Source organism: Macaca fascicularis, chromosome 16 (assembly GCF_037993035.2).
Source record: "Macaca fascicularis isolate 582-1 chromosome 16, T2T-MFA8v1.1".
Classification (NCBI taxonomy): Eukaryota; Metazoa; Chordata; class Mammalia; order Primates; family Cercopithecidae; genus Macaca; species Macaca fascicularis.
Genome location: NC_088390.1, coordinates 20783814 through 20927103, shown reverse-complemented (window position 1 = coordinate 20927103; position 143290 = coordinate 20783814). Strand labels below are relative to the sequence as shown.

The 143290-nt window shown below is 51.5% G+C and overlaps 1 protein-coding gene and 1 long non-coding RNA gene across 4 annotated transcripts; both read right to left on the bottom strand.

Annotated features, from left to right (window-relative positions):
* Nucleotides 1-39364: 39364 nt before the first annotated feature.
* LOC135967966 (uncharacterized) lies at nt 39365-43148 on the bottom strand. Its single transcript, XR_010582342.2, has 2 exons — nt 42761-43148; nt 39365-42413 (listed from the first exon to the last, which is right to left on the bottom strand). It is a non-coding gene; the product is annotated as an uncharacterized lncRNA (long non-coding RNA).
* A 36379-nt stretch (nt 43149-79527) lies between these two features.
* On the bottom strand, nt 79528-119884 carry KCNJ12 (potassium inwardly rectifying channel subfamily J member 12). 3 transcript variants are annotated; one of them, XM_065532899.2, is made up of 4 exons: nt 119329-119884; nt 88095-88216; nt 84139-84411; nt 79528-81596 (listed from the first exon to the last, which is right to left on the bottom strand). In XM_065532899.2, exons 3-4 carry the CDS (start codon nt 84374-84376, stop codon nt 80239-80241), a joined length of 1596 nt encoding a protein of 531 aa, XP_065388971.1. In that variant the 5' UTR covers nt 84377-84411; nt 88095-88216; nt 119329-119884; the 3' UTR covers nt 79528-80238. The 3 variants fall into 3 exon arrangements, with proteins under 3 accessions (XP_065388971.1, XP_005583207.3, XP_015293269.3); XM_005583150.5 differs by lacking the exon at nt 84139-84411; XM_015437783.4 differs by lacking the exons at nt 84139-84411; nt 88095-88216.
* Between the last annotated feature and the right edge of the window lie 23406 nt (nt 119885-143290).

The following is a 143290-nucleotide window of genomic DNA, read 5'->3' as shown; positions in this document are numbered from 1 at the left end:
AGCATGTTCACACATGTTCACGTGCACACAAACGTTCTTAGGAGCATCATTCATTATAGCCAAGAAGAGGAAACAACCGAAATGTTCACCGACTAATAAGTGAATAAACAAAACGTGCTCCATCCACACAATGCAGCATTCACACGTAAGGAATGCCTCACCGTGGTGAACACTGGAAACAGCACGTTCAGTGAAAGAAGCCGGTCATAAATGACTCCATTCATGGAAATGTCCAGAATAGGCAAATTTGCAGAAATAGAAAGCAGATGAGCAGTTGCTTAGGTCTGGAAGGGGTGGGGAGCTTCGTGGGATGACCTCTGATAGGTATGGGAAGTCCTTTCAGGATGCTGAAAATATTCTGCGATTGACTGGATAATGGGTTCCCGGCTCTGTGAATATACTAACAGCAGCTAAATTGTACACTTCAGTGGTGAATTGTTTGAAATGCAAATGATGTCTCACTAAAGCTCTTACTAAGAAATAAATGAGTTGATGGCAAATGACTATCAGGATTATGAGGGTGACATGGCAGAGAAGGGGCTGTGTGTGTGGAGGGGCCAGCACTGCACAGGACGCCAGCCGTCAAAGGGTCCTCTGATGGAAAAATAGGAATTGTGGCCTGAGTAATTAATGAGAAGCTGGTTGTCCTGAATTTGCAGCTTAGCAAAAACGTTGTAAGGCAGGAACAAGCTTGGGTTTTCCATAAGCTGCTGCATAAGAGAATTGGCTGGAAGAAGCACCATTTCGCAAGCACTTACCGTCAAGAAGCAGGAAGCACGAAGCACTCACCGTCAAGTAAGAGGGTCAGGACTCCCAGTAAGGGGGTAGCAGAGAGATGGTGGCAAGTGGACAGATGCACGATACACTTGGGAGGCGACACTGACAGAACTTGTCTCTGGGGGCATGCAAGGAGAACTAGGAAAAAGCATAGGTCATATCAGGGTATGTCAAAAACAGTGACAAGAGCAAATAGATAACTTAAATTGAGGAATGCTGATTTGAGCATTCGCAGACATGGAGTATTGATGGAGAAGGCAAACTCTGTAAAATATTTGAAAGAGGTTTCCTATGAGTGAATGAGTGACAGTGGCCTAGGGAAACGGTCTCAGAGGTCCTAAGGAAGCATTCCCGAGGCAGTCGAGTTACAGTTTGGTTGTATACATTTTAAGGAGGAAAGCGTTCTAGGCAAAGACATAAAACAACACATGGAAGGTACATGAGTATGACCCAAATAATTGGGACATCTTGAAGCAGGGGTTTACAGGTTATACATGGATTCAGAAATTCTCTAATTTGTGGTTGGTTAAAGGAGTAAGCTCTGTCTAAAATTTGATGTCAGCAGAAAGGCATGTTTTAAGTTAAGGATGCTATGTAGCAAGGTTGATGGCCTGCAGGCCTGACTAAACCCTTGCCTGGCATGGCCTTAGGTCTTGTTTATAATTTGGTTTTTTATTGACACAGAATCTGCCTTGTCAGTCTCCGAATCTCTAATACTAATGTTGGAGAGTTGCACCTAAACTTCAAAAGGGAGGGGGTGCAAAAACGCTTGGCGTGCCCTTGGCCAAGAGAGGGTCTGTTCGGTCAACGGGGGCAGCTTAGGATTTTATTTTTAGTTTATAGGATGGATCAGATTGTTTTTCTTTTGTCATTATAAATAAGACTGAGGCTGGGCATAGTGGCTCATGCCTGTAATCCCAGCACTTTGAGGGTTGAGGCGGGAGGATCATGTGAGCCCAGGAATTCAAGACTAGCCTGGGCAATATAGGGGAACCTCGTCGCTACAAAAAATAAGAATTAGCTGGGCACAGGAGCCTACTCATGTGGTCCCAGCTGCTCAGGAGGCTGAGGCATGAGGATCACTGGAGCCCAGGATTTCAAGGCTGCAGTGAGCCATCATTGTGCCACTGCACTCCAGCCTAGGCAACAGAGTGAGACTCTGCCTCAAAAAATAATAAATAAATAAATGAATAAATACGGTTGAAATGAACAGCTTCATCCATATCTTTTCATGAACACCCACCAACTTTTCCCTTCGAATAGCTTTCTAAAACTATATTTTTAAGTCATGCAATGACTTAACAAATTGCATGTTAGAAAGCCTGTTACCAATTTAGACTCCTGTGATATTTTGAAATATATATTTGGTCTTCATCCCCATCCACATTTACTGGCAAAAAAAACTCCTTAAAACCCTTGGAATCTCCAGAGTACTAAGAGTGTCATTTGTGTGCTAATGAAATGACTGGTGGCTGGGGACCCTGGAGAGCTTCAGGATGGGGGCTGGCCACCAGAAAGACATAGGTGGGATTAGGGGGTTGGGACTTTCAGCCCCACCTGCCAACCTCTGGGGAGAGGAGAGGGACTGAAGATTGAGTTGATCACCAATTGCCAATGCTGTGGTCGATCATGCCTCTATAATGCCACCTCAGTGAAAACCCACAAGGACAGGGTTTGGAGAGCTCCCAGATGGCTGAATACGCGGAGCCTGGAGGGCGGTGTGTCTGGAGCAGGTGTGGGAGCTCTGAGCCCCTTCCCAGATGCCTCACCCTGTGCGCCTTTTCCATCTGCCTTTCCTTTTCATACTTTGAAATATCCCTTGTAATAAATGAATAAGTGTAAGTCAAGCATTTCCCTGAGCTCTGTGAGCCACTGTAGCAAATTAACCAAACCCGAGGAGGGGAATACTGGGAATTCTGATTTGCAGCCAGTTGGGCAGAAGCAGAGGTCACAACCTACTACTTGTGACTGGTATCTGAAGCAGGGCGGTCGGGTGGGACTGAGCCCTTAATCTGTGAGGTCTGACACTGTCCAGGTAGAGAGTTTCAGAATTGAATTGAATTAGGAGACACCCAGCTGTTATCTGCTGAAGGAGTGGCTGGTGTGGAGAAATCTCTATGCATTTTAGTGACCAGTGATCAGAGAAATACAATTATCCTTTGGTATCTTCAAAGGGATTGGTCCCAAAACTCCTCCTCTGGAAGGGTTTTGGTGATTTGGACACCAAAATTACCGGATGCTCAAGTCCCTTATATATGAATGTGTAGCATTTGCATATAATCTACAAACATCCTCCACATGCTTTAAATCAGGGGTGTCCAATCTTTTGGTTTTCCTGGGCCACATTGGAAGAAGAATTGTCTTGGGCCACATATAAAATGCACTAATACTAACGAGAGCTGATGAGCTTTAAAAAAATCGCCAAAAAAAAATCTCATAATGTTTTAAGAAAGTTTACAAATTTGTGTTGGAGGGTAGGCCACAGGTTGGACAAGGTTGCTTTAAATGTAAATACTATGTAAATAGTTGTTACATTGTATTGTTCAGAGAATAATGGCAAGAAAAAAAAGTCCGTATGCTTAGTACAGACACAACCTTTTTTTTCAAATGTTTTTGAATCGAGGTTGGCTGAATCCATGGATGCAAAACCCATGGATATGAAGGAGTGACTGTACTCTGTGTGGATCACTGTGTGAGAATGGGAAAAACACTTTGGTTTGGCTTTCCTGGCATCCTTAAAATGCCTGAAATCATGTGTGTGCAGGCATCTATTATTGCACCTCTGTCATTTTTGGTGAGGTTTTATCTTTGCAAATTAGGAGAAAAGTTGTCTTATTTGAAAATACATTCAAGAGCTTAAAGAATTTTAAAATCTTTATTAGCCTTACATTTTTCTAAGAATTGATTACTTACTGCTCTTGATAGCAGTGTGAACACCAGCAAAGCAGTCAACTGATAAATCATGTAGTTCATGCATTGGAAAGGAGAGCTTTAATTCTTGTTAAGCACTGAAGCTCACAGGCTGGGAAGTGTAGCCTCTGGCTCTGCCAAAAGCAAATGCTTCGAGGGAGGGGCAAAGGGAGTCGGAATTTATGCTGAGTTGGGTGGCAGAACATACATATTCAATAAGCTGTAGGAGGAGTAATGAATATTTATGAAAGGAGAAACATGAATGTGCCACTGAGTTTCATGCCTCTTCATGGGTCACGTGTTCATGCATTAGCATGATCTGGGGGTGGAGTTTTTAGCCTCTGACATCAAAAGGTGCAGCAGAGGCCAGAAACCACTCACTGTGCATCCTCTGTGAGCCAGTCAAAACTGGCCCAGAGGCAGTGGTCCGTTTTAGGAAGGATGCACTGTGAAGCTGGTGACTATCACTCCAAAACTGCAAAGAGGTAGGGTGAGTCCAGCCACAGCTTCAGAAGATTGGCTAAAGATGATAAACGAATGATTCCTGTGTTTCTTGTTTGCCAGAGCTGGTTTCTGCTTACTCCTTAGGAAAGAGTTCGGTTAAAGGTTAATATGGAAGGGACATGCTGAAGTGTGTCTGATGTCCCATCCTGTCATGGCCAGGAGCTCAGTTTTTAAGGTTTCTCTGGGGTCCCTTTGGCCAAGAGAGGGTTCTATCAGTCAGTTGGGGGAACTTATGATTTAATTTTTATTCCTCAGGTCAATTTAATAGACCTTGCAACTTTAGAATAAGCATTAAGAACTCAGATCTAAGAACTCAGTGTGTGAGCACCACTCAAGTATCACAGCCTGCTGCCAAGAAGCTAAATGTTGTAAGAGAATTAATAACTTGAGGTAAAAAGTGACCTCCATGAAGAGGAAAAGCCTGAAGACATTGTAACTCTAGAGAAAGCAGCATGTGTCCCCGCAGGGGGGAAGGTAGTATCCATTTCAGGTCACAGTGCAGGCATGCCAGGGTTTTTCAGGGGTCTGCCAGGAGCCCTGTCCTGTCACTCGAGACTCCAGCTCAGGGAAAGACAGAAAACCGGAAGACAGCACCTCCTGGCTAGGATCCCAGCATCTATTTGAGGGAGACAAGATGAGAAGGAACAAAATTATTGTAGCAAAAATAATAGGTTCTCCACTTCCCTACACAGGAAGAAATTCCCACACCTCGATAGGAGGCAGTTCCCCTTCCTGCCCACCTTGGCACAGGCGGTCACACTCCCCACCTGTCTGTTGAGGGATGGTGCAAGAGGGCAGCACTGTCCGTGTTGGGACACCCACAAACCCCTGCTCCAGCCCACCCTTGGCTTGAGTGCTGGATGGCAGTGACCCTTCTCAGCCCTGGCCTGATGTCCTCCACCCTCCTTCAGTTCTCCGTCTCAGATTTCCATCATCTCACAGCTTTTCTTCCAATCCCTCCTCTTTTTTCTTTTTGATGATGTTTCAAAAGAGTCAGCATTTTGGAAAACAACTGTGGACTTGCTTTCAAATGTAGTGTGTCAGAGAGCCACGGTCTGCCTACAGGTGGCCTGTAGCAGGGCAGAGCTGTGCCTCTGATGGCCAAGGGGGAGGTCACAGTTGCTGCTTCTGTCCTCCTCAATGCTCCTGTGACACAACTAAAACAAAACCTGACTGCTGTGATGAAGAAGAGGCGAACTTGTGCTGGTGGGTGTCTTGTCCAGAGCACGTCAGCCACCCTGTGAGTGGGCAGAGCCAATGGGCAGACACACAGGATGAGGTTACAGGAAGACGCTCTCCTACAGCAGATCCAAGGAGACAGAGACCCCAGCAGATGATCCAAGAAGCTCCCACCTGCACCTCCAACATCAACAGGCAGACAGAGCACTCCTATGAGAGGGGACGGGGCAAGTCTGGGGCCTTGGAATACTGCAGGAAGAGCTGCAGAGGGTGTGAAGTAGGTTCATTAATGACCAGTCCAAGGGAGGCCCCCCACTGCATGGAGAGCAGCAGAGACCATCACTGCCCCTCCCACAAGGAATATCTGGCCTGGAATATTTGCTACTTACTCAGTATGAATCTCCCAGTTACCCGTTGGTGTGCTTTTAACTAACTTGAGAAGCAGAGACTGGGCTATTTGTTGAGTATTATGTCTTGATATTTTTTCATTCAATTGTATGTGTTAGTAACAAGGGTAGGAGTGGAGGCTGTCCTCATGCATGGCTGCTATAAACGTCATGAGAAATTAAAAATATAAATAATTATTTTCATTAATTGGGATATTGTTGTAGGATGAAGGTGGAGAATTATGCTCTGAACATGAAAAAGAGGGCTTGGATCACGGCTCTACCTTCTGATATTTTGTTTGTTTGTTTGGAGCAGGTGCTTGATCCTATAGGTAGAAAACAGGCTTAGTGAAGTTAAGTGATTGTCCAAAATTATGCTGCTTTTTACCAATTGGCTAGAATTCAAACCCGAGCTGACTTGAATAAGAGCCCAAATTGACACGGGTTATGTGGGAGGGGGTTGCTTTTGTTTATTTCTCATTACTGTGAAAAGACATCTTATACTCAGCAGGGGATATAGAGTCTATTTTTATACTCTAAAAGTTATAATGAAATGGACACGCATGTACTATCACCCACTGGAGATATGCACGGTCCACCTGCCTCTGTAGCTCTGATTTCACACTCCAGCCGCTACACTCACGTCAGCGGTGCACAGAACTTTGATTATTACTCTTGTGACAGTTGGTCTTTTGCAAAGGCTGATGGGAAGTGGATGACCAAGAACTGAGTTTTATGTAAAGGAGAAGGAGAGGTAATTGATAGATCAAGGCTGAGCGCATGGCAGGAAGGATGGAGGGCGTGGGTGGAGGGGAAGGTCATCATGGCAGAAATGGGGATATCTCAGACGAGATGCCCAGAGGTGTAAGAACTCTGATAGGAAGCTGTGCTGTGTGCCACACGCCTCTGCAGGCTGCAGCCCAGTTTGGGTCTTACTGGTCTATGTATCATGATATGGAGTGAGCTTACCCTCTCCAGTGTGCAATTCCTGTGAGTTTGTCTCTTCTCTTTGGAGTCTGAATGTGTTGGTTCTAGAGTAGCTTTCTAGCTGGGAATCTGGGGTGAGATGTCACCAACCAAAGGCTGTTGGAAGGCAAATCAGGATTTTGGGTATGGGCTGGGCTGACTGCAAGACTGGACTGAGCACTGGACCCTCAGGGTGTCACCCCTGGGGCGGGGTGGGCTTTGGGAGGAACACAGCCCTGGCAGGTGCCCACCTCTGCTTAGTTTGTGCTGGTTGCTATGGGAGGGAAGGGGCCGCCAAGTGGTAGCTCCAGGTGGGGCTGGCCCTCCAAATTCCAGACCTACAGTTTGTCTGGCAGCTATAACCCCTCATTTGAGGCTTCATTTGTTTCCGAACCCTTGGGTTTGAGAGATCTTATAAAACTTTTATTTTATTGTCATCATATTGTGACAAGTGAAGACATACCCCAACAAAAATTGAGCATAAACTCCAGTTTGATGAATTTTTCCTCCTTTTGGTGTGTTGATAACAAGGACCCTGTTAGACATACGGATTAATATCAGGTCTTTTCAGACACTGATATTAAAAAGTACACAGAGTCAGTGTACTTTTCAGACACTGACTCAGCCGGGAGGAGGGGGACATGGCCCTGGCCCAGCTGGTAGACATAATAGATACGGACCTCAGGTGGCTGCAGGCCCAGGCACGTGGGCACAGAAGCCTGTGGTGCCGGCTGAAGAGGCTGAGACTTGGAGGACAGCCAGATTCCTCCTTGGCTGTGCTTAGGATGCTGCATTCTCTAACCAGGCGTGGCTGTTGGTTCTGGCCTCTGCCTGCCTCACAATCCCAGTGAGACCCCTTCCAGATTGTCCACCCGGGAGATCAGTGAGCCTGGAGAGAAGGGTGGGTTATCAGAGCTGCAGGTGGGGCTTGCCTTGCAGCAAGGAATCTCGGGCCAAACTAAGCAGGGAAGCAGCAACATTGAGTGTCCCATCGTGTGATTGGTTTCGTGTGTTGAAGAATCTGCAGCCTGGAAAACAAGTGGCAAAAATCTGAATGGCAGCATGGTCATGGACATTGGCTGACTGAGAACTTCAAGTCCATTCTGGTACTATCCAAAGGCTTCTTTTCCCTTACTGGTCCAATTAGAGTTGACACCAGACACACTCTAAGGTCAGCTGATCCCAGTCTCTCCTGTGGATTCACTGCTATCTGGAGTCAGGAGAAGGGAGTGGAAGGCAGTCAAATCCTTTAGGGCTTTAGTTCTTGTGGACCAACATGTTAACGAGTGCAGCTGTCTCAAGTTCTTCATTACTGTGGTGGGCAGAGCAATGCCCCTCAAAAGCTATTCCCATCCCAGGCCATGAAACCTGTGACCATGTTACCTATGTGGCAATGGGGATGTGCCCCTGCATTGAGGTGTGGCTCTGGAGAGGATGTCCTGGATCTCACAGGTGGGTCCAAGATGATCACAAGGGTTCCTAAAGAGGGAGGGAGGAGGGCCAGGTCATAGAAAGAGAGATGGGCATGGAAGCAGAGGTCGAAGTGATATGGCTGTCAACTAGAGAATGTGGGCAGCTTCTAGAAGCACAGATGGTGAGGAACAGTCTCCCCAGGAGTCCCCAGAAAGGAGCGCAGCCCTGCAGACAACGTGACTTTAGCCAGATAGACTCATTTGGGATTTCTCGCCTCCAGAAGTGTGCGGTTTTAAGCCAGTTTGTGGTATTCAGCCATAGCAGCAATGAGAAACAGACATAACTTCCGTGTGATTATTTGACAGGCCACGTGGCTCAGGACTTCCGACTCCTTCCTGGCTTTGTTTGGCTGACTGCAAGACACAATGGGGCTAGACACCTGCTATGGTCTGAGTGTGGCCCCCAAAAGCATGTGTTGGAAACTTGGTCCCCAGTGCAACAGCATTAAGAGGTGGGACCTTTTATTTTTTAAAATAAAAAGGTTCCATGAGGAAGGGCTGAAGTAGGTGGAATCTTTAAGAAGACATGATTCGGCCATGAAAGCTCTACCCCCATGAATGGATTGATGCCCTTATCTCGGGAGTGGGTTAGTTATCATGGAAGTGGGTATCTCTCTCCTTCTCGCTCTCTCTCTCTCTCTTCTCTCCCTCCCCCTCTCTTTGACCTTCCACCATGGGATGAGGCAGCAAGAAAGCCTTCCCTTACCAGATGTCAGCATCTTAATATTGGGCCTATCAGTCTCAAGAACTGTGAGACATACATTTCCTTATAAATTACCGAGTCTGTGTGGTACTCTGTAGTAGTAATACAAAATGGACTAAGACAGCATATAATGTTTTATAAATAAATCGTATTTGTGGGGTGCTTTTTTCTTTCCAACCTCTCCAACAAAAGACAACTTTGCAGGCCTACTTCTGTTTGCAGGCCCTCTGAAAAGCCATCTCAAAATATGCCAAAGTATCCTTTTTCTTTTTTTCCAGAGTCCTTTTTTCCAATGCACCAAAGTACATATTGAGATAAAATATTTTGGTTTTCTCCACTCCCTACTTTGAAACTTCAAATGTTTCACACACAAAAACGGCAAGCTGATCCGTTTGGAGAGATTTGGGTTAGAGTTTGTTAGATAAGAGATAGGCAACAAATAGAAATTACAAATTTGAATGAGCAGAAAAGAACAAATTTAAATATTTTGTTTCAGATCTTTTTGAGACATTTCTATGGAAACAGAAGAAAAACAAAGGTTAATGTCTGGAATAGTCTGTAGACTAGTTTTCCAGAGTCGCTGAAGCATCTTCAAATTGTAGTGGTAGTCTGACTGATTTTTCTTGGTATTAGTTTGAATCAAGTATTCCAATAAACTTTCTGAGTAGTCTATACATCAACAGGTACAAAGGCTGTTTACATGTGAAGTTGCTATAGTGATTTCTCCCAAAGTTTATATCAAGTTTTCTAGCTTCAATTTGCAGGGCTTTAAGAAAAGCACAGTGTTTTATTCCTAGTGATTCCAAGTCAGAAAAATGTGCGAAAATGTGAAAACATGAGCTTGGAGACTTGTAGCCAGAAAAGAATTCAGGATTTAGTCCCACTTGTAGACAAATAATAAAAACTGAAAAGCAATGGACAGGGCTAGAATATAATAGTGGGTATACTATAGTTTTTTTCTCAAACATAATTTTTCTCTCTCCAGTTCCCCATTTCTAACAAAGACAAATCACAATAGGACCAATTTATTCACAAAACAAGTTTTAGTTTTGTTATAATTGTCCTGATTGTTTGAATAAAGTACAGAAAAAATGGTGGCTGGCCATTCTTTTAAGTTGGCCTTGCTGGAACTTTTTCATAAGGAATTTCAGCTTAGACTTTTTAAATCCTCTAAAGGCTAGGAAGCCAAGCCAAGGGTTTGCCATCACACTGTGCCTGTAATGCCTGTACAAATTCAGTGAATTCCTCTCCTGATGAGGTCCCAATATATCTTGAGGTTCTTGGGCCCATCAGAAAGTGACATTCTTTACTTACTGCAAGGTCCAGAACCTTATAAGGGAACTGTGTAGACAAGGTACCAGGCCAGTCTTTCCACAAGGATTTTTATTAGCTCTACAAAATCAACTTTAGTTCTTCTAAAAAGGATCGTCATATCTGAAAATATGCCATTCTAGTTAAAACCTTGGTAAAATAACCAGTGTCTCCAATTGTGTCCTGTTATTTAAAAAAAAAAAAAAAAAAATTCTTACTGAACTTATGCAAGTAACTAGATTGACATAAATTAAAAATACTTACAAATAGTTTCCAAATTCTGGAGAAGTCTGGTAGAGAGAGAGATTGAATGTTTCAATTTTGTTCAATTGTTCAAAGCTATAGATAGCTTAAGAGAAAAAAGTTTTCTTGACTCTGGAAAACAAAGCATAAAAAGAATCCACAATGTTTCAAACCAAAGAGTCAAGAAAAAAAATTTCAGTCCTCTATCAGTTTAGTCCCACGTAATTAACTCTTGTTCTGCTTAATGTTGGGTTAGCAATCTTCAGGAATCCATCACCTTTTCTTATCAGAGTTCTGGAAGTTTTTGCCTAGTTCAATGATATGATATCCAAACTTAACAGAAATATGTATCCAAGAGTACTTGTCAAGGTCTTTGTTTTAAATTTCCTTGAAGGAGAAGCGAGCTTTTGAGTATAGTAAATCATAAACTGCTTTCTGAGAAGAATAAAAGTAAAACAAAAATTGTCTGTGGATGAAAAAAGACTTAAAATAGCCATGGTTAAAAACACAATTGACAAGGAAATGTGGTTATTTCTGTGACATTCGGCAATTTACTATAATAATCATAATTATTACTGATTACATATACCAAGACATATCAGAATTTCAGTAATCCCATACCATTTTGGAACACATATTAATGACACATTTTTATAACTACAACTGAAAGAAATTTAAATACAATTTCTTATTTGGCCAGTCTTTCCATATGATTTTTCATACGAAAGAAGCCTAATATGTCCCTCTCAGACTTCCAGAAGTTCTTCCCGAAAAATACTTAGTTTTATAATTTGAAATTAGATTTTGGGAAGTTTTCCAAATATCAACAGTTCAAAACAGGATTGATAAAAACAGGACAGATAAAAAGAAGATGGATAAAAATGCTTGATAAAAATAGGATGGATCACAAGCCACTATAAAGTAATAGTCATTCATTAGTGATGATTATTCCAAGTGGTAATGTAAAGATTTTAAAAACCAAAATCTTTTACTCTTTGATAGAAAGGAGACTCTGTTTCTCAAATAATCAAAAGATGTAATGAAGACAGCATGAAGAAAACAAAATCCATCTCTCCCCTCTTTTATGTGCAGTTTGCTTACAAGGTAAACAAAAATCATTTACTAATTCTTATGAATACTACATGAAAATTTTGTTTAAAAGAGAAAATCAAATTCTACCTTTGCAACAGTGTATTAATGCTAAAGCTAATTTTAATAAAATCTTATAAATAGATCCATTCAATCTCGGTTTTTATCACACAAGACAAGATTTTCATAAATCTTCTATAACCTCTTGAAATTTTTCTGTTTTCTTTTTCCCCCAACTATCCATTCAGTTTTATGATCTTAAAACACCTAACAGAGACAGTACAAATCTGTCTGACTAATTAGACCCAGGCAAACACGTCTAAATTAAATTCTAAAGATATTTCTGTTTTATTTACTTTTCTTTTAATGTATTTATTTGTTTTTAGAGACAGGGTCTCGCTTTGTTACCCAGGCTTGAGTGCAGGGGTGCAATCATAGCTCACTGCAGCCTTCAACTCCTAGACTGTAGCTGAGACTACAGGCATGCATCACCACACCCAGCTAATTTTTAAAGTTTTTTTGTAGAGATTGGGGTCTTGCTATGTTGCCCAGTCTGGTCTCAAACTCCTGGCCTCAAGTGATCCTCCTGCCTCAGCCACCCAAAGTGCTGGGATTACAAATGTAAGCCACTATGTCTAGCCCTTCTATTTTATTGTAACAACAACATAAAAACTATCCTTATGGCTGGGCATGGTAGCTCATGTCTGTAATCTCAGCACTTTGGGAGGCTGGGACAGGTGGATCACTTGAGGCCAGGAGTTCAAGACCAACCTGGTCAACATGGTGAAACTCCGTCTCTACTGAAAATACAAAAAAAAAAAAAAAAAAAGACCAGGAGTGGTGGCATGTGCCTGTAATCCCAGCTACTTGGGAGGCTGAGGTATGAGAATTGCTTGAACCTTAGAGGTGAAGGTTGCAGTGAGCTGAGATTGCACCACTGCACTCCAGCTAGGTAACAGGGTGAGAGAGTCTCAAAAAGAAAAAAAGAAGAGTAACTTTTTTTTGGAGACAGTCTCACTCTGTCCCACAGGCTGGAGTGCAGTGGCATGATCACAGCTCTCACTGCAGCCTTGATTATGCAGGCTCAAGAAATTCTCCCAGCTCAGCCTCCTGAGTGGCTGGGACTTCAGTCCCATGCCATAACACCTGGCTAATTTTTGTATTTTTGTAGAGACAGGATCTCACTTTGCTTCCAAGACTGGTCTTGAACTCCTGGGCTCAAGTGATCCTCCTGCCTCAGCCTCCCAAAGTGCCTGGATTACAGGAGATTGTACCATTGGATCTTTTTTTTTTAAACAAAGGTACCTCCCCAATTGGCTCACCAAAACCAATAAGGCTTAATCAAGATTATGACTTAACCAAGGGCACACGAGGCATCTCCAGAGAGATGCACAGCAGTCCTCACCGGATACAGAATCACCTCAAAAACAGCTCAAAGAAGGGAAAGTTTTACTAGCCACAAATGGGGTACAACCCACATCTGCCAGTCATATCTCCCAGGGTCTCAGCCTTTCAGCTGACCATCTATACACAAAAGCCTAAGAGCCCCGTGTAACCCCTCAGACAGGAGATGACAGAAAGCCAAAAGTCATCTATGGCAGGGGAAAGGATCAATGACAAGTGGGTACACCACAAAGTCAAAAGTCACACAAATATCAAACAAAAAGGGACTGGCTTCCTGACCAGGGCCTGCACCCAGGCTGCGGCAGTGAAAGTGTGGAATTTCAACTACAAGACTGCAAGGTGGGGCCAGGCGTGGTGGCTCATGTCTGTAATCCCAGCACTTTGGGAGACCGAGGTGGGCAGATCATGAGGTCAAGAGGTTGAGACCATCCTGGTCAACATGGTGAAACCCCGTCTCTACTAAAAATACAAAAGTTAGCTGGGCATGGTGGTGCATGCCTGTAATCCCAGCTACTCAGGAGGCTGAGGCAGGAGAATCACTTGAACCCAGGAGGTGGAGGTTGCAGTGAGCCGAGACCACGCCGTTGCACTCCAGCCTGGGCAACAAGTGAGAAACTTGGTCTTAAAAAATAAAAATAAAAAAGAACTGCAAGATGGAGTGGCCGGCACTGCAGACCACACAGGGGACCCAGGGCAGGCAGTTGGAGCATATGAAGGATTTTAGCTTTGTTTCAGGTCAGACTTTTGCTCTTTAATCTCGTCAAGAGAATTTCTAAGGCAAGCCATGACACTATTACGTGTCTTTTAATTTAATCTTCCAGTGAATATAAATAAGGCAGTTGTTTAGAATAAGAAATCTCTGAACTATTTTTTTGTAATTTAGAGGTCTTTCTAACTTAAAGAATCCATCTTTTAGCTGCTAATGACTAGAATTTCCAATGATGTACTTATTCTAATAGTAACTCCATCCCACAGCCTCTTCATGGAAAGCCCCGGATGTGATTTTCCAGGTTTAAAGTAAGTTATTACCATTTAAGAAAGAATTGTTTCCTGAGGAGGGCACAGAATAGACAGTTCCAAAGATGCCTCCAGTAAAATTCACTGCTAGAATAGACTCAGATAGCAAGAGACTTTTTTTAAATTTTAACTCACAGATTTTACTGGTTGAAATAATAAAATAAAAAATTAGCTCCTTAATTCCAATTTCTTGCCTATTTTTTTCTTTCTTTTTTAAAATTTAATTTAATTTAATTTAATTTAATTTAATTTAGTTGTAAGTTCCTGGATACATGTGCAGGACATGCAGGTTTGTTACATCGGTAAACATGTGCCACGGTGGTTTGCTGCACCCATCAACCCATCACCGAGGTATCAAGCCCCGCATGCATTAGCTATTTATCCTGATACTCTCCCTCCCCCACCACCGACAGGGCCCAGTGCGTGTTGTTCCCCTCCCTGTGTCCATGTGCTCTCATTGTTCAGCTCTCACTTATAAATGAGAACATGTGGTGTTTGGTTTTCTCTTCCTGTGTTAGTTTGCTGAGGATAATGGCTTCCAGCTCCATCCATGTCCTTGCAAAGCAAGAGACTCTTGTTGCCACACCTGGTTAGGATGGTGTTTGTGTGCACAGTGCCTCTGGTGACCCACATGTTTCTGAGGGACACTCATCACAGACCCCTTAACCCATGACACTGGGCAGCTCTCCTAAGATGGGACTTTCCCAGGACTAACCAAGCAGCAAGGGCCAGACCACAAAAATCCCTTACGGGTGGTACTTCTTATTAAGACAAACTTCCCCAACAGCTGTACACATTCAGAAAAAAGTGTGCTGCCTAAAACCTTGTGTCTCAGGTTCCCAGGCATCTTCAGACTGAACACCTAATGTGACCCAAAAATCACACCCCAAATGGCGGAAACTAGAGACAGTGCTCCCACTTGTCACAAGTCAAACTCTCCAGGGCAGAAAACAAGATGACAGGGGTCCTCATCTGGCTTCTATTTTGTTTTTTGTTATTGTTTTGAGATGCAGTCTCTCATTGTGTCACCCAGGCTGGAGTGTAGTGGCGTGATCTTGGCTCACTGCAACCTCTGCCTCCTGGGTTCAGGTGGTTCTCCTGCCACAGCCTTCTGAGTAGCAGGGATTACAGGTGCCCACCACCATGCCTGGCTAATTTTTGTATTTTTAGTAGAGATGGGGTTTCGCCATGTCAGCCAGGCTGGTCTTGAACTCCTGACCTCAAGTGATCTGCCCACCTCAGCCTCCCAAAGGACTGGGAGCCACCACACCCAGCTTGGCTTCTATTTTGAGGACCCACGGCAAAGTTCGAATGCCCATCTGATCACAACCGCAGACTGGCTGCTCTTCACGGCCGGCCTAAACAAGGAGCTGGCAGGATCTTCAGCCCGCATTCTACCCTACAGAGCCCCTCTTCAGGACAGAACAACACAAGAAGACCAAGACAGAGGAGAAGAATCTTCCTGGAAGGAAGGGCATTAAACAATATGAATATTCACTGTGCAGAAGCTCTTTAGTTTAATGAGATCCCATTTGTCAATTTTGGCTTTTGCTGCCGTTGCTTTTGGTGTTTTAGACATGAAGTCTTTGCCCATGCCTATGTCCTGAATGGTACTACCTAGGTTTTCCTCCAGGGTTTTTATGGTATTAGGTCTAACATTTAAGTCTCTAATCCATCTTGAATTAATTTTCGTATAAGGAGTAAGGAAAGGATCCAGTTTCAGCTTTCTACTTATGGCTAGCCAATTTTCCCAGCGCCATTTATTAAATGGGGAATCCTTTCCCCATTTCTTGTTTCTCTCAGGTTTGTCAAAGATCAGATGGCTGTAGATGTGTGGTATTATTTCTGAGGACTCTGTTCTGTTCCATTGGTCACTCATAGGTGGGAACTGAACAATGAGATCACTTGGACTCGGGAAGGGGAACATCACACACCGGGGCCTATCATGGGGACGGGGGAGGGGGGAGGGATTGCATTGGGAGTTATACCTGATGTAAATGACGAGTTGATGGGTGCTGACAAGTTGATGGGTGCAGCACACCAACATGGCACAAGTATACATATGTAACAAACCTGCACGTTATGCACATGTACCCTAGAACTTAAAGTATAATAATAATAATTAATTAATTAATTAATTAATAAAACAATATGAATATTCACACCAAAAAGTACACCAGAGTCGCTGCAGCCAACACTGTTCACACAGATCCTTTCCCCCACTAATCAATATCTTGCAGAGGAAAAACAACTGATTTTTACCATCTGCTCACCCGGACTCCACAGAGACACCGGCCAGGAGCCTGGCTGGTAAGAATTTCTTATCCTTCTGCCAGCTCGTCAGGTCCTGGTCCCCTGACTGAAGCTTCCAGAAGAGCAAAGCAGCTTTGGTATTCTGTTCAGGGCACCAAAACGGTAGGAGTCCAGGGAAAACCTCCCCTTTGCCCTTGAAAGGTTCACTGAAAAATCAATTCACAAACGGCAGATTAACTGGAGAAATGGCATGCGCATTTATTAATGTGCACATGGAGAAGAACCAGAGCGATGATCCCAACCCCGCAATGGTGTGCAGAAGCTTATTTACTGCCTTGAGGTTACAGAAGGAACAGGGGCTGGGATCATGGCAGGACGGGTTAGGGGAGAGGGAGGAGGAGGCCTGGCTAGCAAAGGTGGTCGCAGAATGCAGATAGAACCACACAGACAGCAGTCCTCAGAGAGGATAGACGGTAAGTGTTTCTTTCTGATGGTTAAACATGTCAGACTCTGAGCGACTCCTTCCTAGATCCAGACAAGGGAAGGCTTCAGAGGAAACTTGCCTGCGCTGGTACGGATTCTCTACAGATGCGAACCTTCCCCTCAAAAGACAGCTTTGCAGGGCTGCTTCTGTTTGCAGGCCCCTCTAAACAGCCATCTCAAAATATGTCCAAGTATATTGTGGGGTGAATTATTTTGGTTTCCTTCAACTACATCCTTACTACTTAGTTCAATGCAATTTCTCTTAGCCATGAACTCTCCAAGTCTTTTTTTGCCTGAAAAGGTTTTGATTCGATTCATAATCTTGAGTGATCGCCATGTCAGGAGAGAAATCTTGGTTGACAGTTATGTGTCCTTAGTATATTAAAGAAACCTGGCTCGGTGTAGTGACTCATGCCTGAAATCCCAGCACTTTGGGGGGCCAAGGTGGGTGGATCGCTTGAGCTCAGGAGTTTGAGACTAGCCTGGGCAACATGGCAAAGCCCTGTCTCTCCAAAAATTACAAAAATTAGTGGGGTGTGGTGATGCATGCCTGTAGTCCCAGCTACTCAGGAGGCTGAGATGGGAGGATCCCTTGAACCTAGGAGATGCAGGTTGCAGTAACCTCAGATCATGCCATTGCACTCCAGCCTGGGCAACAGAGTGAAACTCTGCCTCAAAATAAATAAATATTTCCATGGTTATGTGACTGTTGAGATATCTGCTTTGCCTACATTTATTTCTCTAATTTTTCCTATCTTTTATTTTGATGTAATTTCAGACATTTTAAAAGTTGTGACCTGGCATGGTGGCTCATGCCTGTAATCCCAGCACTTTGGGAGGCCGAGACAGGTGAATTGCTTGAGGTCAGTAGTTTGAGACCAGCCTGGCCAACGTGGTGAAACCCTGTCTCTACTGAAAATGCAAAAATTAACTGAGCATGGTAGCGGGCCCCTGTAATCCCAGCTACTCAGGAGGCTGAGGTAGAAGAATTGCTTGAACTCAGGAGATGGAGGTTGCAGTGAGCTGAGATCACACCACTGCACTCCAGCCTGGGCAACAGAGTAAGACTCCACCTCAAAAAAAAAAAAAAAGTTGCAATAGTAGTGCAAAAAATTCCATTTATGTTTCCTTCAGATTCCTCTCATATTAACATTCGACTACATTTGCTAAATGCTCTTCTCTTGGTGCAGATGTAGAATGTATATTTTCCTAGACCCTGTGAGTCAGTTGCAGACATGATGCTCCTTTACCTACAAGTATTGAGCATGTGTTTCTGAAACCAAGGGCGACTCTTACATTATCACATACAGTGATCAAAAACAGGAAATCTTCATTGACACAATACAATTCTCAGACCTTCAGATCTTCTTCAGGTTTTGCCAGCTGTTCCAATATTGTGTTTATAGGGAAAGAAGATCGTGAACCATGCCTTCATTCAGTTATCTCAACTGGAACTGTCTGCAGCCTCTTTGATTTCTTGATATTGACATATTTCAAGATACAGGCTAGTCATGTAATAGAACGTTCCTCCATTTGGGTGCCTGATACATCCTCACATTGAGAATCAGGTTTTGCACTTTCAGCAGGAACACTACAGAGGTGATGCCGGGCTTTTTCAGTGCCACCACTAACAAGAAACATGAAGCCAGTTTTTCCCTTGCTGTGAGGGTCAGGTGGGCTTTCTCCCTGGATTGCAACTGCCTGGGCAAGTATGTTTTATAAAATTATTCTTTCTCCACTATAACCTTCTCCTGTTTCCATTTGTGAGTACAAACTATCTTGTGGGTGGATACTTTTGAGATTCTGGGTCTCTTAAACATCAGTTTTGGTTGATTTACTTCAGTGTCACAACAATACTTCTGCATATTATCTACTTTCATTTATTCTTGGCATTTATTATGGTTTTGGAATCTAAAGATCAATGGTTTCCATCAGTTCCAGAAATTCCTTAGCCAGTATCTCGTTGAATAGGACCGTTCTCTCATTATCTGCATTCTCTCCTTTTGTAATTATTGTCAAGCGTGTTTTGCATATTCTCATTTCCATTCTCCAGTCTCCTGATGATCTTTCTCAGTTTGCAAATCTTTATTGCTATATATTCTGACAATTCCACATATGGATATTCTTATAATTTCTATCAGCATCCGAGGCTAATCTGTTGTGTTTTAATTTTTAACTTCCCTGATTTCACTATTCACTTCCAGAAGTTTCCCCTTGGTGTTTCAAGCAAGCCTGTCTTCTGTGATGGCAACGTGGTATTTTCTGGTGACTTCAGTCATTCTTACCTACTTTTAATCCTTTTAAACCTAGTTAAAAGATTGTCTCCTTCCATGTTCCCTCTGAATGTTATCAGTTTCACATTGCTAGGGTTTTTTGAGGTGTAATTGACAAAGTGAGGGGTGATTGCTTTATTGAAGTATAGTTGTCAAAGATTGTATACATTTAAGGTGATGTGATGGTCACAGTGTGATGTTTTGATATATGTATATATTGTGAACTCATTACCACAACCAAGCTAATTAACACATCTGTCACCTCACATAGTAACCTTGTGTGTGATGAGAACCTTAAGATATGCTCTTAGCAAATGTCAAGTATTATTAACTATTATTAACTATGCTGTCATGCTGTGTATGAGATTCCAGAACTTATTCATCTTGTAACTGGAAGTTTGTGCTTATTTATTTATTTACTTATTTACTTTTGAGACTGAGTCTGGCTCTGTCACCAGGTTGGAGTGCAGTGGCGTGATCTTGGCTCACTGCAACCTCTGCCTCCCAGGTTCAAACGATTCTCCTGCCTCAGCCTCCTGAGCAGCTGGGATTACAGGTGCGCACCACCATGCCCAGATAATTTTTGTATTTTTAGTAGAGATGGGGTTTTATCATGTTGGCCAGGATGGTCTTGAACTCCTGCCTGCCTGGGTCTCCGGAAATGGTGGAATTACAGGTGTGAGCTACCACACCTGGCCAGAAGTTTGTATTTTTTGATCAACATGTCCCCATCCCCTCCACTCCCAGCCCCCAGCCCCTGACAACCACCATTCCCCTCTCTGCTTCTGTGCGTTCAACTTTTTTAGATTTAACATCTAAAACAGGAGGTAAGGGAGATTGTGCAATACAGTCCACCCTTGAACAATGTGGGGGTTGGGGCTGCTGACATCCCCACACACACAGTCGGAAATCTGTGTATAACTTTTGACTCCCCAAAAACTTAACTACTGGTAGCTTACTGTTGCCTGGAAGTCTTATATGTTAATGTAAACCACTGATCAAAACATTTTGTATGTTATACAAATTAGACACTGTGTTCTCATGGTAAAGTAAGCTAGAGGAAAGAAAAGGTTATTAAGAAAATCATAAGGAAGAAAAATCTGTTTACTATTCATGAAGTGGATCATCATAAAGATCTTCATCCTCATCATCTTCAGGTTGAGGCAGCTGAGAAGGAGGGAGAAGAGGGGTTAGTCTTGCTGTGTCAGGGGTGGCAGAGGCAGAAGAGGTGGAGGAGGTGGAAGGGAAGAGGCAGGAGAAGTAGGCCCCTTTGCTGTAACTTTTTTTTTTTTTTTTTGAGACGGAGTCTCGCTCTGTCGCCCAGGCTGGAGTGCAGTGGCGCGATCTCGGCTCACTGCAAGCTCCGCCTCCCGGGTTCACGCCATTCTCCTGCCTCAGCCTCCCGAGTAGCTGGGACTACAGGCGCCCACAACCGTGCCCGGCTAATTTTTTGTATTTTTAGTAGAGACGGGGTTTCACCGTGGTCTCGATCTCCTGACCTTGTGATCCGCCCGCCTCGGCCTCTCAAAGTGCTGGGATTACAGGCGTGAGCCACCGCGCCCGGCCTTGCTGTAACTTTTTTTTGAGAAAAATTCATGTATAAGTGGATCCATACAGTTCAAACCTGTGTTGTTCAAAGGTCAACTATATCTGCCTCTCTGAGTCTGGCTTATTTCACCCAACATAACATTCTCTGGGTTCATCCACAGTGTCAGAAAAGGCAGGATTTCCTTCTTTTTTAGTGTGAATGATATTCTATTATCTCATTATATGTACATCACATTTTCTTTATCCACTCATCCATGTATGTACATTGAAGAAGTTCAGGAAATTCCTTCCCCTCACCCAGAATATGCCAATTTGATGTGTTGATTGCTTCAAACTGAGGGCAGTGGTGGAGAAGCAAATGCAGGGAAGGTTTTCTCTAGACCTCCCTTACCTGTTGAAAGACAGATCCTCCAAAGGGAGCTCAGTTGGCATGAATCCCCTCCCTGGGGATCTCATCAACCAGGGAAGACTGGCTCATGTCACATCAGCCCAGACAGACCTCTTCACGGCTGTCCCTTTTTCATTCTTCATTCTTCTGGGGGCCCATTTATCTTTCCCCAAAATCATTTACTCTGCCTTCAGTCCTCTTTGTCCCCTCTCTTTCTTCCCTTTGCAGAAAAGTACATAAGCTTCCAGCCTCACTAGGTGTTGGGTTTCACTTTTCTTTCATGTGATGCCTCCTGTCCCCAGAGGGAAATTTGTAAGCCTATTCTTCTGTTAATCTGCCTGCTGTCCATTTATTTCATAGACTCAATTATTGAACCCTCTGAGGGTAGAGGGAAAGCTTTTCCTCCCCACAACACCTGGGTTGATTCAGTATTTCAGCTATTGTGAATATGCTGCAATGAGCACGGGGATGCAGGCAACTCTTCAACACCCTGATTGCATTTCCTTTGGATATATACCCAGTAATGGAGTGGCTGGATCACTTGGTGGCTCTATTTTTAGTTTCTCGAGGAACGTCCATACTGTTTTCCACAGTGGTTGTACGAACTTACATTCCCACCAACGGTGTACAAGTGACACTGTACCGTGGTCTGCTATACCCTCCTTTTCCGGCTTTGACATTTTTTTCTGTAGTGCACTACTCAAATGAGTTCCGTGGCACGCCTTGTTCCTGTTTTCACTGGAACATACTGCATGCCATGAGGATTGTTTCTTTGTAGAGGCCTGGTCATACTTGGTTGATTAGCAGAAGGATCATCTGCCTTTTAGAAGCAGATGTTTGACTTCAAGTATAAAATCTTCTGTAATTACTGATCAAATTAACATCTCCATGATACTCGTTAACACTTTTCTTAAAATGTCTTTTGTTTCCTAACACTTTTTCTACATTTTTGCACAAAAGTATCTCATTTTAATTACTCTTAATTTACTTTAAATCTGGAAGTGAGCCTTCTTTTCAACAGTCCATAAATTTTTTTTTGTTATTTTCTCTTTTTTCTTGTTCATATTTTCCCAACATTGTCCATTATATATTTCCTTATAGTTAAACAGATTTATTTCTCATTAATCTTATTTGTTTTATATTTTAATCAATGTATCTTTTATCATTATGAATTTCTTTTTTTTCTTACTTTTTTTTTTTTTTTTTTTTGAGACAAAGTGTTATTCTGTCACCCAGGCTGGAGTACATTGGTGCTGTCTCAGCTCACTGCAACCTCTGCTTCCCAGGTTCAAGCGAATCACCTCCCTCAGCCTTCTGAGTAGCTGAGATTATAGGTGTGCACCACAACAACCAGATAATTTTTGGATTTTTCATAGAGACAGGGTTTCATCATGTTGGCCAGGCTGGTCTTGACCCCTGGCCTCACGTGATCTGCCCACCTTGGACTCCCAAACTGCTAGGATTACAGGCGTGAGCCACCACACCTGGCCATTTTATCATTATGAATTTTTTTTTTTTTTTACAGATGTTAGTCTTGTTCCACTTTTTGTTTACTTAGCTTTTTCAGTTAAAGTTAATTTATTAAAATGTTAGATTTCTTAGGAGATGGAAATCTTTGGAGGTTTAAAAAAATTAAAATTTCTTATTATTCTCACAAACGCACCTAAAACTATACAGCTACACATTTTTTCTCTTAGAACAGCTTCTGTTGTATTCTGAACATCTTATGTTGTACTTTCAATCCTAGATACCTTCCCATTTATGTGGGAATGTCTTCATTAATCAGAAGCACATCATTTCCAGGTGTAAAATAATTTTGCCTTTCTTCTTATTATTATCTAACATAGGATGACAATTTGGAAAATTATTCGATATTTTTCTACGGTTTTAACAACAATTTGTTTTCCTGGCAGTTTTACCTTATATGAAAGTAATATATTCTTTTTATTCCAGTCAAATTTATTTGGATATTAAAATTAATTTTGTAAACTATTGCTGTAATCTGAATGCGTCTCCCAAAATTCATGTGTTGGAAACTTAACTCTCAATGCAACAGTAATAGGACGTGAACAAAGCCTTTTGGGAAGTGTTTAGCTAGGTCACCTAACACCTCCAAAATTAGTGGATGGATTAATGACATTAAAGGGCTTGCGGGAGTGGGTTCTCTCTCTTCTGACATATGAGAAAGCAGTAAGAAGACCCACATCAGAAGCAAGTGCCTTAATCTTGGACTTCCCAGGCTCTAGAACTGTGAGAAAATACATTTCTGCTCTTCGTACATTACCCAGTCTCAGGTATTCTGTTACAGCAGCACTAAACAGACTTAAAAAAATTACATTATTCACATTTTTTATATTCTAACTTATTTTGCTTATACCTCACCTGCTGCTTCTGGGAGAAGTATGGTTTCAAGTTTCTCAAAATAAATGTAAATGTATTTCCCTTTGTAAATTTATTAAATTTTTATTGATATATTAAAAACTATGATTTGATATGCACAAGGTTCATCATGATTATATATTTATGTGGGTTATTTATCTTCTTTCTTTCTTTATTATTTATTTATTTATTTTTTTGAGATGGAGTCTTGCTCTGCTGCCCAGGCTGGAGTTCAGTGGCACAATCTCAGCTCACTGCAACCTCTGCCTCCTGGGTTCAAATGATTCTCTTGCCTCAGCCTCCCGAGTAGTTGGGACTACAGGTGTGTGCAACCAATCCCAGGTAATTTTTTATATTTTTAGTACAGATGGGGTTTCACCTTGTTGGCCAGGATGGTCTCAATCTCCTGACTTCATGATCCGCCCGCCTCAGCCTCCCAAAGTACTGGGATTACAGGCATGAGCCACCTCTCCTGGCCGGTTATTTCTTTAATCAATGAAAATACAGAAAAATGTTATTGTCTTCTGATTTTCACCTTAAATTCTAATTTGTTTAATATTAATATTGTTATGTCTTCATTAATTTTATTTCTTTATTAAAAATTCTTTATTAACAAATTTAACTAAGAACATTTTTCTAATCAGTTACTACTTTTAACATTTTCAAAGAGTTATGGTAAAACTCTACCTTATCAATTAGGGTCCAAAAGTGCCAATTATGGCTGGGCATGGTAGCTTACACCTGTAATGCCAGTGCTTTGGGAGGCCAAGGTGGGAAAATCACTAGAGGCCACAAGTTTGAGACCAGCCTGGGGAACATAGTGAAATCCTATCTCTACAAAAAATGTAAAAATTACCCAGGTATGGCGGCACATGCTTGTAGCCTTAGCTACTCGGCAGGCTTAGACAGGAGGGTCGCCTGAGTCCAGGAGTTCAAGGATGCAGTGAGCTCTGATTGCACAACTGCTCTCCAGGCTGGATGACAGAATGAGACCTTGTCTCTTAAAAAAAAAAAAAAAAAGCAAACATGTCTCTGTTTGCAGATGACATGACTGTATATTTAGAAAACCATATTGTCTCAGCCCCAAAACTCCTTAAGCTGATAAGCAACCTCAGCAAAGTCTCAGGATACAAAATAAATGTGCAAAAATCACAAGCATTACTATACACCAATAACAGACAAGCAGAGAGCCAAATCATGAGTGAACTCCCATTTACAATATCTACAAAGAAAATACAATATCTAGGAATACTTTTTACAAGGGACATGAAGGACCTCTTCAAGGAGAACTACAAACCACTGCTCCAGGAAATAGAGGACACAACCAAATGGAAAAATATTCCATGCTCCTAGATAGGAAAAATCAGTATCGTGAAAATGGCCATAGTGCCCAAAGTAATTTATAGATTCAATGTTATTCCCATCAAGCTACCACTGACTTTTTTCTCAGAACTAGAAAAAACTACTTTAAATTTCATATGGAACCAAAAAGGAGCCCATATAGTCAAGACAATCCTAAGCAAAAAGAACATAGCTGGAGGAATCATGATACCTGATTTCAAAATATAATATAAGGCTACAGTAACCAAAACAGCATGGTACTGGTAACAAAACAGATATATAGACCAATGGAACAGAACAGAGGCCTCAGAAATAACAGCACACATAACCATCTGATCTTCGACAAACCTGACAAAAACAAGCAGTGGAGGAAGGATTCCCCATTTAATAAATAGTGCTGGGAAAACTGGCTAGCCTTATGCAGAAAACAGAAACTAGACCCCTTCCTTACACCTTATACAAAAATTAACTCAAGATGGATTAAAACTTAGACATAAAATCTAAAACCATAAAAACCCTAGAAGAAAACCTAGGCAATACCATTCAGGACATAGGCACGGGCAAAGACTTCATGACTAAAACACCAAAAGCAATGGCAGCAAAAGCCAAAATTGACAAATGGGATCTAATTAAACTAAAGAGCTTCTGCTCAGCAAAAGAAGCTATCATCAGAGTAAACAGTCAACCTACAGAATGGGAGAAAATTTTTGCAATCTATCCATCTGACAAAGATCTAATATACAGAATCTACAGAGAACTTAAATAAATTTACAAGAAAAAGTCAACCCCATCAAAAAGTGGGCAAAGGATGTGAACAGACACTTCTCAAAAGAAGACATTTATTCACGCAACAATCATATGAAAAAAAGCTCATCATTCCTGGCCATTAGAGAAATGTTAATCAAAACCACAATGAGATACCATCTCACACCAGTTAGAATAGCGATCATTAAAAAGTCAGGAAACAACAGATGCTGGAGAGGATGTGGAGAAATAGGAACGCTTTTACACTGTTGGTGGGAGTGTGAATTATTTCAACCATTGTGGAAGACAGTGTGGCGATTCCTCAAGGATCTAGAACCAGAAATACCATTTGACCCAGCAATCCCATTACTGGGTATATACCCAAAGGATTATAAATCATTCTGCTGTAAAGACACATGCACACATATATTTATTGCAGCACTATTTACAATAGCAAAGACTTGGAACCAACCCAAATGCCCATGAATGATAGTCTGGATAAAGAAAACATGGCGCATATACACCATGGAATACTAAGGAGCCATAAAAAAGAATGAGTTCATATCCTTTGCAGGGCCATGGATGAAGCCGGAAACCATCATTCTCAGCCAACTAACACGGGAACAAAAAACCAAACACCGCATGTTCTCACTCATAAGTGGGAATTGAACAATAACACATGGACACAGGGAGGGGAACATCACACACCAGGTCCTGTCACCTCCGGGGAGGTGGGGGAAAGGGGAGGGAGAGCATTAGGACAAATACCTAATGCGTGCGTGGCTTAAAACCGAGATGATGCATTGACAAGTGCAGCAAACCACCATGGCACATGTATACCTATGTAACAAACCTGCACATTCAGCAAATGTATCTCTTAAAGTAAAATTTAAAAAAATAAAATTTTAAAAAAGCAAACAAAAATTAGTTGAAATTAAACAAAAATTTCAATCATGTAAATTGCCGTGTCATATTATTAATTTTTAAAATAGTATTTTTAGTCTATAAAGTTAAAACTAATTATACTAAAATTATACTGTACACAACTGATGATACACTGTGCAGAGAACTGAGGCTGGATGGAGGACGGAAGCCTTTCACAAATCTTTTGTCCAAATACCTATTATTGTGGATGGCAGTATTACATTATTTTCTGTACTTTAATATTTCCTGGAACTAATGTTATTAAGGCTACTTGCAGGATTCCTTTTGAATATCAATCAACATGAATTTAGGGTAGGGAACTGACTAGAATATTCAAATGCTTGTTCTAACTCTAGGGAGTTTCTTCACTTTCTTCAGTAATCACTGGTCCCTATTAGCAGCCTAGCACAGTTCTAGAGACACAACGCTAAAAAACGTCTCCCTGCATAGAGGTTACATTTTAACTGGCATCAATTTTGTCTGTGAATCATTATGTATTTGAGCACCCTGAGATATCTCATGTCCTAAGTAAGTGACAGTTATTTGCATGCATTGATGTTTATATCTGGAGGATTTACACCTCATTCAATTGGTGCCTTCAGGAGAATGAGGGAGGCTTAAGGGCACCCTGTGTAGTTTGTTACAAAGCAAGAGGTCATCAATATACCACACAAGGTGGGGGTCCTGGGTGACACCCACAGAATCCACATCGACTTGAAGGATTTGAGAGAATACTGAGGGGACCCACAGTGTCCCTGAGGCATGAAGTCTGTGGTAATTGTAAATGCAAAGAGAAACCGTGGGTGAGGGAGCAGTGCGATCCCGGAAGAAGTCAAGCAGAGGCCATGACTGTGACCCAGGCGGCGTCAGCGGGAACTGAGGTGGGGCGAGTAGCCGGATAAGGGACGCAGGGTGGCGGGGAAGTACAAACGCTTGTATGGCTCTTACATTTGTACAAATAGATATATTTGATTTACATCTGAATACAACTTGCCTTCTTTCTGTATTGGTAAGATTGGGGTGTCATTGGGTGAACTGGTAAAAATAAGTAAGCCTGGCCAGGTGCGGTGGCTAACACCTATACTCCTAGGACTTTTGGATTGAGACGGGTGGATCACCTGAGGTCAGGAGTTCAAAACCAGCCTGGCCAACGTGGTGAAACCCTGTCTCTACTAAAAATACAAAAAATCAGCCGGGCATGGTGGCGTGCACCTGTAATCCCAGCTACTTGGGAGGGTGAGGCAGGAGAATCACTTGAACCTGGGAGGCAGAGGTTGCAGTGAGCCAAGATCGTGCCACTGCACTCCAGCCTGGGCAACAAGAGTTAAACTCCCACTCAAAACAAAAAAGAAAAAAAGAAAAAAGAAATAAGTACACCCCACTGTGAAAGCAAGTCTCTTGCAAATTTAATTCCTCACTCTGCATCTCCTGAGAGGGGAGCTGAACCACAGATGGGAAAGGCTTACTCCCTTTCCATGCAGTGTGTGCAGGTTCTGCACTCAGTAGCAATCCAACCTCATTTGCATGGGAAGCCCAGAGACTAACTGGGACATCTTTTATTTATTTATTTATTTATTTATTTATTTATTTATTTATTTGTTTATTTTTGAGACAGTCTCACTCTGTCACCCAGGCTGGAGTGCAGTGGTGTGATCTCAGCTTACTGCAACTTTCACCTTCCCGATTCAAGTACTTCCCTGCCTCAGCCTCCTGAGTAGCTGAGATTACAGACGTGTGCCACCGTGCCCGGCTAATTTTTGTATTTTTAGGGGAGACGGGGTTTCACCCTGTTGGCCAGGCTGGTCTCCAACTGCTGACCTCGTGATACACCTGCCTCGGCCTCCCATGGTGCTGGGTTTATAGGCGTGAGCCACCACACCTGGCCAGAACATCTTTTAAGATGGCATCAACTTTAGAAGAATTTAAATCAAGATGGGTTTCCATGAGAGAGAGTAGGAAGGTTGAAGCTTGGTCTGAAGACAGAAATAAAAATGGCTTTCTTATTCCATTGTGTGGTATCATTAAACTGACATCATAAATCTCTACCTAAAAGGTTTGCTGCTGAAGAGTCAGAACCTAGAAAGATGTGGTGGGTGTTAAGAGGGCCTACAGCTACTGGAGTGGCCCGAGATATGGGCAATGAAATTGGTTACCCAGAGACTGCAACAGCTTTAATAGAATCAGAAGGAATAGGCAGAGTTCATTCCCCTCAGCTGATAGTAGAGAAAGTTGCACCCATGTCAGTTTTGAAATCCAGTTCCTGATCCTCCACTTTAAGAAGTAGAATCTGGAATGAGACTGAGAATCAGCTGACCCCATCCATTAATGGGGTACTGTCCCATGGAAAGGGAAAAATGAGCTTTGAAGGTGTTGGCTTCTAGGGAGGGTTTCTTCCTTTCTTTTTTTCAAGTATGTGACAGCAGTTTTTCAATGCCCCAGCTTGTTGCAATATCTGCAAACTTCCAAAGGCAAACTAGAAAAGCCCCGTGGCTGACCAAAAGTACAAGAGGACTTTGCATCTCTCTTAGAGGCCTGTCTTTGTGTCTGCAATGATTCAAGCTGTAAGGCCAGGGCTGTTGGTTTCATTTCCTTTTTTCTCTTTTCTTGCAAGCTATTTTCAAAGAATTGTGTAGCTGCTTCTATTGTATCACTCAGAGACTGACCAGCCCAACCAACATTTGCTCTTTAAATCAGGAAGAAGATTTCTAACCAGAGCAGAAGTTAGAAGATTTCTATGCTTTGGACCTTCAAGCTGTAACGCAGTAGGCCTTTGGAAACTTGCATCAGTCTCTCAACAAAAGCCTTGAGGTGCTTTTCCTCCTTTTGGATATGCGATTCAACCTTAGACCAACCCACCTTAGGAGGAAAGCCTCTCATACCACACCTTTCAGGCCGTGAATATCAGCATCTAGCTGAGCTGGCTCCTTGTCATTAGCAAGAGGATGGGGGAGGGGATCCAGCCACCTGTTTCCTCTGTGGCGGGGGGTCCCCAAGTCATGTGGCCTGTCTTGTAACTGCAATACGATCATGGGAGGCAAGCATACCCCCAAGTAGCCAGTCAAGGTCCCCATAAGGGGGGTGATAGATGGCTGCTCATCTCTCCAAATCTTCTCTAAAGTTGGTAGGATCTTCTGAAAGTAGGAGCAGAATGGGTTTTATGGTTTAAAAGGCCCACTGCTGTCCAGGGATGTGAATTCTTTGAGGAGGGGGTTATTGCACAGGGGGGTCTGGAGCTGAGGAGGTCTGATGACAAGACCCTGGGGTGTAGGAGGGGGCACAAGGCACAAAGCCAGCCTCACTGCGTGTCCCTGGAGCCTGTGCCAGGTCTACTTCCCGGCTGCCAGCTTTTCCACAAATGCCCCGTGTGCCTCGCACTTTCAGATCAGGCTGAAAGCTTTCGGTAGGTCACGCCGGGAAAGGGAGGTTAAGCAGGCAGCTGTCTACAGGGTTTGGGGGAAGGTTGGGGGAGTCACAGGATTTTGCTGAGGAGGGAAAGGCCGAGGAGATGGGGCTGGGTGTTGGGGAGGAGGGTTCAGACTGGAGATCTAGAAATCCATTAGATTCTCTGGTGGGATCAGGGGCGAGAGTTGGGGGTGTTGAGGGTATAAGTGGGTGGAGAAGGAGGATTATGGTGGGAGCGGATTTCAACTTCTGCTCTAGGTCAACTTTTGGTTCCTTAATTTTGTTAAGGGATGTTTTAAGACTAATCATAGAACATTCTGTGTTCCTCAGTCAGTGTGACCTTCCCATAGATGCCGGCAGACCAATTGTTTAGAATGAACACTCTCTAACATGTTTTAAATACAGATCCATCTCTGGCCATGGCCAATTCGGATCTGCACTGGTGCATATGTTCCAGTAGCACCTTAATCTGCCTTTCTAGGGAAAGACCAGGAGGTAGCTTTCCATCGTTACCGGAACACAAGGGGTGCTTCTGCATTGGGTGCAGAAGAGGCAGCCCACGATCCAAAAATTCACTCTCAGAGATGGATGAAGAAAGCAAAGACCTGCATTGCCACGTGCAGGTAAGGAGAATGCTTGTGCAGCCCATGCCTTCAGTCTCCCATGGAAGCTGAGACACCTTCAGCCTCAGATTCACTCACTGTGACACGGGGCAGGTGATGGTGGAATGGGAGTCTCCCAGCACTAATCAGGGCAACAAGGATGAGATGAAAAAAGCCCTTACGAATTGGCGTCTTACAACACAACTCCATGGAGCCTGACACATACAGAGAGAGAGAGAGTACTGCCCGGGTCTCATGTGTCTCGGGTCCCCAGTCTGGTGAGAATGCTGCCTGACACAGAACCACACTCTGTGCCCTTCAGATGGCAGAGACCAGTGAAGCATCCTCCTTGGTCACACAGTCAAGCTCTCAGGACACAAAGCAAGGCGAGAGGGGAGCCCCATCCCTTTTGTTTTTTTGTTTCAGGGACCCACAGCACACTTTGCTTAGGCAGACATGGGTCTGACAACCACCACAAACCCAAGTGCCGGGGACACAGCAGTCTTTGAAGGACCTGTGCCTGTGTTCTCTACCTGACACTTCCTCTCCTTATGACAAGCAGCAGAAAAAGACAGAGAGAAAGGAAAACAAAGACCATCTCTGAGATCAAAAGGATCAAATAGAAATCTAGAGAACTCGTAAAAACACTAAAAGTCGCTTTTTACGCAAAGAACTAGCTCACAAATGTTTTCTCCTGTCAATCCCAATTTAGAGAGAGAAAAAGACACAAATCTAACCATTCTCACCTAGATCAGCCCACAGCAGAGACCCGGAAGGCTGGCAGTAAGAACCCTGCCTTTGCCGGCTTGGGTCAGAGGTCCCGGGTCTTAGCTGCAGTAGCTCCAGAATAAGCAGTGTCCCACCCAGTGAGGGAGGGCCCTGGGTTCTGTGCCATGTTCTGCAGGGACCCGGAGATCGCCTCCAACCCCACTTAGCACTTTTATATGAGTTCCTCAGCTGGGTCTAGAAACCAAATTGAAACCAAGCACATTAACAAGAGAAAAGCAGACACATTGTATTAGTATTAAAGGTACATGGGGATCTTCCCAAGTTAGTGAAGTCTCAAGAAGCAGCCAAAGCAAGATGCTTTTGTACTTTTTAGACAAAGAATAATACATTTGAGAAGAAATGACAAGGCCAAGCAGAATCTGGCTAGGGGCAGTAAATTTCCAGGGGAGCCTCTAGGTGATATGCGGGAATATAAAACCAGTGTACGACAAGGCTTACTTCCTGAAGTACATTTACTCGGGTCCATTGCTGCCCCCAGTCCCCAGTCTCTGGGGCTAAGGGCTCTCTTCTCGCCCTGGTGTGGGGGTGCTGCCCCCAGAGGAGTCTTTATGGCTTGCTACATGCAGGAAGAGGCAGGTCAGCTCACCCTTTCTAAAACTACAATTTCTCAATGTTTTTAACATAAAATTATCGATATACCAATTTGGCATATTTTGGGATGGCACGTCATTCACTCCTTCAAAGGAAAGGTGGGCTGGGGAGGTGCAGGGTCACGTGAGGATGTGGTGAAAGACACAGTGAGGTATGGATGGAAATGGGAAGAGGGAACAGGCAAGGAAGGGGTGAAGAGAGAGAGAGCCATGAGCCGTGGGTCTGGAGGCAGAGAGGCAGGCACTGGTGCAGGTGATAAAACCTCACATGAGGGTTGACACAGGTCAGGGGGAAGGTGAAGGCCACTGGTGAGGAGACCGGAGGTCAGAGGTGACAACTCCACAGATCCCAAAGGTGATGGGAAAGAGCAGCGTCTTCCCCAACTCCCCACACAGCAGCATGTTGGCTCCCAGGGATATTCCATCACCACCCTGGGCAGGGCTCACACTTCTGACACCCAGACTCTAGAACACTCCTCTGTCCCCACCCAGGGCACATCCCTGCCCTAGAAGTTCTCCCTCTCATGTCTGGCAAATGCTGCACAGAACCCTGGAATTCCACGGGGTAAGTTAGGAAGAGGGACAGCTGAAATGAGGAGGTAATCACCTTTTCCAAAGAGAAGTTCAGCCCAGTACCATCTTGTGCCCCTGGGCAAGCTCTCTGGGCTGAGAGAACAGGAGTAGGGGCTAAGTTGGGCAAAGGTATAAGCAAGGGACATCCCAGGAGGTGTTGTAGAATATTCCACTGGGACACCCTTCCAGGATTAGACCTTGAGACCTGGAGATCCCAGGCAATTAGTATTCAAGGTCAAAGGGCCAGTGACAGGAATAGGAAGGCCCACTGTGTCATTCACAAAGCACTTCCAAACCCATCACCCCAGGTGACCTTCACAACAACCCCGTGAGATTTGCAGGGCAGGGGCTCCCACAAAGGAGGAGTCGGGAATGTCGGGATTTTAACATCTGCAAGTCAGGACCAGGAAATGCTGTCCCAGCACCAACCTATATTCCCTAGGCTTCCTCCCACACCACAGCTTGGGGTGACTGCCACTTTGTGGGCAGAGACCCTCGCTTTCAAATCCCTACAGGGGGCTGTGCAGGGGGGAGGACGAAGCCCCCTCCTCTGACTGTCTCCTCCAAGACCCTGTTTTCTGAGGAAAGTCACTCTGGGAACTGTCGGCCTCTGCAAATGGGGGCCTGGACCTCAGGGAAAGAAGATGTGAAGGTCATGCCTGGCAGGGACCAGCGCTGGAGATCAAACCTCACTTTTCAAAATTCCCAGCTTGCCTGTCCTCCTGCCACTGCATTAGTGTTGACTTTTAAAGGAGCAGCAGACATGAATAAGCTGACTTTCTTCTAGGTTAACTTCATGAAGATTATTAAAGTGATGAAAATGTCCTATTCGCCATAAAGCTCCAGTGAATACAGTTTTCTGCACATGCTTATCAAGGAATCTTTCAGCCAGGAGCCCTCTGCTGAGGAACAGTGCACAATCTCAGCTGGGATGCACATGTCTCTTCTGGAAACAGATGGAACACGGTCTGATCAGAGTCTTTCGTGGGTCAGCATTGCTCCAGGCCAGCCCAGCACAGTCAGGAGCCTCGGCCCAGGGGCGCCCAAGAAGGGAGGGCGGCTAGTGCCCAGGTGCTGGGGGCCTGCTCTTTTTGGATGCTCTTAATTCTGTTAAGAAGCCAGTCCATGGCCCCAGCATCGTGGTGTTTGGGACTTTACCCTGGCATCCTGACCACACCCAGGTAGCTGGGTGTGAGCACTGGAGAGAAGCCCCAGTCCCCACTTCACCTCCCCCTGCTCCCACCCAAGCAGGCCCAGCCTCCGTCCCAGCTTCCAGGCCCCACCACCCTCCTGCCACTACCTATTTTCTGTCTCCAAATTTACTTCACTGTAAGTTCCTTTTCACTCTGTCCATGACCCAAACATTAGCAGGGATCCCCTCAGAGAAACAGACTTGGATCCCAACTTTGGAGGTCTGAAGATCTCCAGGATTTTTATTTTTCTAATTCTCATGTATTAAAACAAATTTTTTTGAAAATATAACACATAGATGGAAAGCACAAATATCTTAAGCCTGCAATGCAATGGATTTTCACAAACAGTACACTATGAGAGTTGAACTCAGCCAGAAAATGGTTCGCCCCAGGACCCGGAAGCCTTTCTAGGGCCCCTTTCAAGATGCCACCTATGCCCCGCCCCCCACCACACTCTCCTGACTTGTGATTTTTCCAGGCACAATTTTATACTTTTCCTGTGTTTTCACTCAACTAACATTTACAGTAATCCTCTGAGATAAACAGTGCAGCATCCCCCATTGCAGATAGGAAGCTGGAAGCACAGACACCGGTTATTAGTCAGGTGCCCACTGCTAAGGGCAAAGCCAGGGTCCCATGTGGAAGCTCCCTGCAGAGCCACATTCTCGAATCATTGAACTGCGCTGTGAAAAGCCCTTTGGCTGCCTGGGCGTGGTGGCTCACACCTGTAATCCCAGCGCTTTGAGAGGCCAAGGTGGGATGGTTGCTTGAGTCCAAGAGCTCAAGACCATCCTGAGCAACATAGCAAGACCCTGCCTCTTAAAATAATAATAATAATAATAATTAATTAATTAAATTAGTGGGTGTGGTGGTGCATGCCTGTGGTCCCAGCTACTCGAGAAGCTGAGATGAGAGGAAAAAGAAAAAAAGAACAATCCCTTGGCAAGCAGGAAAAACAGCCCAGTTCAATACAATTGGGTGTGTGGAAGAATCACCACCAGCCTCCGGGTAGGCTAGGCAGAGGGTTTCGCACACACTCTAGGAGTCCTGTCCCCTGCACTGTGGTTGGAGCCTGTGAGGGGCTGTGAGGCTCTGAGCAGGAGACAGACTTGCCCAAGGGCCACAGACAGGGAGGAGTAGGGTCTAACGTGAGTACAAGACAGACTGGGACCGTCGTTTATCTCTTTACACAGGAACAGGAGGAACTGGAGGCAAGGAGGGGCTACATGAGATGCAGTCCCCTCCCCGCAGGGGCCAGCTTGGCGCTGGATTTGTGGTTGGTTTTATAGTGACTTGAACCCTGGGACTGCGGCAGGCAGGGCCAGCTCCCTGACTGCGGGAATAGATCTGTCCCGTGAACCAACAGAAGCTGTCTGAGGAGGGGAGGAGGGCTGGGAGGCCAGCCAGGCGGGGATGGGTGACGGGGTTTCTCACCTGTCCTAACAACCACAACCACCTTTCTGGCCTTAGAAAGAGGCAACAGGGAGTGCGTGTTCTCTGAAGTTCTTCAGGGCTGGGGAACTGCCCTTTTTTTTTTTCCAAAAAACAAACAAAAAAAAATGTTGGACCTTTCATTGCTTCATAGAATTATCTTTATCTTGGGCAAGAAAGTGAAAATTATGCATAGTTTGTTTAAAATAGTAATATTTTAAGTCACTCAAAATAAGAAAAAGTCAAATTTCACAATAAAAAGATCCTGATTTACCTGAATAAGACTTGAAAAGTGAAGAACAGGCCGGGCGCGGTGGCTCCAGCCTGTAATCCCAGCACTTTGGGAGGCTGAGACGGGCGGATCATGAGGTCAGGAGATCGAGACCATCCTGGCTAACACGGTGAAACCCTGTCTCTACTAAAAAATACAAAAAACTAGCCGGGCAAGGTGGCGAGTGCCTGTAGTCCCAGCTACTCGGGAGGCTGAGGCAGGAGAATGGCGTAAACCCGGGAGGCGGAGCTTGCAGTGAGCTGAGATCCGGCCACTGTACTCCAGCCGGGGTGACAGAGCAAGACTCCGTCTCAAAAAAAAAAAAAAAAAAAAAAAAAAAAGAAAGAAAGAAAAGTGAAGAACAATTCCTTCTACCTGAGAAGAGTGTTGACCAGAATCCACCTCGGTGACCCTCTAGAGCCGGCAAGGCAGCAACATCCCCAGCGCACCTGTGACTGACGACACATCTCACCCAGCTGCCGTAGGGATGTCAGAGACACAGGATACGGTGCTGGAAAGGGAAGAAACATCAGTGCAAACGTAGATTTCAGGATTTGGAGCATGGAGGCAAGTGGCCTCTCCTGGCATCCCCGCTTGGGGCCATGGCGAGGAGGCTCTGCAGTCTTCCAGGAGGACTGGACCACGGAAAGGAAATATCCAAGACATAGATTCTCTGGGAACACGGGCGATTCCAAAAGCACCGAGGAGTGTGCCCCAGAGAAGCAGTCCACTGGGTCCATAGTAAAATCTCATGGCATAGCCAATGTGGAGACCAGAGACTAAAAGTCTGTAACATCCTTGGAGTTCACGGACCTCGAAGCCAAACACGCCAGCCCCACGAGCCTCTGCCATGCACCACGGAGAGCTCGGGGCGGGCTGCTAAGGGTAAGGGAGGCTTCTGCCCTGTCCAGATGTACGAACAGCTGGGTTTACAGATAATGGAGGTGTCTATGTATGTTGTCATGAAAATATAAGACAAGTGGCACCAAATATGATTTAGCGGTCCCAGAAATTCAGTGCTGTGTGCTTTCTGCATGACATTAATTTTAATTATTTGTACAGAGGAGAAAATTTAAAACTTAAATGTCTTACCATTGCTAGAAAAATAAAAGATTTTTCCCTTTCAGTTAGAAATCTTGATCTCTGTGTTTTTCTATGGATCGATTCTCCAAGTTTGTGCAAATACAGTCGGTTTTTCTTTCTAAGTGCCCTTGGTTATGAACTAAGGATGTAACCAACTCCTGTTTATGGGTAAAGGGATGAGGCAAGAGAGATCCAGCAACAGGGTGTGTTTTGTTTTTGTTTTGTTTTGTTTTTTCAATTTTTGGCAACATTTTTCTTCGTGATGTCAGAAGTAGTGAACTCCCTGGCTAGGGTTTCACACATGGGCTGTTCTGATCCACCAAACACCAAAGGGCTGGGGAAGAAGTGATTTGCACATGGATAACCTGTGTCATCTACAACATGGAACAGAGGGTCATCAAAGTGGTCTGAGTCACTTTAATATGTGGCTGGAGAGATGCGAGAACAACAGAAAGAGCCTTCAGGAGGCATACCCCCGCAAGGTCAGTGAAGCTCAGTGCAGCTGCGGGGTGTGTGCGGGGTGCGGGGTCATAGGACGACCAGGTGACCGGGCTGATGGGGAGGAGAAATGCTCTGTTGGGGTGTTGTCTCTGTCACCTCTTCAAGAAGCAGCACAGTCTCAGGCACATGCTCCCTCCTGCTCCCCGCCCCGCACCCCCCCGCCCCACCCCACCACCGACCCACTGCAGCTCTTCCAAGATTCTTCCCTCCATTCTGGGACCTCCCCTTCCTCCTGAGCCCCTGTGGCCTCTTATCTTACTCCTTCTCCCCAGTTCTTTGTACCTCCCTCCTCTCCCTCACTCACCTCCCCTCCTGTGCTAAGCCCCTACTGGTTCCCCCTTCCCCACTTCACCTCCACTCACACTCCATCTTCACCCTCCATTCCAGTCCTTCGCTTCCTCTCTCCTCACTCTGACTCCCCCGGTAAACTCACTTCCCATCCCCCCTCTGTCCATGTCCCTACCTCAGTTTACCTCCCTTCCCCTCTCCTCACCTCCCTTGGATGCACCTGACCTCTCCTGCCTTCCTCCCCTTCATTCATGTCCTTTCCTTCTCTCTCCAGTTCCATCTCCTCCAACATGCTCCCTTCCCCCTTTCCTTCAGCCTCTGTTGACCTCTCCACCCTCCGGTAGTCCCCCTGCCCTCTCCTACCAAGGCCATCCCTCCCAGCCGTCCCCGCCCCTCCTCATCTCACCTCAGTTGGCTCCATGTGCCTCAGCTCCCTTCCCCTCCCTCTTCCCTGCCCTGAGAGCCATCCGGGTTTTCTTTCCAGTCTCCCTCTGCTCCTGTGCTTTCTTCCCCTTCCCTCACTTCTCCCGCTCTGTCTTCTCCTCAGTTCCCCCACCCTGCATCTCTGCACCTGCCCAGTTTCCCCCATCTCCCCTCCATGCTCCCTTCCTCCCGTTTCCCTCCCCAGCTCCTGAGTTGGACCACCTTAGATCAGCGCCCTGCCCTGTGCCTACCCCTGCCTGCTGCCCACCCTCCCTGCACACAGCTCACTCCTCCCTCTGGCCCTCCTGCTGAGCAGGCGGCTCCCCCACTGCCCTGGGCCTGCCCACCTTCCCCAGCCCCGCAGTCAAGGCTCTCCAACTCCACACCAGGGGGTTGAGGGCAGAGATGCACCCTCTCCAGGGCTCCGCTTCCTTCAGCGGGTCCCAGCTCCGCCATCCCGGATAAGCTCCATGGCCCATCCCTGCCCTGGGGGCGACACCACAGGGACCTTCTGCCCACCTTGTCAGGCTTTTCAGAGGCCTCGGAGCTGTGGTCAGGCAGGCGAGTGGGGAGCAAGCCAGGGATTATAGATGCAGAGCCTGGGGCAGTCCCGGCAGGGGGCGCTGTGTTCTCTTTTGACCACTTCTGTGACCTTGCCACTTGAACCCTCCAGGGCCTGTGTCCTCACCTCCAACGCGAAGATCAGGCTGGGCCATTATTGCAGATGTGCTGAGTGTTGACGAAGGGGCGTGTCACGTGTTATTACAGGTAGCTGGTGTTCCGTGAGCATTTGGAAACGACGCTCTGTAAAACACTGTGAACTAACCGCAGAGCTGGGCACACCATACTTCATGATCTCATTTTATACTGACGTGTTCATCATCGTGCTGTCAAGTATAGTATTCTCCGGCCACATCATTTGTTAGTAGTTTGACCTGCATCGGGGGCAGTGTCACCCTCCCTGCTGCTGTGCTGATTTCAGCGGGAGCCGCCGGGCCAGAGCAACCCGCGCGCCCCCTGCTGACTAACCCGGGAACAGCCCGCGTCCTGCCCTGAGCCTCCGGATGTGGGCGGGACCCGGCCAGGGGCGGGGCCAGGCGCCTGCGGGGAGGGGCGGGGCCAGGCGCCTGCGGGGAGGGGCGGGGCCAGGCGCCTGCGGGGAGGGGCGGGGCCAGGCGCCTGCGGGGAGGGGCGGGGCCAGGCGCCTGCGGGGAGGGGCGGGGCCAGGCGCCTGCGGGAGGGGATCCAGCCCAGGATCTAGCAGTCACTCGGGGCAGGACAGGGCCAGAGTTCACACCCCTGGCTTAACCTACACGTAAATTTTTTTAACGTGCAGGTGTGTTACATAGGTATACATGTGCCATGTTGGCTTGCTGCACCCATCAACTCGTCATTTACATTAGGTATTTCTCCTAATGCTAACCCTCCCCCAGCCCCCCACCCCCTCCCCCAGAGGCCCTGGGTGTGTGACTTTCCCCACCCTGCCTCCAAGTGTTCTCATTGTTCAATTCCCACTTATGAGTGAGATCATGCGGTGTTTGGTTTTCTGTCCTTGTGATAATTTGCTGAGAACGATGGTTTCTAGCTTCAATGTCCCTGCAAAGGACATGAATTCATCCTTTTTTATGGCTGCATAGTATTCCATGGTGTATATGTGCCACATTTTCTTAATCCAGTCTATTATTGATGGATATTCGGGTTGGTTCCAAGTCTTTGCTATTGTGAATAGTGCCGCAATAAACATACGGACCTACATGTAAATTAACCAGTGTGTGTCAGGCATAAATACTGGCCAAGAAGAAAAGACAAAGTAGGCGGGGGCGGCTCCAGGACAGCGATGACCTGGGTTGCTTCATTCTGCGCCTGGGGAAGAACAAAGCCACTTGGAGATTAACGCCATGACAAGAACAAGGGATGACACGTGTGCAGTTGTGGGTTTCATGTTTACTTCCCACGCCTCTAGAGGACTCGGCCACCTGTTCACACATAAACCAGTGCCCAGGGCCCCGCTGCCCTGTGGGGGCTGCATCTCCCCCATCACCCCACCGCCTGCTTAGCTCCTGGCCTGCCCCAATCATCCTTTAGTTGATGAGTTGGTGACGCTGCCCTCTTTTTCCTCCCTACACCCTCTCTCCTCTCCCCCAGGTCCTGCTCGGCCTCAGTCTTCGGTCTCTCTGCCCCACCGGCCCCAGCAGCCCCCGGTCTCTTGGGTCCCCACCTGCATGCTCCCGAGCTCCCCTCCAAATTGAGTCTGTCCTTCACAAGGCTGGCCCCCTGCAGCCCATCCCTCACCTGGGGCACCAGGGCCGTCCACTTCCTCCACTCTCCTCACACCCTCAAAGTGACTCAGGGCTCCCCTGAGCAGCTGGGCTGGAGTCCTCCCACCAGCTCCCCCAGTTATACCTACTCCCCTCCCCTCAGACCCAGCCCCCGCCCCAGGTCTTCAGCCCCTTTCATGGACGTGGCCTCCTAGGCCTCTCAACACTCACCTCCCAGCAATCCCTCAGCCCTGCCCTCCCCAGGCACCAACTTGGGACCCCACAGAGGCAGACACACCTATTCCCACTTGGGCTCATGTCACCACAGCTCACTGGGGATGCTGAGCCTGTGAGCCCAATCTTGCTCCATCCCTCCAGTTCCTTTCTCCAATCCAAGTCCTCTCAGACCTGCAGTGTCACCCCAGGAGCCATCTGGACACCCAAGGCACTGCCTAACGGAGATGGCCATGCTCTTCCCTGCAGGGATGGACAAGGGACACCTGCAGTGTGCAGGTCACAGTCTGAACCTTTGGAATGGTGTGGCAGGCTGTGCCCTGCCAGGCACCCCACCAGGGCCCCTGAATGGTTGCTCCCCATCAGTCACAAGGAAGACCCTTGATGATCATCCCTGCTGCCTCTGAGATGGGCCCGGAAAGGCATGAGCTTCTCAAGCACCTGGGTCGCCATCTGAGAAATGGCAGTCGTGATCAAGTCAATCTCTTGTGCCCCAGAGACACTGTAACTCCCCAGTAGAATCCCAGAGGGGTTGAGTTCACCCTGGGCAACATAGCAAGTTTCCATCTCTACAAAAGATAAAAATGTAACCGGGAGTAGTGGCGCACACCTGTAGTCCCAGCTACTTAGAAGGCTGAGGTGGGTGGATCACTTGAGGCCAGGAGTTTGAGGCTGCAGTGAGCTGTCATTTTGCTACTGCACTCCGGCCTGGGTGACAGAAGGGAAGGAGAGGGGGAGAGGAAGGGAGGGAAACGGGAGGGGAAGGGAGGGAGAGGGGAGGGGGAGGGAGGGAGAGGAGAGGGAAGGGAGGGAGAGAAAGAGAGGAAGGGAGGGGAGGGGAGGGAGAAGAGGAGGAAGAAGAAAGAAGGAAGAAGAATTCCAGAGAGGAAGGAGCCACCGAGGGTATCCCCACACTCTGTGCAAGCATTTATCTGCCTGAAACATGCATGTGTGAAACTCACTGTAGGCAGCACAACCAAGACGGAAAGTTAGACCTGAGAGCAGCCTCTGTGGTCTTTGAGAGGGACCCAGGTGATGACCAGAGGCAGGGAAGCTCCGTGGGAGGGAGAAACACAAGTAGATGGCCTTCTCTGTGACTTCCAGCCTGGGGCAAAGGGTGCTCAGTCTCAAGATGCCCGGTAGGGGAAGGGCTCATGTGGGAAAAGGGAAATCGAAAATCCTGCCGCCTGCACAGCACGGGGAAATCACCCGAGACTCCAAAGTGTCATTACCATGATGTCTGTAGCATAACATCCACATCGCTGTAACATCCACGGGGGCCTCCGTAACACCACCAGGCTCTGGAATCGGAGAGCAGAAGCTTCGCAGCTGGAGCTGAAGTGGGTCTGAGTACAGGCTAATCTCTATCGCGTGGCTTACTATTATCCCTCCTTTAGGGACATGGTCATTTTAAAATATTTTAATTTGAAATAATTAAAGAACTTATAGAAAACTGCAGCGGCAGCATCATGGGTGCCTGCTCCCTTCGCCCAGCTCCCCCAAGGCTTCTAGTTTTGTCACGTGTCCCCATCACCATGATGGACTCGGCCTCGCTGACCAGCCCCAGTGGACGGCACCAAGGGCAGACAGGATCACACACTCTTTGCTCAAAGCACTCCGTGACCCTTCCTGCCCCACACACCCTCTCCATGCTCCCACATTCTCTGCCCAAGGGTCGCCTGGCCCCCAGGCCCAGCCCACCCCCTGCATGTGTCTCCTTCCACTCAGGCTGTGGATCTCATGTATTGCAAATGTGGTTTTAAACTTTGAGAACAGCAATTCCAGTTTGCAGAAAGTGAGGATCTATGCCTTTGCAGTCATGCACACGTTCATATTTTAAATACAGGCCAATGAGCTGCTGCCTAGTGTGCCTACCAGAGACACACCTGTTGTTAAACTACAACTGGATTTACTGTTCCATTCTGCAAGAATGTGCCATGGCGCTGCGGAGGGTATCGTGAGAGGCTAGAAAGAGCCTTGCCACAGGCTGTGTTTGTGTGCCAGCTGGCCAGGGGTGGACTAAGGGGAGAGGGGGCTGGCTCTGAGTTGAGCACTGTCAGGAAGCAGGAGGAGGTACGTATACACTGGAATCTTCATAAACCTCATCCCCCAGGAGGCCTGCCAAGAGCAGGACAGGTTGTCACCAAGGCCAAAGCAGCAGTCACCATGTGGGCTAGGAGACGACACGGCTGGCACTCCTGGCCTGAGAGACGCTGCCATCTGTCTGCATTCAGACAAGATTCTGGAGTGGCTTGTCTTTGTCTTGATGGGACCATCTGGGGTCTTGCCTGCTGCTGATGTCCTGAGGAATGGTTTGTGTTCTCCAGGAGAGCCCCGCAACCTCACTGAGGGTGCCAGCCCAGCTCCTGGGACACAACCACCCTCCTCCTTCTCAAGCTTTAATGAGAAACGGGCAGGAGGTGGCCGGAGAACCATAGCCCGTCTTCCGGGGTGCTGGCGGCGTCTGCTTACAGTTCTGGTCTAGGGCAAAAAGAGAAGGGAAGGGAAAATCTCTCAGAAAATAACGGAACCATAGTGGAGCTGCCGGCGACATGAGCAAACTGGGCTGGTGGCATCCAGGGCGTTAGCAAAGAAAAAAGCACCCGTGTCCAGGCAGCCAGGAAGCCCAGCCACTCCCTTAGGGCCGCCCCTCTCAGTCCCTCCCGACACCGCCCCCGCCCCGCCCCAAGAGCACACCCCGCGCCCCTCCCTCGATCCTCTCCCCGCTCGGCTCCCCCCTCCCGCGGCTGCATCCCTGGTCAGTCCCTGAGACCGTCCAGAGGTCAGCCCCCGGGATCAGGCTTGCAGTGTTGGGCCGCCCTCCTCACCAGGTGCCGCCCTGGAGAGGGCGAGGGCGCAGAAAGGGCTGAGCGTCCCGGGTCCCTGCGTGGCCGGACGATACGTGAGCACATTCCAGGAATAAGGACACGAGAAGAATAGGCATGTCTACCGTCCAAGGCACTTTGCCTGAAATCCCGTGGCACTGGAAAAGCAGTTGAAACAAAAACAAAGTAACGCTGGCTTTTACGCTGCAGATAAACGGAAAAGCGGTGTAGGACGGGAGTAGGAGGGCTCCGTGCAAGCCAGGCGCAGCCGACCCGGGATTTGCCTGCGCGTCCGACCGCACAGGACGGTCGCCAAGTCCCAGGGAAGCCCCCTGGGCTCGCGCTGCAAACTCAGGCAGTCTCTGCTCCTGCCTTACGGCTCTGAGGGCACGTGCTCCTCCGGGGAGGCTCAGCTTCCTCCTATTTCCCACTTCCTCATCCGGCCCTTAATACGCTAAAGACTAAGGGAAAGATGTTCATTACCAAAGTGGGTGCTCCCCCTAGCGTAGCACAGAACGCAGCTCTGTCCTCACTATTGAATTGGAATGATAGTATTTTTAGTATCAAAAATTAATACCAGAAATCTATTACAGTTCATTTTCTAGAGAATAAGGTTAGCAAAAATAATATAGATTTGTTTCTTAATTTCCTTATGACACACATCACTGGTTCATGTGATAACGTATGGATTCTCACCTGGAAGACACACGAGGAATAAAATCACCCATATTTTAAACTACAGAATGATGAATATTCAGAGGAAACTTGCGGAACAATTAAAATTGCAAAATCAGAGCCGGGTGCGGTGGCTCTCGCCTGTATTCCCAGCAGCACTTTAGGAGGCCAAGGTGGGAGTATCGTTTGAGCCCAGGAGTTCAAGATCAGCCTGGGCAATATAGTGAGACATCATCTCTAAAAAAATAAAAATAAAAATAAAAAATAAAAAATTACATAAAATGAAATGCATACATTGAAATGCACACAATTATTATGAAAATTAAAGTTAATATTAAAAACATGACATGAGCCACAAGATTTACATTAAAATAGTCTAGTTGACAATAACTTGAATATTTAAATAAAGTCCTCTTTATCTCTAAATAATGTATTTACAGTCTGCCATTATATAAGTCATTTAAAATTCAAATGAGGACACTAATCAGTATTGACGATTTCTTCAGGAATATCAAGTGAATAATAATGATTTTACTTTTTTGTTGCATTTTGTTTTTGACATAAGATCTTGTTCTGTTGCCCAGGCTGGAGTACAGCGGCAGGATCATGGCTCACTACAGCTTCTGCTTCCTGGGCTTAAGCAGTCCTCCTACTTCAGCCTCCTGTGTGAGTGGGTCCACAGATGCGCACCACTAGGCCAGGGTAATTTTTTATTATTTATTTATTTATTTATTTTTTGGTAGAGACAGAGTCTCATTATGTCACCCAAGCTAGTCTTGAACTTCCGGGCTCAAGTGATCGTCTCGCCTCAGCCTCCCAAAGTGCTAGGATTACAGGCATGAGTCACCATGCCCAGCATAAAGATTTTATTATGTGGAAATAAAAGGACATTAAAATATAACTTGAAATAACCCATTTCCTTGCAAATGTTTTATTTTTCCACCAGTTAATCAAACAATGCCAACACTAGACACTGTCACATTCTTTGTTGAACAAACAATACCTCAAATAACTTCATACACATACTACTGGGAAACTTAGCATTTTATTAAAATGTTGTTTAAATTTCATATTTTATCAAAGTCTAACATATTAGTAATAATATATTCTTTTTATTCAACTTTAAAGTTCTATTCAACAATAGCAATTTATAATTTTATATTAATCAAATGTCATTGATACAGTTTAATAATTATTTTATAACTTAGCATTAATTAAACCACCACAGAAGGTATAATGTTCATGATATTTTAATTTATAGGTTTAACTTACACATACATAATTCAACATTAATGGCTTCCTTAATTACTCTACCATTCATATTGTAATTCTATATTATCAATTAGAGTTGCCCTTCTATGTTAATATTAGACGCTTTAGCATCTGTCAGTTCTATCAAGCTCTTCTCACTGTTTCTTCTTTGAATTCCAGACATGACTGCAGTCCTCTCTTCTAAAATCTGAGGGCTCTCGCTGGCTGGGTGCTGCTGGAAGAACTATAACTTGGTTGTTACCTCAACCGTATTTTATTTCAAATGTTTTAATTAAAAGAAGTTTTTAAAAATGTGGAAATCCCTGAGAATATGCACTTCTTTAAATACAGTGGGAATAGGTATGGATGAAGTCTGTTTCTCCTCTTTTGATCCAGGGGCACTTCTCAGAACTCTTCCAAGTGCCAGATCCTGGGCCACTGGCGGGCTTGGCTCCGGCAGCAGTTCAGTTACCCCATCACGACTGGGGCACCAGGGGAGCCCCACAGGTGGGCGAAAATTACCGTAGACTAAAACCTAGGCAGTTTAACACAAGCAACCAGCACCAACATCATGGTACTTGATCTTCCGACTTCCTGCACTACCAACTCTATGTCTCATCACATTCTCCTCTGGCCTCTCGGCTCCCAGCATTCACGAGCACGCATGCTTCAGCCTCTGTTTCTGCTGAAGCCCTTTCTTCATACACCCTAGAACATAGAACACAGGACACAGACAGAGACTTTAGTAGGAATATTGACATTTAAAAACTTCTCAGAGATGCAAAAAATCAACTACATGAAATATGGCAGTATGTTAAGGCTTTGTGAATAAAAACACAATAAAGAGGGGGTGTGTAAAGCTATTTTCCAAACATCCTTCCAAACCAAGGCTTTTGAGGGAACAAGTCCTCCCAGCAGGTGGCAGGATAGGCCCAGCAGTGTCTTCAGCCCATTGCTGTCATGAGTTAGGAAAGGCTGAATTCTATTTTACATGCAAAAGAAAACATTTATTTAATTAAAGATTCAGGCTACAATACAGTTCTTCATAAAACACTAAAATATTGTGATTATCGATATTTTTCTGTTGCTTTGTCTCACGAAAGCGCGATTTGCCTTTGTGAAACCTGAAGTTTCCTATTCTATCAGTGAGAAGGTGTATCAAGTGGATAGTCCATCCAGTGTATCCAACATCAGCTACAAAATGTCTCCCTCTTCCCCAATTTTGCCTTTTTTCCCCTTTGTCATTCTTGAGTCTCTGTTAGTGCACTGAGGAAGTGAAGACGTGTACTTAAAGAAATGCCAACATCTGCTGAAGATCAGATTCCATATTTTGTATTTCAGTTGATGTAATGATTACTTTAGTTACAATGACTTTAGTTGATGTAATGATTCTAATGAACAGGAAAGATTTTGTTTCCTATTTTAAAAGATACCATTAAATCACGCTGAATATTTTTCAATTTATTATGGATGTGTATTCAAGGGGTTGCCATTTCACCTGCTTCATCTTCCCTCTAAACCAATCCTAAGACATACCTAAGCTGAATTCATATTACATGAAAGTTCATCACATGATGTCCTACTAGGTCAAAAAGTATAAAAACTGACGTTATGGAGAAAGACTTCATTGCAACCAGGACAGAAAGACACTAAGGCAAACAGTGCTCAGAGTGGCGTGCTGACAAGATCTCTGGTGGGAGGCCATTGCCTGGACACCTGCTGGGCTTTGTCCTGGACACCATTCGTTCACTTCAGCATGTTTGGTACCCAGGGTTCCTTCAGGTACATCAGTATTCAGTGGCGTGCCCAGAAGTCACATGACTCTCATGTTGGGGGTGCAAAGTCAGACTCAACTTACTTTGGGAAGTTTTTTTGGGTGCAGGCTGTGTCAGGAAGCTTCCTGGCAGGGAAAAATCAACAGCATCAGCTAGGATGGAAGTACGTCAACTGATGATGACCCTGCACATGTGGCTTCATTAGCGATGCATCTGCCAGTCTCCAAAACAGTGCAGATTCAATGCAATCCAGGAGGAAATTCACTCACGTGACCAGTCAAAATGCAACTAACAATTCACGGTGCTTTTCAGTTGTGGAGACCTTTCTCAGTCTTCTGTTTCCCAAAGGAAAGCTGTGTCTTCAGAAACAAATAAACTGATCAAGAGATACTTTCAAATGTTTCATGTAAAATTGTTTCTTATCTTCTAGCTACAGGATACTTTGTGACCCAGAGAATGCGCCACTCTCTTGCCTGTGCGTGGGGCTCATCCGCTCCCAAGCCATCCAGGGTCTCTGGGTGCTATAATTCAGAGGGTCTCTGAGAGAGCATGAGGGAGACTGTTGACATGAATGGTTTTCTCTGTTGGCTACACCTGTCTTACAGGGAGTTCTATGCGTCATTCAATACCTTTATATATTACACTTCAGGACATTCCAGGTCTCATGCAAATCTCGCAGAGGAAATTTTCCAAGGATTTTAGGCCCTCCTCTCCCATTTGGGAGGTTTTGTTGATTTCTAACTTCAGAATGAGGTGTTGGAACATGCCACGTTCTGGTTTCCATGGCCATGACAGAGTTGGACGACAGGGGTGACCACAGAGTCACAGTCCTGAAAGCACTGCACAATAAGAATGCAGAGCATCTACTCAGGGTAGAGGATGGTTACAGAAACACGCTCAGCTTGTCACGGCAGGTACAGTGGGCATGGGAAGGGGGCACGGGAAGTTTGGCTGGTGTCTTCAGGGGCACCCCCAACCTCCACCATGATACCAAAGGAAGATGTAACTGACCACTGGGAGGAGGGCCCCGCATGGTCCTGCCCTGTCCTCTCCAATCTGGTTGGTGCTTTTGCTGCTGCAGAGCTCCTGTGAGGCAGGGTGCCATGCAGCAGCAGCACTGAGGACGGCGTCCCCAGTAACAGCCTCTCAGATGTGTGTGAGGCACATGTGCAAGGTCAATGGCAGGCCCGGTGCTATTACATGAGCAGCTACTTTTTACAATTATTTTAAAACAATATATGGCAACATTGGGAAGCTGCTTTCCTTTAAAATGGTTCAATGTTTTTAGTTTGGACAAGACATGACTAAATTAATTTTCACATGATTGTGCTCAGGCACAAGCTCATGCATGAGGCGTGACCAAAACTAGTTCTGGAAAGATAAGACCAGTCTACAAGCCAAGGGCACACACATGATGGGGGGCACCTTTCGACGGTGGGGACACAGGAGGAGCATGCTGAGAAACCCTGTGAACCGACCTTCCCACCGCCAAGGTTGCAGCCTCCACCACTGCAGCTCTGACTCACAGTTTACATTACTGAAGTCAAATAAAATATAGAGATGAATCTCTAAACTTAACACTGATTATTTAGGAAGCAAGAATGGCAATGTGGGGCATACTCACAGATCGGGTGGTCTTCAGTATGTTCCAAGAACAAATATAAAGTTGAGAGTTTTTATTTTAAAATTCATGTGGAACTAAAAAGAACCTGAATAGCCCACGGGCAATTCCAAGCAGAAAGAACAAAGCTGGAGGCATCACACTACCTCACTTCAAACTGTATTACAGGGCTACAGTAATCAAAACAGCATGGTACCGGAACAAAAAGAGGCACATAGGCCAATGGAACAGAATACAGAACCCAGAAATAAGGCCGCAGACCTACAAGTATCTGATCTTTGACAAAGCTGACAAAAACAAGCATTGGGAAAGGATTCTCTATTCAATAAATGGTGCTGAGATAACTGGCTAGCCATATGCAGAAGATTGAAACTGGACCCCTTCCTCTCACCATATACAAAAATTAATTCAAGAAGAATTAAAGCAGAGGTCCCCAACCCCTGGGCAATGGACTGGTACCAGTCTGTGGCTGGCTAGGAACCAGGCTGCACAGCAGGAGGTGAGTGGCTAGTAAGCAAACATTACCACCTGAGCTCCACCTCCTGTCACATCAGCAGTAGCGTTAGATTCTCATAAGAGGGTGAACCCTGTTGTGAACTGCACATGTGAGGGATCTAGGTTGTGCACTCCTTTTGAGAATCTAACTAATACCTGATGATCTGAAGTGGAGCAGTTTCATCCCGAAACCCACCCCCCCGCCGCCTACTGCTCTCTGTGGGAACATTGTCTTCCACAGAATCAGGCCCTGGTGCCAAAAAGGTTGTAGACTGCTGGGTTACAGACTTAAATGTAAAACCCAATATTGTAAAAACCCTGGAAGACAACCTAGGCAATACCATCCTGGACATAGAAACAGACAAAGATTTCATGACAAAGACAACAAAAGCAATTGCAACAAAAGCAAAAATTGACAGATGGAATCTAATTAAACTTAAGAGCTTCTGCAGAGCAAAAGAAACTGTCAACAAAGTAAACAGAAAACCTACAGAATGGGAGAAAATATTTGCAAACTATGCATCTGACAAAGGCCTAATATTCAGCATCTCTAAGGAACTCAAAGAAATGTACAAGAGAAATACAGCCCCATTAAAAAGTGGGCAAACGACATGAAGAGACTTTTCAAAAGAAGACAAACGTGGCCAACAAGCATATGAAAAAAACTTCAATACCACTGATCATTAGAGAAATGCAAATCAAAACCACAATGCGACACCTTCTCACACCAGCCAGAATGTCAGAATGCCAATGATTAAAAGTCACAAAATACAGAGGCTGGAGAAAAGGGAACACTTGTACACTGTTGGTGGGAGTGTAAATTAGTTCAGCCATTGTGGAAAGCAGCGTGGCAATTCCTCAAAGAGCTAAAAACAGAACTACCATTTGACTCGGCAATCCCATTTGGGATTTATATACCCAGAGGAATATAAATCATTGTACTGTAAAAAGACATGCACACAAATATTCATTGCAACACTGTTCACAATAGCAAAGACATGGAATCAACTTAAATGATCATCAATGACAGATTAGATAAAGAACATGTGGCACATAAACACCATAGAATACTATGCAGCCATAAAAAATGAGGCCATGTCTTTTTCAGGAACATGGATGGAGTGGGAGGCCATTATCCTTAGCAAACTAAGGCGGAAACAGAAAACCAGATACCACATGTTCTCACTTACAAGTTAGAGCTGAATGATGACAACACATGGACACAGAGGGGAACAACACACACTTGAGGGTGGAGGGTGGGAGGAGAGAGAGGAGCAGAAAAGATAACTAATGGGTACTGGGTTTAATACCTGGGTGATGAAAAAAATCCGTACAACAAACACACAAGACACGAGTTCACCTATGTAAATTGATAACAAGCCTGCACATGCCCCTTCAAACCTAAAATAAAAGTTTTCTTTTAAAAGAAAGGTGAGAGTTTTATTAGAGAAATGTTAGGTATGGCTTGGAAAGAAAGCACATTGGCTCTGGAGAAGCTTCTGGGAGCTGGCGAGCTCTGACTGGTGAGTGACAGCCGGAGGAAAAGTCTTCAAGTCAGGGCAGTGCGTTTGAGGAAACTGGTCCTCGGGTTACAGCGGGCCTTTTCAGCAGCTAGGCTTGTGGAAAATTCAATTCTCAGAGCAGATTCTCTTGGTATGACTAGTGCTCTCGTCCTGCAAGCCTGTCCCCATGCCATGAGCACCCAGTAGACGGTCCCTCAGCGCCCAGGACCATGGGGCTTCTGCGTTGTGGGCAGCAAGGACTTCAAGCATCCTCTCCATTTCCGGGTCACCCCCGGAAGCAAGGCTGCCATAGCTAATTTGTGTATCGGAGTTGTAATCACAGCCGTGGACTGGGGAAACACCAGCCATAGGGCACACTGGGAAGCTCAGAACAAAATCAAACACCGTGCAGATGACATGACTCTCATGGGAGCCAGATCTGAACATAAAATCTGGTCTCTGGTGACAGAGGAAGAGGAACATCATCCGCACAAGATGAACTTAACCTCTGCACCCCAGGAAGTCCTGCACATAGGAAGGGCCCAGGTCCGAAGCGCCATGCCCTTCACTACCTCACTGGCCTCCAGCACTGCCACCAGGTTATCACGAGTCAGTGCGACCACCCAGCTGGCCTCTGCTCCACCGAAAAATCTCCAGCTTTATCCACACCTTGCAGTCAAAGATGGTGCCAGGGGTGGGGTAGCTGCAGCCCCTCAGAGCAGGCTCAGCCTCCAAGCAGTCTCTCATTGATAAAGAACCTGAAGTTTACAAGACACTTCCAGAGAAACAGGAGTTATGCAGATATTGTGCTTTTTGAAGGTTTGTGGTAATCGTGAGTCAAGCAAATCTGCCGTCGTTTCTCCAACAGCATGTGTTCACTTCCTGCCTCTGCGTCACACTCTGGTAATTTTCACAATATTTAAAACTTTTTCATTATTGTTATTTATGTTATGGTGATCTGTGATCAGTGATCTTTCATGTTGCTATTGTAATTGTTTTGAGGCACAAACCACGTCCATATACGATGGCAAATTTAATCAATAAATGTTGTGTGTGTTGACTGGTCCATCAATCGCCGTTCCCCATCTCTCTCCCTCTCCTCGGGCCTCCCTATTCCCTGAGATGCAGCAATATTGAAATTAGGCCAGTGAATAACCCTACAATGGCCTCTAAGTGATCAGGTGAAAGGAAGAGTCACACATCTCTCACTTTAAATCAAAAGCTAGGAATGATTAAGCTTAGTGAGGAAGGCATGTTGGAAGCAAAGATAGGCCAAAAGTTTGACCTCTTGTGCTAAACATTTAGCCAAGTTGTGAAAGCAAAGAAAAAGTATTTTAAAGAAATGAAAAGTGCGACTCAGTGAACACAAGAAAGGTAAGAAAGCAAAACAACCTTATTACTGAGCCGGAGAAAGTTTTAGGGATGCGGAACAACTGTAGGTCAAAGCCTCATCCACAGCAAGACCCGAACTCTCTTCAATTTCATGAACCCTGAGAGATGAGGAAGCTGCAGAAGAGAAGCTAAAGTCTAACAGAGGTTGGTTCATGAGACTGAAAGAAAAAAGCTGTCTCCACAACATAGAAGTGCCAGGTAAAGCAGCGAGTGCTGATGTAGAAGCTGCAGCAAGTTCTCCAGAAGATCTAGATAAGATCATCGATAAAGGTGGCTACACTTAACAACTGATTTTCAGTTTAGATGAAACAGCCTTCTATTGAAATAAGATGCCATCTAGGACTCTCATAGCTACAAAGGGCAAGTCAATACCCGGCTTCCGAGCTTCAAACGACAGGCTGACTCTCTTGTTAGAGGCTGATGCAGCCGGTGACTTTATGTTGAAGCCACTGGTCATTTACCATTCTGAAAATCCTAGGGCCCTTAAGAATTCAGCTAAATTAACTCTGTCTGTGCTCTGTGAATGCAACAGGGCCTGGATGACAGCACATCTGTTTACAGCATGGTTTACTGAACATTTTAAGCCCAAGATTGAGACCTGTTGCTCAGAGAAAAAAAAAGATTCTTTTCAAAATATGACTGCTTATTGACAATTTACCTCATCACTCAGAAGCTCTGATGGAGATATACAAGGAGATTAATGTTGTTTTCATGGCTGCTGACACACATCCATTCTGCAGCCCATGAATCAAGGGGTTGTTTTAGACTTTCAAGCCTTGTCACTTAAGAGATATATTTCATAAGGCTATAGCTGCTATAGATAGTGATTCCTCTAATGGATCCGGGCAAAGTAAATTGAAAGCCTACTGGAAAGGAGTTACTGTTCTAGATACTGTTAAGAACATTCATGATTCATGGAAAGAGGTCAAAATGTCAACATTAACAGGAGTTTGGAAGAAGTGGATTCCAACCCTTATGGATGACTTTGAAGGGTTCAAGACTTCAGTGGAGGTTACTTCTGATGTAGTGGGAATTGCAAGAGAACTTAGAATTAAAAGTGGAGCCTGAAGATAAGACTGAATTGCTGCAATCTCATGATTAACCAATGAAGAGTTGCTTCTGATGGATGAGCAAAGGCAGTGGTTTCTTGTGATAGAATCTACTTCTGCTGAACATTGTTGAAATGACAACTAAGGATTTGGAATATTACATAAACTTAGTTGATAAAGCAGCAGCAGGATTTAAGAGGATTGACTCAAATTTTGAAAGAACTTTTTTCTGCGGATCAAATGCTATTAAACAGCATCGCATTCTACAGAGAAATCTTTGGTGAAAGGAAGGGTTGATCAATGTGGCAAATTTCATCATTGTCTTATTTTAAGAAATTGCCACAGGCCGGGCACAGTGGCTACACCTGTAATCCCAGCACTTCAGGTAATGGGAGGATCATTTGAGGCCAGGAGTTCAAGACCAGCTTGGGCAACATAGAAGGACCGCATTCCCACACACACAGAAAAATTTAAAAATTAGCCAGGCATGGTGGCACGTATCTGTGGTCCCAGCTAATTGGGAGCCTGAGGCAGGAGGATTGCTTGAGCCTGGGAGTTTGAGGCTGCAGTGAGCTGTCATCACACCACTGCACTCCAGCTTGGGTGACAGAGCCAGACCCTGTCTCTAAAAAAAGAAAAAAGAAAAAAAAGAAATAGCCACAGCCACCCCAACCTTCAGCAACCACCGCCCTGATTTGTAAGTAGCCAACACTGAGGCCAGGCTCTGCAGCCAAAAGATTACAACTTGCTAATGGCTCAGAAGGTCATTAGCATTTTTTAGCAGTAAAATATTTTTAATTAAGGTGTGTACACTGCTTTAGACATATGCTATTGCACACTTCATAGACTACCATATAATGTAAACATAATTTTTATATGCACTGGGAGACAAAAAAATTTGTGATTTGTGTGAATCTCTTAATTGTGGTGGCCTGGACCCAAACCTGCAATATTTCCAAGATATGCCTGTGGCTTTTTGTTCGTTTGTTTTACCTTTCTCATGGTGCTGAGTGTGCCTGCAGTTAAACAGCCCCTTGTCTTCATTCCCAGGATCCAGCTGAAGAGGTGTGTCATGCCATCTTCCCACCCCAACCCTCCCCTTCTAAGGAACCCCCACACCTGCTCCGTCTTCCTGCTACGGTCTCTGAGAAAAGCCCTTTCATCTTTCAAGAACTACAAAAGTAATTCTTTAAGGGAAGAAAATGTGAGGAAGCGATCCATATAGGAAGTTAGAAATATGTACATCAATCAATTCCTGTAAGAAAAATGTATAAAATACCCTTTAGTAATGAAAATCTCCTACATTTGCTACCGCAAAAGGGAGAATTGTATCTTTTTAAAATGTGGGTGAAAATAAAATAAAAGTATTCATTAGTGAGTATTTTATGCCAGTGAAATACATGCTTCTAAATAGAGATTACAACTGAGGAAGAAGACCAGGCAAAGTCAAAAACAACTAAGAAAAACAAAACCAAGAAATCAAATGTCTCAACGGTTAGGACAAATGGAGGAAGAGAGCTTGTCTTGGTCTGTTTCATGTAGCTATAAAAGAACACCGGAGAGTGTGTAATTTATAAAGAAAAGAGGTCTGTTTGGCTCACGGTGTGCAGGCTGCACTGAAAGCATGGTGCTGGCATCTGCTCCGCTTCTGGTGAGGCCTCAAGTGGCTTCTGCTTGTGGGGGAAGGGGAAGGGAAACTGACCTGTGCAGTGGTTACATGCTGAGACAGGAGGCAAGAGAGGGGGAAGTTCAGGCTCTTTTTAACGACCAGCTCTCCTGGAGATTAATAGAGCTCAAGAGCGCACTCACCCCTGAGGGAGAGCATTAAATCCATTCATGAAGGATCTGCCCCCATTAGGCCCCACCTCCAACACTGAGGATAAATTTCAACATAAGATTTGGAGAGAACAGATACCCAAGCTGTAATAGAACTACCCAGGAATGAACTTGGGCAGGAACAGGAATAAAGATTCCCCATTGTGGAAACACCTGCACAAGGTGGCCAGAAGTGAAAACATTGAGAAAGTCCAAGCCACCAGGGAAATGGAGTGAGGTTCTAAACACATTAATATAAAGGGCAGGGTGGGAGCTTTGCCATTGAGGAGACCGCCAGACAGATTCCTACAAGCACCTTTGTAGTGGTAAGCACTGCTTTGCTGTGTAAACCATTCTTGATCAACATCCTAACTTGATCTCACTCCCACCTGCCTTACCTGTGGAAAACCCTTTTCTCCTTCAAGACTCAAAAAACTGTGCTTTCATTGAAATGGTATTTGTAATCAATAAAGGGCAAAAATTAAATACTGCATAACTAGATTCATGAAAACAGAGTACATAGAACAAGAGCATATTCAATGCAGGCAAAGCATCTGTTCACAGATTTGCTACTGTGAATGGAGAAAAATGAAATACAATTTTTTTTTTTTTTTGAGACGGAGTCTCGCTCTGTCTCCCAGGCTGGAGCGCAGTGGCGCGATCTTGGCTCACTGCAAGCTCCGCCTCCCAGGTTCACGCCATTCTCCTGCCTCAGCCTCCTGAGTAGCTGGGACTGAGTAGCTGGGACTACAGGCGCCCGCCACCACGCCCGGCTAATTTTTTGTATTTTTTAGTAGAGACGGGGTTTCACAGTGTTAACCAGGATGGTCTCGATCTCCTGACCTCATGATCCGCCTGCCTCGGTCTCCCAAAGTGCTGGAATTACAGGCGTGAGCCATCGCGCCTGGCCTAAATACAATTTTTTAAATTGGCAGTAAAATCAAAAGTTTATTATAATTAATACTAGTACAAAAAAAAATTCTCAACCTGTGATTCTCAGAGGGATCTTAGAGAAATAGAAAATAACAGTAAGGGCTCACCTTTGGTGTCAAAAGGACAGCCCCAGAAAATCATACTGCTTGGTGAGTGGACACTGTTTCCCTCCCAAAATGCTACCTTTCTCCCAACCCACTCTCACCTACCACCAGCTGTCCCTGAAGAGCACTGGTGAGGATTAATTGCTCTTCTGCATTTGTACCAGCAGTGCTAAACAAACAATGAAACAGACACAAAGTTAAAGCTACCTGATCCAAAAAGGACAGAAGCCTAGACCCCAGCCCACTGACTCACTCAGTCTCTAAGAGTCCAGCCCACTGACTCAGTCTCTAAGACCCCTTGCTCAAATCTTCAATCAACAATGGAGATCGCTGTGAGCTCTTCTGATTCCAGATGATAAGACTCCTCCCTTTAATTCCTTGATATATTCAATTATGTAAGTAAATTGAATATAAAAATCATTGCATTAGAGTTCATTGTTTTTATACAAGATCCAGTGTGAGATCAATGTTATACTTCCATTTTGTCACATTTATGGAGAACTGAGAAGAATCACATTATTTAAAATCCTAGCAAATATGTATAATTCCTTTGGATAATTTTAAAGTGATAGGATTGAATCACACGTGATGCAATTGCCTGGGTCTCTTTTGTTTTTAGATGTATTTATCTCTCACATTGTGAATCTCATATTTATGTGAATAATTATCAGGAGATTTTATTTTTATTATGCATATTTAGTATAAAATGATCGTACAGTGAGTAGTGTGTAAAGTCAAAATAAAATGCCATCCATCACCTCTGGCTCTCATTCCAAGAGATAGTCGTTGGCCATTTCTCGTGCAAATTTCCTGAAGAGTTCTAAGTACATAGAAGATCTATGTACACACACTTAACCTATCCAGGAGTTTGGTCCTCAGTCTTCAGTCATATCCTTTTATGAGATTTATAATTAGTCCCACTGTTTCCGTGGAACAAACTCAACCATGACAATACCTGCATGTCTTTCTATGGACTTGTATGACCGTCATACCAAGAATACTTCTAGGAATCCCAAGTCCTTCCTATAAGATTCTTCTGCTCCGCGTGGTTTCCACCAGGGATGCATAATGGTTTTCAGTGGTGTCTGGGCTGGTGGTAGACCTGGATGGCTGCACTCGGGCCTTGGAAGTGCTGCCCCCAGAGCACCTGCACCTGGCCTCCAGCCTGCTGGTCTCAGGTGATCGGACTTCTTCCATGGAGGCTCAGAGATCATGAAAAGAAAGCTCCAAGAGACAGGCAGGGAAAGGTGCCAGTGTCCTCAGTCCTGGACCAGAAACCATCAGGTGAATCTTTCCCTGCCCTTCAGTGGGCACAGCTGTCTCAGATCCCGCCGTGTTTCCAGTTGAGGGGACGTGACCCCCACCCACCGGCAAGAGGATTGGACACTCAACTCATTCAGCCTTGACTCATCCCGGGTCACACTGACTCAGCCAAGGCCCCCGTTTGCCCCGCCAGGCCTCCAATTTGCCACCTGCTGCTCCCCGACCGAAGCGAGGCCTCCCTAGCCTCGGTTGAATCACTGAGGGCAGTCATTTGCATCCTTGGACACAGGCCCAGGCAGAGTCGTTTAAACACCCACCACGGTTTCCGCAGCCACCAAGTGCCTAGGTTGGGATCCCAGCCCTCAGGGTGGGCCACATCTGGTGGACTTGAATGTTCTATTGACCCTCACTGCCCCCTCCCACCCTGACCAGGCTTCTTCTATACACCTGGGGTGTGGTCTGGGTTTGAGTCTGAACAGGCCCTGTCCAGGGAGAACTGTAGGGGTCACCCCGTGGTCCTGAGCTGTCTCATTTTTCCTTTCCTCCTGCAGGTGGCCGACAGCAGGACTCCCTAGGGTCTCCGCGTCTGAGCTGCAAATATTCAAAGATGCTTTAAGGACCATTTGTATTCACGTTTTTCTTTCTTTCTGTCAGTTTCAAGACTTTTTAAATATTAGCGAGATTAACCTTCTATCTGCTGCAAACACTGTCTCCCAATTTTTTACTTGTATTTTGCTGTCATTTATGGTGTTTTTGGCCACGTAAAAAGGTTTCGTTTAGTATTTATGTATTAATTTGCCAGTTCATTCTGTGAGTGCATCAGATTCTTTGAAGCATAATGATAAAAGCGCCCAGGTTTTCACAGCATTACTCATGTTCGCATCTAGTTCTTACATGGTTTCGGTTTCCACATTTAAATCTCCAATCGATTGGAGTTTGACCTTGTGTGACACGTGAGATGTGTACCCAATCTCGTTGTTTTCAGGATGGCCATCTAGTTTTCCCAGCACCATTTATTTAAAAGTCCGTCTTTTCCTCAGTGATGTGACATGATGCCTTTATCATATACCGGATTCTCACACACAGCTGGGATATTTCCAGGCTTTGTAGTCATGGGTCTGCTGGTCTATTGCTGTGCTGTATATGATGGCTTTAGTAGAGAGACTTTCTAGTATATTTTAGATCTGGTAAAATGTGTGTGTGTGTGTGTGTGTGTGTGTAGATATAGATATATATAATTGAGTTAGCTGCCTTCAACCCCGGTTCATTTTTTTTCAAGGTGTTCCTGGCTCCAGTGGAAAGGAGAAACTTAGTCTTTTTGTATGTACTAATTTGCTCTGGGGACCCTCACATCCCTGTTGCTTTGTGATAGCTTTATGCCTAGCAATAGAAAGGTTTTCTTTGCACCCTCTGGAACCTTTGTAAATGCTTTGCGCTTCTTTTCTTTGAATATTTGGCAAAAGAATCATTCCAATGACTGCTTTGTAGTCAGTGTGGTGTTTGAAAGGTTTGTGTGCTGTAGATCCAGGAAACCCTGATAGCGAGGCTGTGACAGAGTGTACTTAATTTGCATTCAACTTTCTTTTCATTCCATTCCTTTGTGAGAAAGGGTCTAAAATGGATCTGTGATATCAAAGCCTGTGGGTGGGCCATCGGGTGCAATTGCAGCCTATGCAGCGGACTGTGCCCAGTGGAAATGTTTCCTAGGAACTCACACTGTATTCCCTGTTCCATGCTCTAATTATATGCTAAATTGTGTGCCTCTGAGCAGCAGGAACCCTTGGAAGGTCAAGCGCCCCCTCCAGGGCGGCAGCACCTCTGCCTGAAGACTCAGAGGCAGAATCTGAGGGCAGAGGCAGCAGCAGGAGCTGGGTTGAGGCCGAGGCTGCTTACCTAACCCCATCATGAGAGTAGGAAGAAAATGCGCTAGGAATCTCTTAATCCCACTATTCATTATGACCCTCCCTCCCTCCCACACCTGCAGGGGCTCCCTGCTGCCTGCAGAGACAAGTTATTCAGGGCCTCACCAGGAGATGACTTGGAACCCCTGGGGTCCTGCTGAGCCAGGCCATTTAAACCACATACACTGAAACTTCCTGCTTTTCATCCTTTGCTCCCAGCTCCTCTCCACAACCCCACTTGTCCCGAGACTCTCTCCATGGGACACAGAGGCTGGTTTACTCCCTCCCATCTATGAGTTCTCTTAGAATATCTTTGTGTAAACAAGGTCTCTGTAACTAAATCCTGTTTCCATCTCCCTGCATCAGTGTTCTCTGGCTGGGTGGGCGGAGCTCCTTTGGCTCGGTCCTGCTGATGTCCTTAAAAGCCTCAGCCCATGGAGTCAAAGCCTGGGGCCAGCGGCTGCAGGATTCTAAACACTGTGGGCGCTCAGTTGTGGGGCTGGCTGTGGGACTGTGTGATGGCAAGAAGCATCCAGAGGTGGATGAGGCAGGGATGGGAGGAGCCATTGGAGAGATGGGCAGGACAGCGACCAAGTTCCCCAGGAGAGGCAAGTCTTAGGAATTCAGGAATTCAGCCCCCATGACCGTGGTGAGTGAGGAGGAAGAATGTGGAATTGCGAGACGGGAGATAAGGAAGGCATTGGCCCCAGCCCTGGAAAGCCGTCCCTCCTCCTGTCCTGAAAGCCGACTTCTCCCACCTGGACGTGTGTGCAGTCTCCTCGGGAGGCCCCCAGAGCATGGCTGTACTCTGGCCTGCGCCCTGCCCCATGTAGCACGTCCCTCTTGTCGTTGCCATAGTCACTCTGCAGTCGGGCAGTGGCTTGTGGGGCGTCTCATGCAATAGATGCTCACTCCATTAGGACGAGTACAGTGTCTGTAAATTCCTGCCTGGGTTCCCCTTCCTGTCACACATGCAGAAAGGAAAGTCGTTCCGGGGACTCCGCAAGATTCTCTAATTCCAAGAGAGTGCCCAGGAGCCTGGGAACTTCTAGGCAGGGAGGGGAGGCCAGGAGGCTGACCATGGCCCAGTCAAGTTATTGAAGAGTTTTGAGGGTTCTTTATAGGTTCTGGATGTGGGTCCTGGGTCAGATTCCCAGCCTGTGTTTAGTCATTTCATCCTCCTAAGAGGGTCTTTCATAGAGCACGAGTTATTTTGATGACTTCTGATTTATCCGTTTCGCTTTACAGATCACGCTTTTGCGGTCAAATCTTTACAGATCTTTACCTAGCCCTCGATACCTAACTTTTCTCTTAGAATCCTTTTCCCCTAAAGTTTTCCAGTGCTGCGTTTCACATTGAAGTGTGTGATCCACCTCGAGTGAATGTTTGCACAAGGTGAGGCTTCAGAGTCTAGGTCAAGGGCTCTCTTCTCTGCCTGCCTGCTTGCTGTGCCTGTGATGTGCGATTTCCCTACTTCCATGTGACAGAGAGGCCACCTTTCCTCTGACGAATTGCTTTTGCACATTTGTCAAAAATCAGTTGGGCACTCTAATTTGGGTTTCCATTCTGTCCTGTTGATCGAGGTGTCTGTCCTTCTGCCTATGGGCACACTATTTATTTGCCGTATAATAAGTCGAAATAGGGGCAACTTTATTCTTTTTTTTTTTTTTTGAGTCAGAGTCACGCTCTGTTGCCCAGGCTGGAGCACATTGTTGTAATCTTGGCTCACTGTAATCTCCGCCTCCTGTGGTAAAGCGATTCAGCCTCCCGGGTAACTGGGATTACAGGTGCGTGCCACCACACCCGGCTAATTTTTGTGTTTTTAGTAGAGACAGGGTTTCGCCGTGTTGGCCGGGCCAGTCTCCAATTCCTGGCCTCAAGTGATCTGCCCACCTCAGCCTTCCAAAGTGCTTGGATTCCAGGCATGAGCCACCTCCCCTGGCCTTGTTTTTCAAAATTGCATTAGCTTTGCCAGTTCATTTGCCTGTCCATATGAGCTTGTTTTAAAAGGCAAGTATGCCTACTTTCAGGCAGGGCTGTCTTGTGGTCGGGGGAAGGTGGTGGGCTGTGGGTTAATTTCCATGTCTCTAGCATGGCATTAGCTCCTTCCAGGGGCTGGAGAGCAAACGTGCTACTGGAAGACCTGTGGGGCTCCCTGTGCTCTTTGCCCCACCTGGTAACAGCTTCTCCTTCCACTGCCAGGTGTGCCGGGGCTCTGCTCTTCCTGCCTGCCACTCAGCCTCCCTCCCTGCCGTCAAGACACAGGCTGGGCCAGGAGTGCTGCGTTCCCACACACGGGGCGGGCAAGGGAAGCTCGGGGTCAGCTAAGGCTAAGCTAAGAGTCGCGGAACAGTTCTGGTGACCCCAGCCTACAACTGGGGTGGATGTGATCTCGGGGCACACGTGAAAGCAGTTCTCCTCCCAAATATTCAGTCATGGCCATTGTTCCTCACCCTTCTGAACTTAGAGCCTCGAAACTCCCAAATCTTAGCTCCATGTTTGGGATAGGTAAAGGTTCTGGTCTCTTTTTGCCCTGGAGACTGAATAATAGAGGTGTGACCGTCTGGTTCCCGTGCAGCCCCGGCACCCTGGTGACTGTGCAGTTTGGTAGAACAAGGGCGCAGAAGGACTGACAAGACCAGGTCCTGACACTTGTTCTTTGATGGGTCTTCTCACTGTCTAAGTCCCTGAGTGCTTGGGTTTGTTTGTTTGTTTGTTTGTTTGTTTGTTTTGTATTGGTTTTCTAAAGGCAGTATTCACAGAGACAAGTGAAGAAACCTGGGATGACCATGGGTGTCCCACGCGGCTTCAAACCCCCTGCCAGGTGCTGGTCAGTTTCCAGAAGTCCAAGCCGGCTCTCTGAAACAGCTGAAGCCAACCTTTTCCCCCAGCTCCAGGTCCTGGGATATTCTAAACTTCCCCCAAACTCAGCAGAGAGAGGAAAACACACTGTCCTTCCTTGGTGAAGAAATGCATCCATTCAGGAAGGCTCAGTGTGACTGGCGGTGAGAAGGAAGGCCATCATTTTGCTGGGATTGGGGATGGAGAAGCACTTTCTGGGTGACTCAAGGGAACTGCCAAGCGTGAGCAGGTCCCATGGCCCTTCTGCTCTGGTTCAGGCTGTCAGGGCCTGGCTGGGAAAACATTCCCTAGAAGCCTGGGAGTGGGTAACTGCAAGGTTGCTTGGTTTCTCGGACGCTGCCTGTGACCTTCTTACTGTGGAGCTCTCTGATACTCGGGCACACAGAGGTGCAGCCCTCTGCCCTCTGCTGTGCTCGGGGAGGTTGGTGCCCTGTAATCACAGGGTGGCTCTGCCTGGGCCCTGAGCACCCCCTTGGGTGGACTTCCATGCCTTGTGTTGGCTCCAGGCATGAGCCTGTCGTCCTCTGGAGGCTCCAGGCAATGGCTCACTTGTCTCTGGGTGTCCATATGCCCTTTGCCCAAGAGAGAGCTTTGATGCTCAGTGGGCCTGGGCTCTGCCCAAGGCTTCGTGCCATGGGTGGGTTTACCCTTCCTTCTCTTCAGCACAAGAAAGCACTGACACTAAGTTCCTCTTATTGGATCCCATGGCAGGAACTGGGGTGCAGGACCTGCCCATCTTCTTGGGCGAGGGATCTCGAGTCCTGCATGCCTGTTTCTCTGCCCACTGCTAAGGGTCTCTTTGGCTGCTCTTGAATCGATGACAGACTCTCGTCCTTTTTGCTGCTCTCTGCAGCCTGCGGAGCCTCTGCCAGCCTGTGAGCAGAACGAGAAGGGACATTCTCACAGCCTGTTCGCCACGGAATCCAGGAGGCAGGTCCGTCTCGGTGAGTTTGAGATCCTGAGAGAGTGGGATTAAGAATCATGTGATCGGCCGGGCGCGGTGGCTCAAGCCTGTAATCCTAGCACTTTGGGAGGCCGAGATGGGCGGATCACGAGGTCAGGAGATCGAGACCATGCTGGCTAACACGGTGAAACCCGGTCTCTACTAAAAAATACAAAAAATTAGCCGGGCGAGGTGGCGGGCCCCTGTAGTCCCAGCTACTCGGGAGGCTGAGGCAGGAGAATGGCGTGAACCCAGGAGGCGGAGCTTGCAGTGAGCCGAGATCCGGCCACTGCACTCCAGCCTGGGCGACAGAGCGAGACTCCGTCTCAAAAAAAAAAAAAAAAAAAAAAAAGAATCATGTGATCAACAATCTTACATGCATTTTATTGAGATCTGTCTCATTTCCATGTTACTCACTTTTAAAATTGATTGATCCTGTGTATAGTGTAGTTGGAAAACTAAATAAAAAATAAATACATACATACACACATAAAAATTGATTTTAAACATACGGTCTTCTGATCCTTCTCCACTGATCTCAAATAAAGAATTCTTTTCTACATGGATTTCTAAATTGTGGGGCACGGAATCTCAGCTGTTCAGGCACATGCAGGCTGCATTCTGCAGGGTCTAGCCCCTGAGGACAGCTCCTGTGGGTCCCACCAGCCTTGCAGAGGCCAGCAGCACTATCCAGCCCAGCCCACCAACAGGGAATGGCATGGCCCAGAGACTCCCGCAGTGGGCAGGTGGCAGGGGGCAGGGAAACTGGTCCACAGCCTGCACTGCAGTGTGGGGCCTCACCCTGGAAGCCTGATCCATGCCTAGCAGGTGCTCCCTGCTCAATCTATTCTAGACTACTGCCCTGCTCAACCTCTGCCCTGCTCAACCTGTTCTTGACTACTGATGTTTAAATCTCCCAAGAGTTCCCATCTCTAGGTCTTTCCATCCCAATAATAGATTTAGAAAAATGGGAGTTGGGAAAGGAAGATGAAAGCCTACTGCTTCAGTGGACAACCCCTGGGTTTCACACATTACCTGATTTGGGTACATGTTTTTTCCAAACTGGCAAATGCGGACACCACCGAATGCAGTGAGATGGCAGAAAGATGATCCCAACGCCATACAAATGAAAAAATGGAACCAAAGCTCCAGGACTCACTAAAATTCAGGAGAAACCAAACAAAATGCTTCATTATCTGAAGCTCTCACAGTAACCTCGGGCACCTGAGCAGAGAATGTGCTCTCGTGACTAGAGTTCAGGCCCACATCACAGAGCGGCAGGATGGTCACGAAGCATCCTGAGCTCAGGGAGGGGATGAAGGAGGCAGGTGAACCCTCCCCACCATCCAGTCCAGCAGATCGCCCAGTCCGCCGGGCCACCAGATCCTCATATCATTTGTCACTGGAGAAACAAAACTCAAATGAGATAGCACTTCACACCTACTAGGATACCTGTAATGTTTTTAATGGAAAATAACAAGTGTTGGCAAGGATGTGGAGAAATTGGAACTCTTGTATATTGCTGGTGGGAATGGAAAATGGTGCATCCGCTGTGGCAAACAGTATGGAGGTTCCTCAAAAAGTTAAACATAGAATTACCATATGGCCCTGCATTTCCACGCCTAGGTATAATCCCGAAAGCATTGAAAATAGGGACTCAAACAGATACTTGCATGCCAGTGTTAATAGCAGCATTGTTCATAACAGCCAAAAGGGGTAAACTACCCAAGTGTCCAGCATCAGATGACGGAGTGCGTCAAATGTGGTGTATACATACAATGGATTGTTATTCAGCCGTAAAAAGAATGAAGTCCTGGCCGGGCGCGGTGGCTCATGCCTGTAATCCAGCACTTTGGGAGGCCGAGGTGGGTGGATCACCAGGTCAGGAGATCGAGACCATCCTGGCTAACATGGTGAAACCCCGTCTCTACTAAAAAAAATACAAAAAAAATTAGCCGGGCGTGGTGGCGGGAGCCTGTAGTCCCAGCTACTTGGGAGCCTGAGGCAGGAGAATGGCGTGAACCCTGGAGGCGGAGCTTGCAGTGAGCCGAGATCACACCATTGCATTCCAGCCTGGGCCACAGAGCGAGACTCCATCTCAAAAAAAAAAAAAAAAAAAAGTCCTGATACACACGACTACGTGGATGAAGGATGCTGAAAAAATGATGCTAAGTGAAACAAGCCAGTCACAAAAGGCCACATGTTATGTGATTCCACTTACACAAAACAGCGAATGTCTTAGTCTGTTATGTGTTGCTATAAAGGAGTACCCGAGGCTAGGTAATTTATAAAGAAAAGAGATTCATTTGGCTCACAGTTCTGCAGCCTGTACAGGAATCATGGCACCAACACCTGCTTCTGGTGAGGCCTCAAGGAGCTTCCACTTGTGGCAGAAGGGAAAGGGGAGCCAGTGTGCACAGAGGTCACAGGGCGAGACAGGAGACAAGAGAGAGAGGGAGGAGGTGCCAGGCTCTTTTTCACAACCAGCTCTCCTAGGAACTAGTAGAATAAGAGCTCTCTCACACTAAGGGAAGGCATTAATCTATTCACGAGGAATCCACCCCCATAACCCAAATACCTCCCATTAGGCCCCATTGCCAACACTAGGGATACATTTCAATGTGAGATTTTTAAGGGGTCAAACATGCAAACTACAGTACATAGAATAGGTGGATTCTCCCCTATTGAATGCTACCAAACATTTAAAGAAGAATTAAAGTCTATCCGTTCCCCTCCAGGTGGCTGTCTTCACAACATGGCTTTTCCTCCTTCAAGACCATCAGGAGAAGAGCCTGTATCTTCGCATCTATGGAAATCGTCTTTGTCATGTGATGTGCCATAACCACGGGAGTGACATCGCATCACATCCCAGGGCCACTGCTAAGGAGAAGGGTGAAGACCATGACCCTCATCTTCAAATTCTGCCCTGCCTGGCTTCCACTCGTCCTCTTCTAAATCCATTTTAACTCATTCCTTTGGTGCCTGTTTTTACTGCCTAAATTTTGGCAATAAAGGGAGGAATAAAAACACATCTTTTTTTCTTCTTTTTTTGAATTCTCATTACATCCACACACAAGAAATGTGTCACATGAAGGAAGTGTATTTAGAATACCAGTTTTCCTATTTGGTTCATGATATTTTTCCAGGGTAAAATTGCCAACAGAATTTGGAAGCCCAAAACAGGACATGATATAAATTAATGCTGGTGATCTGTAAATTATATTTTATTTCATAAAATGGTAAATTTTCCCCTTTAGTCTGGTCAATTTTATGCAATTTGGCACCACATTTTATAAATGTATTACCCTTTTGAACATTTACTGAACTGAATGCACAAAGAGAAGTATAAAAGAAAATCTGGAAGCACTTGTTGGTTTTATTTTAAGGTTGGAAAAGAATATAAAATGGAATGCATGTATTAATTTTGGCATGGGTATATTCATTTCCTGTGGTTGCTGTAACAAATTACCATAAACTTGGTGGCTGAAAACAACAAATATTTATTCTCTCACAGTTCAGAGGCCAGGAGTCCTAAACCTGCCTCACTGGGCTGGAATCAAGGTGTCAGCAGGGCCACGCTCCCTCCACAGGCTTCAGGAGACCCCGATCCTAGCCTCTTCCAGTTCCTAGTGGCTGCTGGCCACCTCCACCCTCTGCCTCCGTGGTCACATGACCATCTCCTCTTCTGTCTGTAGTAAAATCTTCCTCTGCCTCCCTCTGATAAAGACACTTGTGATTGCATTTAGGACCACCAGGGTAATCTATCATAATCCCCCATTTCTCAAGACCTTAATTTAAATCACATCTGCAAAGATCTTTTTTCTGTGTAAGGGAACATTCCCAGGTTCCAGGGGTGAGGGCCTGGATAATTCAGGGGCTGTGATTCCACCCACTGCAACGTGTCTTCTCTGACCCTGCTTGAGTGTGCCGGCCAAGGACTGCTGCCTTGTCATCCATTCGTATTAGCGTCTGCAGCATTTGGCAATATGGTGTTTCTATTGAGAGAAAGTCATAATCAAGTAAAGTTCTTTTTTTTCCTTTGCCTCAGAGAGAAAAATCTCCATTCCACTATTTTCTCAGATGAGCTGCTTTTGGAAGGCAGGGAACATGGCAGCATCAGTGAATTCCACAAGCACTAACCCATTGCCACATTCCTTTGATATAAAGTGGCTTCCTGAGTCAGAGCAATTCTGGGTGGGACACCATGATGGTGAAAAGCTCTGTGGTTAACAGATCATACTGCCATGGAAGCATTACAGGCAGAGAAGATAAGCCCATATTCAGAGTAAGTGCCTCTTCCAGGGAGAATATCTGGCTGCCCTCTTCATCCTGGAAGTGATCAGATGCAATCAGTCTGCCACGGGGATCCTGGGAAGCGGTGTCACCTCTGGCTTTTCCTTGGCTTGTAGATGGCGTCTTCTCCCTGTGTCCTCACATGGTTGACCCCTCTGTGCACACCTTCATCCTAATCTCTTCTTATGAGGACATCAGTCTGGTTGAATTAGGGTCACCCTCATCACCTCACTCCACTTTAACTACATCTTTAAACAACCCATCTTCAAATGCAGTTACATTCTGAGGCACCGGGTTAGGGCTTCAACATATGAATTGCAGGGACACAGCCCATGGCATGAGGCAAACAGCTCCCTGGCATTTGGTGGGCGAGCGCAGGAGGAGCCAGGGGTGGCAAAGTCTTTTGATAAGTGGGGGATGATTCAGATGAAAGGGACAGAAAATGCAATTTAGAAAGTGGAGTTCAGGTGCAGACTCATCGCGGGAGCTGCCCTGCGTTCTCGGGTCGTGCAGGCTGGCATCTAATGCCAACTTTCTCCTGTCCATCAGCGCCTGTAGCCTCCACGTCCTCCTCACCCATGGTGGCCTCCACAGACCCCACTCAGCCCCTTCCATCAGCACCACCTGCTCCCCATCTATCACTTCTTCCTGGGAGAGCCCCACTCTCCGTCTTTTCTAAGCCTGCTTCATAGTAAGTGGCTGAAACCTGTGGGATAAACTCCCATGAGGTTGTAGATTCTGCTGCCATAAATGTATGGTCTGACCATTGGTCAACTCCAACACTGTGTGGGAACTGTCCATCCGTCCGTGCGTCCATCCACCCATCTGTCTGTCCATTCATCCATTACATACAAATTCGGTAAGTGCCTTCCTTATGAGCTAGAATGTCTGTGCACAAAACAGACAACGTTGGCTGTGTTTGGAGCTTACATCAGAGATCTCCAAACTTTTTCTATAAATGGTGAGATATTAAATATTTTAGGCTTTATAGGCCATATGGTCTCTGTCACAGCTACTCAATTCTGCCATGGTTTTGCAAAAGCAGCCATCAACAGTTCATGAACAATTCATGAAATGAGTGTGGTTCTGTGCCAAAGGACATTGGGATTTCATTTCACGTTCACGCATCATGAATACTATGCTTCATTTAAAAAGCACAAAGGAAGCCTTCCTTTGACCCTAAAGAGCCATGTTATCTGCACATTACACTTGCTTTGATTCCTCCTGTTTGTGTCTTCATGCTGCCATTGTGGGTACCTAGCACACTGTCAAATAAGGCTTTATTGCCTCTTAGCTCACGTAACAAAAATACTTCTGTCTTGTAAGTTCCCTTGTTTAAAGAGAAACGCGCTTCATCTGATTTATATGTATCAGTCTATTCCAACTTAATCTGGAGTCTTAAAAATTAAGGATGGCCAGGTGTGGTGGCTCACGTCTATAATCCCAGCACTTTGGGAGGCCTACGTGGGAGGATTGCTTGAGGCCAGGAGTTCAAGACCAGCCTGGGCAACACAGCGAGACCCTGTCTCTAAAAAAATTAAGGATGCATTTTTTGAACATATACTTTACTATTTTAGAGATGACAGTTTTACTTTTGTCTCTTAAATACTGATGAATCGATGTTTAATTGTTGCCAGAGTTGAATGAAGAGCCCATGTTACTGGTGGTGGTGTCAGTTGTTGCAACTAGTTTAGACACTGCTTAATCACTTATCTTCCAAATGTCATTCTCTTTGCTTAGCAAATGTATTTCTGTGAATGTACAATGAGTAAATAATGAAACATAAAGGAAAAAAGACAAGCTTAAAATGGGAATCTCAGTAAAATATTCATTCTGTTTTGTTATTTACTGCCTAACCTGACCCCACTGGACCTTCCATGCTTTTAAAGTAAATTTTTGTGATTTTTCTACCCTAATTTGAATAACTTCACTGTGTCCTCTGATATCTCGTTGCTGGAAAAGATATTTGGCAGACTGAGTGCTGGTAAAAATAAGACTTCACTGTATTCATCAAGGATGTGTGGGCCTGCTACAGATCCTGGAGTCATGTCAATTTCACAAATGCACAAGAGCCAGACATCAGTGCCTGGAGTTGAGTCCCTTACGGTGTTCCCCAGATGAAGCAATATATCCCGATGACTAGCGTTTTCCTGGCCTCCACGGGTTCCGGTTGGGATCCCTTGCCTAGATACATTCCAGGAAAATGGCTTCAGGGTACAATTATCATGAAAGTTTCCCCTTAAACCCAAACAAGCAAAAATAAAACAAATAAAAATATGGAAAAGTTGATGTATGTGCTTAGTCAAACAGTCAAAGAGCAGGAAGTATTCTCTTCCCACGTTAGTGTTGAGATTCACATGGTTTGGCCCTTTATATCACTTGAACATCATGAAAATGGCAATACTGAGCCCAGAATCTAAGACTTACAATTAATAGTGGGGTTCACTAATGGCTCCTTTTGGGGCCATGACTTCCCTCTGCCATTTTCTGAGCAGAGTGCCTTCACTGCAAGCCCTCACAGAAAAACCCTTTTGAAAGGCAGACAATGCAACATGTGCCACATCCCAGTGTAGGTCAGCTGACTTAGGACTCGCAATGCTTTCATGGATTCTATCCACGTCAGCACCAGGATTTTCACTGCTGAAACCAGTTCAGGCAAACACACACACACCCAGGTCACACAGGGAAAAACACAGTGGAATACACACACACACACACACACACACACGACACAGGATGGCTTCACGGCCAGCTAACCCAAACTCTCCCAGGACTCATTTGTGGCTCCAAGTTTTCTGTTACCCCAGAAAATAATAAAAGTGACTCTAGCTTCCCTTTCTCCAGTCACCCGCCCCAAGTTCTCCAATGCAGACCCTGTTCCTCCCTTAGCATGAATGTTCCGGAAACAGATGTGGCTCCACGCCCCAGCTCATCTGCATGTCCCTGCACCACCATTTCCCAGGCATGACCATGGGAAAAAGTGCGGGCCACAGCCGGTTCAGAGCAAGGGGGACGGGACGCTGATGAGAGCTGCCCAGGCCTGGGACTGGGCTCTGATTTTTGTCCTTTTTAAATGTACATTCCTGCTTCTTGTCCATAGCTCTTCACTGGCCAGTCTCCCCAGTGGAAAGGCAGGGGCTTTTGATTTGGGTCATTTCAGCCAAGGGCCAGCCAGGGGCTGGCGAGGGCCTGGGGTGCAGAATCACTATGGATGTGTATGCTATGTAACTCAGGGTAAAGTGTAACTTGGAAATAAAATATTCCGTAAGTCAGGAGTTATTTCTAGTCAGTAAAAAAAAATTCAATAATTAATTTTGCACATTTTAATGAAAATACAGTCAATACGAGCCATCCTTCATAATCCCTGCAGATGGTCTTCCTCAGGCAAGCTCAGAGTTTCCTGTTTTCTCTGTCCTCCTCCTCCCCGCTCCCCAGCACACATCCTACTCCAGATGATAAGCACTGACAGGCCTCTTGAAACCCTTTACCACCTTTACATGGCCCACATCACCTGGAGAGCACCCTTTTCCCAACTCAGGAAATGGCCCGGGGTGCACAGCAGCCCAGCCTGCCTTCCTGGGTCCCTGCCAGGAGGGATTTCTGCAGCCACTTGGGCAGCAGTGGCCGCTGAAGGGATGTGTGGAGCAGGGCACTGAGCTAGAGGAGTCATCTCTGACTCCAAAGAGGACATAAGCCAATGCCAACGCCATAGATCCAAGATCTAGGAGAATGCCCCAAAAAATCAGGACAGGCTATTCCATGCACTCGTAAGCCACGACATCTGTCTGCACTTCTGTCTGTGTCCACCTGAGAGCTACCCTGAGCTCCATCCATTCACTTACGCATCTTTCAATCTTTACGGCATCTTTCTGTCTACCTGTTGCTCAATTAGTGGATATTTGTCTCTGTCTCCACTTTCTGTCTGTTAGTCCACTTCTGTTTCTCTGCCTTTCTGCTCATCCAACTGTCTCTTTTTATCTGTGTGTCAATCTTCCTGCCAATTTGCCTCTGTCATTCCCAATGCCTCCCACCCCCGTGCCCTCCCCCAACCTCACCTTGCCACATCCTCGGTGTCCAGGTGTCTGATGTCTTTAATGTCTCAGTTACTCGGCTCCGTCCACAGCTGGTGACTCCCCAGTCTCAACCTGCAGACCCAACCTCTCCTCCAATGTGTCTGAAATCCAGACAGGTTGGTGGCTCTACATACAAGGTTTTTGTGGCAACTTCTTTTTCTTTCCCCCTTTTAAAAAAAATTTAAGGTGTAACTTACCTATACTCGTCCTTTGCTGTGCACCATCCTGTGAGTTTTGACAAAGTGCACATATCCACGTAGCCGTGATCAAGACGCCAAGCCCCAAAACTGCCTCCTGTCCCTCGTGGTAACCACACCTCCACCCCAGCCCCTGGCAGCTATGGATGTGTTCCCTGTCCCCCACCCCGTTCACAGCTTCCATGGACACACATGGGACCCACAGCAGGATGTGGCAAGGCCTGGCTCCTTCTGCTCCTCCGCTTCCTTTGGGACACGCTTGTGGTGCCAGGTGTCAGTATCCTCCCTTCTCCCTGCTCAGGACGCTTCCATCTCGGGGTGGGCCACGGCTTGCTTGCCCCCTCACCAGGTGAGGCACAGGTGGACCACTTCCTTGTTTGGGTGATTACTGGTAAAACTGCTATAAACATCCACTTACAAGTTTTTGTGTGAACATGAGTCTCATTTCTCTTGAGTAGTACCTACTTGGCAAATGGTGGGATTGTCTGACAAGTGCATGTTTATCAAGAAACTGCAAACCAACCTCCAAAGTGGCTGTGCCTTTGTTTCCATTTTAAAGCATCCAGAGAGGCCATCACTCTCCGCAAGCTTCTCCTCGCTAGTCCTGCCCATCCACCTGGCTGCTCCCACCCAAGTCCACAGACCAGCCTGGATGCCGCAGCGTTTCCTCGGGCCCCTTCTTTGGCTGCACATTCAGCCTCCTACCCTGGCCCCAGGGCCCTCCTCCCTGGCCTGCTTCCTACATGGCAACAGGAATGATCCTGAAAAGTCAAACATGTCAGGGGTCTTTCTTGCTCCCATCACACTTGGAGTCAGCAGATCCCAGCCCAAACCCCAGCCTATTCCTCCTCCCTGGCTCTAACTGGCCCAGCCCCAGTGGCCTTCCCTTTCTCCTCCAGCCACAGAGCACCAGTCCAGGGTTGCCCTGCCTGGGAAGCTTGTCCCCCAGATCATGGCAGCAAGAGAGGAAAGCTGGTACTCAGGCAGTGCCCATGTGCCGGGCACTGCCACAGGCGGTTGCCTACTTCTTACCCGTGGCTTTATGATCATCAGCCCCATTTTACACAGGAGAAGACAGGCGCAGAGAAGTTAGTGCAACCAAGGTCTTCAGAGTCCTCAGTTGCCCTCTCTGAGTGGCTCCAGGACTGGCATAGGGTCATGTCCAAGAGGACCCCTAGCTTTCATTCCCTGCTGTTCACTTGTCCATGGCATTCATAGTGTTTATGGCTTCTGGGCCAAGCACAAAGGGAGTGCCCTGTATCGACCATGAAGTGAAACCCACGACCCACCATGGCAGCCTCCAAACAAGTGCAGGGTGAAGGCCTTGGACTGTCCTGGTGCTCCGTAGACAGCACCCCATCTTCCCTCAGGCCCAGAGGACTTGGGGGCAGGGGGTTGGGGTGGGCAGGAGTGCTCTGACTCTGAGGTTCAGTACCAGATTCAAGAAATTACTCTGGCCCAGCCCAGCCCCTGTGGCCTGAACTCCCTCAGGGTCTGGGGTAAGCCTCGGGGCACGTGCATTGGGAAATGAGAAGCGTTCAATCTCAACGGCACCTCACTCTCAGAGTTTTGCAATTTCTTCCTTTACAGACAAGGGTGAGCAGTGCCCAGTGATTGCTATCCTGTTGCCCACAGATCAGGAGGCATTCCCACGCCCTGTGACGTTGCTGGCCCCCTTGCGAGGGGCTGCGTTCACCAGCCAGGGATGCAGGGGCCATCAGCATGTCCGTGAGGAAGTAGGGCCATTGGTATACCACCAATGTATTTGTTCATATTTTGATAACTGCATTTCAATAAAACAGATTTCCTTGGAAACTCTATGTGTTTTACTTTTCGCTTTTTGAAATGTTATTCTGACAACACAGTGGATCCCGGTCAGTGGGTCCCTAATCTGAGGCTGGAGTTGCTTGTGTGGCCCACTCCCCAGCACCTCTGGCATTAGCTGTGCAGAGGAGCCCCTGGGACCCCTTGTGGACCCTGTCTCTTCCTGCTCCCGGTCACTGGTGGTTACCTCCCTACCCTGCCCTGCAGCAGGGTCCCCGGCACCCCAGGGATGAGCCCACACTGCACCGACTCTGGCTTGGAGGTCCTTTTACATCTTGGAGCAGCTAAGGATTTACTGAGCGCCTACTGGGTGCTGGCGCTTGCAGTTCTGGGGGCTGGGATCCAGCCATGGACAAAGCAGAGCAAAAAGTCCTGCTATCAAGGGCTGACATTCCGGGGTAGGCAAGGCAGCCACGATGTGGCTATGGTGGAGGCCAGGGAGGGTCTGGGAACAGGACTGAGGCTGGGCCCTGCACAGGGTCCTCAGGCTCTCAGTGACCCGCCCACCCCAGCCAAGCCTGCTAACTCCCACCACAAGGCCTTTGGTTGTGCCTGTCCCTCTCCCTGGGAAGCACTTCCCCGTGTGCCTGGCAAACACCCACTCATCCCGCAGATCCCAGAGGAACTGTCACTTCCTTTGGGAGGTCCCCGGTCCCTCCAGCCAGGCCTCCCTGCCTCGGACGTAGCCCCTGCATGTGTCCCGCTGGAGCCCGGGACCACGATGCTCTGTATCTCCTTGCTGCAGTGGACATCGCTGGGGCCACCCAGATCCGGATCCTGGGAGGAGTGCCCGTCTCCCCACTACCCTTCTCTGGAGAATAGTCCTGGATCCATAGGGGCCACCTCCTCTTCCAGGGTGGCTGCAGGCGAGGGGTGGCTGCAGGCGAGGGCTGACTGATGAGCGCAACAGCCGTCCTCGCCGCCCCCCCCAACTCCACCTAAGGAGGACATCCCCTTGCCCCTCTTCACACTTCTCGGAGTGCCAGACAGTGATGGGCTCCAGTGGCACCCACATTCCTCCTCAGCTCCTTCCTGCCCGGGCTGCTCCCCTCTCCCCTATCCTTCCTCTGCACCAGAATCCCCACTTCTAGAGGACTCGGGCCCAGACTGTTGCTCACCATCTGCTGGGCCTGGCTTCCTTCCCACCTGGCCCCTGACGCCCACAGTGGTGGCTCATAAATACTTGTTGAAGGAATGAATGGAGCTCTTGTTCCGTAGAGGGAAACTGAGGCCCAGTGTTGGCCAGTCATAAACACTTAAGGGCAGAGTCCAGAAGCCAGGCCATCCAGGTCCCAGTCCAGCTATGGGTGAAAGGGGGGCCGCCTTCTATGTTTTCTTGGCAGCACGGAGGAGAAAAGCGGGTGGAGTACTCAGAACCTTCCATGGGCTCAAGTCGCCTTCAGCACAAAAGCCCTCACCGGCTCTGTTCCTGGTTTCCAGTTCCAGCTGCCCCAGGCTGGGCTGCTCTCCCCTGGGCGTGGCCGGTGGCTGGGCCCCAACCAGGCTGGGTCAGCAAAAAGGGGGCCTCAGGTGGCAAGACCTGTAGAGCCCTCTGTGTGGGAGAGACGCCTGCAGGGCCCACACTCCCCATCCAAGCACATACGGAGCTCCTCCGTGCCCTGCTCCTGGCGCTGGGCACCAGTGGGGAACGAGAGACAGTCCCTGCCCTGCAGAGCTCGCAGCCTGGTGAGGGCAGCAGACAGCAAGCCTCGGGGTGACGGCTGCCTCCGGAGGGAGCATCTGCCATCCCTCACACTGGGTCCAGGAAGCTCTAGACTCGAAAATTGAGGGGCTGGATCTGCTGTGACCCGAGGGGAAAGTGTCAGGCAGAAGGAAGGCATGCACGAAGGTCCTGGGGTGGGGGGACATGTGGAATGTCAAGGAACTCAAGGGACAGGGTGCCTGCAGCAGAGGGGCAGGAGCGGGAGGGAGAGCAGGGAAGGGTGTGCTGCACGGGACGGGCTTGCAGAGGTGAAGCGGGCGGGGAGCAACTGGGATTTTATTCCCAGTACTGGGGAGAAGCCAGGGAGGGTTTCAGGCAGGGGGCTGCAAGACCTGATTCTGGTTGTAAGATCACTCTGGGCTGGGGGCGGTGGCTCACGCCTGTAATCCCAGCACTTTGGGAGGCCGAGACGGGGGGATCACAAGGTCAGGAGATCGAGACCATCCTGACTAACACGGTGAACCGCCGTCTCTACTAAAAATACAAAAATCAGCCGGGGGCGGTGGCGGGCGCCTGTAGTCCCAGCTACACGGGAGGCTGAGGCAGGAGAATGGCGTGAACCCGGGAGGCGGAGCTTGCAGTGAGTGGAGATCGCGCCACTGCACTCCAGCCTGGGCGACAGAGCGAGACTCCATCTCAAAAAAAAAAAAAGAAGATCACTCTGGTGCTGGATGAAGAGTGAGCTGAAGGGGGTGAGGTGTGTCCTTGGGGGCCCCCACTGCTGTTGGGGAGCACATGGACAGCTCTGATCTGGGCTGTGATTCCTTCCGAGTTGTGGGGGTCCTCCCTGCAGACTGGTTTTAGGAAGGGCAAAGTGGAGATGAGTCCAGGGCAGGCTCCAGCTGGGGCATCCCTCCACTGGCCGAGACCACAGCCCAGCCCTGGTCACCAGCAGGTGGAGGCCCTGAGGTGTCCAGTGCCCAGCAGGGTGGCAGCATCTGGGTCAACTGACCCAAGGGCCCAGGGCCTGGCTTAGATCCCAGCTTGAGGAACTATGCTGTGAGGGCCTCGAGCAAGTCCCTTTGCTTCCCTCAATGAACCTCCTCTAAAACATGTTAGCAGGGCCTCTGAGGCCTGCTGAGAGGGGCCAGCTCAAGATCAAGGGCGGGGCCCGACAGACCTCAAACTTCAAGTCCGCAGACGCTCAATGAACACTCACAAGCTCTCCAACCCCATGCCAGCTCTACCCGTTTTAAAGCAGATTCTGAGTTGGGCTCACGTCATCCCTGGAGAGGCAGGGAAGTGCACAGAAGTCATGCAGACCTGGGGTTAGGCCTGGGCTGTGTGTTCTTGCTGTGACCTTGAGCCAGAGCAGCGCCTCTGCGTGTCCCTCAGGAAGGCAGGCAGTGCCAGTGCAATCTGACTTAGCAGGAGGCAGGCACCGAGGAGCACTCACTATGTCAGGGTTCTTTCTCCTTCTTTCCAACAAATCTGCCAGCTGGCCATTCTTATGAACACCCCCTTTTTGCAGATGGGGAGACCGAGACCAGAAGGGGAAAGTAATTCACTGGCGGTCCCCCAGCAAATGAGTGGCCTGGATTCTGACCCAGCGTCCTTTGCGGCATTCGCACAGCCAGGACAGAGCACCTAGAGACTCTATGATAAATATTTGTTGAGCACCAACTGGGGCCAGGGCCTCATGCCTATCAGTCAGGGCCGTGGGAATGGCCCGGAGGTCTTGAGTGGAGTGGAGACAGATGCCACCGTGTTTTGGCCCCAGTTGGCTTAGATTCTGCTACTGGGGTCCCAGGAGGGCTCCAGAGTCAGACAGGAGGTCCCCACCAAACCCAAGCCACCTCCAGGGTCCCCCTGTCATCCCAAGTCCAACCCAAGGGAATTCCCACTGGGAAGCCTTCATGACCCTCTAGGCTCTGGCACCCAAGCCCCTTCTCCACGTTCTGCCATGCACGGCACCATCACCCGGGAATGACTCGGGCAGGGGATTCTTATCTGGGGTTGTCTGGAATCATCATCTAAATCCTGCAGGAAGAGGGTTCCCCGAGTCCTTTGCTGACGCAGAGGAGTGGAGAACTCTCCACTCACATAGTTTGGGAAGGGAAGGAATTCTCTCCCCACAAGTCCTTACTGAAGACCTTGGAGATCTGAGCCTGAGCTTCAAGGTACAGATGAAAGTCTAGTTTCCAAAAAATAGGCCATGTGTGTTCCCCCACCCCACCCCAGGCTTGTCTCGTCACCTCAGTGGAGACACCAGCATGCTCTGAAACTCCTCAGCCCCTGCCTGCTACAAGCTGGAGCAGGGCTTCCCCTCCTGGGAAAGGAGTTGCCCGTCTCAGGTCAACTGAGGAGGTCAACTGGGGCTGGGGAGGGCGCTGCTGTAACAGCAGGCACCCAGCACATCTTTGCAGAAGGAAGACAAGGCGGGAGGCTCGGCCCCGCCACCTGGGAGGGGTGACATCATGGGACAAGCCCTGTGTGCTTGCTGGAGACCACTGGGAGCTGTGAGGAGGCTGAGTTCTGTTTCACCTCCCAACAGCTGCCGCCATCACCCATGCCCCACCCTCACCCATGAGGAAGCCCCAGGAACCCCCAACCCCAAGGCAGAGGCTGAGGAAGCCGGGCGGACGCCCAGCACGCTGTGGAGCCATGCAGGGGAGCTTCAGAAAACACATCCCGACACAGGGGACCTCAAAGAGATCAAAATGCATTTAATGTGGTCTAGTCTCATCGCCTATGTCTTTAGATACTGCTATGTATTGAAAATAACATGAAAATTCTCCAGTTTCACCATTTAAAATAATTTGACATTCTCTGACCTCACGCAGGGCAGACACCCTGTACAGGGGCCTCCCAACAGTGGCTCCTCCCCGCCCCCCAGGACCCTCTGGGCGGGGACCAGGCAGCACAGCACCAGCAGAGGCTCAGGGGGCGGCCACCGTGCTCTGAGCAGCAGGCACAGGCTGCGCACAGACACACACTCAAGTACACGGGTTCACATGGGCACACACACAGCCTCCTACACACAAGCCGGATGCACACGCTCACCTCCAGGTGCCTCATCCTGGAACACAAGCTCCGCTCAGGCGCAGACGTGCGTAATCAGGGCAGAGGGTCGGGGACCGTGGGGTTCAACTGTGCCAGTGCCCACCCTCATGGGTAGGTGCCCACCCTCACAGGAAACTTCCACACGGACACACCTGTGGGTAGACAGACACAAAACCACCTGCATACACACACACACGTATAGATCACATATCTATATTACTAACCCAGTCATACACGTGAAGAGCCGAGTGGGCATGTGTGCGCCACACATGTATGCTATGCAGGCTCACACAGGCACATGCCTCCACACACACACTCCCCAGGGGCCAAGTCTTCCTCGCTCCTGGCTCGTCCCATCCGCCCTCCCGCTTCAAGTGCACTAAAGAGGGAGACTATTTTGGTCTTTAGCACAAGCAATAAATAAATAAATAAATACAGGGGAAGGAAGAAAGAGGGCAGGAGAATCAAGCATCTGCCTGCCTTTGGGGAGACGAGGTGCTGGGGCTGCTCTCCTGCAGGGTGGGGGCTGGGAGGCAAGGGCACAGACCTCCAAGAGGGCCAGGGGGTGGGCCTGGGGCCCCTGGACTCAACTCTGGGTCAGGGGAGCAGAAGGCTGGCTCACTGGCCCTGGGAGGGCACAGGCCCCTACACCAGCACCAAGTGACCAGGGTCACCACTGTCCCTCAGCATGGCCATCAGGGAGGTGAAGGGTCAAGCTCTCCGCTGCCAACTTCACCCCAGCACCCAGGGCTAAGGCTGAGAAAGCCCCTCAGGCTTCGGGGCCAGGCCTGGGAGCAGGAACCGGCTGAGGCACCCCCGGCAGACCCCGAGAGGAAAGAGCTGTCTCGACGGAATCTTCTATGCCAGAAATGAGTGTGGGGCTGAAGCTGGGGCAGGATGCTGAGTCGGGCCTACTCCAGGGTGTAGGGGCCAGGTGTCTTCACTTCCATGGCCCCAGACCTCAGGGCTGAGTCTTCAGCCGCTGAGGAGCGGAGGAGGTGGAGGGAAGAGGCAGACGCCCCCACCGCAGGCCCCCGGCCCCTCTCTGCCTCCCGCACCCCAGCTGCTCACTGCATGACCCCCTCTGCTCTCTGCCTCAGCTTCCCCACTTGGGCCAGAGTCCTTGGTGCCTTCTGGCTCTGAGCTGTCTCCGGGGCAGAGTTGGAGCAAGAGACACATCCTTTCTGATTACCAGCTTCTGGAGAGGTCCGACTAGAGAGCAGTTTTTCTCCGCGGTCCTGGGAAGGGCCTGGCTCCATCACAGACCTGACCCAACCAGCTACCATGAACAAGATGGAGTGGCAGAGCCAGCGGTGACAACAAGGGGACCCCAAACCTCTTCCTGATGAGGGTGCCACAGTGCCTCGACCTGGGGGAGGGTGGTGGAGGAGCGACCCCGGAAGCCTCGGCAGGAATTCTGTTCCGTGGCTGGTTTCTGATTCAGCTTTGAATGGGCGTGGCACTCCCCGGTCATCCCAGTTGATGGGAGGGGGTGATGATTCCTCTCCTTTCCTAAGATCTTTCCTCTGCCATTCAGCGCTGACCAGGGCCTGGCTGTGCCCTGCCTGGACTCCGCTGTGCTGCCCCAGGTGAGGGAGGGACACGACGTGGTCCTATGGCAGGCAGACCTGGCCCCTGCCACCTTCACAAGGCAGACAGAGGGGCTGGAGGAAATTCAGCAGTGGAGGTACGGGCGGGGAGGGGTGGGACAGGGTCGGGGAGACGAGCGAGCCCAGAAAGAACAGGACAACCCGGAGTCTCTAAGGCACGACTCACACTCTGGGCCCGGTGGGGACAGGGCTGCCAGCTTCCTCCTAGCCTGGGATCCCGACTTCCCTTCCAAGGAGCCATCGCGGCCTATGGCTCCTAACCACCCCTCACTGTGGAAGGGGTGGAGGCCTGGACAGAAACGGAGAGAGAAGCAAAACAGGAAAATCGAGGGTTGGGGGAGGAACCCTCGAAGGTAGGTCCCATGCCTGGCCCTGAGACGCATCTCTAAGGTACAAAGTCAAACTCTAAAAGCTCAAACCAGTTTCTTCCCAGCCCCCACCCACCACCCCAATGACAGTAGAAAGCTTTTCTTATGATCATTAACATGGTCTTGATTTTTCTATCACAAACAGAGCCTAGCTGGTTCGTGAGCTCGACGAAGTGCGGTCCCAGAGCACCCTGCTTGCCCAGGGACTGCGGTGCCCACACACACAGGGAGAGGCCAGTCCCACCTCGGGGAACCCTCTGGAGCCTCCAGCCAGCTGCTGCATCCTGGCAGACCCATGGAATTCTAATTGTTCTTTTTGCCCCCTATGAATTAAAAAATTTTTTTCAATTGCATGGTAATTTTTTTTTTTTTTGTAAACAGTCTCACCCAAGCTAAGGTCGAGAAAGCTGAAACCCGGTGTTTCTCCCCAAGTTAAAAACCAGCAAGGAGCACCGCAGCCGGACAGCCTTGGACAGCAGAGGCTGGGCCCACCGTTGAGCTGAGCTGCTTCCCCGCAGGCTGCAGCTCCATCTTCAGGCAGAAGCCCTGGCCCCTGTGGCCTGGACCCCCAGGAGGCCACTTCTTTGCCCTGAGCCTGCGATAGCCTCTGAGGCCGGGGGCTGCCACTCTGGCTGCCCCCTCTCCGGCCAACCTTCTGAGGCTGTTGCAAATAAACATAAAACGACTAAAACGCTACTGAGTCTGCAACCCAGGGCACCGGGCCCGTTCTGCTCAAACCTGGGGCCCCTGAGCGATGGCGGGGCCTCTCCCCGGCTGGGGGTGGATGCTGCATGTTGGCCAAGGCTGGCTCAGATCTCTGACTCCCTTCTGTAGGGCCGCTGCTCCAGGGCCCCGCTGCCAGCCTGGAGTCTGTCAAAGTCATGCCTGGCCTGGGGGCTGAGGCCGTCCCGGCTTCGGCCGTCCTGGTCTCCGTCCGCCTCATCCTCCTCGTCACGGCTCAGGAAGGCCAGTTCGTTCTCGTAGCAGAAGGAGTTGGCACTGGGCAGCAGGAACTTATTCTCCACCAGATCCTTCGCGCTACAGCGAGGCGTAGAGGGCACCTCATAGGTCTTGTGGAAGTGCGAGTAGTCGATCTTGTACTGGTTCTTCTCCTCAAAGAGCACGGGCTCGAAGCGGTGGCCCCACAGGATCTCGTTGGCCAGGTAGGAGCTGCGGGCCTGGGTGGTCATGGCTGTGGCCTCCACCATGCCTTCCAGGATGACCACTATCTCAAAGTCGTCTGTCTCCAGGTCCTGCCGGCTGATGCCGAACAGCGGGCTGGCCTCGTCAATCTCGTGCAGGATGGTGATGGGCGACACGAGAAAGATGCGGTCCAGGCCCTTGTCGAAGCCCACATCGATGTCGATCTGGTCCAGCGGGATGTACTCGCCCTCCTCGGTGACCCGCGGCTTGATGAGCTGCGCGCGCACATGGGCCTCCACGATGTGGCTCTTGCGCAGGTTGCCCACGCGCCACATGAGGCAGAGCTTGCCGTCACGCAGGGCCACCACGGCGTTGTGGCTGAACAGCAGCGTCTGCGCCCGCTTCTTGGGCCTCGCCATCTTGGCCATGATGGCACCGATCATGAAGGAGTCGATGATGCAGCCCACAATGGACTGGGCCACCACCATGAAGACGGCCACCGGGCACTCCTCCGTCACACAGCGCAGCCCGTAGCCAATGGTGGTCTGCGTCTCGATGGAGAAGAGGAAGGCCGCCATGAAGCCATGCACCTGCATCACACAGGGCGTGCGGCCGCGGCCCTCGGCCGGCTCCAGGTCACCGTGGACCACAGCGATGACCCAGAAGATGACGCCGAACAGCAGCCAGGAGGCGAGGAAGGCCAGCGAGAAGATGAGCAGCATGTAGCGCCAGCGGATGTCCACACAGGTGGTGAACATGTCAGCCAGGTAGCGCTGTGACTTCTCGTCCATGTTGGCGAACTCAATGTTGCACTGTCCGTTCTTCTTGACGAAGCGGTTGCGGCACCTGCGCCGCGTGTGCACCTTGCCGTTGCCGAAGCCGTTGGCGCCTGACATGGTGACCAGGTGCAGCCCGTCCTCCTCCGATGACACGATGCTGTAGGGGTTGGCCCGGCTGGCCGCGGTCATCCCGGGGGTTGGAGGACCCTGGCTTGCCCCCAGGCTACCTCCAGGCAGAGCGGCTCCTGCAACAGAGAGGAGGGCATGTCTGGCTGGGCTGGTGGCTCCAGGCTCCTCCACTCCCGTCCCAGGGCCCCCGGACATGACTGGAGGACACTTCCACCCTGATTGACCCATGAGTGCTCTGGTCTTGCCTAAGCCAGCTCCCCACTCCACCTTCCCAGTGCAAGTGGCCACCCACTTTGTCCCCCCAGCAACTCCAGCCAGAAACCTCAGCTCCACACCTCACTCCCACACCGAGGGCTCTGAAGAGTCTATTTAGGATCTGACCCTTTCTGCCACCCTCAAGGCCTGAATCTCACCAGTGCCTGCCCAGCCAGTTCCGGGGACACCATGCCAGCCTCTCTGCCTCTACCCGTGGCCCCCCAGTCTCCATGCCAGCCATGGAGAGCCTATGGAAGCTGAGTCGGTGCCTGTCCCTCCCCCGCTCAATGCCAGAGGCTCCCCAGGACATGCAGGACCTGCACAGGGAAGCCACTGACCCCTCAGACCTCACCTCCCAGCCTCCTCCAGCAGATTCCCCTTCCGACCACAGCCCCTGGCCCCAGGCTGTAACTCAAATCCACCCTGGACACCCTCCCCCAAGACATCCTGCCACTGCCTCACCACCTTGGCACCAGAGGTCTCCCTGTGCCCCAGGTAGACCCATGTCCCATCCCCGCTATAGCCACCGCACTGCCCTTTCTGAGGGCACAATGGTGGCAGCAATAACAATGTAGCCGGGGGCACTCACCCATCAACCCCACCCTGAGACCACCACTCCCCAAGGGCGGCACGTTTTCTTTTTCTTTTCTTCCTCTTTGTTTTTTTTAAGACTGAGTCTTGCTCTTGTCACCCAGGCTGGAATGCAATGGTGCGATTTCAGCTCACTGCAACCTCCGCCTCCTGGGTTCAAGCGATTCTCTTGCCTCAGCTTCCTGAGCAGCTGGGATTACAGGCCTGCGCCACCACATCCAGTTAATTTTTGTATTTTAAGTAGAGACGGGGTTTCACCATGTTGGCCAGGCTGGTCTCGAGCTCCTGACCTCAGGCGATCCACCTGCCTCAACCTCCCAAAGTGCTGGGATTACAGGTGTGAGATGTTTTCTATTTTGTTTCCTGTTGTCCCTCCTAGGGCCTAGAATGGGGCCTGCCACCCCTGTCACCACCCACTTTGAATACCCCAAGCTGGGTCCCACCACCCTCCTGATACCCACACGCCCCAACCTACAGTGTCCACCCACATGCCATGCTTGCAGCCTCTTGGTCACCAGCAGTGCCAAGGAGGGTCAGATCTGGCACCCAGACATGGGCGCTCCCTGGCTGACCTCAGTCGAGGGCCCTCCCCAGCCCCTGCTTCCCATGTCTCTAAGGAAGATTGCAAGGCTACCACCCTGGCATCTGGGCAGTGTTCAGGGGTGTCACCTGTTCCCAGGACCGCCCTCAGCTCACTGCAGGCAGCACCTGGCTCCAGGCCAGCCTACTGCACATTCAGGCACCCCCAAGACAGGCTCTGCAGCAGGGCATCCATGCCAGCCAGAACAAAGCCTGCTCTCAGCCACCGACGTGTCCACACCCAGGACACTCACTGCCCCCACTAAAGGCCCCACACTGGCCTATCAGTGACAGGCTAGGGCATCTGCAAGCTAGGGGCTATGGCACCGCCTGGCCCGCAGCCGCATCTGGATGGCCGCCTGCCTCGGCTAGGCTAGGCTGGAAGCAGGGAGACCTGGGCCTTCCAGCACTAGCTCCACACTGAGAAGCTGGACAGGCCCACCCTTCCCCGCTCACGGGGACCCAGCACCCCCAGTCCCAGTCCAGTCACACCATGACCTCAGAGCTAGACAGAGCCTTGCCCCTTGCATACCTGCAGCCACGTTACTCAGTTACGAAGACACTGAGGCCCCAAGAGAAGGTCCTAGGGGGCTGGGACCACTGCGGACCGGGCGCTGCACACAGCCTTCTGCAGGCCTCTCAAGCACTCCAGGGAGGGGTGGGCCACCCTGCTTTACAAACAAGGACCTGGAGGCCCAGAAGCCAGAATGGCCTTGCCCCAGTCCCACAGGCAGGAGGCAGCAATCCCAGGATTCAGCTCCGGTCTGGGTGACCCAGCTTCTGGCCACGCCCACACTAGTCCCGGCCTCAGAGCAGGCGCGGCCTCTGACCTCTGCTCCAAACACCTGAGCAACAGGTGACGGTGGAGCCGCCTGCCCAGCCAGGCTGTAGAACACTCCCGAGGGCTGCACCGGTTGCTGAGCCCCGAGCTGGCCAGTCCGAGCAGCACACAGCAACTGCCACCTGAGAGAGATCCAGGGAGAGCAGGCGGGGTCCTGAGCGCCTCGGGGAGCAGACCCATCAGGAGTTGCTCTCAGATCATCTTCTCAACAACCCGGGGGTGCAGGTTCAGAGAGGTTAAGTGACTCCCCCCAGGCCACACAGCCATTAAGCAGGACAGCTGAGATTTAAACCACCTCTAGCGCAGTCTCCCACCATGGGCCCCCAAGCTCTGCGGGCACCTCTCCTCACTCTGCCATCCTCCCCCAACACCGCTGCAGCTGACCACCTCACCATGACGCTGAGGAGCTGGGACGCAGGGCCGGATTGGTGGACACTGCTTCTGCCTGGGCCAGGAGGTGGGGAGCCGGTGGCAGGGGGGACCCCTGAGGCTGTGCTGGGAAGGGGGCTCAGACCCAGATTCCTGGGAGGCAGCCAGGGCCGGGGCACTCAGACGCCGGCGTGAGGCCACCAGCTGACAGGGGCTGGATTTGTGTGGCCCAGGGGCCTTGAGGGACTTCCAGCGGGTCATGGTTGCTCCAGCCCCTGCTCGGAGCAGCTCAAAGCCTGCAAGGAACAGAATCACAAGAATCAAAGGCCAGAGAGCCCGGTCTGCACGTGCTCCCAGCAGCTGGCGGCCTCGAAACTGGCCAGCTACCAGACTGGTGAGGGTGCTGCCACAGCTCCTGGCATCTCTGCCAGGGCTGGGCACCCCGGACCTGCCCAGACGGTGTCGCACAGGCCTGGAAACCCCCACTTCTGTTGACATTCCTCTCTGTGTGGTTTTACCACACAGAGACCATCAACAAGGTCAAGTTCACGCCCCACTCCCTCATTTCCCAGAGCCAAAAACTAACAGACACTTGTCCCAGGACCCTGGAAACTGAGCAGAAGAGAGAGTTGAAGCCCAGAATGTCAGTCCTCAGCCTCACACAGCCCTGCTCTGCCGTGTGTGCGTGTGTGAGAGAGACAGACACCCTCCCCGGGGGTGCTGGGAGCTCCCCTCACTGGGTACTTGGTGAATCCAGCACCATGAAGACAGATCCAGAAGGGGACCCTGGCATAGAAACCCCAGCACCACAAGTTAGACAATGTCCCAAGAACACTCCTGCATAAACACAGGCGTGGCAAGAAGTTACACAACCATGCGGCCTTTAAGGACGCAATTTAAAAAATATAGGACAATATCCTCCACCAGGGACACATAGGCCTTTTTGGCTCCTGCTCAATGGGGTGCATATGGTGAAATCAGACAAGACATGAAATCAGAGAATTTGTTTTGCTGCAAGAGGGCTTTTAGCAAGCAAGGAGGCCGGCTCCCCATTTCACAGATGGGAGAACCAAGTCCAAAAGAGAAAAAGAGACTTGTCCCAGGTCACAAAGGAATTCGAGGGCCGGGACAAGGTGCTCACTCCTAAAATTAGGATTGTCTTTCGCAGACACCCAGGTTGGCCTTCCAGGGTCCCAGGGTCGCTGGGAGGGGAATGGGAGAGGGGTGCTGGGGTACACTACCTGAGCTAGACAAGGCGGTTTCAACACCAAGGGGCAGTGAAGCAAACCCAGCAGGCAGAAAGCAGGCAGTGGGGGAGAGCACAGGCCTGGCAGACCCCCGGAGATCCCTGCTTTTCTGCTGGCCACGGTGCCTACAGACGCAGCCTCCCAGCGACCAGTCCACTTGAAGAATGGACCAGGGCCTGGGCTGGGAGCTTTTAGAGAGGATGCCAGATGGCAGCTGCCACGTGACCTAAGGGTAGGGTCCAGGAGTCACCGGGAGGTGCTTCCGGATGGAGCTGGATGCCCCATGCCCACTGCCCTGAGGCCCTGGGCTTCTCAGGTTTCGGTGACATCCGGGAGGAGCCCAGGGCGAGGCCTGGACTCACATTCCCAGACACCAAGAAAACACTGACCGGAAGGGAGAGTGCAGGGGCCTGCACCACCCAGGCTAAGACATAGGGACTCAGAGTGGGAGGCACCAACAGCCCCCATCCCCCACGCAGAGACTGTTCAGCTAGCTGGGGCGCCTCCCGAGGCACGAGCACAGCACTCAGTATCTATCAAGTGCTTACTATCTGCCAGGTGCTCTTCTAAGAGCTTTAATAAACTGATTCATTTACTCCCTACCATCACGCTGTAACTAGTATCCCCATTTTCCAGATGAGCAGACGGAAGCTCAGAAAGACTGAGTCACTGTGAAGGTCACACAGCCTTTCAGGAGTGAAGCTTCCAGACTAGGCTGTGAGGGCAAAACCAGTGCCCCACAACACCAACACTGGAGGCCTGACTGTGTGCGTGGCACTGCCATCCTTTTGGTCCCAAGCCCCTGCAATCCCAGGTGGTAAAGAGACATAGACTGCCGCAAATCAGCACTCAAAAGCACAGGTTCAAGGGCCCTCACCAGCACTCCGACCCACAGCCATTCACCCTCATTCGGAGACGGGGCACTCGACCTCATGATCGAGCCTCACCGTTCGAAGACCCCTCAGAGATCGCTCCGGGCAGGGAAGGCTGGCACACGCCCCCCGCCCAAGGTGCCTGCTCCAGCCTCGCCCAGGCAAGCACCATTCCTCAGCCACAGAGCTTCATCCACTGCATCCAGGGCAGCTCAGAATCTTTCCTAATCAAGTCACCATTCATCAGATGCAGCACGGGGGCCTGGAAAGCCCAGCCCTTCCTTTGCAGATGGGGAGACTGAGGCTCTGAGCCAGTGAGAGGCAGGGCTGGCTGCAGGGTTTGGGGCTCTCCCTCATGTCAGGCCCTGCCCAGGGTGTAGGATCACAGGGAGGCTAGGCTGGGCACAGGCAGCCAGGAGGGGCACTCCTGGGGGGCACTGCCAGAGTCAGGAGTGGGGGGCAAAGATGTGCTGGGCACCCTGGGGGCAGTGAGGAAGCTTGGCTGGATGGGGGAAAGCCCAGGCTGATGTGGAGGGGAGAGGGAGAGTTGGGGGTTGCATTCCTATGTCTCATAATCTTGGAGGAAGATGATGACCTCTTGTGCCCAATCCCCTTTCCAGGCCAAACTTCCCCACCAGAGACTCAGCTGGCCTCTGTCCACCAAGCTAACCCATGGCCCACAAACATTTGGGTCCAATGCCATGCCGGCTTCCCATGCCAAACGCAGGCTAGGCCTGAGGAGAAAGGTAGCAGCAACACATCACTGTGTGTGGGGCATGGGGTGGGGGGTGCCCCGCTGGTATCTCAGGCCCTTGCCACCTCAGGCCCACCTGTCTCAATTCCTACACCAACCACAGTGCTTCTCTGCCCAAAAGCTGTCTCTAGCCATGGGCACGCTCTGCCATTCAGAGGGCAGGCTGGGGAGCTGATGCTGCCAGGACAGCTTTTGGTCAGTGACTGACAGGAACAGGTGGCTGGGCCCTGGCGAGTTGCCCCTGGGAGGGGCACCACTTCCCTGGCCTCCGCATGGGGCTCCAGTGCCCCAGCAGTAACTGTATCAATGACATGCCCTTTATCACCTCCTTCTCTTTCTCACCTCATTTCCTTACTCCTGAGATCACCTCCCAGGAAACTACTTGCGCTGGAACCTTTGTCTCCTGGGCCTTCCTCATAGGGTCTCTGGTAGCCTCTCCACAGCAAAGGCTCCTTAACCCTGGCATCCCCTCCTGGATGCCCCAGACATCAATTCTCCTCCTCCTCCTCCCCTGGCCCCCTTTAGGGTCCTCTAGCACTGGGCTTTTCCCGTTCAGGCCAGAAGCTACTTCCCAACTCGTGTGAGAGTTGATCTTGCCCAGGCCCTTCTCTGACCAAGCTCAGAGGCCCAGAGAGGCTGATGCAGGTACTAGCAAAGAGGGGCACCCAGGAAATGCTCCCCAGCCAGATGAAGGGTGAAGGACTAAGCGGCTGAATGGGATGGATGAGGAGATGGGTGGAATAGTGATTTAATTAACAGGTGGGTGGTCGGGCAGATGGGTGGATAAATTGGATTGACAGATGGGTGGGTGGACAATACGGGTGACCAGATAGATGGACTGGCTAGGTGGGTGGAAGGGCGAGTGGATGGATGGTTGAGCAGATGAATGGGTGAGGGAATGGGTGAGGAATGGATGGCATGGGCAAGGGAATGGGTGGAGGGGTGGAGGCATGGCTGGGTGGATGGAAGGCTGAGCAGATAAATGGGTCGGGGAATGGGTGATGAATGGATGGCATGGTGGGTGGAGGGGTGAAGGATGTGCAGATGAGAGTCTGGTGGAAGGAATGCTTAGATGCACAGGAGCACATCAATGACTTCACTCTTACCTCTTGAGTTCTGTCTTCTACGTAATGGTGCTGAGTGGGCAAGGTACTGTCTTCAAGGCTGAATTAGTAGTGGCTGCCATTTCCCAGGCACCAGCTAGAGAGGATCCAGTCACTAGAACACCCTAAAGTTAACAGAGTAAAGCCAAGTTACTGCAGGAGGCGCTGCTCTTCCCAGAGGGGCTCACAAGTAAGACATAACCACATGAACCCACATTTCTGCTCACTTCCCCGGGGCTCCGCAGGAGGTGGAAGAGACTCTGGCCTGCTCCTTTGATGCCCCACACCTTCACAGCATAGCAACCATCCAGAACCAGAGAAGGGCAGAACAAGATGGGGTGTCAGAGAAAAATAACAGCTGACAATTATTGAGTGCCTATTGCATGCCAGACACTATAGTAGGCAGTTTACATACATCATCTCACATAATTCTCACAATCCCACAAGGTTGGAACTATTGTTGTTACTATTCCAGAGAAGTAGGTAATGTGGTAATTCTCCTACTATCACAAAGGAATTCAGGCCCTCAGCCTGTACTCCTATCCACCACCTGCAGAGCCTTCCCAACACCAACCTTGGAGCCAGTTGTGAATAGCTGGGTAGGTGAATGAATGAACAGATGGATGGATGGATGATGGATGGGTGGGTGGATAAATGAATGCAGGGATGAGTGGGTAGGTGGATGGATAAATGCATGGGTGGGTAGATGGATGAATGAATATATGGGTGGGTGGATGGATGGATGGGTGAATAAGTGGTTGGGTGTGAGGGTGGATGGCTGGATGGAGGAAAGAATGGATGAGTGGATGAATGGGTGAATGGATGAGTGGATGAATGGATAATAGGATGGATGGATGGATAAGTGTGAAAGTAGATGATTGGATGGATGGATGAGTGGAAGGGTAGATGGGTGGGTGACTGAGTGGATGGGTAGATGAATGAATGGAGGGATAGATGGGTGAATGTGTAGATGGATGGATGGATGGATGAATGGATGGATGAGTGGATAGATGGGTAATGGCTGGGTGGATGGATGGATAGATGAATGGGATGGATGGATGGATGGATGGATGGATGGTTGGGTGGATGGATGGGTGAGTGAATGAATGGATGGGTAAGTGGAGAAGTGAATGGATAGAGGGATGGCTGGCTGGATGGGTGGGTATATGGGTGAGTGGGTGGATGAACAGATTAATGGATGAATGGGTGATGGGTGCATGGATGGATGGATTTTTGGGTGATGGATGGGTGGAGTGGATGAGTGTATGGGTGGATGGATGGACAGGTGGATGAGTGTATGGGTGGGTAGAGAAATGAATGGATAGAGGGATGGATGGATAGATGGGTGAATGGATGGGTGGGTGGATGGATAGATGGGTGAATGAATGGGTGGGCAGATAGGTGGGTAGATGGATAGATGGATGGGTGGATGGGTGCATAGGTGTGAGGGTGGGTGATGAGTGGGTAGATGGATGGATAGGGTGTTTGGGCGAGTGGGATAGATGACTTGATGGATGAGCAGGTGGGCACATGGCTAACTACATGAATGGGCACACATCAGTAATTTGCCAGAGACTTGCCTTGGGTGCACACACATCCTGCATGGTCCCTGCAATCCCCAAGATGCAATTTCCCCACCTGCCAAAAGGGGTACCCTGCCTTCCTATCCAGTGTGCCGTGAGAATCAGAGAAGAGGATGGTGGGAAGGGGCTCTGAGGATCTCCAAGGTAAGCCACCTGACATGCAGCTCACCTCCCCACCACCCAGCCAGGGAATTCATGGGGCCTGCCCTTTCCAAGGTTACAGCCAAGGCTGGTTTGTCACACTGGTTTTTCTGGCTGGGATTAAGCAAACTGTTGGTGAGTCATCCCCACCTCATCAGCCTCCTGGGACAGGTGACAGTGGTTTAGAGGCACATAGACCTAGATTCAAATCCAAGCTCTGCCCCTCATAAGTTGTGTGACCTTGGGTGAGTCACTTCTCCTCTCTCAGCTTGTTCTGAAAGGGGATGGCCTGCCTGGTCTCTAGTGGCCCTTCAGTCCCTCTTCATCCTCCAAGTCCCCCAGTCCCTAGCCCCTGCTTCCCCCTCCCTCATCATCCTGGGAGCAGATGCCACAGGCCCGCACTTTGCCTCTCTCAGTCATTCCACTCTCAAAACTGATGGGGACACAGAGGTTCAGAGATGGATGGGTGGATGGACAGACAGGTGGATGAGCTGCAGAGGTTCAGAGAGGTTCTGTCACAAGCCAACGTCACACAGCTGGGAACCTCCATGGCAGGGACTTGGGTCCACGCCCTTCCTCGAGTGGGCCAACACTGTGCCCGGCCCTGCATACTCGGCAGCTGGCTGCAGTCATCCCGACACTCACAGCCCTGCCTTGGAGAGGGACAATTCTCCCCTCTGGGCAGATAGCGAAACTGAGGCTGAGAGAAGCTAAGTCACCTGCCCAGTCACCTGGAGCTGGAACTCTGAGCAGTGAAGGTGGATGTTGCCACAGGGCCATGGGAAGCCAGGCAGGGGTGGGGGCCAGAAGCGTGGGCAGCAGCCTCTCCCCACATCCCGCTGGTCACCTGGCCTGTACCAGGCTCTCCCAACCTCGTCCCTCACTCCCTACTACCTGGAAGGGGCATTCTCCAGACCACAAGTCCAGCTGGATTTGTTCTTATCTAGGAGGAAGGCAAAATTAGCTCTACTCTACACAGAGGGTACTGAGACATGGGACAGAGAAGCGACTTGCCTGAAGCCACAGGGCAGGGCAGGACCCTGTAAACAGGAGCCAGCTTTCCAGACGCCCCGGCCAGAGCTCCCACCACCTGCAAGGGCCACGGCAGCCACCACGTGAGCTCACCCTGCCAAGTGTAAGTCCCACTAATGTTTCCCGGGGTTATGGTCACAATCCTGGATGGGGAGGTGCGCTGCGGGGGCACTGCTTCCCCATGACCATGACTGAGGGCCAACAGGCCGGGCTGGCCCACAGCCTCCCGCAGGGAAGGGCAGGGCCTGAGCTGAGGCTGGGGCTGAAACTGCCCACGGAACAGGGCAAGGCACTTCCCCTTCCTGAGGTTCAGCTTCCCCTGAAAAACGAGGCTGGTGACGCCTGCCAGGCCTCCCAGAGGATGTGCCATGAAATTGAAGGCGGTGACGAAGGTGCAGGCCAGGCACTGGGCCTGGTCCCAGCGGGTCTCTGGGAGGTGGCAGCTGTCACCCTCCCTGGAGGGGTCTGGCGGCCCCCCAGCTCACTGGGGCCTGAGACTCCTCATCTGCAAAATGAGGAGACCCCACACACCTCAGGAGACTGTCCTAAGGGTAAGCCATGCCCTGGCTTCGGTGTCTGGCCCGCAGAGACTATGCAGCCGTGTGGGTCCTGCAGGCGTTCACTGTGACGGGTGTTCCTGACACCACGCGGGCACCGAGAGCAGAAACAGGCTTCCCAACCAGAAGGAAAGCTGGCTGTGCCCAAGCCTCCCTGTGGCCTGCTAGATGTCCTCAGAAACCCCCCGGGCCCGCAAGGAACCACAAGACACACAAGCCCCCAGGACAGGATCTACCTCGCTGTTCGATGCCCAAGATGTGCCTGGACCACAGAGGATGCTCAGAAAGTGGAAGCTGCAGGAACCTTGAGTGACACTGACCCCTTAGGCCCCTCACATTCTTTGGCATAAAGATGGGGGCTGGACGTATCGACCCCAAGAAGAAGCTGCACCAAGTGGCCAGAAAAGGCAGATGTCCACCCTTGAGCCCTGAGGTGAGACCGGGTCAGAAGATTCTGGCCCCACAGGGTGGACGACAGTCACACCAAACACCAGGGAATGTTTCTGACGGTATTTTTATCTTGAGAACATCCTTCTTCACAGAGGGTGGGGGCAGGAGGGAGAGAGGATGTCCTTGGCCCCAGGCCCCTGGGAGAAGCAGGGAGCAGAGGCCCCGCAGCAGCGCCCTCTGCTGGTGTGGCCATCGCAGACACTGCCCCTGGGCTCCGGTAAGTCCCAAGAACAGGGGAGACCTGGAGGGTCTTGGGGCCCTCCTGGAACTCCTGGTTCTGCCCCAACTTGCTGTGTGACCTGGGGCAGGGCTCTGTCCCTCTCTGGGTCTCCCTCTTCAAGTCCTCACTGGGCACCAAGGACTTGAAGAGGAAGCACTGGGAGCCTGCCTTCATGGGGCACCCTGCCTCACAGGGCAGACGGTGAGAAGTCAGCAGTCACAACTCACTGGGCCCTCAGGAGCCCAGGGGAGGTGTCTAACCCAGTGGCAGGAGGGGTGCTTCCCAGAGGAGTATCTGCCAGTGGGGAGGCAGCAGCAAGCAGCAGGGGAGAGAACCCCGCCTGAGACCAACCATAGCACAGTGACACAGCTAAGAACAGCTCAGGTCACCCTGGGGGGTTGTGGGGAGCACCAGAGTCCTGCAGTCTTGGTGCAGATTCCAGCTCCATTCTCCAGGCACTGAGCCTTGGGCAAGGCCCTCCCTGACTGTCTGCAAACCAGGGGGCTGGCCCAGCTACCCCACAGAAGCCCTGCCAGCCCTCCATTCCAGGATCTAAACTATTCGGGGTTTGTGGGGAAGGTGCTAAGTGATGGGCACAGCCTTGACACCGTCCTATCAGGGAAGCTCAGCGTGTGCAGGCACAGAGGCCGAGGCAACCCAGGAGGCCTTGGATGTCATATTAATGAGCCCAGACTTGATCCCAAAGGCAATGGGGAGCCCAAGGGCCATAAGAGAGCTTGAAACTGTAAGAGTTCTGGGGCAACCAAGGCATGAATTCAAATCCTGTCTCCATCCCTTCCTTTGTGGCCTTAGGCAAGCCACATAACCTCTCTGAACCGCAGTTTTCTCACCTGTAAAATGGAACTAATTGTAGCACCTATCTCATGGGGTTTTCATGAGTGAATACACGGAGACTGGCCAGCTGGGAGCTCCCTGTCCGCCCCCCCTCCCCTCATCACAGCTATGAGGCTCTGCCTCACCCTGCAGAGTCACAGGCCCCTTTAGGGCCTCAGCTGGACCCCACTCCAGGCAAGAAGGAATGATGGGCAGGAACCCCAGCGGGAGGCACAGGTCAGCAAAGGCGCCCTGGCTTCTGATGTTCATACAGCTGTAAATTTTCCAGCTTCAACTTAATTTGAGTCTCAGACATGTCCTGAGCAGCCAGCATGTGCACAGGAGAGCAAGGACCCCAGGTAAGGACACAAGAAACATCCTGGGACCAGAAAGACCACCAAAGGAAAGGCTGGGAAATTTGCCTACGTAAAAATATGTATGATGTTGTCAAAACAAATCATAAGTAAAATAAAAGATAAATAATAAGTGTTATTAAAAAGAACCCATGTGCTTAATATATAAAGAATTCTTATAAATCCAAAGAAAAAAGGACACAGTAGGGATGAGCAGAGAGCTAGGGTTGGGCTTCCAATGTCTGTGGAATGTCCCACACCTCAGCCTGAACTGTCCCCTCACCATGAAATGCCTTTCTCTGTCTCTCAGAATGCAATGCATCCTCCAAGCTCAAAGGCTGCCTCCTCCATGAAGCCTTCCAAGATTTCCCCAAGTCCCTTGCTCCTCCATGAGTACTCCTAGCGTGTTTCTTGAGCCCCTAAGACCCAGTACTTGGCTTCTGCTCACTGCATCAGAGACGTCCCAGGTGAGGTGGCCCAAGCTTCTTTGAGAGAAGGAAATGAAGTGCAGAGAGGAGCCATGCCCAAGGTCACCAGGCTGAGCCAGAGCTGGGCCTAGCACCCAGGTGTCCTGCGTCAGTCCCTCTGTACTCCAGCCACCAACCCTGCACTGAGCCCTCCAAGCCTGTCTTGCTCCCAGCAAGGAAGTCCCCAGCTTGGGAGGTACATTGATCTATTCACAAAGGGCCAGCCAGGATGAGGGCCTCAGCCCCCCCCATAACCTGACTGCTCTCTGTAGGGGAGCACATGACAGTTGCTTCCTTAGCTTCCTTCTTTTGGTTCCCTATTTTGTAAATCTGGCCTTATTTCAGGTACAGAAGATTCCCTGGGAGGACCTGACAGACTCTTAGGGCTCTGGGGTTCACCCTACCATGGGCAGGAGGCTGACCTCAGAGATGTGGAGTCCAGGAAGACAGGGTAGTGCTTTCCAGAAAGCCTATCGCTCTGCCCCAGGCCCCATCTACAGCTCAGATCATGAGCGCAACATGGCCTGGCTCTGCTGCCAGAATCACACTCAGCATTGACTCACTCGCTCGGCGGCGGCTGCCCAGCCTCTACTATGCGCTGACATCGTGCTTGGGGGCCCACCTGCTGCTGGGGCAAGACAAACCAAAAAAAAAAAAAAAAGGCTGGGGAAAAAAAAAGAAATTGAGTAAATCCAGAGACGGGTGGAGACTATTCCAGAGGTCAGGGCAGACTGTCTGAGGAGGTGACATCTGATGGAGAGCTGGTGAGAAGAGAATGAGGGAAGAGGGTACTCCTTGAAGGGGGAACTGTAGCCACAAAGGCCTTGAGGCTGAGGCCGGGGAAGGGCAGTGGGGCTGGAGCCGAGTGTGCCAGGGAGGTGGAGGAAAGGGAGGCAGGGACAGCAGATGGATGGCGAGACAGAGGCACACGGCTCAGAAAGGGAGCGGACTTGGCCGACGACGCGCAGGTTGCTGGGCAGATGGGAGCACCTCTTCATCGACGGTGCTCAGAGGAAAGGCTTCCCATCCCTTGCCTCACCACATGCCAGACGCTACCCAAGGCCCTCTCTTCCCCATTCTCCCTCAAACTCCTATGCATCCTTCAACACCCATTTCCAAACCCATCCTTTGTGCTTCCCTCTGTCTTGGACCAGACCATGCTGGGTACAGCCTGTATTTCTGAGTCCACCAGGCCAAGGGTCTCCTGAGGGTAGAACATGGGTCTGACTGTGTTGAGGGGCCTCAGCACAGAACCTGGTCCCTCGGGGAAGTTAAGGGATTGGGAACTAGGATTCCGTCCCTGGGCTCCAAGAGTGCACTCCTTAAAGTCTGCATCACAAGACGCCAGGGAGCGCTGCAGCCCACCCAAGACCACTCCAGCTTCAGCACACCACGGGACCGCCCCTGTCCCCGTCCCCTCTGGGGGGACCGCTCCTGTCCCTGTCCCTTTAGTTTCCCCATTTGTCAGATGAGAGGCCCCAAAGCTTACAGGGTGTCTCCACCTTCCTCCCTTATGAACTGCTCACAGCAGGGTGGTCCCTGCAGGGGGAAAGCATGGCTGTCACTCTGACCCCTGCTGAGCTCTGAGCTCGGCCCACAGGGCAGGAAATGTCAGCTTTCTGCCAGGCCAGCAGGAGGGTTCCAGCTGAGCCTGGGGGTGATGGGAGATCCTCTCTGCTCTATGGCCTTGCTGGGGGGACTCACAATGCCTGACCTGGGCACTTCACCCACATCGGCCAGGTGTGGGGGCCTGGGGATGCAGCTGACCCCGACCACCTCTCCCCCACCATGGCTGGGACACTAAAGCTTAAGTCACAGTCGGGATGCCTGCCTTGGTCCTCAGACCCACAGAAGGCTGCCCAAGGACCCTGGAGGCAAGGCAAGGGGGCCGGGCAAAGCAGGGGCAGCCTTTGCAGTCCCCGAGACAGTGGAGCAGGTTCCCGGAGGTCCTGCCGCAGGGTCCAAGGACAGAAGCCAGGGCTTTGTGAACTCGATGGAGGAAAAATCATCAACTTGCCCGCCTTCAACCTCTCTGTGAAATGTATGTTGGACACACCGAGCCCAGGCTGCCCCCGGGCCCTATAACAATGCAGACTGCTGGAGCTGCACGGCTCTCCTCCCCGCTCCCACGGAGTCGGTAGGACGGCTGCCGCCAGGTCTTGCTAGTTAAGGCGCTCATATGCAACAGCATGCTAATTACTAGATCACACATTTTAAAATAATGTTTTGATAAGTACTGCAACACTTACTTCTAGTTTCCTCTGTAGCCCTATATGGGTTCTCTCTTGCATTCAAAAGTGTTATTCTGAGAAAGAGGATGTCAAAGGCATACCTAGCACACGAACAGCTCAGCACGCTGATCTGACGGAGAAGGGCGGAGCATCTGGCAGCTCAGGGCCAGGGCCTTGTCGGGAAAGGATAGGGCAGCCTGACCCCTCGCCCACCCACCCAGCCACTTGTTCATTACCCGTTTATTCCACAACCAAGTCTCTCCTGATCACCAAACCCGTTTGAGGCTCTGTGTGGGGTGTAGCATGAAAAAGGGGGTCAGCCCTGCGCCTGGCTCCTCACAGATCGGGGGAGACAGATATCCCGGGAGAAACTGGAGAAACACAGCAGATTCCGGCTGCAGGAGGGGCTGTGTGACCACCCGGGAGGAGGGACTCGAGGCCGGCTGAGGGGCAGTAGGGCTGCAAACAGGAGCAGGGCCCCCGTCAGGACACAAGGCAGGGTGTGAGGAGACAGGAGGGAGGGGCAGGGAAATGAGCTCTGAGAGGGGACAGGGCTGGGGCAGGCCGCTCAGAGGCCAGGAGCTTGGTCCCCACCCCCAGGTCGCCTCTGCATGTGCAGCCCACCCAGGTGGGGTGGGGAGCCCTTCAGGCCACAGGGAAGGGTCTGGACAGCATCGGCTGCACTTCTTCCTGCACTTCCTCTAGTACTAGGTAGCAGGTGGCTCTGCATGGCCTCATTTCACAGTGAGGAGACTCAGGCACCCCACAGCTAGAAAGTAGCGAGCAGGGCCCCACAGAGGCTGTTCTGACCCCATGCCGCCTTGCACGGACCTCTTACTGCCACACACGCTTTCCAACCCCAGTAAACTGGGACTGCGCAACTGCTGTGCGTCAGGAACACCCGTCACTGTGACACATGCCACTTCCATTCACACCAGTTTCTTTTGATAGAGGCAAGAAACTGGGGCTCGGATAGGGTGAGTTCCGTGCCCAGGGACACGCAGCCAGTCCATGGCAAAGCTGGGATAGAAATTCAGGACTTCCAGGGCTGGGGAAATAGAGACCTAGGACTTGACCATGCACGTTGGCCCTGGTGTCTCTAGGAGACACCACAGCCTCTCCAGGTACGGCTTGGACCACCTCCTCCAGGAAGCCTTCCCTGACTATGTGGTTCTTGCCTGCCTCTCTCCCATTCCTTTGGTGGCAGCTAATTGATGATGTGAGGAGGCAGGGGCTGTGGGAGTGGTGGGGTAGGGCCCTGGTGCCTGGCCCCTGTTTGGTCCCTGCTGTGCTGTGTTGACCTGGAGCTACGGTCTTTCTCTGAGTTGGGTTCCAGCAGGACATTTGTCCCAGAGCAGAGGTGTGACCAGCAATGTCTGCTCAGAATGCAGGTGGGTGGCTCATGCCTGGAGCAGGAAGAAAGGACCTACTTTGTGCATCTCTTGACAACCCCAAGAGACATGGCTAGGGACTATCCTTGCCCCAAGAGGAAGAAATAAGCTCAGAGAGAGAATCCAGAGCCCCAAGGTCACACGGTCGGCCAGCATCTGGGGGCCAGGCGTCCTGGAAAGGGCACATGCACCCAGTCACTGGGGTGCAGGGCCAGAAGCGGGCATGGGGGACGCCAGCTTCGCTCTATGGGATCTGAAGATGAATGCAGCTGCTGCCACCTCCAGCCTCCTGCCACATCTGCACGGCTTGGGGTGGGTAGTGCAGCAATGCTGAGCGGGTGCACAAATTCTCACTTCCTAGCGTGGGTCCCAGCTCCTGCGAGGGCTCCACCCCCAAGGCACACCTTTATGGAGTCGTTACCTCAGTTTCCACATCTGTGGAATGGGTCTAATCATTCTGCCTCCCCGGTCCAGCAGACGTTAGTCTATGCACAGTACCCAGAACAGGTCCAGCACACAGTGCTATGTGCTATGCACACTACACACTACGTGATACATGCTAGCATATGCCTGCTCTCACCACCACAGCTCTGTAAACGCATTTTTGCTGGCAACATGTCACATGTGTACACAGGTACACGACCTGTGGTAAGGGTGTGTTCTATTCTAGTCCTTTCCCCAGAAACAGATCTTGAGTCAAGGATGTAGGAGTAGGGAGTTTACTTTGGAGGTGACACCAGGAAGCACCAGGAAGGGAGTGGGGACTTGAGATGCGGACAGGACGGCAGCCAAAAATGATTGCATAGATGAGCAGGTCACCACTGAGGATACCTGGGCTCCAGCCTCCTGGGCATAGAACACACCTCAGAGTTATCCCCAGCAAGGAAGCCCTGTGCAGGGATAGCCCAGCATGCTGTGGGCAGTGGGGGCCGTAGAGGTCTGGCCTGGCGTCGGGATGCTGCTGGCCACGGGGGCTGCCAGGCGGGGGAGGACACGTTCATTCCCTCGGCTGCACATGCAGGAGGCTCCAGTGGCCAGAAGAGGCACTGGGCAGGGCCTCGGGTGCCAGAGAAGTGTGGGGTATAACCAGGGAGCTCCTGCATGGGCACATATGGGTGTGTGCAGTCCACCTCCGTGTGCCTCCAGCGTGCACACAGACTCAGGCCTGCATCCTTCCTCAAATGATGAATCCATGCCCACATTTGTGTGGGGCTGTAGACCCGGGGGTCTCTGCGTGTCTGCTCTTGTACACATATGTACATAGGTGTGGACACACACACACACACGTCCAGGGCTATGTCCCTCGCCCAGCCCTGGCAGTGGCCGCAGGGTGGCAGGGATGGTCTGGTCACCTTGGCAACGGGGCAGGAGCAGCTAAGTCTGGGACAGCCTTGGTTCAAAGGCAAAAAACCAAACCGAACCACTGAGCACAAAGAGGCCGAAAGAAGAAAAGGAGAAGGGCGGGGTGGGAGGGGGCAAGTCTTGGCCCCCAGGCTCTGCTCCTGGTTCACCTGCCAATCCCTGCTGTGCCCTGTGTCAGTCCCAGCTGAGGGCTGCCGGCGGAGCTGGAGGGGGCGGGGCACAGTGTGAGGCCCTGAGTCAGGCCGCAATGGCTGAGTCCTCCGGCTTGGGGTCCTTTCCCAGAGTCATGGGGGAAGGCATCCCAGACATCAGGCACTCTGCAAACCAGTGGACTCTGGGCCACACCCTCACAAAGTCATCCTCTCTGGACAATTAACGCACTAATTGCACACACTGCCCGTGGCCAGTGCATTAGCCCAGCTCCCACAATGATTTATTCAGGAGCTCCCATCTCCTTCCCGTCCCCAGGCCAGCTCATCAGCCTCTGCCGGGCGGGGAGGACGACCCACAGACGCTTCCCTAGCCTTGCTCGAAAACATCGCGTGCTATTTATATTTCATCAGACAAGAGTGCACGGGGATGAAACTGCCGGTGATCCGCTCCCCACAGGCAGCCGGGCGCTGAAGCCCCACACGGCAGCGATCTCAGGCAGGAGAAGCTGAGGCCTCCTGCATTCTTTGGGGTGGCCCTTGCTCAAGAGCCTGCGGCAGGAGCTGTGATTGCAGCTACAGGGATGTTACATTGACTACCTCACTGCGCCCCGAGAAAGCTCTGCAGGGAAGAGTCTGCTATTATCCCCATTGGGCAGATGAGCAAACTAAGCTTCAGAGAAGCGAAGTTTCTTACCCAAGGCCAAACAGCCTATAAGAGGCAGATCTGGGGAACAAGCCCACGCCTTTACTGTCAAGCATCTGGCCTCCCAAATTCAGTCCCTGAGCATCCCTATGAGGATCTCTGTTTTACAGATGAGGAAACTGAGGCCCAGAGAGCTAAACGGACTTGCCCTGGCTCACACAGCTGGGAATGGAGGCCAGGCAGATGACCGTGATGGACAGTGTGCTCCAATCTGTGCTCTGGGAGACCACCTTGAACTATGACCCCTGGCCAGAGCCTCCCAAACACCTGCGTGCATCCAGGAAGCCTCCCTGGGAGGTTCTGCGCAGTCCATGCCCACGGCTGCCTGAGGCCATAGCCACGGTGGGCCACGAACCTGATGCCTTAGCCCCGCCCCCAGACGCTGGGTGGAGGCTCAGCTTGGCCGGCTCTAGTGACTCCAGGGGTCCAGTGGTTAGAACAGTGATCACTGTGAAGAGCCCTTGAATCATATCCTCTTGTCATCATCCTCACAGAGAAAGGGCCCCTCACCCCAACCAGGATGGCCCTCCCCATCAATCGGGGCTGATATCCACCCCCGGCATCCCATAACCGCTGGTTCCTGAGACTGGTACGTACTAAGCTGGCTAGAACCCCGGCCAGGCACGGGGGTATCTCTGAGCCTCGGTGTCCTCATTTGTAACATGCGCACTGATAGCCCCTTGGAGGACTGGGATGGGCATGCCAAGGCTCACTGTCCGGCACAGACCTGTGCACAGCAAGCACCAGGCAAGCAGAAGCCGTGGTCGCCATCAACATCATCTGCAAAGCAGGAGGAGACCTTTGCAGCGAGCTAGCTCTGTGACTCCCTGGCTATGTCATCTCAGATTCCTGGCTGCCCCTCTCTGAGCCTCAGTTTCCCTGCCTGTTAGCTGAGGATTTCTCAAGGTTGTAGGAAGAACAAGGAGTCCAGGTGCATGTAGCACTCAGCTCTAGCCTCAGCAAGTTCTCGAGAGCCCAGCTAGCCCCTCACCCCCATTCCAATCCTAAGGCCAGGCAGCCGGCACCTTGGAATGACCCCTGGCCCCTGTCTGCTCCCAGGGGCCCAGGGCAGCCACCATAACAAGCCTGGCAGGGACCCAGGTACAGCAGGGCTGTGGCCCAGCCGAGAAGCCTGAGGACATCCTGGGCTGGCTGCAGAGGCTCAGAGCCCAGAGAGGGCAGGCCACGCCTGAGCCACACAGCAGGGCAGGCAGGGCACGGCAGTACACGCTCTGGAAATGGCCCTGCCCACCAAGCAGAGGGGCTCCAGCCACTCCTCTGCCTCAGCTGAACCCCAAATACTCTTCCCTTCTCCCCAGGCCAGTGCACAACCTCTATCTGACCTCTGTCACTCAGTCGTGGTGAGACCTTGGGCAGGTCATTTCACCTCTCTGGCATCAGTATCCCTATCTGTAACATGGGGGCGATATGATGTAATTGTCATGAGGATTAATGACTTCATAAAGAGCTTAGAGCCATGCTTGGCATAGAGAAATATTATATTTATATCACCATCCCTGTTATCATCACGTCCATTATTTCCTTTTTTTTAGAAAAAGTCTCGCTCTGTCGCCCAGGCTGGAGTGTAGTGGCGCGATCTTGGCTCACTGCAACCTCCACATCCTGGGTTCAAGCGAGTTTCATGCCTCAGCCTCCCAGAGGCAGGTGCCACCACGCCTGGCTAATTTTTGTATTTTTAGTAGAGACGAGGTTTTGCCACGTCAGCCAGGTTGCTCTCGAAATCCTGGCCTCAAGTGAGCCACCCGTTTCGGCCTCCCAAAATGCTGGGATTATAGGCATGAGTCACTGTGCGCTGTCTTTTTTTTTTTTTTAAGACAGGATCTTGCTCTGTCGCCTAGGCTGGAGTACAGTGGCTTGATCAGAGCTCACTGTAGCCTTGAACTCCTGGGCTCAGGTGATCCTCCTTCCTCAGCCTCCCAGGTCGCTAGGAATACAGGTGTGCTCCAGCAAATCCAGCTAATGTTTCATTTTTGTAGAGATGGGTCTCACTATGTTGCCCAGGCTGGTCTCGAACATCTGGCCTCAAGCAATCCTCCTGCCTCAGCCTCCCAAAGTGCTGGGATTACAGGTGTGAGCCACCTTGCTCAGGTGTCATCAACACTTCTGTGCCAGGCACTGGGTTGACGCAGGACATAGCCCATGGATCCCATGTGGTCATGGTCTGTGTCCAGACCTGCCACCCTCAGCGGTCCCTTAGCACTTCCAGGGACCCGCTTGCTGTGGCCCCAGCAGGGCCTGGAAAGAATTTCTGGAAATAAGATGAGCAATTTCTAATGGTTTACCCCTGGCAACACTGAACTCCCAGCAGTTCCCACCTCCAACGCCTCATGCCAGGCTGGTCCCCTCCCCGGGTGCCTATGCCAGGGTTTCTCTCTGTCACATCCCTGACCACACCAGACAGTCTCTGTCTTCACCTTCCCCACCCTCTGCCTGGAGTTGAGCCTCCAGTCCTCATTCATCTCCAGAATCAGTGCATCCCCCAGCACAGGGCAGGCACAGAGCCGGGGCCCCGTGTCTGTTTTCAGAACAGCAACAGTGATCTATGATGAGAGCTCAGGATGATTGAACATTTACTATATGATGTGTCAGACTCAGCTCCTGAGTACCATACAGTCATGCCTCGATTAACGATGGGATACCTGCTGAGAAATGTGTCATCAGGCAATTTCATCACTGAGCGAACATCATAGAGAGATTTACACAAAGCTAGATGGTACAGCCTACTGCATACCCAGGCTGTGTGACGGAGCCTGTGGCTCCTAGGCTGCAAACCTGTAGAGCACGTACTGGACTGAACACTGTAGGCAACTGAAACACGATTGTAAGCATTTGTGTATCTAAACATAGTTAAACATTGAAAAAGTACAGCAAAAATACAGCATAAAAGATAAAAAGTGGCACACCTGTATACCGCAGCCCCTTAGTGATCTTATGGGACCACTGTCATACGCACCCTCCGTCATTGACTGAAATATCATTAGTTGACACGTGACGAGATCCCCATGAGATAGATATTATAATTTTACAGATGAGTGCACTGAGGCCCAGCGAGGTAGCCTTCACTGGACAGTTCAGGTAGACCACGGCCCAGACCAAAGCCCTTGTTATTCCAACCTGTCCTCCTTTGCCTGGGTCCTGTGGGTGGGGCATAAGAGGCCAGCACTAGAGACCAGCAGTGCCCTGAGTGGCACCCTTGGCCCCAAACTTCGGCCACATGCTCCATGGGCCCAAATGAGTGGCCCTGGGAGGATGCGCTCAGCCTCAGGCCACTGGCCAGGTGTTTGCCCTACTGCTCAGGGTGGAGGCGGGCGGTGAAGGCCTGGGGACTTGGGGCTGGTGTCAAACACATGGGATTGAATGGTGCCTTCCAGGCGCCTGTGGCTTCATCTGTAACATGGGCCACGAGGGGACTAAGTGAGACAATCCCAGCGCCTGGTACGGAGCAGGTGCTCAGCAATTGTGGAACCATGAGGTGGAGCCCCAGGACCCAGGGCCTGCCAGGCAGGCTGCCCTCAGGCCTCCACCCTTTGCTGGCAGCTTAACCTGCATGGGGAGGGGTCTGAGGCTCCCAGAGGGGCATTACAGGGTTAGCTGGATAAATGACCAGCAGGCAGTGCTGGCCTCGTAAGCGAGAGTGGAAACATACCAGAGGCAGAGGGGAGGGCGCACGCAGAGGCCAGGGGCTGTAGAGGCTCTAGCCATGGGGCAGGGTATACAGGTCAGCCCCAGGGTGCAGCCAACCTCAGGGACAAACTCAGACTGTTTGAGGGCCTGAAGCAGGGCCTCTGAGAGCTGCCACATCAGCCAGAGCCAGGCCCCTCTACTGTGGCTCAGGAAAGCACCATGGGCCCCAGAAAATTCCCTCCACCTCTCTGAGCCTCGGTGTCCCCATCTGTAACATGGGGACAAGCACAGAAAGCGATGAGTCAGCACCCGAAACTCCTAAGCAGCACAAGCTTCTGACAAACGTCCTTTCCAGTAGGGGAGGGCAGGGGAGGGCAAGGGAGATTGGTACGGCCGTGCAGGGAGGCACACGGACTTAAAATTCCAGCCCAGGCCTGGGAACAGCCTCGGCCCCTCCCCAGAGAGTGGGGGACTGGGCAAGAAGGGGCAGAAGTTAGGAGCCCATCCTGTTCCCAGACCCAGGGACACTATCCACATCTTCCTGCCCTGGCCTCCCTGACCCCCACCATCTGTCCATCTCCACACACACCCCACCAGCCCTGCCTACGAAATTCAGACACAGCTACATGGCCTATGCCCGCACTCACACCACCAAGGTTGCCCCAACCGTGCTGCCCACACCCACCTTCAGGCCTTCCATCTGTCTCCACAATCCACCTCCCCATCTATACTGCCCAAATGCTGTGGCCACCATCACGGACCACAGGTGTCTGCCATTTAGACAACCCATCTACACAGCCAGTCTCAGGCCTCATTCTCTGAACCCACTTGAGGAGGGTGGGGGTCCATGAAACCCCCACCCCACAGAACCAACACTCCCAGGCCAAGGGAACCTGGCGGCTTGGAGCCCCTCCAAGGGCTCCTGGTGGGGCTCCTGCCGGTCCCAAGTGCCAACAAGATGATTAAGGAGTGGGGACCAGCTGGGCCCCTGCCCCCTGCCTCGAGCAGCTGCAGCCTGGTGGGGCCAGAGGCAGAAGGCCCCTGTTGCAGGGCGTGTGTCCCTGTCCACCTTTGCTCCCTGCTGCAGCGGCCAAACTTGTCCTTTCCGGGGAGCCCAGCCCACCGAACTGGGTTCTCGGAACAAACACAGCCGGCTTCCATGACCCACAAGTGAGCACACACTGAGCACCTACTATGTGCCTGGACCTCTGGGAAGCCCTTGACACAGCACCTCCAGTGGGTCCAGTGGTCCAGTGGTGCCGTGTGCAGCGGGTAGGGCAGCTTCTTATTCCCACTCACACCTGGGGACACTAAGGATCAGGAAGGCTCTGCTAGAGCCTGGACCACCTCCCTCAAAGTCACTGCAGCTCAAGAGAGAGGGAAGGAAGTTGTCCAGGAGCCCACAGGCCCCACCACCACACTCAGCATAAGTCACCCGGTTCCACCTCAACCACAGCCGCAGGAGGCAAGACAGGGATTCCTGTAGCCACTTGCAGATGAGCGGCCCCGGCCGGTAACCTGGAGCCGTGCAACGCCCCACAGCGGGGAGGCCACCTTGCCAGACATGACCCCATGCTTGGCCCTCCCACCCACTGGCCAAGGCAGACCTGGTGGCAGGGGAGGTCCTCGGCCTGCCCCCCTTCCAGTGACAAGGAGACTGGGGTGAGGGGACCACAGGCTCAAGGAAAGTGGGAGCCCAGTTCTGGCCACGTAGGATCCAGGTGCCCACAGACCCCAGGGGAGATGTCACCTGGGCTGGTGGGGGAAGAAAGGCCTGGGCTAGACATGAACCTGGGGCTGGAGGAGGCCAGGTGTGCAAGGGAGCGAGTACGGATGGGAAGATGCCTGGCCTCCGGAGAAGAGGTGGAGGAGGAAGAGGAGGAAGAGGGCTGGGCGGAGCGCGCAACGCTGGCGTTCCCAGAGGGCAAACCAGGTGACTGGTGACCCTGTCCTAAATGTTTCTGAGGCATTGCAGGGGACGGCCGTAAGGAGAATCTGGGGAGCAGCAGGACAGTCTTGTGAGGAGGTCTGTGGTCCTGGGGTACAGCAATAACGCAGGCTGGAGGGGGACAGGGAGGGTGCCCTGGAGTCAGAGTCTCTTCCAAAGGTAACAGCCCCTGCAGAGTTTGCTGGGGCTGCCGCAGGCCCAGCCACTTCACCTCTAGGTACATGGAGAGACCTAGAAACCGGCATCCAGGGGAACCTGTGTTCCATGTCCATGGCAGCACCGTTCACAGGTGCCAAAGGCCGAGCAGCCCAGCGTCCACCACTGACAAATGCTCAGGCAGAGTGTGTCCATCCACACCCGGGCATCCCTCAGCCATAGCAAGGAAGGTGGTGCTGACGCACGGTGCACCATGGCCGAGCCTGGAGGACATGACGGAGATGGAGAAGCCAGCCGCGGAAGGTTGCCCGTGCAGGCCCCCACGCACACACGACGTCCAGATTAGGAAGATTTACAGCCACAGCAAGTGGTTTCGTGGCTGCCAGGGGATGGGGAGGGGACCAGCAGTGACTGCCAATGGGACAGGGCTTCCTTTCTGCATGGTGGAAAGGCTTTGGAACTAGACAGAGGTGATGGCTGCACGACATTGTGAATGCACTAAATATCACTGATTTGTTCACTTTTAAATGGCTACTTCCATCTTATGCGAATTTCACCTCCAAGAAAAAAAAAATTGAATTTCACCTCCAAGAAAAAAAATTGGGGGGAGACACACAAAGGAGATTTGAAACCAACCTCCGCCTGACAGATCCAAGCCCAACGCCTCCCAGCAGCTCAGCAGAGCCACAACCAAACTCTGGACCAGGGAGCGGGAAGAAATACTTATTGTTACAAGAAAGGAGGGAAGGAACGAAAGAAAACCAGAAATGCTGCTGCAGCCTCCAGACCCTGCAATTGCTCCCCCTCCCCATCCCGGTGCCCCTGCCCCTTGGTCAGGCTCCATCCACCTCTGGCCACCGGCCCTGCTTCCCTCGGATGCCCTCCCAGCTCCCGCCCTGACTCCATGCGGGTCTGGGCCCCTTTGGAAGCGAGTCCCTGTCACATGGAGTCTATGGCCAGTGGTCCGCTGGCACCGCAGCTCTGTGGGGCAGGACTTTGTCTTGTGCCTTGCAGCATCCTGGGGCCTGGGGAGCAGTGCCCGTCCCGGTGGGCCCTTCATTGTCACCGTCGGAAGGATTCACTCCCAACCAGGGTGTAGTGCAGGGTCCAGCAGAGGGAGGGAGACTCAAGACAGTGTTAGCCTTGGGTAGGCAAGAGGGGTGGGCCCTGTTGATGGGTGACAGTCCATCATGGGGAGGGGAGCTGTGATGGGCATGAGTTGAAACTCTCTTTGATTTTCTCAGTGAAAGAGGTGATCACCATGCTGGTGGGGAGTCAGGGACCTTTGAGGGAGAAAGCCAGGCATGGGGCAGGAGTGGGGGCCTGGCGGCTGGGCCCAAGGAAGAGAGAGTGGGTTCTAGAACGAGGCAGGAGGAGGAGGGTCCGGGACCAGCACCCCAGCTCAGAAGCAGGACGTGCAGTGAGAGCAGAGGCAAGGCTGATGGCCAGCCCTGAGCAGCAAGCCCACAGTTGGACTCGGGGTTTCGTGCCCTTTAAGTCTTGCTCCCTTCATGTCACAGGGAGGGCTAGGAAGCACGTGGCTGGGGCCCTCCCTGCCTAGGGCCCAGGGATGGTTTTGAAAGGCTCTCTAAGGGCTCCCCTGAGCTGAACACTGGTGCTGAGGGACACTGGTGCCACAGCAGCCCCCAAACCCCCGCGGGGCCGGGATCCAGGGCCTCTTCCCCAGGAAACCGTCCCTGCCCCACAGCGGCACCACCCTCTGCAGAGACCTCCACTCAGCCATGGGGCTCTGAGCGAACAGCTGCTTCCCCCTCAGGACTGGGGTTCCCCGAAGTTAAGTGAATGAGTGAGTGGGCAAGTCATCGACTTACTCCCCAAGCAGCGAAGCTACCACCACAACCTGTGGCATCACACAGGACCCACAGATTCATGGGAAGCCTGAGCTCAGCCAGGGGGCAGGGGCTCCGGGATGCGGCGCACATGGAGACAGGCCGTTTCACCTCCAGGGAACAGGCGAAGCGGCAGGCCCCACCCTGAGAACAGGGTGTCTCCCTGCCTGTGCCCCCAGCACACAGCAATGCTCAGGCAATGGCCTGTCCTCCTAGCTTGATCTGGAGGCAAGAAAGAGGCGCCTGGACCAGCCATGCTCTGTGGCTGAGGTCACAGGTGGGAGGCAAGGCTCTGGGCAGTCCCTCCCCTTCTCCCAGCCTCCTTTTCTCCACCTGTGAATGGCAGGATTCAGACCCCGTCATCTGGAATTCTGAAACAGCCTAACGCCTGGCCGGGCAAGCTCCCCGCACAACTGCAGTTTAAATGGGGTAAATTTGGCTCCATTTCTCACAGTAGGGAAATGAGGTTCAGAGAGGTGATGCGGCTTACCTCATGTCACACAGCAGATGGGGGTAGGAGAGCAGCCCGTGCCACTGCAGGCCCCCAGTGCATGCCCAGCGCTGCCATTCCAAGACAGAGACATTTCAGTGGCAAGATACCTCCTGCATCCCGGGCCCGGGACGTCTCTATCTTCCCTCATGAGGGAGCCCAGCGGGGCCTTCTTCAGAGAACCGAGGCTTCCCGATTGGGGTTCAAATTCGACTTGGCCACCGCCTCCCCCAGTGGCCCCATCTCTCAAGCCCCACTCCTTGCCTGGCTGGGACATTTTGAGAATTAAGTGAGATAATGTTCGGGAAAGCACTGAGCACAGCGCCTGGCACCAGCCGCCGCCGGGTAAGCAGTCATTTTCATTATTGTTTCTGGGTGCCAAGCCTCAGCACGACGTCACACTGCTTCCTGAGAAATAAAGGCACCCGGTGACACCACAGGCTGCTGGATTCACCACCGGGCCATTCGTATTGCTGGGGCTCCCAAATTTCCTAGTGGCAACTGGGAGCCACAGGAGGGGAGGGCCAAGGACACCCAGGTTCCCTTGGGCTAGGGGCATTACAGCGATCCCACCTACACCCACCTCCAGAGGGACTAGGGCGTGGCAAGGGGGTCACAGGTGTGATCCCAGCCCCTCCCTCCAGGCATTGAGAAGCCCCACTCCGGGGTTCCATGCACAGGCAGGAACACTGGCATGGGATGGGGTATGGCAGGTCCTCCCGACGCCCCGTTCAGGCGTCTGTGAAGCGAGGCTGCTGCTCCCCATCCTTGGGTGAGCCGTAGAGACCCAGGAGGATGAGAGAGGGCTGGCCCGTGGCCAGGGCATCCCACCCACTCCCTGAGAGCTTCTCTGCCGGGAAGGATAAGGTCAGGAAACACCCTCCCTGCAGGAGCCGGCAGCTGCCGGAAATGGAACTACAACAAGAGGTTTTAACTTGAAAAGCCACTACACCTCTAAAACAAAGGAGACGCCAAGCAAAACGATGGCAGCGGGGGTGCCATCTTCACGGCCAGGACTAGTGGCCTCAGTGGGAGGAGTGGAAGGTAGGGACCCAGCGCACACAGACTCTGCCAAGGGGGCGACCCACCAGCACGACCCTCTGGGGGCACAGCGGTGACACCTCAAAACCACAAAGGCACAGCCCCTCGAGCGAACAGGCCATTTCCAGAACTTTCTCTTGGACAGCCGGGGCCGGAGGACCTCTGTGTCCAGGTACTCCAGCAGCATTACATCACTGACAGCTGAGGGTGGGAGGGAAACCTAATAGTGAGCGAATCAGTGAGGCAGATTGACTAAGCAGAAATTCAGACTCCTGCGGGAAATACCAGTTAGATGTTCAAACCAGTTGTTCACGGATATAACAATACAAGGTGTCATCTCCCACACCCTCCGACAGGGGAAGGACCATTCAGAGCTCCACTTCCCAGGTGAGGAAATTGAGACACAGGGCAGCTGGGAAATGGGAAACCCGCCCGAGGATGCACTGCTGGTAGCTGATCCCAAAACACCTCACCCCAGCGCTCGATGTCTCCAAAGTATGGTTCTAAAACAGAGCACGTGTCCTTTTTTTTTTTTTTTTTTTTTTGACGGAGTCTCGCTCTGTCACCTGAACTGGAGTGCAGCGGTGCGATCTCGGCTCACTGCAAGTTCTGCCTCCTGGATTCACACCATTCTCCCGCCTCAGCCTCCCAAGTAGCTGGGACTACAGGCGCTCGCCACCATGCCTGGCTAATTTTTTTTTATTTTTAGTAGAGATGGGGTTTCACCGTGTTAGCCAGGACGATCTCGATCTCCTGAACTCGTGATCTGCCCGCCTTGGCCTCCCAAAGTGAAGAGCACGTTTCTTAAAAGAGAAAAAGGATGCAGGGTGGCGTATCTGTGTTGGCCATGAGTAGTGGCTGAATGGTGCCCTCCCCAAAGACATGTCCACACAGAACCTGTGAATATGACCTTATTTGGATGAAAAGAGCCTTTGCAAATATAGAGTTTGGATATGAGATCATCCTGTGTTATGGTGGACCCTGAATCCAATGACAAGCATCCTTAGAAGTAGAGGTCCTGGTGCGGTGGCTCACACCTGTAATTCCAGCACTTTCGGAGGCTGATGCAGGAGCACTGCTTGAACCCAGGAGTTTAAGACCAGCGTGGGCAACACAGTGAGACTCAGTCTCTACAAAAAAAAAAAAAAAAAAATTAAAAATTTGGCCGGGCGTGGTGGCTCACACCTGTAATCCCAGCACTTTGGGAGGCCAAGGCAGGTGGATCACAAGGTCAAGAGATCGAGACTATCCTGGCCAACATGGTGAAACCCCATCTCTACTAAAAATACAAAAATTAGCTGGGCGTGGTGGTGCGCACCTGTAGTCCCAGCTACTCAGGAGACTGAGGCAGGAGAATCTCTTGAACCCAGGGGGCAGAGGTTGCAGTGAGCCGAGATCATACCACTGCACTCCAGACTGGCGACAGAGGGAGACTCCATATCAAAAAAATAATAATAGTTTAAAAAAATAAAATAAAATAAAAATGTGCCAGGCATAGTGGTGCACATCTGTAGTCCCAGCTACTTGGGAGCCTAAGGCAGGAGGATCACTTGAGCCTGGGAGTTCCAGGCTGCAGTGAGCCATGGTTGACAGAGCGAGACTGTCTCAAAACAGTAAGAGCAAGAGAGAAGAGAGGGAGAGAAAGCACAGGGAGAGGAGACCATGTGAAGACAAGAGGCAGAGACTGGAGTGATGCCCACAAGCTGAGGAATGCCTGGACTGCCAGGAGCCCCCAGAAGCTGGGGGAGAGCCCCAGAACGGCTTCTCCCTCAGAGGCTCCGTGAGGAACCAGTCCTGCAGACACCGGTTTCAGACATCTGGCCTCTAGAACAGATGCTGCATTTGTACTGTTTTAGGCCACCCAGTCTGTTATGGTGGCAGCAGCAGGAAACCGACACAGGGTCTCACTGGCTTGCCGCCCTCTGATCCCTGCCTCTGCTTTCTTTACTGGACTTGGTTGGTGGTGCTGCCAGACTCCCGCCCCAGTGCTCCTTCCACATCTCAGATGCAATGATAGGCGTGTGGGTTTGCCCAACCCACTTTCTCTAGTGTTCTCATTTCACAGGGGAGGACACTGAGGCTCCCAGGGCTCCTGCTCCTCACCCACTGTCCTCCTAGTCTCCTCTCTATTAACTGCCTTTGATCTGGGGCATCCCCACCCAGCGGCAGCGGGTCCTAAGGCCACCAAGAGCCTGGTCATGGGCCCTGGAGCTGCAGTCAGGGCATCTGCCGTGGGATGGAGGCCAGGACCCATGGGTGGCCTGGAGGCTGTGCTGGCAGGACCCAGGCCAGCCTCCATCCCACAGAGGAGGAGGGCAGCAGGGTCTCCTCTGTTACACAACCCCCAGGGAGGGCCTCAGCCACTCCACGGTTGCCTCCTAGGGCACCGCCTCCAGTGGTCTTCAAGGCTCCCAGGGCCTGGGGAGGGACCTGGCTGCTCCGGCTGGGCAGGTGCTGCTGACAGCTTGCAGCCCAGCAGGCCGAGGCGATGGCAGGGCTGAGCCTCCGGCCACACGGCAGAGTGGGGATCAGGGAGGCCAGGAAGCTGCCCTGTCCTGCCTGCAGTGCCCAAGCCCAGAGGGGAGGAGAGAACAGATGCCCAGACACGAGAGTGGACTGCCTCCCCGTTTCACAAACAGGGAAACTGAGGCTCATAAAAGAAGGGCGTCAGGTTTATCTGATCCCCACAGACACTGAGACAGCTACTGAGAGTGACCACAGACTGGTCACTCTCCCAGTCAGTGTATCAGATCGTTTCTAATAAGGGGCCCCGGTAGAGCAAGGCGGGACCATCCTGCTGCGTCTCAGGCCAGGTTCCAAGGAACGACAAGGAGGGGACAGACAGTGAGATGCGGAAGCTTGGAGACAGGTCAAAGTGACATTCCCCACACAGAGGCCTGCCCCAGCCTGAAGACAGTGAAGGAGCAAGTGGCCCTGTTTCCAGGAGGTCAGGGCTAAGGGAACAAGAGAGGCAAGGACCCCAGCGGGACCAGCGGTGAGCACTTCCTCTCCGAGCTCCAGCGTGTCTACTCCGCCCTGAGTGGGAGCCGGTTTGCCCGGAGGTCCCGAAGCCCTAGGGGGCTTGACTGCAGCAGGGGCTGGGCTGCGACTCCCAAGCCCCCCAGACCCTCTGAGCTCTGGGGATAGAGGCAGGGGATCTGGATTATCCTGACTCCCAGAGGGATCTGAGGGAGGAGACACCCAGGCGAGGACTTGGATACCTCTCCTGGTACTTAAAGCACCAATCCTGCAATTCCAGGATCTCCGTCTCAACGCCGCTAAAATGACAACGAAAAGAACCCATGACTCACGGACTTCGGTGGCTCTGTGCATTCAGATGCCACAAAGATCCTACGGTCCTAAGACTGAGTCCTCAACCCACGCCCAGGAAGACAGGATGAGACCCCTGGGTCCAGTGGGCACGGGCACCACACAGCAGCACGCATGGTGCAGGGGACACCATGACATGTATGCAATGATCCCACATGAATAAAAAAACAAAGGCAACTTAGATGTTAGCACATTTCTATGCCTCTATTTACATATTCACGTCTGCATAAGCACTGAGAAACCCAGAAGGCTCTCTAATGATGGTCACCGCAAGGACATGAAGCTTTGGGGGTGGGGGAGGCAGGGGGTGAGAAGGAGAAATTCACTTTTCCCCTTGCAACCGTTTATCACTTTACTGTGAGCACATAACACTCTTATAATTAAAAACTGTCATATTCAACAAAATACGACAATGTCTGTGATGGCTCATGTGTTTCTTGTCTATTTCATCCTGCCCCACCCACTGAGATGTCAGTCCCCCAGGGCAGGGGTCTTGTGCAGGCCACATCCCCAGCCACCTGCTGAGCTCAGGAATGAGGCCAAACTCCTGCATCCTCAAAGCCCACCACGCAAATACCTGACCTCTAGGACCTCTGGGATTCTCTGGGAAGGATGGAGGGGATGGAAAGAAAGGGACACCCAGGGGACAGGCTGGGGGTGGCTTGTGAATGGGGATCCCCAGGGCCAAACAGGTGGCTATGACCCCTGAGTTTGCCCCTTCCAGGCCCTATTTCTACAAGACCCAAGACTGTCAGAAGCCCTACTTTTGAGCATCCCCAACCTGCCCCAGATCCCAGCACCCCTGAAAGCCCCAGGTCTCCATCTGCCTCTGCCCTCCCTGTGATCAGGCCAGAACCCGCCCCCTCTGGCCACGCCAAGCTCCCCTGGGCCTTCCCTGGCCTCGGTAGCCCCCAGGCCTGAATGGAAGCCTGACTTGGCCTGGAACCAGAAACCCCGAGGCAGAGGGTCGGGGCGGGGGCGGCTCGGCTGCTGCCACACAGAACGCCAGCTGCTGGCAGCGATTTATTTTTGCTTTAAGTGCTGGAGAATTGCAGGCCTGGAGCCGCCAGCTCGGGCCCGGCTGCAGCTGGAGCAAGTGGGGCGGGCAGGGGCAAGGGCACGCCTCCGGCCACCAGGCCACCCCATCCCCCTTGACCTCTCCTGCCCCCGGCCTTTCAGCCTCTCTATCATACACATCCCAGTCTCCACACACTCCCTTCTCCCCGGCCCTCCCCTGTCAAGTCCCCAAACAGCTGCCTGGAGGCTTCAGGGACAGAGGGTCTGTGGCCTCAAGGCTGCGCCCCAGCCTTCCTCTGGGAACTGTGTGACCTCAGGCTGTGGGGACCCTCTCCGGCCTCAAGCTGCCCACTGGGGTGGAAGCAGGGAGGGCTGCGAAGTATCCCTGCCGCCAATCCCCATGTTACCTGGTTTCCCTTTCTGCCCCCACTCCCCAAGTGAGCCTCAGGAGACAATTCCCCACGTCCGCACACCTGGCCACACACCTGGCCAACCGGGCACACCTGGCTGAGGCCCAGGACCAGAACCTGTCTGCTCCCCACAAAAGGGGCCGCCAGCCCTGTCTTTTCTGAAGCAACGTGGACATTCAGAGGAGGAGGGACAGGCTGTGCTCAGGCAACCAGAAGGCATTCCAGTCTCTATAGTTGCAGAGGTGATCACTGCTGGTCACTAAATCCGCTAGAGTTGATCATTGCAAATCGCAAACATTTTTAAACATTTTAAAACCTGGGTGTCCTGTTCAAAAAAAAAAAAAAGCCTGGAAAGGAGAGATGAAATGCACTGACATGAAACTCAATGACCATTGGGAGTTTGGAATGCTTAACTGGGCAAGAAACAGAGTCACTGTCCCCTCCCTGCCAGCCCCACCCCCTCAGTCGCCCTCCACACATGTGTGCTGAAGGCAGGAGAAAGGATTCAGCCACCAGCTGAGATATGAGAGGCCCCACACCCCAGGCCTCAGTTTGCTGGGATCTGCAATGGGAATGGCTTGTGATCCTGGGAAGGAATGGGGTGGGGACGTCGTGAGCTGAAGCAGGCCAAGTGCTAGGAGACACAGCAGGGCTTGGAGCTTGAAGCAGTGAGGCTACAGATACAAAGCACTCCACCCAGAGCGAGGGCCTGAAGGAAGCCTCATCTCCCTCCCGCTCAGCCAGACAGAGAGACGGCAGGCCAAAGACTCAGAGAAAAGGTCAGAATCCAGCTATGTTTACCGACAAGCGCCACAGTTCTTGGACAGTGACCTCTCTGAGGCTCAGTTTTCTCATCTGCAGAATGGGCTGATAATGCTGGCTACCATTGCTACCAAGCACTCACTGCATGTCAGGCACCAGGCATGGCGGAAGCAGCCAGTTCACTCTCTGTGTTTACTGGGCGCCTGCCATCTCCTGCCTACCGCTTAGGCACTGGGGACACAGCTGTGGTAGAGCAGGTCCAAAAAGAAGAGATCCTATTCCAAGGGAGAGATGGACAGTAAACAAGATCAACAAATAAAACATATTGTGGCAGATAGCATTAAGTTTTACAGAGAAAAAATAAAGCAGGAAAAGGAACATGGGGGAAAGGGAGGCTGCAGTGTCCTACAGGGGAATCAGGGGAGGCCTTGGAAAGAGGGTGGCATCTGGGCAAGACACGAAGGTGGTGAGGGAGGGGCCATGCTGAGATCTGGGGAAGAGCATTCTGGGCAGAGACAGCAGCACATGCAAAGGTCCTGAGGTAGGAGTAGGCCTGATCTGTTGGAAGCACAGCAAGGCAGGCAGAAGGGTGGCCCCGGGGAGGAAGCAAGAGTCCTGGAAGTGAGGCCAGACTGTGCAGGGCCCTGAGGGTCCCAGGGAGGAGTGTGGTGGGAATCAACAGAGGGCCCTGACGCCCAGAGTGCACCAGGCACATAGTAGGTGCTCAAGGAACAATGGCCCAGAGTGGCTCTGGTAGAAGCCTCTACTCCATAAGCTTTTTTGTTTGTTCCCTGGCCCCTCTCCAAGCCTGAGTCCTTTAAAGAGGCCTGGGCTGCAGGTGAGGGCAGGAGAGGGAGGCTTTGGCTGCCCAAGCAGGAGGGAAGGCTCAGTCTAGGTGGGTGGGGGTAGTCAGGCAGGATCCAGGAAGCTGTGCCCACCGATCCTAGGACAGCATTAATGGACAGCCAAGGCGAAACTGCTCCCTGGGGCAGCTGAGAAAGGGGCTTCCACTCCTATCTGGCCAAGCAAATGGAACCATGTCCAATGATGCATGGCTGCAGGCTAATTAGAGGGCTGGGCGGGGATCCCCAAGGTCCCCACAGCCTCATGCTGCCACTTCAGCAGCCAGGCAGGAAGGGGTGAGCGATGGAGCACCAGTGGTGGTGGTGGTGGGGATTGGGGGACTCTGAGGATGCACCAGGAAACAGGAGGCCTGCATCGGGGCCCACTGGCGTCTGGGGCCCACTGCTGCAGCAAATCACTGCCCTGCCCTGGGCCTGCTTCCCCACATGCCCAAGGGCAGGTTGGATGGGGAAATGACGAGTTCCCCAGGCTCTGGCTCCACAAATGCTCACAACGCCTCCTTCCCAGATACCCCTCTCCACACATCCATTTCTACTGAGACCAGCCCCTCCCCACCCCCAACTCCCAGAGGCACACTCCAAGTCTCACATTCCTGCTGCCCCATCCGGGGCGTTCTCGGGAGCCCGTCCCACTTCACAGATGATCAACTGAGGCCAGGAAGAGCGACGCCATCTTGGGTGCAACACCTGTCTCTCTTGCCCCCCTGAGTCTGTCCAAGAGTCTCCTCTGAGAGAGTGAAATCCTTGAGGGCAGGGGCTGGGTCTCCCCATATGCAATGTCCATTTATTAAGCACTTCTGTATGCCTACTTTGCACAGGGGCCACAGCTAGGCAACAGGGCCTGGGGTCTCCAGCCCCAGAACTCAGCCCCCACAGCTCTCGCCAGCACAGCGAGGCCTCTGTGGCTGGAAGAAGCAGTCCAGACATGGAATCTTCGAGCATTTACTGAGCACCTACTGTGTGCCAGGGCTTCACTAGGTGCAAGGAATACAGCTCCCAGGAGCTGGGATGGCACGCAGGCCCCAGGCCCTGTGTGGGACCCGCCTGGTGGTAAGGCAGGGAGAAAGCTAGCCTGACAGTCAAGTGCCCCTGAGCCGCGCGTCTGTGGAATGGGGGAAGGTGCAGTTCTGTCCCTGGGAAAGCACCAGGGCTCTGGGTCTGAGCCCTACAGGCTGGTGCCTCTGGTGCCTCCCTCGGCCTCCAATCCCTGTCTGCACAACAGAAGCTGATGCCACTCTCTGCACTGGCAGGCCATTAGGAAATTAAGTCAGCTGACCCAGGGCTGGGTCCTTGGCCGGTGCCCAGCGGGGACTCTGGTCCTGCCCCGAGCTCAGCACCTCAGCAAACCCACCTGCCTCTGCCAGCCCCCCCCCACCCCCAACCCCATGGTGCCTCTGAAGCTCTGGCCAACCTGCACACGGCCCAGTTTCAGGCCGGCTCTCTTTTATCTTCAGCCTTTCCCTGTTGCTGTGTCCCCATCACGCTGCCAGTTCCCGGCACAGCCATCCCGTGGGGCTGAGCCCCTGCCCACTGCACCTTCCATGTGGCTGGCCAAGCCTCCAGCCCTCCTGCTGCCCATGAGCTGCCCCCTCCCTGACTCTCCTCCGTGCCAGCCTGTGGCAGGGCTCCAAGGGCAGGCCCAGGGGAGGGGCAGGTGTGCCCATGTGTCGGTCACAGTAAAGCCCTGGCCAGGGCCCAGCCACAGGCACCAACTGCACCTGTTGGAGGAAGGGCCCTGCCCAGACCTGGGCCTGGGAGCAGGGGGGTGAGGGTGGCCACTGGGTGGGCACCGTGTGTACCAGTAGCCTTCTGCCTAGGGACCTGGCGAGGGCCACAGAGGTTGATGACAGTAATGATGCAGTCACTTCCGCCCCAGCTGTATGCCAAGGCCTCCGGGTGCCATGCTTGGTACTGCCAACTGTGGCCCAGAGTACCGGAGGCCTGGCTGGGCAGAGAAAACTGCCCATAGGCAGAACCGGCCCCAGTGCTGCAGAGCTGCAGGTGCTGCTGCTGCTGTTACTACTGTTATCACTGCTGTCATTATTATTTTGCTGTTGCAGGGTCACTCAGTGTTACCTTGTCCTGCTTCAAGGAGACCCAGGGATGGGGACACCATGGCTCTGGGGCAAGAAGGCTGGCGGGGTAAGTCCCTGGCCTGGAGAGAGCTTAGGTGAAGGCATCTGTCCAAACCCAACCTACTGCGTGGCTTTAGGAAATACCCCTCCGTCACTTCCCAGGCATCTCTTCCTTCCAGCACAGTTGAGGCACAATCCTGGAGGGGTCCTCTCCGGGGCAGCCTGGAAACACTATGGGGGTTTGACAGGCTAGCTGCAGGGGGAGTGTCCAGAGATGGACTGACAGCTCCGGTCCTGCCCCTCCCAGAGAAGGCTCCACCCCTTCAGTGCTGGGGATGGGGGGTGTCAGCCATGCCCTCCCCTGGGAGGGGAAAAACGAGGTGATAGAGGACTTGGAGTCCCTACCTACCAGCTCTGGGTCAACAGCCCGCATTTACAGACTGCCTACTGTATGCCCACAAGGGCGCTCCAATGGAGAAGAGAGGTGTCCCTGTGGCCCAGCACTCTGGAGCCACCCTCCTTGTCTCCAGGATGCTCGAGTGAGTGCCCTCCCCCCTCACTCCCTGCTCTCTCTCGGGGGGCTTGGCCCCACCAAATGGCAGGCCCAGGGTCCCCCTTCCTAGAGCGGCCAACCTCGGGTCCCCTGTCTGGTCGGGGGTGCCACCAGAGAACTGAGGGGCAGACTTTGCTGAGAAGTCTCTTGGGGGGGGGGGGTCCCAGCGACACTGAAGGGCTCTTCTTAGAATACAAGAGGGATACCCCTCAAAAAGAGAGCAAGCCTCCGGTGGCGCCCAGGGCTGAGTTGCACCTCCCCTCCCTGACCCTCGCCCGCCACAGGGCGGCGGTCCAGGGCGGAGCTGCGCGAGGAGGGGCCGCGGAGGTGCAGCGCAGCGCGAGGGAGGCTGAGGTCCAGCCCCGCGGCCAGGGACCGGCCCTCCTCTGGCATCTCAGAGAGGGCGAAGGCTAGGCCCAAGGCTAACGCCTCCCGGGTTCGCACCTTCCAAAGGCGGCTGCCGATTTCAACGGCGTGTGGGTGCCTCGGCGCTCCAGGAGACGGAGCCTGTGAACCCGGGTTTGGGGGCTCAGATGTGGGGGCCAGGAGGTCCCCCAGGGCTTCATTGCAGGGCTCGAACCTGGGTGTAGAGGAGCAAAAAAGAAACTAGAAATGGCCACAGGCAGCGCGGCACTCTAAGATGGGAACGCCCCCTGGGAAATGGGGAGGGGGAGGTCCCAGGTGCCGGCGAGCCCAGGCTGTGAAGAGGCAAGAAAACCTCCCAGGACAAGACCGTCCCCAGAGAAACACTTTGACCCCCATTCCGATCACAGGTTTTAAAATATTCACATGACATGAGCACGCTGGATCAAAACCGAGGCACAGACACTCGCTTGGGCCTCAACTCCCATCTGAACCCCTCAAGAGCGCCCCACCCCAGCTGCCTCTGCCCAAGAGCCCCTGATTCCCGCCCCGCTCCCCCAGAGCACCCGGAGAGGCCATGTGCGCGCAGGGTGGACCCTGGCCCTGAAACCCTGGGAGCTTCTCAGCCAGCGGCCATCCCCTCGGAGATCAAGGCCGACTTCTAAAAGCAAAAGGGAGCCTCGACTTGGCTGACTTGCTGGCGTGGAATCATTTCCAGAATATTTTTACTCCATTACAGCACAGGAGGTGAGAAAGAGACACGACTCCAAGGACCCGCAGGTCTCTGACGGGAGGCATTCTCCGGGCGGCTCATATAGCCCGGGCGCCCATCTCCGAGCCCCACCTCGATCGCGGGGTCTCCGGGAAGGTCACGCGTAGGACCCGTGCCGCGCGCCAGAGTGCTTCCGCACGCTCCCTCCCGAGCCCCCTCGTGCAAACCAGCCAGAGGGGAGCCGAGGGCTCCTCAAAGTTTCCTGGAGCGCCCCCCAGGACGAAGGTTAGCCAGGAGCAAAGTTCCTTGTGGTGGTAGCCGGAGACATGGCAGGAAAAGAAAAGCTCGCAGTCAGCATTTCCTCCGATGTCTCACCAAGGGAGGAAAAAAAATGAAAACGAGAGGAAGAAAACACCCTCCCGCTCCACCTTCCCTGTTGCTGCACCACCTCGTGCTCGCTCCGGGCCGGGCTAGAGGCGGGGGGCGGCCTGAGGGGAACTGGGGCCGGGTCCGGGAGGGACCATGCGCCCGCGGCCGCGCACTTACCTCGGTCAGTGGCCCGGGCGCGGCGCGCTCGGCGTCCTCCCAGCTCCGGGCGGCCGTTCCTGGCCCCGGCAGCTGCCGCGCTGGCTGCATCGCCGCCGCTGCCGCCACCGCCTCAGGGCAGCTCCCGGGGGCGCTCCATGCCGAGGGGCACGTCTGTCCGCAAAGCGGATCGCCCTGGTCCAGCCACGGGTCGGGGGCGCGCGCCTGGACGGCGCCCCCGGCCGCTGGGCGCTCGCTCGGGCCGGGGCGGCTGGCGTCGGTCCCTCGGTCCGGCTGTGAGCACTGCCGGCCCACCCCCTCCCCCGCCGGCTGTTATCTGATCTCGGGCAGGGCCCGGCGAGCTCCCCTACGCCTGGGCGCCCGGCACCTCCGCTCAGGCTCCGACCGCGCCAGTCCCCCTCCCCCGGCTACTGTTCCCAGGGAGGCGGCATCAGTGGCGGCGTGGCCCGGAGAAGACGAGGAGCGAGGAATGGAGGGCGAGGAGGCGGCGGGAGGCAGAGGCTCGGCGCGCACCCAGCTCAGCGCCTCGCTCCACCGGAGCTCAGCTCGGCAACTCCTCTAACTCTCCGCGGAAAGCACGCCCGCCCCGCGCCGCGCAGCGCCGCGCCGCCGCTGCACCCGCCTACCATGGCTCTGGCCTGGCCCGGAGCCCCTCCTAGTCCCGGGCCGCCCCCTACACATACACCGCCAGCCACTTGCGCACTGGGACGCGCGCGCGCGCACACACACACATATACACACACACACACACACACACACAGAGGCACGTCTTCCCGGGGACATGCGCGCACACACACATACACACACATGTAGGCACGTCCTCCGGGGGACACGCGCGCACGCACAGGTGCATGACGAGCACACACACAGGCATAAACATACAGGATACATGCCCCTATATGCATGATGTTCGCAGGTGCACAGGTGCACACTCGCTAGTGTGCACATGCAGGAAGGCATCTGCACGTGTGCATACGCACACACAGGTCTAAGCTTGTGCATTCCCACAGAACCCTTTCCCCCTGCACACCAGGCACGCACCCTCTACACACACCATCCCACCCTAATAGCATTTTTCTCCTCTCCATCTTGAGCTGTTTGGCTTCTCCCATCTCCTGCCTTCTCTGTGCTCGTCCCTGGACCTCTGACCTCTCTCTGCTGACCCGATCCCCATGTGACCCCCTTCTCTTTCGAGCCCCTGTCTCTGGAGACTCAGGCTTTCTTCCCAACCTGTCCCCAAATGCCCTGCCCTCCCAGCCTTCTGAGGCCTATTGTCTGGTCCTCATATCTCTGAGCCTCCCGCAGGGGCCAAGCCTTTCATCCTGGCAGACAGACCTGCTCGCCTGTACACTGACCCAGGGAAACCCCATTTTGTCACCAGTCTGACCCCCAGCTCGGCCCTAGGGCCTCAGAATTGGGCCGAGGAGGCCAGTCTGTGCCCAGAGCATGAGCCTCAAAGGGCTCCTTGGCCCCCTTGGCCTCCAGCTTCCCCTTTAATGTGAAATATAATTATGTGTCTGCACAGCAGGGAGACTGGCTGCAGGATTCTAACCAAGGAGGACGGCTCTCTGGCCCGCGCCCAGATTGCTGGCGGCTTAGAGCAGAGTGATCTGCAGGCCCCACCAGCCCCAGGATCCTGGCCCCAGGCAGCGGTGGGTGCAATCCAGCCCAGCACTCACCGACATCAGTCTGCCCCGGGTTTGAATCCCACCTCCTCAACTGACTAGCTGTGGAGACAGCTCACTTCACCACTCAGTGCCTCCGTTTCCCTGTTGTCAGTAGAACTCACTACACTCATGGAGCTGTAGCAAGGATTAAATGAGATGAGTCTATCTAAAGTGCTTAGCACTTGACCTGGCTGGTAAAACAGCCAGGCGGAGCGCTCAATATGTTCTGAGCTCTGTGCTGCAGACCCAGCTAGAATTATTTCATTACCACTGTGGCCCCCTGGGATAGATAAGCTCCTTGGTTCCATTTTACAGATGAAGGAACTGAGGCACAGAGGGGTGGTCACTTGCTTAATTACAGAGCTACCAGATGATGGAGCCAGCACTCAAAATCAGGTGTGTCGCCAACTTAGGGCTGCAGTGGAGAAAGAAGGGGCGTCGCAGGAGCCTGCAGCCCCCACCCTGCCCTGCCTGGCACACTGTGTCCTGGTTTCCTCCTCCTCCTGGGAGAACAGCCTCTCAGGGGACCAAAAGCTCTCAGGAAACTTCCTCCTTCTCCCTCCAAGTGACCAAGGAGGGAAATGACTCAGCTCCCCACCTGCCCCTGCTCCATTTCCCAGATGGGGAAGCCCAAGTCAGCTGCGGAAGAAGCCTCGAACCAGCTCCCGCCCTCAGAGGTCACTCAGCTGTCCCAAGAGGAATGGGGCCTGAGACATCCCTCCCTCGAGGCCTTACTCTGGGGGCCCAAAGAGGGGCAAGGAAATGGACGGGAGCACCTCAGGTCTCCTCTGGGTCTAAGATTCTGACAGCTCCTGGGACAAGGAGCTGTGCCCAGGGCATCCGCAAGCCTGGAACAGCCCAACACACCACACACACACACATACACACACACACACACACGCGCACATACACACACACACACGCACATACACAGGGCCCCTGCCCAGGGGCGCGCCACCCAAGATGGCCAGTGTGAGTCAGGCCAGGTCTCCGCCCCTCCCCACCCCCGCCCCCAGAGCCATTATCAGACCCATTTCACAAAGAGGACAAGTGTCTTGCCCTAGGTCACCCAACAGGGAGGCCAGCCTGAGTCCCTGGGCCACTCCCTTGGGTTCCACATCCCACCCTCCCAACCCACTTGCAAGGTCAGAGTTCAATTCTTAATTGTAGTTGCAACCCATAAGCAGCCATTAAGGGCCTCTCAAAGCAAACCCCCTCTGCCAGGCCACTGGGCACCAGCCTCCCTCCAGGACAAGCTGGGACACAGAGATATAGGCACATGTCTCTCTAAGCAGCTCACACATCTGCCCCAGGGATCCCCACGTGGGCAGAGGGGCTCACAGCCCTCCCGGGATGCTGCCTGAAGCCAGAGCAGGGGACATCCTGCCCCCTATAGTCCTATAGTGTCGAGAGTGGCTGGGTGAGGCCAAATGGACTGAGCCCAGTGCCAACACTGCCCAGCAGGGGACCTGGGACACGTCCCCTGCTGAGGCCCCGCTTCCCTCTCTGTAACATGGGGGTGATAGCGACAGCCGAGGCCGTGAGAGTAGTAACTCCCTGGCACAGCCATGGGAGAGGCCAAGGAGATGAACAGCAGTCAGCTGTTCCACCACACACCCACCTTCCCAACGCGCCGAACTGTGTGCCCTGCACCTGGCTTTCCCTTGATCCCAGATTCTTTCTTCCCCTCCAGGATGGGAGCTTCTCCAAGACCGGGGAGAGACTGAGGCTTGTTTGCAGCCCAGTCTCTCCCAGCTTCGGGTGGGCGTGTTGGCTGTTCAAGACGCCTTTGCATATCTATCTGAGTGTCCTCGGAGCCACAGGCCCAGGAGACAGAAGAGCTCCTCAGCTCATTTGGAATCATGCCTTTGTTTTGAGGAAAGCAAGGCCCAGGGAGGGGAGGTTGCCACTGTGACCGCTAAGCTGTCCGGGGCAGGTGTCCCGAAGGCTGGTTTTGCTGCCCTGTGTGTAGGAGCCCCAGAGCTGCAGCCTCTTGACAGCAGCTGCCAGCTCTTGTGGTAGTCACATCTTGACGCCACAATGCCGATGCGCTTGTGGGAGGCACAAGTCCATCACCGAGTGAGATGTGAAAACCATACGGCCCTTCCCCGGCGGCTTTGCTCGTCCCACAGGCAGCTGCACCCAGTGCCCCCCATAGTCCCAGCATCTCCTCCCGTCCAAAATGCCTCCTCCCGAGAGCCCACTGAGACTTCCCCTGCCCACCCTAGACCTTGGCCCGGCTTTGGCCCTCACGTCCTCCCACTATCAAAATGTAAAATGAGCTCTCAGCACGGCCAGTTTAACCCTTCTAGGAGCGATAGCAAAAGTCCCTGAGGCCCCAGACACCGTCCCCGTCAGCCACTCTCATCCAGGCCCTTGGACAGCAGGAACCTGATTCTGTCACTGGGCCTTGGTGCCTGCCTCCCCCTCAATCAGGAGCACTGTCTCTCTGAACTGCCCTGCCTGCAAGGGCAGCTGCGACGGCACGGCTGTGAGAGGCCTGCCGACCACCAGGACTCATCTGCTGTGCCCAGCTTGCTTTCTTCCCGAGCTGGCCACTCTCTAAGGTGTCTGGCTCACTGTCATCTCCTGCACCATCATGGCACCTCCATGAGGGCGGGAGCGTGTCCTTCAGGCGTGTCTGCAGCCCAGGACCTCGCACGCCGAGGGCTTGCAGGGAGTGCAGAGCAAGTGCCAACAGACCCGGCTCAGAAACGTCTCATCCAGTCTCATCCATGAGGGATTCTGCCGCCCTGCTCTGCGCAGCTTGGCTCTCATAGCCGCTCCCAACTCCACCTGCACCATCACAGAGCCGCGCCGGCCCCTGCAATCACAGGCTGTCTGTCAACACAAGCCTTGCCCCCTCCTCTAGGCAGGTGGCCAGGGTCTCACCCTGCCTCCCACCCCCACCCACCATAAAGCCAGCAGGAGGACCTGTGCTGGCTGGTTCTGGGGATACGCACTTCTGGTGGGGTTGCTTTCCACCTGAGCCGGGTCCACACGCTGGCTGGACAAGGCAGAAAGAGGCTCTGTCACTCAGGCAGTGAGCCACAAAGCAAAGACCAGTTCCAGCAGCCCTGCCCTCAGCCCAGTCTCTTCCCTCAACACCTTTTGTCACTAGACACTCCGATGATACTAACAACAGCAAAGGTGACAAGGGCCAATGCCCACTCTCCACTTGCCATGCACCAGGCTCCAGGCTAAATGCCGACCTGCACCACAGGCCACAGGCAGATGGACAGAGACATGATGCCCGGATGGGTAGAAGCACTTGCCCAAGAGGACGTGGCTGCCCCCAGGAGCATTGTGGGGACATGACTCAGACCCAGGACACAGTCACACCCACATGCGCACGTGCATGCACACACGCCCCTCCCCCTGCCCAGGTGCCCGTGGGCCCCTGGCTGACCCTGCAGCATTGATCCGAGGCACACAGAACTTCAGTAACGGTTGGCGGCCCTGGAAACAGGACACTGAGTCCCTCCTGCCCCGTCAGGAGGCAGGCATTGATCAGCTGGGCCTGGAGCTGACCAGTTGACTTATTTCCCGTGTGCCCGTGTGCGGGCTCCGGCACTCCCGTGGCCCCGCCCTATGATGGAGGAGCAGCTGGGAGGAGGATGCGCTCACTGTGGCCAGGAGGGAGCCACCAGGGCCAGAGCTGAGGCCAGGACGTTTAGCCATGTTCCATCTGGCATCTCCTGGGCAGGCCTGGGTGTCAGGGTTTCTGTCCTGGCTGAGAGACTTAGAGGCATGCTGGACGCTGGTCCAAGTCCTCCCATGTCCAAGCTGCTCTTCTGAGAGCCTTGTTCGCAGGGTCTCCCTACTCCTATACCATACTCTCCACCATATGTTTCCTGTGGGCCTGGGGCACCCCCAGGGCCCAGGGGTGAGTGAGTGACCCAGGTCTGGCTGTGAGCATCACAGCAATGGTAGAGGGATGGACACGTGATTGAAACCAGCCAATGAGAATCAGTCCTAGGACTTTTACTGGGTCTGCAGGAAAGCAGGAGCTGTATTTCCCAGGGCTTTGGGGCTGGCCAGGGGCTCCAGGGACAGCTTTGTCCCCAGGTAGGGTGAGTCTGCATGAAATGAGACCCACCCAGAGAAAGCAAAGCTGAGATACTGCGAGAAACAAGGTTCTGGGCTGGTGTCTGAGCCCCTTAGGTCCACCCGTGGGCTTTTTATTATAAGCCAAAACCATCCCTTTTTTAATTTAGGAAATTTCTAACAGCCTCAAGGGGCTGCTGGTAGAGGCAATAGATGTAAAAAGACCAGCAAGTCCTCCAAAATGCCCCTCAAGCTTTCTGAAGCTCTCTCTCCTCCTCTAAAACGGGGCGCACGAGAACCCTGCCTGGCAGAACCATGTGGGGACCATACTCTATGGTATGTGAGGGGAGCGTTTCATCCCTCCCTGCCTGTAAAGGGACAGAGCTTCCAGGAAAGCAGGCAAAGCCTGCAGGCCCCAGGAATAAAGGGCAATAAAGAGAGGGAGGGAAGTGGCTGCAGCATCTCTCAGAGTTAAAAATAGCTTCCCCAAGGAGGCCTCCCCGCTGGGATAATCCGGCCAATTATCAGCCCCTCTCCACCCTGGTGGGCACTGCCTGCCTCCTCCCTGTCCCCACGTGGGGCCATCACTCCACAGATAGGGCCTCTGCCCCAGCACCAGCCCCGTGACCCTCCTTCCTCGTGGGGGCAGGGCTCCAGCCCTTGGCCCGGGGCCCCTCTGAATTGGGCTTGACTGAAATAGAAAGGTCGATCTGCCAGTTCTGACAGCAGTGTGAACTGTCCAAAACACACTGTCCCCCAACACACACAGAGAAAAAAACGAATCAAGAGGCAGCGTGGGGCCTGTTGCACGATTCTGTTTATGTTAAGAAAAACGACAGATATATTTGCATTAGCAAAGAGAAAAATCTGGAAGTTTGGAGGCAAATTGGTGGTGGTTGTGTCCTCCTGGGACCTTTTCCTCATTCACTGTGGTGCAGAGGACAGTGTCTAGACCTGTTTCCCCAGGGTTCTGGGCTCAGACCCCCCTGGTGGGATCCCGTGCCTCCCATCATTGGCGAGAGACGTGGGCAAGCGCTCAGCCCAGCCTCGCTGGGCCCTGAGGAAGGAGAGTCGCTTGCACTTTGGGTGTGTGGGCACATCGTACGCTTTCAGGGCTGTTTGTTGGCATTTTGTACAGCAAGCATTTATTGTTTCAGCAATTTTTTTAAGTCAAGTTATTTTATAAATGGAATAAAGCCTGATGACCGGGCACTGGGGCTGGGCAAGGCTTCCCAGAGCTGGGAAGGCTAGAAGCCAGCCTTGAGGACCTGCCTCACAGCATGGCCCCTGGCTCTGGGGCCTCTTGAGGCCTCCATTCCCCCACTGTCCCCTATCCTTGTGGTCAGGCTGAACTCAGAGCCTGGTCAGAGCCTGGTTCTAGAACTCATAGAACTTCTAGCTGGACTGCGGGTGTGTCTGGTCTAGGCTTCCCGAGAAGTTTGCAGTTCTGTGCCTGGAGTTTAGCAGACCCTGGGAGTGACCCTCTCAGGGTCTCTGTCTGTGAAACAGGCTTGCACTTCTGAGGGCTCAAGCCAGCCCTGTGCCCTGGACCTCAGTGTGCCAGGGTCTGGTCTTCCAAGGGGGGGGCACTGGGAGCCCAGTGTGGGCTGGGGATGAGTCAGGGCCAAGTCACCTTGGTCCTAGGAGACCAGAGCCACAGGAGCAGGGCTGGAAGGCTTGTCAGGCCAGGGCAGCCTCCGTGGGCGCCTGGCACCTGGCCTCTGGCCCTCTGGGGCAGGGCTAGAGGGCTGGCTTGGCCTGGCCACCTGAGGTTCATTCTCAAGAACCAGCTGGGGCCAGACCCCTCTTTATCGGAGCACCCACAGCCTGAGCAGCTCTCAGGGACGGGCCAGGAAGGAAGGAGATGATTTATGGGACCCAAGCCTTTGTCTTCTCCCTCAAAGCCTCGGTTTCCTCAGCTATAGGATGGGCGTGATGTCCTGCTGGGAGGCTACTGCTTCACTATTTACAGTGCCCAGCGCCAGGTAGGCACTCACATCATCCACTGGAGGGGTGAATCAGTGATACAGACTCCCAGGAGATGACACGTGGGAGGTGACCCAGCACAGGGGCTGGCGCACACTGGGTGCTCTGTGGAGAGGCCTCCTCCCAGCCTCGCTGGATGCCCCACCCTCCCAAGCCAGCCACTCACCTCCTCTAGGCACCCACAGCCTCCTGGGCTTCCCCACTACAGCTCCCTGGGGACGCTCTTCCTCTCCGATTCTGCCCCTTCCTCACACTGGGGCTCCTCAAGGGCAGAAGGAGGCTCTTCCCAACCACATCCCACCTCTGGCCCCTGCACCTTCTTTTCCACCCATGCCAGCACCATCCTCAGCCTCCGTACCAGCCTGGGGGCACCTCCCTGCCCATAACCTAAACCCTGACGTTTCAGCCGCAATCTGGGAACAGCTGGTCAAGCTAAGAAGACACATCGCCTTTTATCCTAGGAGTTCCACATCTAGGAATTTATCCCACGACACCTGGGGACTCACCTTGAAATAGCAACCACCTGCCCAGCATCCCCAAGGAGGCAACCATGACAGGGCATATGGGTGCAGGGGAGCAGCCCCCAGCTGTGAAGGAGCCAGGCCAGGCCCAGGCTCCATAGGCCAGGGCAGCTGCCTCTGGCCTCGAGAAAGCAGTACCCAGCCCTTGGTAGGTGCTCAAGAAGTATTTGTTGAATGAATCTAGTAGGAAAAGTGCTCTAAGACAAAGTAAAAGGCACAGTGCAGAAGAGAGAGTCTAGTTCACTGAATGTTTAAAAGGTGGCATATGTATACACACACACGCACACGTGCGCACACGCACACACACACGTGCGTTGGTAGAATATTCTGGAAAGATGCCAGAAACTGGCCACCAGGAGGGCAACTGGGAGGTTAGAGGGAGGAGGAGGGGACCGAGCTGTTCTCTGTAGGGCCATTGTATCTTTAGACCATGTTCAAAGATTTCATGTCTCCTCAAATTAATTAAAAAGCTGAGAGAAGGGGGAGGCTTCCCCTCCTATGGGAGGCTGGACCAGACATCCACCCTTCTCACCCGTCCTGAACTCCTTTCCCGCAGGGTTCCCTCCCACTCCCAGCTCCCGGTACAGCTGCTGAGCAGGCCCGACCCCATCCTGTCTGTGGTGATTAATAAACATGCCATGACGGCCTGAATCTTGCAGAAGCTTCAGGGAGCCGGCTGCCTCTCCTGGGACAGCCTAGCCCCGTGGCCCTAGACCAGGAGGACTTGCTGGTATGAGGGACACGTGCAAGACTTCTCAGCAGGTCCCTAGGACCCACCTCCACACTCTTGACCATGCTGTCCCCTGGGTCCCGAGTGCCCACGCTACTCCTGTCTTGGCCCATTTAAATCCTCACCCTAGGTTTGGTGCAGGTCCATGCTAAGGAATTTGGTCCCAGGGCTGGAGGAAGCCCTCTCCCAGGCTGGCCCATCCACAGTACGGGGGCAATTAGTATCTACTCCATTTAAAATCCATTAACCTACCTAGAAATGGGGATGATAAATATAGAACCCATTGTAAATCTGCAGAGCCCAGCTCAGCCCCAGGGAATGTCCCTCTGTGAATATAGAAATTGAGCAATGACCGTTTCGATGGGTCAAACATCCATTAAACCCCACCTGTGTGCCAGGCATTCTAAAGGGGAACAATACAGCCTCTGGGGTCAGACCCGCTTGGGTTCAAACCCTGACACCATCGCTCACGAGCCGTGTCACTCTGGGCAAGTCACTTAGTCTCTCTGTGCCTCAGCTTCTTCCTCTACAAAATGAGGACCACAACAGTGGTTGCCTTGCAGGGCTGGGTGAAGGTTGCATGAGGGATGCCCTCAGCCCAGTGTCCGGTGGCTGTTGCTCATCGCTGTCATTTACTGTGTGTGGCGCTGCTGAGGCTGCTGCTGCCACTGTTCCCGGCAGAAAGCTCTAGAGCTGGGAAATGCCAGGACGGAATCAGGGGTCCGTGCGTGGGAACGGGGAAGAAGTGTGGGTCAGCCTCCAGCTGAAATGAGGCCTTTTCTTCCACTGTGGACTGGGACGGCAAACCCCAGCAGCATTAACGCACCTGAGGCTGTCACCAGCAGAAGCCACAGATATGTCCACATCCCACTCTGGACTGGCAGACGCCTCCAAAGGTCTTTCACATTTGTCTCTGGGTCAAAGTTACAGATGGGCTTAAACCTGCCTTGCAATCGTATCATCAGCGCAGCCATAAAGGAAGGGAGCACACAGTTCACCCTATCGCAATCGTGCTATTTAACAATTTTAGTAACTGGCTTCCTTTGGAATCCTGGGTGTTGTTGGATGCATTAAGACTCGGATTCTGCAGAGGGGACAGGAAAGGGCTGGACCCCTCAGGAGGATGGCAGCAGGCGGCGCTGGCCACTGACCCTCTGCTCGCTCCAGCCAGTCTTGGCCCTGTCACCATGGGCAGTGGGGCGTCCTCTCTCACAGCCTTGCACATCCACCTGTACAAACTCCAGCATCTCTACCACCCTTCTAGGAGGTCAGACCGAGAAGAGGATGTCTGAGCCCTGGGCCGGGAGGCGTGTCATGGTTGGCGGTACCTCTGTCCACCTCATGTCCTGTGGAGGCCTCACGCATTCACCCCCAGAACCTCGATTTCCAAGTCTGCCTTGAGAGTCCTCCCACCCTTGGCTGCAGGGGTCACTCCCTGCCCAGCCTCCTGGCCGGGTCTTGGAAGCCCTTGGCCACCCCAAAATCTCCTCCAAACCCACCATCTCCGGCCCCCTGATGCTGGCGTTCAGAAGCTGAGGAAGGCAAGAAGTGAAAACAAGACCTGGGGTGGGGCCAGCTCCTCCCTGCCCGGCTCCCCCGGCCTGAGTAGGGGGAGGCAAGATGGTAAAGAGGATAGGGGTTGTCCACCTGCAAGGGGCTCTCGAATGCCGGAGGTGGGGGGCGTGGAGAAGGCAGCCCCTCCTCATATCCCCAAATTTGGCAGCACAGCTGAATGCAGATTCCAACATCCCCTGCCTCTTAGGGAGACCCCCAAATCTTAGGTGTTTCAACTCATCCCTGGGACCAGCACGCTCCATTCTCCAGGCAGCCTTTCCACCCAGATCTCCATTCCCCCAATTAGAGCACTTGTTGTCAATTTACAAATGAGGGAAACTGAGGCACGGAGCCATTAAGTCCAAGGTCACGTAACTGTGAAGTGGCCAGCTACAAAGAAGATGGCCCGGAGTGCCTCACTGCATTCCCTGCTGGAGGAAAGCACGTTCGGGGCCCAAGTTCCCCAGCTCTCTGCGTCTAAAGGGCCCGGCAGCACAGCCAGAATGGGAGCATGGAGTCCTCGGGAGGAGAGAACAGCGAGAACAGAGAGATAGTGGTGGGAGCCAGGGAGGTGTGCTCAGTGGAACCAAGGCCTCTTGGAGGCCAAAGCTCAGCCTCTTTTCAGCCGTGGTGCAGAAGAAAGAACAACCGTCTTACAATCCTAGCAGGTCAGAGTGAGACGCACTGCAGAAGGGGCCTGGCCCACATGTGCTCCTGGGCTTCTAATGCCAATCCTTGTCTAGGTCTGGTCGAGGCAGCCACCAGCTCCCTGAAGCCTCCACAGGGGGAAACCAGGGGTGGCTGGAAGTGGGGAGGCAGGGCTGAGTCCCCAAAGCACCCAGGAGAGAGGCTATTTCCTTGCATGTGGCAGCCTTGGGGAACCAGTTAAAACTGGCTCCCACGAAACGAGGAAGGTAGTGAGCACTCCATCGCAGGAGGTGTACAAGTAGCCAGGACCCTGTGTCCCTGAGCAGCAGCCTTGGGTGTCTGGGTGGGGTGCTCTCGTCAGCTTGCCCTGAGTGGGCTGGAGGAGGGGGTCGGACAGCAGAGATCAGGCTCGCCTAGGCACGGCCACGAGGTCAGTCCCAGAGTCGGGCACCATAGTCCCGGGATCTCTCCTGGGCCTTCAGCCGAGCCAGGGCTTAGACAGAAAATGGGTGCAGTGAGGGAAGCAAGATGGGGAATTTGGGGCTTTGTGTCAGCACATAACTCCCACTGGGAGAGGCAGGCTCCCCCTCCCCCAGGCCCCCATTCCTAGGCAGGGCCCTTGCAGCCTCCCCAGTCATAGTCCCCGCCCCCAGCGTTGTCTAGGGAGGGCATTGGGAGCTTGAGAAAGGATTTTTATTGTTTTGCTTTTGAAACAATTTCAGTTTCCACCTGGCTGTGCCATGCACACCCTAGGGGTTCCTGCCTAGAGAAAAACTTGGGTCAACAAACTGTTTCCAAATGGAAAGACAAAGTTTCAAATGTCAGCCTGGACAGTGGCACAAGCTGCACGGAGCCTCTGAGTGCAGCCCCTTCCTGGCTCATGCCTCTGTGTCCATCCTAATCTCCTTGCATGTTGGAGTCTGAAGCTCAAGTCTGGGGACTCAGGGCTCAGACAGAGGTTGAGGGAGGAGCTATCTGTCTGCCTGGGCCATATGTGCTCCTGAGCACCTAATGCCAGCCTTTGTCTAGATCTGATTGAGGCAGCCACCAGCTCCCTGCAGACTGCACAGGGGGAAACCAGGGGTGGATGGAAGTGGGGAGGCAGGGCTGAGTACTCAAAGCACCCAGGAGAGGGGCTGTTGCTTCCTTGCACATGACACCCTTGGGGAGCCAGTTAACACCCTCCGCGCGAACCCTCCCGTGACCCTAACTCAGCCGCAGTCTCCAGGTCCCCCATTACCTTAAGATCTTATCTCCAGTCCTTCTTCCTCTCATACCTCCTTGTTATTCCTGAACACACCAAGTCCTGACTACCCCAGGGCCTTTGCACTTGCTGCTCCCTCTGCCAAATACTCTGCTCCCAGATCTCTGCATGGCTCACTCTTCCACCACCCTCAAGTCTCTGTTCAAATGTCTCTTCTCAGGGAGATGACTTTTCTGGAAATCTTATTTAAAACTTGCCTTCCCCACCCTCTCATCCTTTCCCCAGCACCTCCCCTGTGGCTAGCACTTTCCATCCACCATCTCACCATGCGGCCCCAGCTTCCCGTGAGCCAGTTCTGATTAGGTCACCAGTTTTACCTGCAGGCCCCAGGCTGAGGCAGCAAGGCCTACATCTGTAGGGCTGGCCTCTGCACCACTGCTCTTGTCTGGAGCACAGGCCCTGGGAACCAGGGGGCCGGCTGGAAAGGTCTCCCCTCGTCTCTGGTGAATCACGCCAGCTGCCCTCCTGCCCACACTGTCTTCCCTGTGGATGGTGCTACCAGCTGCCAGTGTAGTATGTAAGATTGTGGGTGCGTGGTTCCCCATCTCATTCCTCTGGGGCCAAATGTAGCTGTAAATATTATATTGAAGCCAAGAGATCTTCCCAGAGGTCTCCTCCCCAAGAGGCAAGCCAGTGGGTGCTTTAGAGATGCCCATACAGGGTGCCTGTCCTCAGGATATGCCTATATATTTGGGGGAGACCCTATACTGAACAGCAAGACAGCTAAGGGCTAAGCTCACCTGAGTACAAATCCGGCCTCAACCTCCCTAAGCTATGAAGTCTTATTAAGCCATTTCATCACAATAAGACTCAGTTTTTCAATCTGTAAAATGAGAAAAGAAATGTCTCCCTCAAAATGTTGTAATGAGAATTTTAAATGAGATTGATTACATAAAGCCAGACAAGGACTACAGAAAGTACTCAATAAATGATTTATTAGTATTATTATCATAATAATCCTAGCCATCTGTACACCCATTCAATCATCAATTGATCCTACCATCCATTCTTTCACCCATACACACAGCCACTCATCTAGCAACACATTTGTCCATCTATCCACTCATCCATCCATTCACTCATCCATCTGCACATCCATCTATCTACTTATCCATTCATTCATCCAATCATCCATCCATCCACCCATCTATTTATTCATCCATTCATCCAAACATCTGTCCACCCATCCATCTATCCATCCACTCATTCATCTGTCCACTCATCTTTTCATCTATCCATCCATTCATCCATTGAACCACTCCTCCATCTGTTCACTCATCTATCCACCCATTCACTCATCCATCTATCTGTCCGCTCATCCATCCATCCACTCATCCATTCATCCATCCACTTTTATCCATTCATCCATTTATACATCCACCTGTCCACTCATCCATTCATTCACTTATCCATCCACTCACCCATCTATTTATCTACCTATCTATCCATCCACTCATTCATCTGTTCACCCACTTATCCGTCCACTCTTTTAGCCATTCATCTATCTCCCATCCATTCATCTAACTAACCGTTCATTCACACTCATCCATCCACCCACTGATCTATTCATCCATCCACCTATCTATCCATTCATCCACTCATCCATCCATTCACCCATCCATCCATTCATCCACTGTTCATCCACTCATCCATCCATCTGCACATCCATCCACTCATTCATTCATTCATCCAGCCTTCTAACAATTCATCCATCTATCCATTCATCTATTCATCCATCCACTCATATATCCATTCATCCATCAATCCATCCATCCATCCACTCATCCACTCGTTCATCTACCCATCTATCTATTCATCCATTAATCTAACCATCTGTTCACTCATCAATCTATCCATTCATTCATCCATCCACTGATTCATCTGTCCTCTCACCTTTCATCCATCCATTCACTCATACATACCTCCATTCATCCATCCATCCATCCACCCATCTATCCATTCATCCATTCATCCTTCCATCCACCCATCCATCCATTTATCCACTGTTCATCCACTCATCCATCCATCTGCACATCCATCCATTCATTCATTCATCCAGCCATCTAACAATTCATCCATCTATCCATTCATCTATTCATCCATCCACTCATCTATCCATTCATTCATCAATCCATCCATCCATCCACTCAACCACTCATTCATCTACCCATCTATCTATTCATCTATTAATCTAACCATCTGTTCACTCATCAATCTATCCATCCATTCATCTATCCACTGATTCATCTGTCCTCTCACCTTTCATCCATCCATTCACTCATACATCCATCCATTCATCCATCCATCCATCCATCCATCCATTCATCCATGCATCTTTTCATGCATTTGTCCACTCATCCATCCATCTTATTTATCTGTCCACTAATCTATCCATCCACTCATTCATCTGTTCACCCATTCATCCATCCACCCATCTATCCATTCATCCATCATCCATCCATCCATTCATTCACCTATTGATCCGCCCTCCATCACCCACTTATCCATTTATCCACTCATACATCCATCCATCTCTTTATTCATCTCTCTACTCATGTACCTCTCCACTCATCCACCTGTCTGCTCATCCATCTGCCTATAAGCTTCCTTTCTTTGTTATTTACAGCCTGGGCTTTCTCACTCATCTCTCACTTCCAGAGACTTTTCTAGCATCTGATCCCAACCTTCTTAGTACGGCTCCCTTCTCTGCCCCCCATTGTGGACACAGTCAAGCCCAAACTTCAAACTAGCTGGGTATTCACCTTCTACACTGGACCCAGAAGAGGCCTCAAGGCTCATTTGGTAGAAGAGGAAAAAGGAGGGAGTAGGGCAGCCACCCCCGCCCCCCCAGCCCTTACTCTCCACTCCAGGCTAGCAACCTTGGAGCAGGCAGCCTGCCCTGCAGGTAATTAATCAATAAATCAATCATTGAAGTGATGTTTGTTAGGCACTCACTGGATGCCAGGCACTGTGTCCACTACTGGAGACAAGATGGTAAACAAAATAGAATCCCCACCCTCGTGCAGGTGGCGTTCTAGTTCAGGAGAGAGAGAACGAATAAGCTGAGTGAGGAATTGGAGTATAAGGTAGTATGGAGAAAAACAGGGGGAGGGGTTACACTGTTAGGTTGAACCAGTAGTTTCACTGAGAAAGACCTGAAGGAGGTAGGGAGGAGGATGGGGGGACACCACCAGGTAGAGGGAACAGCGTGTGCAAAGGCCCTGAGATGGGACTGGTGTGGGGAGCTCCAGGGAAAGCCAATGTGGCTGAGCAGAGGGAGCAGGGGCCAGAGGGGTGGGAGCTAGGGTGGGGTTCGGGGGGCCTTGAGGCCTTGGGGAGCCATTGCTTTTGTTTCTGGAGAGAGTGGATCCATGGGAAAGTTTGACGGAAGGGTGGCCTGAGCCAATTTGGGTGTCAAAAGGCAGAGGAGAGGCCTCTGGAAACCCCCTGGCTCCACTGCAGGCCCTCAGGGTGGCTGGTGCTGCACTTGCCCTCTTGGATGGTTCCTGGAACGTGTCTGCCTCTCCCACCAACTGGAGGTGCCTAAGGGCAGAGAGTGTGTCTGCATCCCCAGCACTCAGCAGGGGCTTGGCTATGGAAGGCAACAGGAAACATTTGCTGAGATGAAGATGGGGGAGGAACAGATGATAACAACAAGAGAATCTGTGAGTAGAGGAATGAATGAGCTAGTGAGTGACTGAGGCCACAGGCCGGGGGCTCCCTCCTTTTCCTCTTCCCAGGCCTCTGGGAGCCCCACTCTCCACCTGTTAAATTGTATAATGCCCCTGGGAAGACAAAAATCTGTACCTGGGAAGACAAAAATCATGTGTTCAAAAGTTAGTTTGAAATTTAACAGTTTCAAAGTAAAATAGAAACACCAATGTCCTGTTCTGCTTTGCCTCAGCCCAGGGTCGCCATGTTGGGGGGGCTGAGCTCTCCTCAAAGCACCTAGGGGAAAGGACCTGATCTCTATCCCACTGCTGTGGACACCTTCATTTCAGAATTCCTCAAGTTAAGCCCAGCCTCCATTAACGAGAAGCGCTGACCGAGTGGCCTGGCAGGGGCTGATTTATGCAGGGACGAGCTGGGCACTCCCTGCTGGGGTGAGGTAAACACAAGGGCTTTGCTGAAGAGGAAGCAGTTGAACCAGGCCATGAAGGAGGAGACGGAAGGCTTTTCAGCTCTGAGCAGAGACGAGGTGGTGGCAAAGCAAAGGCAAAGGCCTGAAGGCAGGAACCTGGCTGGATGAGCATGGGGCAGGGTCCTGGGGCAGCAGGCAGGTCACAGGAGTTCCCCAGGTGAGCTGGGACCTCATCGGGAGGGCTGTGGGGAACTGTGGCAGGGGGGTCACTGGGTCCTGACCCCGATGGAGCTGAGTGTGGGTCCTTCCTTTCCAGCGCAGCCCTCTCCCTGTACTCAGCACGATGCTCACAACCAGTCCCCTTTCTACCCAGCAAGGAGAAAGGGTCCTGAAGCTGAGGGGAAATTTCCCAGGGTCCCCTTCCTGGAGGACCTGTTGAGGCTCCAGCATCCTCCTGCCCAGCAAAGCCTGAAATTCTCGCACTGGTGGCTCATTGTGGGAGCAACTTGGTGGGTGGGAGCACCACAAGAGGCTTGAGGGGCGGAAGACAGCACAAGTGAGGAACCCACTCCTCAAAACCAGGAGAAAGAGCCCGTCCCACCGTGCCACAGTCCTGCGTCAGCACCACACACCTGTGGGCACATGCACACACACGCACACACATGCATGCACACACACACATATGCACACAGACACACACACATGCAGGCGCACACTTCAGTTTCAAAAATGCCTGTGGCTCTCCCTGCACGCTGCAGGCTCATTACAAAATAATTGAGCGCTTGTAATACTGTTTCTCCTTGAGGATCCCAATTAAGACATCACTTCATGTTCTTCCTCCCCTGAAGGCGGTCTCTAATTCCCCTCCCCTCGCGCGCAGGGCAGGCAGCGCTAAAAATACTGTTCCAGGCACACTCTCTTTCTGCCACGCCTTCCCCATGCCTTCCCCCTCCCCACACTGACCCCACCCAGAGGTCAGGCGCCCCTAGGGGAGGAGGACCTTATCCCTCCTTCAGTGACCTGAAACAAGTGACTTCATCTAGGAAGTGGGGAGAAGAATGGCATCTGTCCCATCAGGTCCTCAGGAAGGAACAAATACACGTGTGGAGCACTTAGTGCGGGTCAGGCTGAGTCCGGGCCCTTCACCGCCTGGAATGTGTTCCGGGTGATAGAGCTCGCTTTAGGGTGTGGCTCAGCCCAGATGGTGCGTCCCCCGCTGAGCTTTCCGCCAGTCTCGAATGCCAGGGCTAAGAGCTTCTAATTCTAATTCTAATTCTAATGCGGAGAGTCTGATTCTGAGGTGGACGAGATTCTGACTCCTGGCTGCTCAGATCTCAACAGATGCAAGTCCCTCGTTTGCTACCTCCACCTGGTCGGAGCCCCCATGGTTGCTCACCAGGACTCAGGCAGTGGCCGCCCCCTGCAGGCCTCCCTGCTGCCCCTGTGAGCCGCATGCACAGCCAAGGAAGTTCTGGGAGACGAGTCAGACCTGAGCCCTCAAGGTTTGGCAGAGCAGTGAGAATCTATGACCTCCCTCTGCCACCTCCCACCTCACTCCCTCCCCCCCAACCTCCAGGGCTTGCTAGCTTCCGTCCCCACCTCGGGACCCTTGCACCTGCTGTCCCACCGCCTGTGACCTTCAGTCCTTGCCCTCCACTTGGCAGGCTCCTTTTCACCACCCAGGTTCAGCTCAAAGGTCTCCTGTAAGAGGCTTCCCCAAACCCTCAGACTACAGCAGCCACCCCATGCCAGGCTTGTGACGCCTGCTTCGTCTCCTGCACAGCCCTTTCCTTCCAGAAATCGTCCCACTGATTGCTTTCTGTGTTCACTGTCGCCTCCTCTACTGGAGTGTCTCTCGCTGCTGTGTTCCAGGCTCTGGCATACAGTGAGCACTCACTAAATATCTGTTAGTGAATGAATGAATTCTGCAACCAGGAGAGCCTAAGGTCTTGGCTCTCCCACTCGAGGTCAGATACTTCGTTAGCTCTGCAAACAAAAGTTTGTTGATTGACTGACCGATGGGGCACAGCTCCTCTGTAAAAAGCAGTTCACGTACACCAGGGGAGTCAGAAATCAGCAATGCAACCCCTTCTCCGCAAAGACGACAGAGGCACCTGACTCGCTGGCCCCACAGCTCACACACCTCTCCACTAGCCATCACCACCTCCCTCCAATATGGGTGAAGCCCTTTCAGTGGGTCCAGCCACTTACACCTGCAGGGGCTCACTTTCCTTTGTCCTCCCCAGCTCTGCAAGGGTCAGCTGTAGCCCCGCCCGGGCTGACTGGAACTTGACACGTTGACCTTGGAGGGGGTCTCTGAGGCCTGCAGGGGTAGGTGAAGAGGCAGAAGCTCTGCTGAGAAGGGCAGGTCCTGAAAGGAGCCAGAGTCGGGGCTGGGAAGGAGGAGCAGGGCTAATGGGTTGCTAATGGCCCTGCAGCTGGGCTCTGGTGACCTCTGGCTCCCTAGGGGCCTGGAACAGTGCTAATGGGGCTGCCCCTCCCACAGCAGGCCCTTCTCTTCTGTTCCAGGTCCGCTAGGCTGTTAAGGGGTAAGTGGCAGGAGAGAGGGAAGAGTGATCAGCCCCCTCCATTATCCCCACCACCTTGGCCCTCCAGGCAGCTCAGGGAGCCCAGAAACCAGCCTAGAATGTGGGGGAGGACATCGGCACTCCATTCCCTCATTACAGGCGGGGAGCTGAGGCTGGTGCATTAATCTGGTCCCATTCACCTTTTCCCCTCTTGTTCCCACGTTCATGGTTTACTTCTCCTCTCTGGACTCAAGCCCCTAGGCACAGGCCCCAGCTGGCAGGGAAGTCCAGGAAGGGCACAGTAGGCACAGTGCCCAGGGCCCACACAACTTCCAGGATCCTTGGTGGGAGCAGTGAGAGCAGAGACAAGATAGTTTCAGGGCCCTGAAATCCAGCTAAGTCTGAAGTTTGGGTTTGTATCTGTGAGCAATGGGAAGTGAAGAGAGGGTTTATGATGGGATGGTTGGGATCAGATGCTAGAAAAATCTCCAGAGAAAAGAGATGACTGCAGAGGCTGATGTAGTAAATAATGGAGAATGGAAACAGAGGGAATATGAGTAGATGGATGAGTGGGCAGATGGGTGAGTATATGTACACGGAAATAGACAACTGAATGGGGTTAGCAGGAGTGCTAAGAGGGATGTACAGCGGGATGGATGGATGAGCGGATGGTGGGTTTATAGATAGATGGATGAATTGATGGATGAATGGATGGGTGGGGGATTGGTGAGAGGGTGCATGGATGAGTGGATGGGTAGATGAATGGTGGGTGGATGAATGAATAGATAGACAGATGAATGAATAAGTGGATGGGTGGGTGGGTAAGATGGATGGATGTATGAGTAAGTGGACAGATAGATGAATGGGTGAATGGATGGGTGGGTGGGTAGATGGATAAATTGATGGATGAATAAATGAGTGGGCGAATGGATGGGTGGGTGAATTGGTGAAAGGGTGGGTGGATGAATGAATGGGTGGATGCGTGGGTGGGTAAATGGATGAATGAATGGATGGACGGACGGACGGACGGACGGACGGATGGATGGATGGATGGATGGATAAGTGGGTGGTTAGGTAAGTGAATAAATGGAAGGCGGCTGAATAGATGGATGGATGAATGGATAGATGAATGGATGGATGGGTGGTTGGTTAGGTGAGTGAATGGAGTCATAGGGATAGATAGATGGACAGGGGATGAATGGGTGACTGGATGACTAACAAATTATATTTTTCTCTATTCCAGTGAAGTCATAGAATATATTTTTTCATGTTTTTGTTTGTTTGTTTGTTTGTTTTGAGACGGAGTCTCGCTGTGTCGCCCAGGCTGGAGTGCAGTGGTGCGATCTTGGCTCACTGCAAGCTCCGCCTCCCGGGTTCACGTCATTCTCCTGCCTCAGCCTCCTGAGTAGACGGGACTACAGGCGCCTGCCACCACGCCGGGCTAATTTTTTGTATTTAGTGGGTTTTTTTGTTTGTTTTTAAATGGAGAAATGGACTCATTTAGGCCAAAGTGCCCTGCATGCTTGAAAGTCGTAATGTGGCCCTGGGGAAGGCTTAGCCGCCCTCATCTAATGACCGGCTAATGCCCTTGTTCTCCTCCCTTCCTCCAGCCTTCCTCGGCCTCCAGGAGGTCTCAATTTCCCCACCTCCAGGCTTTTGCCCAGGCTGTTTCTTCTGCCTTGGATACTCTTGCCAAAACTCTTCTCCCCCAGGAAGCCCTCTGGAGCTGGCTTAGAGTCTGGTCTGGACCCCCGCAGATGCTTGGTCTTCTGTTTGAAACAGCCTCTACCCAGACTGTGAGCTCCGGCGGTGGGAGACAGGGTGGGGCGGGGGTAAGCGGGGAGGGAGTGGCGGTGGGGAGCCATCATCTCTCCACACAGGCAGGAGCCCTGGGAAAAGGAAAGGACGGCCTCAGTTACCGCCGTTTCCCAGATCCCGTCCATGTGTGAGGTCCCTCATTATCGCCTCTCACCATCCCACTTTCCAGATGAGGACCAGCCACAGGTCAGTAAATGGCTAGACCTTTATTCAGCAAGAGCGGCCTGAGGCTCTGGAGGGGTAGGAGGGGGCCCAGGGGAAAGGCTCCTAGAGACGGAGCCCAGGACCCAGCAGCTGCAACAGGAATAAAAAGGGTGTTACCATAAGCGGGGTGCAGCAGCCACTGCAGCTCGCCCCTTCCCTTCTCTGGGACTTTGGGGCACATCCTTAACTTTTCTGAGCCTCAATTTTTTCATCTGAAAAATAAGGTCAGTTATCACTCAACCAGGAGTCAAGAGGGATAATAGTGAAGGACATGCAGGTGCTCGTGGGAACATCCATGACTGTGGTTGTCATGCCTCCCAAGCTGGCTTCTTGGCTCCCCTCAAATCCTGCCAGCAAGGTCAGTCTCGCTACCCGCCTCACAGTGGCCTCAGGTAGGCCCAGGGCCTGGAGGTGGGACCTGTCTGTGGTGGGCGCGAACAGAGCACCAGCATTGGTGGTGGGGGTTCAGGGTGGTGGGAATTGACAGCTGGGCCAGCTCGGGCAGGGAAAGAACAGGGAAACCGGGCCAGATGCGGCGGCATTAACCCACGGGCAACAGGACACAGCCATAACTTCACCAAATGCCCTCGAGGGGCCCTGGGCTCGGCTTGCGGGTGGGGATCCACTGTGAGAAGAGGAACCACAGGCTCGCTGGAGGTGTTGGAGGCGGGGCAGGAAAGATGGGAGCCAACTTCCATTCATTCATTCATTCCTTTGCTGAACACTTGCTCTGGGCCAGTCCCTGATCTGGGCATTGGAGACATAACAGGGGACAAAAGAGACAAAAGCCCCTGTTCTTGTGCGGCTGATCTTTTTGTGCAGGAGACAGACAACAAAAATGGAGATGCGTAAACTTGAGAGGAGGCAGCTTCAGGCAGAGGTCGGGGTATGAAGGTCAGGGTAGCAGGGTGGAGAATGAGGCGTGAGTGCTGCTTAGTTGGGGAGGTCAGTGAGGGCCTCTCCAAAGAGGGATGTTTGACAGGAGACGTGAAAACTGGTGCAGAGATGGAAAAAGAGTGTTCCATTCTGAGTGGGAGATAGGTCAGCAGGCGCAAGGCTTGGAGGCAGGACAGAGCATGGCCGCTCACACAGAGAGCCGAGAAACAGAGCGCTGGCCCCGAGTTGGGGAGAGGCTAAGCCGGATCATGGGGCCCTGAGGGCCACAACGCAAGGTTTCAACTTTATTTTTTTGTTCTATGGGGAGCAGCTGGAAGGTTTTAAGCAGGGGCAAGATGGTCTCTCTGGTGGGTTTATTTTTGTTGTTGTTTTGTTTGTCTGTTTGTTTTTGAGATGGAGACTTACTCTGTCACCAGGTTGGAGTGCAGTGGCGCAATCTTGGCTCACTACAGCCTCCGCCTCCGGGGTTCAAGCAATTCTTCTGCCTCAGCCTCCCAAGTAGCTGGGATTACAGGTGCATGCCACCGCACCCAGCTAATTTTTGTATTTTTAGTAGATACAGGGTTTCACCATACTGGCTAGGCTGATCTCGAACTCCTGACCTTGTGATCTGCCCACCTCAGCCTCCCAAAGTGCTAGGATTACAGGCATGAGCCACCGCGCCGGGTAGGTTTATTATTTTTTTAATTAAAAAAAAATTTTTAATTAAGATACTATTTATACAATGGAAAATTAACCATTTCAAAGTGAACAGGCCAGGTTCAGTGGCTCACGCCTATAACCTCAGTACTTTAGGAGGCCGAGGCAGGAGGATTGCTTGAAATCATGAGTTTGAGACCAGCCTAAGCAACATAACAGTATTCTGTCTCTATTTTTTAAATGTATTTTTAAAAAATGAATCATTTAGTGGAATTTGTTATACTCAGAATGTTGTGCAACCACCACCTCTGTCTAGTTCCAACACATTCTCATCATCCCAAGAGAAAACCCCGTCCCCATTTCCCCTCCCTTCAGCCCCTGGCAACCACCAATCTGCTTTCAGTCTCTGTGGATTTCTCTGCAAACACGCTGGCACTTTTGCCCTTTGTCTTCTCCACTAGAATGTTGCTCCCCCGGACAAGGATGCTCTGGGACCTGCTCACCCCCAGTGCTCAGCACAGTGCCTGGCACACGGTAGGCACTCAGCGACCTGGTGGAACGAATGAATTTGAGAATAGTTGTCCGCTGACGTTTCCTGTGAATGAAATCCTGTATGTGTGCTCTTGTGCCTGGCTGCTTTCACTCAACATGAGGCTCATCCACGTTGTAGCACAGACCAGCATGTCCTTCCCTGTGACTGCATGATGCTCTGCTGTGTGGACAGACCGTGTTTTGCTTTGCGTCCATCAGGTGATGGACGTTAGGATGTCTCCACCTTTGGCGACGGTGTGCAGCCCTGTGTAAACATGGCTGTGGTATTGTTTGTTTAGACACCCGTCTTCATTGCTCTTGGATGTACACACCTGAGAATGCGATCGCTGGGCCGCGTGGTGACACAAATGTGCCAGCGTGTCCGTGGAAAATGGGATGGAGGGAAATCAAATTGGATGCAGGGTTGGGGTGACCACCCAAGCCGGGCATGCTCTTCCCACACCAGCTCTAGGACGTGATCCTCTCACAGTGGGGAGACTCGGGGCTGGAGTCTGATGCCAGGAATGGCTTGCTGGAAAGCCCCAGAGTTTGGAGCATGGTGGGTGCTCGGTCACCCCGGGAGCCAGAGAAACCCCGCTTTGAGAAGCCTGCAGGCCCCAGAAACAGATGGCTCTGTGGGCTCCTGCTGCCCTCAGGTTTGTCTCACCCCGTGCAGAGGACAAATGGGGAGACGGATGCTGGGCAGTGGAGCTGGTGGACTTGTCCTCGGTGAGGATGAGCCAGGCCCAGCAAGTCAGCAGCCCGAACATCACAACACAGTCACAATAAATCAACTCTTGCTCATCCCACTGCCTCTCCCCTCCCCGCCAGGGCGGTGCCGTGAGCC

Coding starts and splice junctions, on each gene's coding strand:
- KCNJ12 (XM_065532899.2), bottom strand. CDS start 84,376: ATGACCCGCTGGAAGTCCCTCAAGGCCCCTGGGCCACACAAATCCAGC. Junction 81,597..84,138: donor CCCAGCTCCTCAGCGTCATG/GTGAGGTGGTCA, acceptor TCTCTGTTGCAG/GAGCCGCTCTGCCTGGAGGT.